Raw genomic sequence first — 121,896 nt, forward strand, 5'->3', positions numbered from 1 at the left:
CATATTCCTGTTCTTCACAGCTTAGACAGTGTACAATATTTTTCATTTTCACCAGATTGAACAGAACACTAAATGATGTATAAAACATGATAGCTTTTGGGTGAATATTGGAGCTGAAATGTGGAAAATGTCTTTACTAGTATCACTTCACATTTCTCAAAGTAGCATCGCGTTGATCCGTTAATGCAACTGTAAACGGTGAAATGTTATTTAGTGGGATTACAACGTTCTCAAAACGACTCAATACGAGTCTAAAATGACATAAATCCAGTCAATAATTACCCAAAAATTGTCTAGAATGACTAGAACATTTCCAGAATTGAACTGAACTAAGATGAAATGCCGGCACAGATTGTACAGAAAAAGCGAGCAGGATGCTGATTCAGACGTGAAGTCGACACGTTTAGATGTTATCAGATGAACAGAAACAAACCTCCAGAACCTCCTTTCTCTCCTGGTTGACAGCAGGACTGCAGGGCTCCACTCGGACAGAAAGCAGCTCCTCTCCAACGTAGGGGACCAACTAAAAACACAACAAACAAACTGTTATTATTCATCCAAGTGTCCAGAGGGCTGGAATGTGAAGGAGACCAGTGGGGGAGCTGGTTAGCTTGTTGAGCCTACAGTCATAGTTCTCAATGAAAGTGAGAGATCTCCATGGTAACTGATGCTACAGAGCTAGATCTCCATGGTAACTGATGCTGTAGAACTAGATCTCCATGGTAACTGATGCTGCAGAACTAGATCTCCATGGTAACTGATGCTGTGGAGCAAGATCTCCATGGTAACTGATGCTACAGAGCTAGATCTCCATGGTAACTGATGCTACAGAGCTAGATCTCCATGGTAACTGATGCTGCAGAACTAGATCTCCATGGTAACTGATGCTGCGGAGCAAGATCTCCATGGTAACTGATGCTGCGGAGCTAGATCTCCATGGTAACTGATGCTACGGAGCTAGATCTCCATGGTAACTGATGCTACGGAGCTAGATCTCCATGGTAACTGATGCTATGGAATTAGATCTCCATGGTAACTGATGCCGTGGAGCAAGATCTCCATGGTAACTGATGCTGATAATCCTGCAAATGCACAGCTATTCAAGGCAGAAAAAAATAACGGTTAAATTTTCAGCTAAAGGTCTCCAGAATATAACATCGTATAGGGATATAGAAATGAAAGCGTGTTGCTGACCTCCGTGGGACCCTCCTGCAGGTCGGACGTCATCTCCACGCAGCGCTCATACAGCAGCCGGAGCTTCCTGAAGAGCAGGGCGAGCTGCCGGAGGTGTTCCTGCAGCTTCCCGAAGCGGTCCTGGTACATGGCCTGGCTCTGGGTCACCCCGTTAGGAAGCTGAAGCAAACACACAGCGGCTCTAATTAGCCTACATGTTGTTACCATCACAGGAAATATACCTTCGCAGCACCCGGAGGGGAATCAGCCTCGAGCAGTGGAGCGAATTCTACAGCAGGAAGCAGAATAATCCATACATATGTACAACACAGATGAAAACATTTCCACTTAACACACGCATATTCATCAGGAGATATACTGCAGCAAGGATCCTTTTATGGTTTTACATCTTTTAGAAGATTCCAAATGATGTTTTAATTATGAAGACAGGTGTAGTCCAGATTTTCTGTAAGATAAAATGCTGATAATATCTAAAATCTTGTCTTTCTTCAGGTTGATCATCCAATACATGAGCTAAACCCAGATGGGTAAAATATTAAAACCTGGAGTAGATCCAGTGGCTCTGGGTGTTTTACTGGTGAGGTTTTAATGCATCTGTGCCCTCAGAGGGACAGTAAATCAATACAAAGTTGTTCTACATGCTTGGAGAATCGATGGCAGGTAACTGGGACTCCTTAAGTTGGTTTTTCCTTTCATTTGTGAGCAACAACAAGCTGGAAGGAATTAGTGACAAACTTTCTTTCCCAAACTGTGGGTATTTAAAATGGTGTTTGTATAATTTTAGCTTCACATATCAAATACCTTCCAGGAATTTCTTTTAGAGAAACGGCCTGTTGACCCACTTTCAGCAGGTTTTTCCACACCCTGAAATTTAAAACTGTGCTTGAACAACATGTAAGGAACTATTAAAGATAAACATCTGAGATTTTCACTGATATTCCTCATTGTACCGCTGGTTCAGATTCTGTTTTAATGCTACGCGCTGTTTTTCTTCTAAAAAAATCTGTCAAATCAGACATAGTCAAGCAGTAAATGCTCAAATTTTTTCATTAACTTTGGTATGTATTTTTAAAAACTTGACACTACATCCTGTAAATATTTTACTATTCAGATTTTCAGCTTAGATTTTGCAATGTGTTCCAAAGAAACAACACATTACAGATAAAGAGTTAGAGGAACTTTGGTAAACTGAAAGATTCTACAGTTTTTGGCTCTGACAGATCGTGTAATTTTGGTTATTTCTAAAATGAAAACACGCCTTTTAACCTTCCCAGTGGGTTTTGGGCTTCAGAGGGTTGATAACTTATTATAATGCCAAACATAAAAACAATTCTAGTTTCCTGAACATGAGCATGTGTCCATAATAATAACAATGACAACAAAAACAGATGGAAAATGACAAAAAAATTAAACAAAAAACAACAAAAGAGATTGAAAATGACAAAAATTTAGACAAAAAACAGAAAAAAGGTTAAAAATGAGAAAATTTTTACAAAAAGATTGAAAATGACAAAAAAAATTACGAAAAACAACAAAAAGATTAAAAATGACAAAAAAATTTACAAAAAGATTGAAAAGTAGACAAAAATGTAACAAAAAACAACAAAGATTGAAAATGACAAAAAATTAAACAAAAAAACAAAACAAAAACTGATTGGAAAAAAATGAGTGAAAAAAACAAAAGATTAAAATGACAAAAATTGAGACAAAAAACAAAAATACTGTAAATTACAAAAAATCTGACAAAAAAACTACGAAAAGAAATCTGTTCTTGCAACAAAATAAGCAACCAGAAAATGACAACATGGATTCTAGGAATTTGCAGCGAGCATCTGTCTATTTTTTAGACTATTTATCAGTTGATTATTCTTAAAATAATTATCGGTGTAGCTTTTGGCTTTGATTTTTAGTCAGGCTAAGTGAAATAACCTTTAGTGTTTTTTATAATATATTGTACATTTCCACTGGATCTGCAGATGAGGACTAAGAAATATTCAAAATACTGTGTAAACAAACAGAAATAGACACAAAAACATGAATAAAATCAGAACAATTAGGCTTTAAAATGTCATCACAGACCAAACTAATAAATTGACATCTCAATGGAAGTTTTAAAATTCATCATCAACACAGATACAGAACACAGACTCAAAATATAAGCACTGAGTAAAGGTCGCCTTCTCTTCACTCAGAACAATAAATAGCCTGACGTTCTGCCGTTACCTGCGTGGCTCGTGTGAACTGGAAGATCTCCATGGTTCTGGTGACGATGTCCTGCACCGTCTCCTGTCCGATCCTGCAGAGGAACACCGGGGAGATTTCTCTCAGGGCTCCCTGAGGAGGGACCGGCTGCTGCCCCGGGGCCGAGGGGGCACCTGGGGGCAGGTGAGGCTGCTGCTGGGGCGGCATCCCGGCCATCCCCGGCTTCTGAGGTAAGGAAGCTGCCATGAGGACGCAAACCTGCAGGAGAGGATGCAAATGTAGAGAGATGAGGGTTTGTATCGTACTTAGTGAAGCAGAATAAAATAGATTTCTGGTCACTGTGCTTATTTGTACAACAGAATTTATTGTGCATCACCTAAAAACAAAACATATGAAGTTAAACACATGAATCTGTCCATGTAAGTACTGAAAAACTACAAAAACCGCATGAAAAGACAGTAAAATCATGGGAATATGGACTATTTTAGATCTAAATATTACACGGAACGTCTCTGCAGTTGTTCAACGTTGTTGGCACATAATAAAAACAGCTTTTCTCAAGATAAAATGTTATGATAGTGGCAGTAATGAACAGTGTTTGTTAGATTCCAGTTCAGTTCTTTAGTATTTACTTGTACTTTACCAGAGGATTTCCATTTTATGCTACTTTATACTTCCATTTCAACACATCTCAGAGGGAAATATGGTGCTTTATGCCGTATTTAGCAGCTTTTCATACAAAGATTTAACACAGTGGATGACATACTTTGAAAATACAACACAAAACTACAGATTACACCACAGATTTTTGAGCTTTTTTGTAGTCTGGGTGATATTTCAGGTGTCTACAAGTCGTTAATAACTCGACCAGATAGTGACTTTTCAACAAATGTTCAAATGCACCAGTATCTCAGCAAAGCTAAAAAAGTGAAACCAGATGTCTTCTTTCCCTCCCATAGCCTTTTAGATTCCTTTATTTTGTCGCTTTGTGTCTCATTTTTGGAATATTTAGTCTTTTTCTGTCTTTTTCATTGTTTGTCTCACGTTTTTGTTGTTTTGTTTCTCATTTTTGTTGTTTTGTGTCTAATTTTTGGAATTTTTTGTCTTCTTTTCATTGTTTTGGTTCTCATTTTTGTTGTGTTGTTTCTAATTTTTGGAATATTTGTCTTGTTTTCGTTGTTTTGTTTCTCGTTTTTGTTGTTTTATGATTCCTTTTTGTCTCGCTTGTGGTTTTTTTTCTCATTTTTGTCATTTTGTGTTTTGCTTTATTCATTGCTTTGTGTATCGTTTTCTGGGGTTTTTTTGTCTCGCTTGAGTTGACTATTTTTTGCCGTTTTATCAATTTTTGTCTCATTTTTGCTGTTTGTCCATTTTTTTTGTCACTTTCTAACTGCTTTTGTCAAATTTTTTGTCTCTTTTTTGTCTTGTTTTGTGTCGTTTGTCTCATTTTGAAATATTTTGTCTTCTTTTTGTTCTTTCTTTTGTCTGTTTTTGTCGTTTTGATCATGAAGTAAAAATACTCCATATTTATAATTTGAACAAATAGTGATTTTTCTACAAATGTTCAAATGAACCAGTATCTCAGCAAAGCTAAAAAAGTGAAACCAGATGTCTTCTTTCCCTCCTAATAATCATCCCAGAGCCTCTTAGATTTGTTTGCTGTTTCCTGAATACAAAACTGAATATAAACAAACATAAACCTGCAGTTGACACACTGATGCTTCACTATTATTAATAACAGCAATAATGATGAATAAATAGTAAACAGTAAATAATTATAGCAGTCTGAGGGACTAAACCAGGATTTTTACTGGAATACTTCAACTACATTTTGCTGCTAATACAGCTGTATTTCAATTTAAGTGGGATTTTACATGCAGGACTTTTACTTGTGATATAGGATTTTGCTGTATTTCTACTTTTCCTTCAGTAAAGCGGCTAAATACTTCTTTTGCCACTGCTAATTACAATAGCTGAAGGAGTTTTTACATATTTCCTAGACATTTCTTCTACTAAGCATAAAGTGTTCTCCATAACAAAACGCACAAACCTTCTGTTCTTGTAAACACTAAATGAATAAATGCTGCGTTTTAAGCGCCAGAAGCTAATATTAGCGGCTAAACATGCTAGTCCAAACAACACAGAATCAATACTGAAGCAAGCTAGTTAGCATACAGCTAGCTAGTTGTCATCAAGTTAGGATGTATTGTTCTGAATAGCCGGTTAGCTAAAACTAGCTGTTAGCTTCTGTCGCTTCGACAGTCAAAACGCACCGTGTCAATGGTGTCCTGTGTTTGAGCTAGCTCGCTAGTTAGCATCTAGCTAGCCCGTGTCGTTAAGCATGGCAGAGTTAGCCGCTAACATTAGCTTCTGTGCTTCGGCGCTCAAATACGCAGCGTTTCAATAACATACTGTGTTTGAGCTAGCTCGCTAGTTAGCATCTAGCTAGCCCGTGTCATTAAGAATAACAGGGTTAGCCGCTAACATTAGCGTCCGTGCTTCGGCGCCCCAAACCCAGTAGCATCCCAGGCTTGGCGCTAACTAGCACCTAGCTAGCTAGTTAGCATCAGGCTAACATGCTACCTGGTGGCATGTGCAGCTCTTCTTACCTAAATTCACACGTTCCCTCGGCTGGATGCGGTCCAGATGTCTCCGGTTCGTTCTGGCTGATGCTAAAAATTAAGATTTGGTTCTTTATTATTTTAACTGAAACATGATAGTGAGTCGTTTTCAGTGATTTCTGGCAGGAAGCTCAGCTCGTTTTTGTTTTCATGGCATCAGTTGTTGGCAGAGAGGAGCTGATTTCTAACCGGCAGATGGAGACAAACTGAAGGAATCCTGCAGCTCAGAGAGGTTTCTGGAGCTCTGACGTTAGATATTAATCTGATTATTACATAACTTCGAAGGTATTTCAGAGTATCAGTGTAGATTCTCAGTCATCCAGGTCAAAGTTATCCTAAAAGACTCACTGTGGGTCAGAGGGAAAGGTTTATTCTAGCCAAAATATTACTTTCTGTCCATGTAGATATAACTTTAAAGTTTTATTCCACTTACAATTCTACTTTCTAACATACAAGTTATGGTTTCAAAAGAAGTTTATTCCACCCAAAAATACTTCATTCTTTCCAAGTATTTGTAGTTTTCAAGTTTTTTTCCCCACACAAAATACTACTTTCTGTCCAAGTACTTACAGTTTAAAGATTTATTCTACACAAAATATTAATTTCAGATGAACAAATTATGGGTTTACAGGTATATTCTCCCCAAAATACCACTTTCCAACAAATTAATATTTTCAATGGGCTTTTTTTAACCCAAAATACTACTTCCTGTCCCCATAATCAAAGCTGTAAAACTTTATTGCCCCCAAAATACTACCTTCTAACACACAAGTTATGCATTAAAAAGCTTATTCCACTCAAAAATACTTCTATCCTTCCACGTATCTGTAGCTTTTAAGGTTTATTCCACCAAAAATACTACTTTCTGTCCAAGTACTTACAGTTTTAAAGGTTTTCTCCAGTCAAAATACTTCTTTCTTTCCAAGGACTTATACTTTTAAAGGTTTATTCCTCTCAAAATTCTACATTCCAACAAATTAGTTATATTTCCTAAGGTTTATTCAAATCAAAATATTACTTTCGGACAAACAAATTGTGATTTTCAAAGTTTATTCCACCAAAAAATATTTCTTTCTGTCCCGGTAGAGATAGTTTAAAGGTTTTCACCACCCAAAGTGCTACTTTCTGCCCAAGTACTTATAGTTTCAAAGGTTTATTCCACCAAAAATACTAATTTCTGATGAACAAGGTATGGGTTTATTGGTTTATTCCTCCTAAAATATTACTTTCTGTCCCAGTGCTTATCAGTTTAAAGGGTTTTTTTTCCAGCCAAAACACTAATTTAGTACTTTTAGTCATAAAGGTTTATTCTACCCCAAATACAAACAGTGTTTCATTATCATGTGTGGTATTACTTATTAACTCAGTAAGACTGCAAGTCTCCTGTTCTATTCTAGCTTTATTTTAGCTTACAGTAATGTATTGTACTTGTATCCGATCTTATATTATCTTAAAATACAATTCTGCTCTGCAAATATTTCTGTTAAATGGACTATTTTCTTCAGTAACACTCAGGTAAACATGGTTTTAAATGTTATATGAGTTAAATTAAGCTCTAATTATTGGTTCTAAATGCTTTTTTGTGGCATTTTTCATGATTCGTTATATCTTAATACGGAAATAAAACCCCATTTTCTCAGATTAATGTTTCTAAAACAGACAAATTGCGTCTCCAGGCAGCAGCAGCAGACTTTCTGGAGTCAAATGAAGGTCGCGGAGAGAAGCTAGTTTGCCTGGCGGCTCGACTGGACCAATGAGATTCGTCAATGGAAAACTTCTCATGTTCCCTGCTTTCTTTTTTTATTTGTTAAATCCTTGCTGCTGAGCTAATCCTCGCTTTACGTACGATCTGAGGCTGCACATGCCGAGGCAGGTGCTGGTTTAGACTTTTAAACTTCCTCTGTCGACCCGAATAAACAGAAAACAGCATGAATGTTTCCTCTGCAATTAACAAATGATAACTTCTGTGTTTTTGTTCCTGAAAAATCCTAAATACTTTGGCTTTACATGAAGTTTGCGCCTCTAAACCAGAATGAAAACTAAATGTTTGTGGATTATTTGTGGTTTTACTGTGTTGTAGGACTTCATGCTTCACCTAAACTAAAATTAAAATCCTCAATAACTGAATAAACAGCTATTTCTACAGCGTTCTTGTTCCAGTGGATTTGACATAAAACAACTAAATATTTTTTCTTCTATTTTCTAACAGTACCTTAATTTAAAGATAAAAGCTGACCAATGGGTTGTTTTTATGTGAGGGTGAGGCGTCATAACTCCAAAAGATTGACGCAAACAGTCATTTTTATGTTCTTTTTATTGCCATGTGGACCAGTTTTCCAACATCAGGTTAGGTTTCATTTTGTTTACAGCAACAAACTAGAGCAATAATACTTCTGACCGTAACTTCATGGAAGTTTAGCTGCTTGACAGAGAGTTTAGGACGTCATACAGCTGTGAAAAGTCCTATTTCTGTCCACCACAGGGGAAACTGATGACCAGCATTAAGTCATAAACCAAACATAGACCAGGTTAATTGGTCTCTGCATAAACATGATTCGATGTGAAATACAAATTAGACAAGTCAGATGCAAAACTGTGACTCACCGTCCACAACCCTGAAGTTTGTCCCTGAAATCCAGTTCAGCAACTATTTCAGGCATTTCTCTTGTTCTCAGTGTGCAGAGATGCTCCTGATTTTGACAACATTTGGCAGATAAAAGAAGGCCGTCCTGTTTTATGTGTTAAAGGACTTACAGTTGTGAACTTAAGTTTCTATCCACCTGTAAAGTCCATGTTTACATCAAGAACAGTCACAAAAAAATCAACCAGAATCCAGCGAATTTCGTCTGATTTTGGTTGATTTTTTGATGAACGTTCTTAGAAAATATATCAGAAGTTTTACTGATATATAAGGAATCACTTTAGATATTTTTAGGATTTTTTGGAAGAGTTTTACTCATTTTTTGAAAATATTTACAAGAATTTTCTTGCCAAATTTGGGTGATTTTTTTTTAAATGAAATTTTTAATGGAAACTTTTAAGGAATTATTGGAATTTTCTTCCTGAAGGTTTTGCAAATTTTCAGAAATTTGAGGAGTTTTTTTTGCTGAATTTTTGGATTTTTTTCAGACAAGGAAACAATATTTTTGGTGCCCATAAATGAAGACAACAGGAGGGTTAAAGGCATCATCCTCCTTGGGTTTATAATCTACTGATCCTCCTGCTTCCATTAGCCGCCGTTAAATCCCGTAATCGTGTTTTTTAGTTTCTGAGCAGCAGATATAAAAAGTTTACTGAGCTGCTTCTCCTATTTAACGGCATTCTGTCTCCTTTATGGTCGAGAGTTTAGAGGCAATAAAACTTGACTTGATGCAATCAGTAGCTTCTGTCTTATCTGATGGAACATCTTAAAGGAAGCAGACGGAGAATTAGCGAGACAGGGAGGATTGATTAGCGTTAATTATTGACTGAATCTGAGCTCAGTCTGCAAACAGAAGTGAAAAATAAGAACATGAAAGAGACATTTTATATGAAACGGTGAATCATGCAGCGGTTGTCCGGCAGCAGTGATGACCTGAAGCATTTGGTTATCGGAGGTGACATTAAAATGACCCGGAAATAAGATAAAACTCAACTACAAAGGGCTGCTTGTGACCTCAGAGGAACAATAGGAACAAAACTGTTTCCCTCTTCATCTTTTTGTTTTAATTATGTGGTGGTGATTAGAGAAATATAAGGTTACATGTTCAGCTTTTTTAGTTTTAGATTTCAGTCGTTTTAACGGCTAAAACGACGGCCGACACTGTTCCTTTAGTGCACCTGTCAAACAGTCACACCAGGGTTTGTGCAGAACTTTCTGTCACATTTTCTTATCTTCAGGCAAATAAAATAAAGTGAGAGGCCTCGTCTGTTTGCTCTTCCGTTAAAAATAGTCACATTGAAGTTTAACGAGACGATAATGAAGGTCAAAAGGTGAAATCTGCGTCTTCTGGAAGGGAAGCAGTTGAAAAACCCACTGATAAAACTGAGCTGCATGAACGTATTAAATAGAAATGCTGTTGTATCGTCATGTATCAGCCCTAGAAATGGTGTCAGTTTAACCTTACAGAACTATGTGTTATTAAAACCTGAATATCTGAGGTCCACATTCCTCAGCTGTTCCAGCAGCTTCAGTCAACAGAAAGACCAAAACAAAACGTGTCTTATTCACCGTGTTTTTATCAGAAACCAGCTTCACGAGGCTGGAAAATGTGAAAGAGAGGAATCCTTGTGTTATCAGAGGAACGCTGCAGGTGTTGTTGGGTTTCGGTGGTTAAATTCCGCTTTCAGGTGAATTTATCCGACTCTGGCTGAAAGTGAAAAATTAAACATGAAGAGAAAACAGATTCATCAAAACAGCGACTTCTGTGAACTTAAAGTCACGAGTTTCAGCTTAAAGTTAAAATGAATGAATTAAAGATGGTTTGACTGAAAGTGGAGCTGATTGGAGACAATTAAAAGAATCTGTGAGAATTTTGTTGTCAATTTTTTACAATTTCTAATGTGGTAAACATGTTTATCTTAGTGCTGAAATGGAGTTAACCCTGTAAAGCAGGTTTCTTTTATTTATCAAATGTTTCACCTGAAATTTGTACTTTTTTTATTTCTCATTTTCATCCAATCTATGGAAGTAAATATGGAAAAAAATAAACTTTTTTATTTCAGACACTGAATAATTTTTCTGACATTCATGTATATATATATATATATATATATATATATATATATATATATATATATATATATATATATATATATATATATATATATATATATATATATATATATATATATATATATATATATATATATATATATATTTTGATTTTTGGGGGATTTTTTTTCTATGTTTGCTATTTTTTTCCTATATTTGAACTGAAAAAGTTTTGAGGTAAACATCTGTACTATATTACAAACTTCTAAATATGTAACTTCATTCAAATTCACCATAAAAACATAATTTCTCTTGTTAAAACAAACTTAGCAGACAGAGGCCTGTTGTTTGTCTCACATAAACTTCGCATTTATGTTCAAAATCTTTTTAAAAAAGTTTATTTAGCAAACTATGCATCAAGAAGTCACAGAAAACAGATATTTGATGCTGTTTAAAGTTATATTTGAGAGCATTTTCTGTGATTCATCTACTTTCAGCTCTGGATACCTACATTCTCACTTCAATATATGAATGAGATCATTCAAATTAAAGCTACCTTTAGAGCAAATTTCACCTTAATGTTTAGAATTAAGCTCAATAATTTACCTTTATTATTATTATATTTGAGATTTCTCCACTTTTTGGACCAGGAGACTGTTTGTAAGCTTCACAAAAAGCTATTTTTTTTTACATACTTCGGGAAGCAACTGCACACTGAGGTCTGTCAACACAAATTAAAAGAAGATAAACTGCAGAAATGTGATATATGGTGTCATATGGCAGCACCCTGGGATAATCCCTGGACTCCAGAACTTCTTCACCCAAAACAAAATGTAACCTGAGTCCAGAGACGACATATAATATGATCCTCTGTGGACTGAAGTACAGCAGAAGGTGTTCACACAAGCATTTCCTGCTGCCACAATTCAAATTTACATGCAGAACTTATCAGCTGCATTGAAGTCTTCAGGGTTTTTATCTGTTCTGTTATCAGCATCAGTGTTGTGCAGGTATAAAAGCAGAGGAGGGGAGGTGGATGCAGCCATAAAGGACAAAGGAAACTCAGCAGGAAGATGAAGATGACTGAGATGTTCGGGGTCCTTCTGACCTTTCTGATGCTCCTGAGCTGCACCCGGGTAAGAAACTCTGAATCCAAACTAAAAACCAAACTCTCCTCCTCCTCCGCCGTTTAGTCTGCAGTTTGAATACAAGGGAACTGCCATTTGTTTTCTTAGCTTAAGTGTGGAGACATTCAAATTCTCCAGACGTAAACAGCACATTTAAATGGATGCCAGTCTACGCAAATGGAAGCAAACAGCAAGAAAACACAAAGAGATTCTTTAAAACGTTGATTCAAAGTCAGCAGATGGGATCTGGAGTTTGTAAAAGTTCAAATTTTCATGTTTCTGAGCACTGAAGTGCAATAAAGTGTTTAAAAAATGGAAATTCAAACATTTACAAGAGTTTCTTTTACTTATTGAGTTAAAAGCTGAGACAGATTTCAGCCCTGACCTTTTTTAAAGTTCCTATGAGTCAAAAACATAAATTACTTCACAAAATGTTGCTTAACATGCTAACAATCATGAGTAAGATATGCAAAATTTTCATCACTACAAGAAGCCAGTCTACAATCTCCTTGGAAATATTAATAATGTAAAATAAATAATTGTTTTTAATATTAAATAATAAAATAAATAATACAATTAATTAGATTACAAAATAAAATAAAATAAAATAAAATAAAATAAAATTACATGAAATAAAATAAATAAAAAATAAAATTTCAATGATGTAAAATATGATGTAAAATGAATATAATATTATTATTATATTAATAAATATGGGGGGGTATATATTTCTAATAATTCTACTTTAAAATTAATTTAAACCTAATACTGGAGGGTCTCAGCCTTAATATGTATTACAGCGGGAAAAGCAGTATTTTAAATAATTTATTTTAGGGATTTCATCAATGATGTGTAAATTATTCAGGTAAAGTTGGATTTTATATGATTTTTCCATGTTTAAATCTGGAAAATGTAAATTATTCATGTAAATCTACATCATAAATAACATTGTAGGGTCTTAACCCCAAAATTTTTATTTCTTCGGTTGGTGTCTAAAGCCAATTATATTCTTTTTATTTACTGGTCAGTGCTTTGGGCCAACACTTCTGGTTTTTAATTGTAGGTATGAATGTAAAACAGTGACTTTGCTTTAAAACTGAGTGGTTGGAGTTATTAAAATATTATTTCCACGTGTGATAACAACGAGCTCCTTTCCTGCTTTTAATCTGTGAAACTGAATCCATCACCAAACCTTTCTTTAGCTGGAGGTCAGCCGCAGGGGCCGATTCATTTCCATAAAAACTGCACATAACCTGTGAGGATAAAAGATAAAGAGCAGATGTAACACAACAGACGCAGCCAGAGGACGATTATATAACACAATCCGCCGATCTCTGCTGCCCTCTGACCGACCGACCGACCGACCGACCGAGCGCAGCGATATGCAAAGTGCCCTTAATGTGTTCATGCTTGGTGCAGCAGGTGCTTGACGTTTGCATGGTTGTACTTACAAAAGCTTTTAAACAGACCAGCGCTGCGCTGAGGGTTTTATCTGCAGCAGGAAAGACACTAGACATCTGAGTTTAAAGAGCACAGAGTGGAATTTACTGCAGTTATGAACGCAACAAACCCTTTCTTAATGTTATACTTTGTCCTAATATCATCTGTTTATCATCTGACATTTAGATTATCACATTTTTGGTTCTTAAAGTACATTTTTTATCTTTTATTTCCTGCAGTATCTACCACTAAAGTAAACCCCTCTACTTGATTAAGTGCATTATTGCAAAATAAATCTAATTTGCTGAGATAAACCTTTCAACAAGCTTTCAACATTATTTGATTGGTTGGCTTCACATACTAACATTGCATCAACTTAATTTTGTTTGTAATTTGGACCCAAATTCTGCATTAGTTAATTTAAAACTAGTTATATTGTAGCTTCATATTTGGACTGGTTCACCTGCAGGAAATTCTTGGAATCCAGTTTTTAATTTCAACAAGAACACAAGAGACATCGGTGGTACCAGAATTTAATGGGACATAAAACAGGGTGTCATCTGCATAGAAATAAATAAAAACCAACACGACTTCTACGTATGATATTGGTGATGGTTGACATAGTAACGTTGAATAGAAATAGAAACGTATGCATTAGTTGATTTAAAACTGAATGGAAGTAGAGGTTAAGTTATTTATTTCTATGCAGATGACACCAGGTTATAAATCTGGTTAAATTCTGGTGCCACTGATGTCTCTTCTTATGTCTTTGTTGAAATTAAAAACTGGATTCCAAGAATTTCCTGCAGCTCATTGAACTCCAAATCTGAAGTGATCATAACTAACTAGTACACAACTAGTTTTGAATCAACACGGAAATGTGAGTTGAAGCTACACACATGCAGACGACACTCTGTTTTAATGTTTGCAACTCAAAAGGTTTGTCTGAATCTGTAAATTTATTCAGCTAGTTTGCAGCCATGCGTTTAATTAAATGCTTGAATTATATTTTTTAGAGAGCATGTTCTTTAAGGGTTTAATTAAATGTAATTCTTTGCACTGTGGGTCTTCTACAGGGGCAAACAAACGAAACAAATGCAACAGGGACCGGTACCGGCACTAATTCGACAGGTTCGACTCCAGCGACCACGCAGCTGTCCAGCCAAACCTCCGTCACCTCCGTCACCTCCATCACCTCCAGCAGCCCACCAACCTCACATCCACCGCCGACCTCCTCCACCCTCCCAGCTGCCACCACCTCATCCCAGGGACCGGCAGCCTCCTCTGGGACTACTGAAAGCCCTGGAGAACCGGCCTCCACCGCTCAGTCGTCCACAGGTGGAACTGGAGGCAGCAGCGCTTCGACGATCTCAGCTACGACATTACATGGAGGATCTGAAGCTCTGTTTGGAGGCTGCAGTCAGCTGATGGTGGCCTCCATCTCCGTCCTGATCTACTGGACGCAGGGCTGAAAGAGTGGAATCACAGACTCTGTTTCTCTTTTACATTAAGCCCATAAATCTTGTATATAAAAGGAAAGAAGATGGAGCCTCATATTAATACTCTAATGGCTATGAAGTGCTTTGTTTGCACTGAGCTCTTTTCCACCTTTAACCTTCGTGTCGTCCTGCGGGTCAAAATTGACCCGTTTTAAAGTTTGAAAATGTGGAAAAATATATATGTTCACAGTGAAACTTCTGATGTTCACATTTTCAACATTTTTGTGAAATCTTTGAACATTTTTGATGGAAAAAAAGAAATGTTAACAATGTTCCTGAAGAACATTCACTACTGTGTGAATGTTCTTAAGAAAATATTAGAAGTTTTACTGATATATATGGAATCACTTTAGATATTTTTAGGATTTTTTGGAAGATTTTTACTCATTTTTTGAAAATATTTACTATAATTTTCTTGCTAAATTTGGGGGATTTTTTTTTTAAAAAACATAAATCTTTCAAGGGAAACTTTTAAGGAATTACTGGAATTTTCTTCCTGAAGGTTTCGCAAATTTTTAGAAATTTGGGGAATTTTTTTGCTGAATTTTGGGATTTTTTTTCAGACAAGGAAACAATAGTTTTTGCTGCCCGTAAATGAGGACAACAGGAGGGTTAAACCTGTTGCACAAATCTACAGAAGTTAGGTAAACTCCATATTTTACACGTTAAAGCTTTATTTCTGTCATGAATGGTAAAATGAAGCAAATAAAACTTTGGTGTTTTGACAAATAAAAAGAGAACTGAACTAGGACTCGGCTCTAAATGTGCTCATAAATGTTAAATTCATGTTGGGGTTGTTCCATCTCAAATCATCAAGCGCAATCTGATCAAGCACATCAGATTTTTATCAACTGTGTATTTAACATGGTATCTGTGAGATTTAAGGTTGATTTATTGAGTATTTTATGAGACTATACGTTCTAAAAAGTTGCCAGTTGGTCGACTTTCAGCAGGTTATTTCAAACATTGAAATTTGAGGATTTTTTTAAGAACAATATCTCAGGAATTATTAAAGATAAATACCACAAATGTTCTATCTTTTCATTTTCAAACTCCAGAAATTTATTCTATTTAGTTTTATTTTTACAACTTATCAAACTGCTAAATCTGTTATGAAAGTTAAACAAAAACAGTTTTTTATTTTATATATATATATATATATATATATATATATATATATATATATATATATATATATATATATATATATATATATATATATATATATATATATATATATATATATATATAGTATAGTTAGTTATAGTTATAGTTAGTTATAGTTATAGTTCCTCAGATATTCTTTAAACAGCCTGTTTGATCTATCAAGATAAAATTTCACCAATATCCTTCCACATGTCCACATTTGATCCTATAAAAATGTCAAATTTGAGGCAAAGAAGAGGTGGTTGAGCAGAAATTGTTCTAAAAATGTGATGATTGAGATGGAAGAAATTCTGAAAAATGGTTAAATTCTAATTACTGGATCCTTTAACAACCTCAGGTCGACTAAAAGTGATGGAAACTGGCAGCCACAGCCTCATTTGCATGTCGGCCTTGACAATAAAAAGATAGTTCCTTCTATTCAAATTCAGGAGGCTTGTTTTGCACCATCTTTTGTTTCTCTCTTTGCTCTATTTAAAGGTTTTACAACATGAAATCACTGTATTTATCTGTTTAAAATAAAATAAAACATGGACTGAGGAGTGTAATGTCATAGAATAGCAGCAGTCCAACTGTCTAAAAATCTAAAACTAATTCACACATTTTAAACAACAGAAACACAATTGGCTGACAGTAATTAAATTTATATCTTAATATAAACTTAAAATAACTTCATTTTTGCTCAGAGTAATACATTTTTTCAATTGAATACTGCAGCTGCTTTAAATGTTACACATTAGTTTCATAAAATTACACAAAGATCAGTAACTCTTCTGTGTTAAAAACAATCGTGTAAAGATATTAGACATCAACATTTTAACTGAACCTTTAAATGCCAGATTGTTTACATGATGTGATTATTGTTCTTTTGAAAATTATTCACTCATAATAAGTGCAAAGTGCATCTTTAAAACAAATTTTGATTGACTCTGATGATGATTCAGAATGAAACAAAACATAAACGGACAAAAAACAAAAACCTCACACTTAAAAACATATAGTCATGGAAAAAAATTATTAGACCACCCTTGTTTTCTTCTATTTCTTGTTCATTTTAATGCCTGGTACCACTAAAGGTACATTTTTTGGGATTTTTTTTTCAACCCTGTCACACTATGCCATTTACCCCCTATAAAAATAATGGATCATTCCAAGTGACATCAACATTCAAGAAGTGACATCACACAAGTCTTTTGGAGAAGATGCTGCAAAGAAAGGCAAGTGTCTATGTCAAAGATACCAGCAGTCCCATCAACAATGAAAATACATCAAGTGGTAACTCTAGCTCCAGGAGACACTTTCTCAGGATGTAAGTGTTCAACCAGGAAGCGTTAGCCTGAGTGTTGGAATACGCAGCATTTTAGCTTCATCCAGAAGGTGCCAGCTGCTGTGTCACAGAGGCAGGCAGACACAAATCCATTGGGAAGACCCAGAGGTGTTATAGGGCAACGGTGTGTGCTAACATACGACAAACATCTGTATCCAGAATTATTCTTGCCGTGGATGAAACATGTGCAAGTTAAATGCATGCACAGGTTCAGACCAAACAGGTTGTTCTGGCCGAGGTGGGAGGATGTGCTATGGTAACTTTTTGATGATGTGCTTGAGCTCATTCCACCTCCAAAGCCTGTGACATCCCATCACATGGAAATTCAGAGAGAAGTGTGGGCCAGGCTCTGAATAAAAGATGTATAAATCAAGGATGCTCTCATGCCTTTAACTGATCTCTGACAGGAAACTTCATATCTTTGGGTTTGGGACAAAATATGACACTTGATGAACTTGCCCTGAATATTAGCAAAAACCGATCAGCACTTTTTCTCAATTTTCTGTCATTTTATGAACCTTTTTTGACACTATAAACAGATCCATTTCTTTTATGTCTCTGATGACTTTATGCTTAATCTTTTGATTAATCGTTTGATTAATGATAAATGTTCAATGTTCAAATGTTTTGTTTGTGTCATGTTGTCAAATGATCCATTTATGATTGATGAAACCTAAAGATGTGTGAACTACTATTTTACAGTCATGCTTTTAGAGTTCAGTTTATATCAGTTTTTAGAGTGTACTGAATACTACTTTTATTCAACATGAGATTTCAGAAAGGCAGTTTGTCAGACAGATCCATTTCATTCATGTCTGATGAATTTATGCTTGATGTTTTGGATTCAGTGTCAAATGTTGAATTTAAATATTTAATAAAATGTTTGTTTCATGGTTTTTCATTACAGTTGAAAAATCTGACTATTGTCCTCTATCATTTTAATAAAATTCAATGTGAATTTTATTTAGTATTATTAATTTCACAGGTAAATTAATCCATTTGATATTGCAATATTGATCGTCTGTTCAACCCTGTTATTGTTTTCAACCCCGTCACACAGAGTTCAACCCTGTCACATGATGAGTTTTTATCAATATTTTGATGATAACAGGAAATATGAGGTTAATGTTTGTTGAACTGTGTATACAATTTACTGGAAAATAAGAAATAATATAAAAATCTGATCAACATTAAACATTATTGCATATTTTTGATAAAATATGAAGGCCGATGTTAGATAAAGCTCTCATGATTTGTTTTAACAGTCAAATTTTAGTATTTAACAATAATAATTATATTTAGAATAAGTGATCTTAAACAAGGGACATCTCATCATTAAGGTTCTACAAGAATTTACAAGAATATTTTTTAAAATCCTGTTCACACAGGCTCCAATTTGTCTGTGACGGGGTTGAACTCAAAAAGAAATGTATAATAATGATGACCCTTTCTTGCCTGAGGTGGGAAAATACATTTTCTCAAAGGTTTAACCAGTCTACTATCAGATGTAGTGATCAGAAATACAATTATCTGAGATATTTTTTTCAAAAATGTCGAGAGCCAAAAGGCCCCCATCTCAGAGAATCGCCCTCTTCCTGTCCTGTGGGACTTCAGACCAGCTTCAACAAGTCGCTTTCCAAATTTCCTTGTCCAACAAGTCCCATTTCTCCACAGTGTCCACTCATTTTTAAGGTCCCTGGAGGTCTGAGGATGATTCCTGACAGGAACAGATGAGTGACAGTCATCTGGTGGGTAGAAAGACGTTTCCTGACCAGCTAGCAGTTTGGTAGAACCATGATGGGCTTGGTTTTTCTTGGTGGAATGAACGTCTGTCTTGGAGATCTTCGGTTTTTTCGCTACCTGTCTGTCACTCATGATGGCTGCCTTTGTGGCTTCACATAATTCTTCAGTTTTAGGCGTTATGTGAGAGCTGACAGCGTCTGAGTTGTGCTACGGCTTGAATGTCATCAGGAAACCAGTCTAGATCTTTGGATGTGCTGCTGATGACATGAAATGTCCTTTTAGAGACCCTGGAATACAATGAAGCTGAAGCAGGTCAAATAGGACATAAAGTATTCTGGAATCAGCTGCATTTGTTGTTGTGTTCATTGTATTCTTCAGGTAATATACCTTTAGTGGTACCAGGCATTGAAATGAACAAGAAATTGAAGAAAACAAGGGTGGTCTAATCATTTTTTCTATCTATCTATCTATCTATCTATCTATCTATCTATCTATCTATCTATCTATCTATCTATCTATCTATCTATCTATCTATCTATCTATCTATCTATCTATCTATCTATCTATCTATCTATCTATCTATCTATCTATCTATCTATAGTCTGTCTATCTATCTATCTATCTATCTATCTATCTATCATAATATCATCATTTTTCCTTTGCAGATCTAAATACAGTATAAATAATGTAATTTTAACATTGTTTTAACATTTAATATTGTAAAGAGAACACATTGCTATTCATAAAAACACATTTTTGAGGTAGATATTACAGTTTTGGTCTCTTCTTTGTTTTTGTTTTACATTCAACATCATTTATTGTTTATCCTTTTACAAAACAGCGACAATGTGTGTGAACTGTGAGAAACATTCTTGTCATTTCTTGGAAGTGTAGCTGGAGAAAGGAAAGAGCTGAGTCAAGGTGTGTCTGACGCTCGTATCTGGATGGAGTTCAAATGTTCCAGGGGGAGATTTTGCATTTGTGGTCCAACTCCAGGGTGGAGACTGAGGCGATGCTTCCCGGATGGAAACAGGCATCATGTGTTCAACATGAAGACTTTATAAAGGACGGCTACAGAGACACCTGCTACTGAACCAGGAGGCCGACAGGCTGAGATTCAAACAGGAAAGACAGGAATAAAAACTGTGATTCCACGTCTTCAGAGGAAACCGTCTTTCATCCAACATGAAGTACTTTGTTTTGGAGCTGCTTACCGTCACCCTGCTGGGATTTATCTGGGCACAGGTAAAACGCTTTACTCACTAACTATATACAGCTATAGTTAGTGAGTTTATACATATATATTTGATATTATTTAACAGTAAATTATGTCCACTAGTAATTTCTGTCTTATGTGTTCTTCCAACTTCATACAAATGAAATGTAAAGGGCAAAAATGCAGTAAAACACAACAATAATGATATTAAAAAACAATATCCCCATCCCTTTACCTCTACAAACATCATGGTGTAACTGAAGGATTCAATAAAACAGCGACTAAGGAACTGAAAAATCATAAATAAATAATTAGTTACAGTTTAGATCAAGAAAATAAGACAATAATAAATAAATAAAATAAAATAAAATAAAATAAAATAAAATAAAATAAAATAAAATAAAATAAAATAAAATAAAATAGAATGAATGAATGAATGAATGAATGAATGAATGAATGAATAAATAAATTTTTAAAAATGGTAATAATTCAATAAAATCACCCAAAAGTCAGACTAAAGGTAGGTTTTGAGTTTTCTTCTTTAAATATCAACACTTTTTAAAACTAATCCCAATAAATGTGTTTTATTTACGAACATTCTTATATGTATTATGTGTTCTAATGCTGCTGTTTTGAACTGTCTCAATGACACTGATAGAGTTTTGTGTGCTTTGGTGTAGATTTTGCATCTTTTCATGGATGTTTTGTCTGTTTCATGTGAAAAATTTGTGTCTTTTATGTTAAAATTTTGTGTTTTTGTTGAAGATTTGTGTTTTTGAGGAGCTTTTGTGTCTTTTGTGGAAATTTTGTGTACTTTAGTGAAAGTTTTGTGTCTTTTTGTTGAGGTGTGTTTGTTGATGATTTGTGTGTGTTTGTGGAGATTTTAGGTCTTGTGTGTGGGTTTTGTATGTTTTTGCAAAACGTTTGTGTCTTTTATGTTAAAATTTTGTGTCTTTTGTTGTGGTTTTGTCTCTTTTTGTTGAGGTTTTTCATCTTTCTGTGAAAATTTTGTCTCTTTTGTGATGGTTTCATGTCTTTTTGTGGTTATTTTGTGTATTTTAGTGCAAGTTTTGTATTTTTTCATGGAGGTTTTATGTCTTTTTGCTGAAATTTTGTGTTTTTGTGCAGATGTTGCATCTTTTCATGGAAGTTTTGTGTCTTTTGTTAAAGTTTTGCGTCTTTGTTGAAGATTTGAACGTTTTGTGGAGATACTGGGTCTCGTGTGAGGGTTTTGTATCTGTTTGTAAAACGTTTGTGTCATACACTCACCTTCTCCCGTCTGGAATATTGTAACTCCCTCCTTTCTGGCATCTCTGTGAAGCTCCTGTCGCCTCCAACTTGTCCAGCAGCTCGACTTCTTACCGGTTTTATCAGACGACATCACATCACACCTGTCCTGGCTTCCTTCCACTGGCTTCCTGTTGGTTTTAGAACTGATTTTAATATCTTACTGATCACTTTTAAAGCTCGACAGAGTCTCACCCCCAGCTACATTTATGATCTGCCAAAATGGCTCAATAGCGCCACCTGGAACTACGGTCAGCTCGTGTCACCTACCACTATGAAATTTGGTAGGCATATGTAAATCGTCGAGATGCACAAAACTGTAATTGACACCCATACCCAATACACAACAGGAAGTCGGCCATTTTGAATTATGTGTCATATTTTGTATAATTTTGGGTAATTTTAGCATTTTTCAAAAGCTAGAAACTCAAACAGGGTAACACCGACAGAGCTGAAATTTGGCCAGGATGTACACCAGTCATGGGTGATTAAAAGTTAGCAAAATGCTCCACAAAAATCCGAGGACGTGGAAATGGTGGCTGGCAGAATTTTGACAATTCACCATGAAACAGGAAGTGCTGTGTAATTACCTTGTACATGCTCCAATCTGCCTCAAACTTTACTTATGTGAGCAGAGTCTGGCCATCATCACATCCAAAGGCCAAAATACACTCTCAGTCACAGCGCCACCTGGTGGACATGCTTGGATTCGCTGATCAGCAAGAATGCGAGGACCCGACCAATGCTGCTTGCAGCTTTAATTAGTTTCAGTGTTCTATTTTGTATTGTGTCCTGTTTATTTTAGATGTCCTGTCTTGTTTTATTTTACTTTTAGCTGCCTGGTTCTTTGGTGTGATGTCGTCTCTCTAATTCTTTAATTCTCTAATAGTTTTTAGAGACTATTTTAACTTTAACCCTCAATCGTATTCTTTAATTTTCAAACTGCCTAGTTTCCTTGTTTGTTATGAGTGCTAGTCTAGCTAATTATTCACTGAATTTATTGTCATTTTTACTATTTATTTTAATTGAATGCTCTGATTTGTCTCCTATAGCTTTCTTGATTGTCTGTCTTTGAACTATCAAAGCACTTTGTAAGCACTGTTCTTTAGGGTGCTAAAGTTATTATTATTATTACTATTATGCTTTAAGTTAAAACATTAAGCTTTATATTTTTGTGTTTTTAATTATTGTATCACAATAATTACCTTTTTAGAAAAGGTCTCTGACTGTTATATAACTTTTTTTTTCCTGTATTTGAGATCCATACAGTGTTTTAATAGTTTTTAATGTGCTATTTTTAATAGATTTTTTTCAAATAGTTTTTTAAAGCAGACAGTGGGAAATGGACAAATACACACCTTGAATTTGTAGTTTTAGCTTCTTAGGGGTTAAAAAAAAAGCCACAAAAATGATTACATTTCTTCCATAAATTGTAAACATTTTTGAATAAATTTAGACAAATGAGTCACAAAATTATTTCTCACAGAAAAATATCAGTATTTTTACAGTGTTGGTTTTGAATTTGCCATTTATTTGACAGTAAATACGCAACACTAAGCTCTGTAGAATCAAACATGACAGAGTTTTATGTCATAAATCACTGTTTCTGTTTCTTTTTAGAACACCACGGTGAGTCCAGGTGAAGCAGTGACTACCAGTAACTCCACCAGTATGACCTCGACAACTGGCAGCGGCATGACCGGAGGCTACAGTAGCAGCACCGACTCCGATGGTGGTAACAACAACAGCACCAACTCCAATGGAACCCAGACCACAAAGGCACCCTCGATGTTGACCCCCATGACCATGAAGAATGGACAGAACCACGTCTTCACCTCCGTCCGTCTGCTGCTGGGATGTTTTGTTCTCGGAGCTCTTTGGCTGTGAACGCGACAACGCCGTTTACCATCCTGCAAATCCAAGCCGAGGACATATTCTGTATTTGAGAGTAGAAAAGTAGGATATAAATCTGTAACAATGTTTTATTTCCATAGCACCTTTCAGAAACAAGGGCTTTGGAGTTAAAAATGAGTCATATGATGATAAAAGTGAGTCATAAGAAGAGATTCGAGTGAGGCTATTAATGAGATCTCCATTTAGAAAGTAGCAGAAAAATCCTAACATCAACTGTAAAACTCAGGCAACCAGTGAAGCACAATGGGAATCAGGGTGTGTGTTGAAAACCTGCCAGCAGAATTTTTAAGTAAGTGCACTGTTAAAAAAAAAAACAAAAAACTGAAAAACAAAGAAAAGAAACCTCTGTGAAAAAACTGTGAGAACATGGCAGCAAGAGTTCTAGGAAGAAAAATATATTTTACAAAATACAGAAAAAACTGTGAAATTGCATCAGACATATTTACACTACCGTTCAAAAGTTTGGGGTCACTTAGAAATGTCTTTATTGTTCAAGGAAAAGTAATTTTCTTTTTTATCTTATATATTTTCTTATATATCTTAGTAATTTTGGACAAGCTGAGTGATCAGGGCCCATTTTCGGTCATTTTGGACTAAATTTGGGTTATTTTGGACAGATGTCAAGTCGAAATGATCTATAAACTGGAACCTTGTCTGGTCAAACTTTCCTCTCATCAGATTCTACTGATGTTAGAGCCTCAAAAGTTGGTGAAATATGGACCAAAGACTGGATTTTAGTAGAAACATGGATCCATCCATATATATACAGTTATAGGAACTTTATGGAGACACAATACCACCAAAATTTGAAAATTTGGCACTTTTTCCACTTTTAAGGAGCCAATAAGTTTTCATTATTGACATTTTGGACAACTTTTAGTAATTTTGGACAAGTTTCAAGACATTTTTAACTCCTTTTAAGTAATTCTGGACAGGTCAGAGGTCATTTTCAGTAGCTCCGAGGTCATTTTTGGCCAACTTTTAGTCACTCTGGACAAATTTTAAGTAATTTTGGACAAATTTTGAGTCATTTTTGGTCAAGTTTCAAGTCAAAATAGCTAAAGTTTTCTGATCAAACTTTCCACACATCAGATTCTACTGATGTCAGAGCCTCAACAGTTGGTGAAATGTCGACCAAAGACTATATTTTAGTAGAAATATGGATCCATCTATATACACTACTCTTCAGAGGTTCGGGGTTGCTTATAAATGTCCTAATTTTTACATTGGAATTACCATTTGTAAAAATACAAATTATTGATGTGGGCATTATTTACAGTTTTAGCCTCTTTATTAAATGTGTGAAATACAAGATTTTTTTCTGCTATACGAAGTTTTATCCGAAATTTAGGGACAATCTAGCAAAGTTGTTGAAAAAAAATTCCAATACCATTTTTTGCAGTGTGCAGTCTTTCGTTGATAGAATAAAATGCACTAAAATAGTCAACTCTAGAGGAGATGAAAGCCTGAGAAATCAAAGGAGAGATTGTTAATGGTTCAAAATTCTTGAACATTCAGGTTTTCATTCCAGCAGGGTGTAATGAAAAACGTTGGCTGTACTAAACATAAACAGAACATATAAGTAGGTGTCATCTGCATGGCGTAGAACACAGAAGGGAACCCAATACAGATCTCTGGGGGACACGGTAGCTAAAATACATCATCAGCTGCTTATAATGCCAATACGCCCTATAAATTAAACTAACACACAACAAGTTGGCTAAAATGTGAATCATATCCAGTCCATTTATTTATTTATTTAGAGTATATTTATTTGCATTTGAAGATGCTATATTTAGACTTCAAAACATATTTTAGATGTATGTATTTTTCTTGCATATAATTATTTATTTTGTTCCAGTTATACCTTGCAAATATATGAACATAGCATAAGTAAGTGGATTGTAATTTTATTTGTAGACATGTTTATGCATTAGTGAAGAAAATGTCCTTCCTGTGTGCATTAGTATAATTATTTGTCTACAGTTGTACAAATGGTATTAGTAGTTTTACTGGTATTTCAAAAATGAAATAAACAAGGTGATGAATATTTATAACAGTAGTCTTTGTACCAACATGTAATATTCACATTTATGATATGTATCCATCAAAATAAAAGGAGCATTATTTAATCAAATATCAAGTTGTTTTTTTTCATTCTTTTTTTTGGAAATCAAAGAGCGGTGTATTTTGTTGGCACCACTTAAGTAGTCCGACCAGGTATCATATGTGAAAACACTAATGAAATGGACAGAACGGGGAAGAGAGATTGAATTTATTTCAAAAGGAGACCTGATACAAGTTTTTGTTGTGTTACAGTATGAGCAAGATTTGACAGTAATACTGAACCAACTCCTAAATAATGGACCGCAACTGATCTTTAACAAGAAAATTCTCATATATTTTATATTCTTCAGCTTGTAAGAGCTTAAATACTGTTTCATCAACTATAATATCAGCTCACACGAACATTAATGAATAAACTGAGAATATGGTTTGACAGAAATAAACTAAAACACTCCTTTATGAGCAAGTCAATCATTTTCTTTTGTTGTTGTTTTCTTTTTATGTTAAAATGTTCAAAGTAAACTTTCAAAAATCAAAAACATTAAAATACAATAAATGTGTGTTATAAAGTAGAGTGTCTTATTAAAAGTCATTGTAGTGACTTGTTTTTGAGGATGATTCATTCTCATGCAAATTAACCTGTTCCCTTCATCAGATATTCCTAAACTTTGAAAAGTCCTAAAGTCATTGATCAGCAATCTTTTGGCTGTTTTTGTACTGAAAGAGTTCAGAGTTCACCCATATATAACCATTAACCAACCAACCAGACAACCAAACATTCAACCAGCCAGACAACCAGCCAACCAACCAACCAACCAATCAATCAACCAACCTACCAACCAACCAACCAACCAACCAACCAACCAATCAATCAATCAACCAACCTACCAGACAACCAACAAACCAACCAACCAACAAACCAACCAATCAACCATCCAACCAACCAGCCAGCCAACCAACCAATCAACCATCCAACCAATCAATCAACCAACCTACCAGACAACCAACCAACCACATGTTCATTATATAAACACAGAGTCATCCTCCAGTTTGACCTACTATCTCCTTTGCTGTTGCTCAGGTTTCTTGGCGGTAACACGAAACTCTTGAAATTCTCTAAGTTCAGCCAATTTTTTGTGACATAACTTAGTTTCTTGAGCCGAATAACAAACACAGACTGACCCATATGTATGTTGCCTTATGAGTATGAAGTTAAGCTGAAATCTAACATAAAGACAGGACATTTGTTATAAAAGACTGCAAGGAGACCAGTGAGCCTAACTGTCATTGTTTAAAAAAAAAAAAAAATCCTTTCAGATAAATAACAATATGTAGTGTGAGGATAAAAGGCCATAAAACTCTGATTGCAAAGTTTATATACTGTCACTAGTTGGACCCTATGACAAAATAACACAGTGATCTATTTTCAGGCTATTATCCACCAGAGTGAATGATTTTCTGTTGAGGATTTTTTATAACTGCTTCAATTCATCGAACACAATCCTGCACAGGCTGCTGTGTTTACATGAGGTTAGCGTGGTACAAGAAGGTTAAAAATCAAACCAATCATCAGCTTCACAGAACGTTTTCCATCACGCTGGCTTCATAAAACAATGAAATATTCGTGCAAAAGGGAAACAGTATTTCAGAATTTGAGCCCTTACTGAGTGTTGCCCTTAATTAAGAGGATCGTCCTCAAGAACCTCCGTCCCCAGGTGAGCCAGTATCTGGATCCACTGCAGTTCGCCTACCAACCGAACATTGGAGTGGATGATGCAGTGGTCTACCTGCTGCACAGATCACTGACTCACCTGGAGAAACCCAGCAGCACTGTGAGGGTCATGTTCTTCGACTTCTCCAGTGCTTTCAACACCATCCAGCCTTCTCTGCTTAGGGTGAAGCTTGAAGGAGCGGGAGTAGACTGTCACCTGGCTGCTTGGACCATCGACTACCTCACCAATAGACCACAGTACGTGAGGCTTCAGGACTGTGTGTCTGATGTGGTAGTCAGCAGCATGGAGGTCCACAGAGGACAGTCTGTCCTCCTTTCTCTTCACCCTGTACACATCGGACTTCCACTACAACTCTGGGAGCTGTCACCTCCAGAAGTTCTCCGATGATACAGCCATTGTTGGGTGCGTATCTGAAGGGGACGAGCGGGAGTACAGGATGGTCATCTCTGACTTTGTGGACTGGTGTGAGCGAAACCATCTGCAGCTCAACGCCAGTAAGACGAAGGAGATGATCGTGGACTTCCGCAGGAGGAGGACACCCCGGACTGCACCGGTGAACATCCAGGGTTTGGACATTGACATGGTGGACACATACAAATACCTGGGTGTTCACCTCAACAACAAACTGGACTGGACACACAATACAGAGGTCCTGTACAAGAAGGGCCAAAGTCGTCTCCACCTGCTGAGGAGACTGAGGTCCTTTGGAGTGTGCAGGACTCTGCTCAGGACATTTTATGACTCTGTGGTAGCGTCTGCTATTTTCTATGCAGTGGTCTGCTGGGGAGCAGGGAGCACTGAAAGGGACAGAAAGAGACTAAACAGACTGGTCAGGAGGGCTGGTTCTGTCCTGGACTGTTCCCTGGACTCCATAGAGGAGGTGGGTGAGAGGAGGATGTTGTCAAAGCTCACATCCATCATGGACAATCCCTCTCACCCACTGCATGACACTGTGGGGTCTTTAAGCAGCTCCTTCAGCAGCAGACTGAGACATCCACCCTGCAAGAAAGAGCGCTATCGCAGGTCCTTCATCCCATCTGCTATAAGACTTTACAACATCAGCATCACTGGCTGATGTTAACATAAACTGGACTATATCATTACCACCCCAAACCATAAAATTTGCACAGACATTCTTGCACTGCACATCTTTGCACTTTTAAACTTTATTTTTATTTTTATTTTTTCTGTTAAAAATTTTGCCACCCTTGTATATATTGTAAATAAAACTGCTGTAACAATGTAAATTTCCCCTGGAGTGGGGAGAAATAAAGAACTTTATCTTATCTTATCTTATCTTATAATGTAATATGAAGTTTGAAGCTAGTTAGGAAATCCATTCAGCTTCAGCCTGTATATTCTGATACAAAAAGAGTCAAATCAAGTCTAAAGAGACTGGTTTCCTCAGTAAGTAGGGTGATAAATAGCCGCTCAACAGCCTCGAAGGTTCCCTGAGGCAGCTTACCATTCAAACATATAGGAATGTGTGAACAACATGAGTGGGTGGTTGTAATACCAGCGCTGGCCTATAGAGTCGCTGCTGAGCGAGTACTGATTAATTTATTTTAACCAACATCAATCCTGATCACAGTTACCAAATATTCATTAATTATTCTGAATTTCCTTCTTTTAATTCTTTGAGAGGGTCATTTAAGTGTAAAATTGTAATGGGCAATTTCTACTTTACAGTCACACTTTAAAACTTTACAGTATTTCTGGAGACTTTACATTTCCATACAGGCATAGAATGGATCAAATGTGAAAATGAATGTAAATTTAAAATAATTTCTGGATCTTGACAATTTGTTTTGAGTTGTTTGTCTATTTTTTGTCGTTTTGTTTCTCGCTTTTGTCAATTTTTGTTTTATTTGTCCATTTTTTGTCGCTTTGTAACTTTTTGTCAAATTTTTTCTCTTTTTTGTTTTGTTTCATGTCGCTTGTCTAATTTTCTGTCATTTTGTTTCTAATTTTGTCCTTTAGTGTCTCATTTTTGTAATATTTTGTCTCGTTCTTGTTGTTTATTTGCCTTTTTTATGATTTGTTTCATGTTTTGGTCATTTTGTGTCTCATTTTTGAAATAGTTTGTCTTGTTTTTGTTATTTTTTGCCTTTTTTGTTTTTGTCTCATGTTTATTTTGTCTTGTTTTTGTCATTTTTTGTCTGATTTTGTGGTTTTGATCCTCCAGTAAATCCTCTCTGGTTCAGTTCCAGGTGACTAAATGTTGTGTTCCTTTGTCGACACTGTGATCTGTAAGTTGTAATGTTGAAATGATAAACTGAGGCTGAATGTTGGTGAAACTGAATTTATTTTTCTTCATAAATTTCAAGTTGTTCATGATGTTTAGTAAAAAGATAATTCCTTAAATGTGAACATTTCTGCAGTAAAACAAAGGAACCATTAGGAGTTGTGGTTATTTCTAGGTTATTCTGCTGTGGTTTTACTGGTTTCACTGGTCCGGTCCACTGGAGATCAGACTGGACTGGATGTGGAACCTGGACTAAGATGAGTTGGACTCTCCTGGTTTACAGTTTAGGATTTTTTTTAATGTTTAATATGAAAGTGAACACTAACTATTCCAAAACAACAGGACAGAAACATTAAATCATGGATGGTGTATTTTGTTGGTGCCACACATACAGACAGTAATCAGTCCAGGTGTCGTATTGTGTAAAAGAGACATTAAACTTATAATAGACCTGATAGAAGCTTTTGTTGTGCTCCAAACACCCAAACGACGGACCAAAACTAACCTCTTACAAAACAGCAAAGACGCCAACATGTTTTGACATTCTTCAGGTTGCAAGAGCTCAAATGTTGGCTGTAATATCAGAAGATTAACTTAGAATCAATGTGCATTATGAAGGAGAACAGCCGTTTAGTGAGTCAGCTAGGATTTATCAGTGCCATCACTGTATTGTCTCGCTCAGGTCCCATGGTGTTGTTTGTCACTGACTCAACGCTGTTTTGTTGTGTTATAGGTGGACTCTTGAGAATGAGATCCAGTGTCTCAAAGAGATTACCTACATGAATAAAGGTTAAATAAAGAATAAATAATCAACCAAAGCACACTGAAAAGTCATAAAACTCTAATGAGCTACAACTCGTGAGTAAATATACTCGTGAGTCCCGTTAGAGGAAATGACATTGTCACGTATTTGTTTTTCATGGTGTCAATTATCCACCAGAATGGGGTGAATAATTCTCCATTTCTGACTAAAATATAACTCTTTCAATCCATGGAGCTCAATTGTTTGGGTCGATGCATTTATACAAAGTCAGAAGGAAGTTTGTGCTTCAAAGATTGAAAATTACACCATTTATCGACTTCTCATTCAAACAGAACATTCTCCATCACGTTGACCTCAGAAAACAACGAGATATTTGTGCAGTGTTGCAGAAAGGGAAGTGGTTATGAAAATTCGTACTTCCCTGAAAGCGGCAATGACTGACCAGCGCCATAAAAACTGTGTTTGATTGCTTCAATTCAGCGTTGGGCTTCCTGGATCTGGGTGCCGATCTCACGCCTACCTCCTGAAATGTGATGCTCTGGCATAAAAGCACAAAGAAATAAAGTTTCCCGTTAGTTTGCCAGAAGTAGAAGTTGGCTGAACGCAACGAGAGAAGTCTCGCAGAAAACTCGTCTACGGTTTCATCTCTACATCCATCATGAAGACCTCGGCTTTAGGAGTTTTTACCGTAGCTCTGCTGGCATTCACACAGGTACCTCATCATTATCTCTTAAAATGACCATACTAGAGATGCTTTGTGTGTATTTAATCAATTAATTACTTAACCTGGAACTGTCCTGAAAGTTTCACAGGTTTATATGGTGGTTTTATAGATCTTACCCTCGTGTCGTCCTGTGGATCAAAATTGACCCATTTTAAAGTTTGAAAATGTGGAAAAATATATATTTTCACAGTGAAACTTCTGACGTCCACATTTTCTACATTTTTGGGAAATCTTTGAACATTTTTTGGTGGAAAAAAAGAAATGTTAAAAATGTTTCTTTAAGAACATTCACATAAAAATCAACCAAAATCCAGCGAATTTCACTGGATTTTGGTAGAATTTTTTGTGAATGTTCTGAAAGAAAATATTAGAAGTTTTATTGATATATATATATATATATATATATATATATATATATATATATATATATATATATATATATATATATATATATATATATATATATATATATATATATATATATATATATATATATATATATATATATATTCTAAGTAGATTTGGATGAGTTTTGGACTAATTTTGACTCATTTTACATGTTTTTAGACAGATTTAGATGAATTTTGAGTCATTTTGGATGCATTTTGAGTAATTCAGGACAAATTTCAAGTCATTTGGAACAAGTATCAGCTCATAATGGAAACATTTCAAGGGATTTAAGACAATTGGACGTGTTTGGGATAAATTCTAAGTGCATTTGGATGAGGTTTTGAGTCGTTCTGGATTAATTTGAAAATATTTTTAAAATAACAAATAAGTCTGGAGTTCCCCCTAAAATGCAGTCTTTCTCTTGTCCCACCCCCCTGATGACCAAATTGAATCTCTTTTTTGGTAATATTCTTTTCATTGAAGTCTGTGGTAATTGCAGGAACATTTTTTTTTATCAACGTAATATTTTAAATAATAATTATTAACATGGAACGTGTCCCACAACATGTTAGCAGAACCTGTTGATGACGTTTTGTCATTTTGTGTCTTTGTCGTTTTGTGTCTCGTTTATCTCATTTTGTGTCTTGTTTTTGTCGTTTTGTGTCTCGTTTATTTCATTTTGTGTCTTGCTTTTGTTGTTTAGTGTCTTGATTTTGTCGTTTTGAATCTTGTTTTTGTTGTTTTGTGGTTTTATGTCTTGATTTTGTCATTTTGTGTCTTGTTTTTGTTGTTTTGTGTCTTGTTTTTGTTGTTTTGTGTCTTGATTTTGTTGTTTTGTGTCTTGATTTTGTCGTTTTGCGTCTTGTTTTTTTCATTTGTGTCATGTTTTTGTTGTTTCCATCATCCAACAGTGTTCCTACAGAATGTGTAGAGCAAAGCTATGTCCTCTCTTCTATTTTCCATCTTTTCATCCCATTGTCAGCCTTGATTGAATGTCTCCCTCCAGCTCATATTATCAGGATCAGACTAATTCTTTGGACTGTTTTCCATCAGTCAGTTTGTCCTCTTGGTCAGCAGTAACAGCAGCTAAATATCTAGCTTCTACTGCTGAGAAAAAGATCACATTAGCATGGATTAGAGTAGAGTTAGCAAACAGCACAGAAAGCATAGAATAAAAATGCTACCATTGATGTGGAAGCTGAGCCAATCAAGCCTTTGATCGTTTATTATTCAAACATTTTGAAGCCCAAATGTCCTCCAATTCTGGATGACTCACCAACAGTTATCCTGGTAGTGACTGGAACAAATCATGAGAAACAACTATCGAGACAGAAAAGCAGAAATGTTGTTGGAACAGATGCTACTGCTTCTTAATACTTACTGAAATTATAGCTTTTTTTGTTCTTTTTCTGGTCCACTGTGTCTGGAACCATCGCGACTCTGACAGATTGCAATCACAGATTCGACCACCACAGCCGTCAACCCAACAACCAAGACGACACCTGAAGTTCCGGCCGTCAACTCAACAACCAAGACGACACCTGAAGCTCCGGCCGTCAACCCAACAACCAAGACGACACCTGAAGTTCCGGCCGTCAACTCAACAACAAAGACGACACCTGAAGCTCCGGCCGTCAACCCAACAACCAAGACGACACCTGAAGTTTCGGCCGTCAACTCAACAACCAAGACGACACCTGAAGCTCCGGCCGTCAACCCAACAACCAAGACGACACCTGAAGCTCCGGCCGTCAACCCAACAACCAAGACGACACCCGAAGTTCCGGCCGTCAACTCAACAACCAAGATGACACCTGAAGCTCCGGCCGTCAACCCAACAACCAAGACTACACCTGAAGCTCCGGCCATCAACCCAACAACCAAGACGACACCTGAAGCTCCAGCCGTCAACCCAACAACCAAGACGACACCTGAAGCTCCGGCCATCAACCCAACAACCAAGACGACACCTGAAGCTCCGGCCGTCAACCCAACAACCAAGACGACACCTGAAGCTACGACTGTCAAACTGATGACCAAGACTACAGCCAAAGCTACAACCATTAACCCAGCTACTGAAAATCCAGCCGAAGCTACGACTGTCAAAGCAACAACTGATCCTACAACCGACGCCACAACCGACGCCACAACCGTCAACCCAACCAGCAATGTAACTGTCAACGCAACCACTGTCAACCCAACCAGCAACATAACTGTCAACGCAACCACTGTAGCTATGACTTTGACTACAGAAAGCGGCGTCTCGGTGGTGAGAGCCTCGGCGTTCTTTCCTGTGGTGCTGTTGTTGTTCCACCTGCTCTGCCAGTGAGAACCAAAAAGTCACCTCAAGGACTAATAAAAAACTCTTGTTCTTTGACGCTTCTCTTTTAGCATCCGTGAAGCTTCAGTCAACCGAATGAAGATGAATATCAATGAAGGGAAAATTGTAACTCTGTATCCGAAATTCTAACTGTAGCATTGAACTTGTTGAATATCCTCGTCAAGAAACAGATTTGAACTAAAAAAAAAAAAAAAGCAACTACAACTTGAGCTGATTAAAGTCTGAAGGCTGTCTCAGCTGATGAAGACTAAAATCTGAGACTGTTCTACGGTTTGGATCCTTTTTGAGTTGTTGATTCATCACATCTGAGGATGTTATGTACATTCATGAACAAACGTTTACTTTCTTATATGTTTTATCCAGCTAAAAGCCTGAGGTCAAATTCACCCCAAAGAAAACTGATACGTTCAACATGTGTACAGGTCATTGAAAACATGTCATCATGTTCATTTTATCTTTACCCAGTTGCCTCCATTAAATTATGAAAAGTCATTAATTATGAATTGAAAAGAATGATCATTTATTTAGAGACGTTAAATATTGAGTGGGATCAAATTGAGCCCAAAGATAATAGGAGGGTTAAAAACACAAGACTTTATAGTGAAGGTAATATTGTGATGAGATTATCTAACAAATTGTGCCAGTGTTCCCTCCCTGGTTTACTTGTAAAACATATACTACATTTATTTGCAGTATAAATTATTAATCGCCTTTTCATGAACTGCACTCAACACAACTTATTTTGTTAGATTTTATGTATTTGTATAAGTAAATAAATGTAAAAGATGCCATTCGTGTTGATCTAATAAAATGTGAAAGCAGGAAGTTATCATAAAGTTTGTTTTTGCATAAAGGCAGACTGTTTGATTCTGGTTTAATCTTCGGACCGACAGACGGCCAGCAGCGCCTGTAGATGATCTCCTTTGAACTGTTTCTGTAGAAAAAGAAAGATTTGAGGTCAGTGTTGGATACTGAGAGATGATTGTAGTATTTATTGCAGTATTACTGACCTGCAGAGCCGAGTACAGAGAAGTTCCTGTTAGTTTAACGAAGGCTGCCCGGATGCAGAGCAGATCCTCCTCGCTGTGAGAAACCATGATGCCGTGAACAAAGGACGGCTGCAAAAGTTCAAATTATTAGGATGTGAAAAGTCCCAAATTTCACCTCTGATATACGAAGTTAACATCCAGTTTGTTTCATGTAGCTTTAAAGTCAATGCAACTACAGTCTGGCAAATCTGTGTGTTCTAGAAGTGCTGTTGTGAATAATAAAAAACTAATAAATAAGGCAGAATGTGATCTTGGCTTCGCTTCTTGAATAGATAGTCGTACAAAGGTTAAACAATCTTTAAAACATACTTTTTGACATAGAAAACCATTGTTTTTTGTGTTAGAATGTAAAAACATGGTGATTTTAGTTTATTTTGTTGCATCTGGACCACTTTAGATCAAGTCCACATCAAAAACCACTGAGCTTAGGTGGGTCAGATTTTGAAGACATTGTCGCACAAAAGCTAAAGACTCATTAAAACATCATTTTTGATGCAGAAAAAGATTCTTTTTTGTGTTAGAATGTAAAAACATGGAGATTTTAGTGCGTTATTTTGCATCTGGATCACTTTAGACCAGATCCAGATTAAAAACCAGTGTGTTTAGGGGGTTCAATCTGGAAAAGATCGTCGTACAAAGGCTAAACACTCTTTAAAACATCATTGTTGACATGGAAAACCATTATTTTCTCTGTAAAAATGTAAAGATAATTGATTTTAGTTTGTTTTTTTTGCATCTGGACCACTTTAAACCAGGTCCAGATTAAAAACCTTAGGTGGGTTCAGTCTGGAATAGATCTTTGTACAAAGGCTAAAGACTATAAAACAGAATTTTTGATATGGAAAACGATAAATTTTAGTGTTAGAATGTAAAAACATGGAGATTTTAGTGCGTTTTTTTTGCATCTGAACCACTTTAGACCAGGTCCAGATCAAAAACCAGTGAGCTTAGGTGGGTCAAATCTTGAATAGATTATCATACGAAGGCAGAAGACTCTATAAAACATACTTTTTGATTAAAATCACAGTTACAGTGGGCTGAAACACACACTTGTAAAACCACAAAAACAAACACACAATGAGAAACTGGGAGAAAAGCATTAATAACAAATAACAGTTTAATATGTTCTTCATATGTTTTTGTCGCACCTATTATTTTATTTTCTTCTAATTATTGTTGTAAGTTCTGCACATTGTGGGTGGGAGCAGTGATTCAAAAGATGTGTGAATTCCATTGCACAGCATACAGCACACTGTTGTGCCCCATCAATAAAATGCATTTAAAGCTAATTTCTGTACATTTCTGGTACTTTCTAAGGCTATACAAGTACTATCTCCAGCTAAACAAATAATGTTTATACCTTTAGCAGCAATAATAGTGATAAAAAAAACTCTATTTTAGTAAAGAAAACTGTTATAATGGCTGTGATGTAAAAACGAGTGCTGTCCACTGATTAAATCCCGTCTTTCTGGCCTCTGAAGAGCAAAAACCCAGAAATTCACAAATAGTGTGATGGAGGACAGGTTGGTTCTTCATGTAAAATAGATTTTGGGTTAAAAAAAACTCAGAGCTCAAAAGGCCAATACCTGATTTAATCGATGTTCTCATGAATGCAAAATTCAAGTCTAAGGACACAGGAATCATTTGTTCGGCTCAGTTAACGACGTTTTGCATAAAGCGATTCATCTCCCAGGAAGTTTCAGTCGCTTTAAATGATCGACTGCATGGAAAATAACAAGAAACTCCATCATAAACTCTGATTGATTTACAAACTGGGATGTTACAAAAAAGAGGAAGTTTGTTCCGTAAATTGCAGGCAATGTTTTATTTATAAAGCTCGATTCATTGCAGGTAAATTCAAGTTAGACGTTCTCTTCTTATCAGGGTCCAAACACCGACGGTGCAGAAGCCTCTTGAAACCTATTATGTTTCATTGTTTTTCTGTTGCATTTAAAATTGCAATTTTGAAGGCTTTAAAATGCTCGAGAACCTGTGAAAATTTGCACACACATCTGGACAGTCAAAAAATTTGTTATTTTAAAGGAATTGTACATGTGTGTGCCAAAATGGCTCAATAGTGCCACCTGGAAAACCTCAATCACAAACTACTGCCACTACGTGTCACTTACAGCTATGAAATTTGGTAGGCATATGTAATTTATGAAGATGCACTAAAATGTAATTGACACCCATACCAAAAACACAACAGGAAGTTGGCAATTTTCAATTATGTGACATATTTTGGACCAATTAGTTCACTTTTTCAAAAGCTATAAACTCAAACAGGGTAACCCCAACAGAGCTCAGATTTGGCTAGGATGTGCTACAGGCATGGAGGCATGGATGATTAAAAGATATTCAAAAAAATCTTTGCTCCGTAAAAATCTGAGGGCTTGGAAATGGCGGCTGGCGGAGTTTTGACAATTCACCATGAAACAGGAAGTGCTGTCCAACTAGTCTGTACATGCTGCAATCTGCCTCAAACTTACATGTGGGATCAGACTCTGGCCCTGATTACAAACCTAGGCCAAAATACACTCTCAGTCTCAGCGCCACCTGGTGGACATGCTTAGATTCAGTGACCAGCAAGGATGCGAGGACCCGACCAACGCTGCTTGCAGCTTTAATTAGGGTCCAAGCACCGAATGGTTCGAAGACCCTATTAAAACCCTATGGTGTGAGGATCTGACCAATGCTGCTTGCAGTTTTAGTACATGTTAACTTCTGACATTTGAGGAACATCCATCGCCCTCAGTCCCTGCTTTTGTTAGGGCAAAAACCTCATTAAAATATGTTTAACTTCAGTGAGTTAGAAAGATAACTAGCATACCTTCATGGAGGCCAGTCTTTTGGCGAGGTAAACATCGGAGCTTTGAATGCACTGAACTGCAAACACAGATAATAATAAACTTTAGAGGTTATTCAGCATGTGCATTTAACATTAAAACATTTAAACTTTCTTTACCTAATACACTCAAACCCAGTCGGAAGTCTCCAGAGAAGTGTTTCTCCACAGTTTGATTGATCGTCTGTCCGTTCTTCAGCTCCAGTCCCGTCAGAACTGCCGGGGATTTATTAATAAAAGTTAAAGGAATCAACTTATTTATGTTTAAAACTGTGAAAATCTAAATCAGAGAACCACCTTTGTTGAGATGATCCAAGTCTCTGGAGGTCAGAATGTTGATCCACGGTCCGGCATCGGCTTTTTTCCCACTTAGAGACGCAGACAGAGACTGAAAACAACAACAAAAAAACAACCAGATGAAGGTGAAATCACACAAATTTTAGATTATACAACATTTTGCTCTATATAAGCCTTTGAGTGTCACAGGGTTCATGTTTATCACAGTTATTCTGAATATTTTCTATCTGAGAGAGTAAATAATTGGGAAAAAGTGCTTTTTTGAGCTGTTTCTGCAATTACGATTGTTAGAATTGTTCCAAAATCACACCTTCTTTTCTTATTAACAGATTAATGGAGTAAATCTATGGATTACTATAGTGCCCTGTCAGAATTTAGTAGATTCACGCTTTTTTATATTAGAATATAATGCTCAGAGATGCTTCTTGTAACAATTAGAGTACCACATTGGTGTGTAAGAGCATAATGGGAGATAATACCTCAGTATCTCTTTGAACCACACAAATGAAAAATTTTTCATATTTTTTAAGGCTAAAAAATGTAATTTTTGATTTTAAAAAGTGGGAATTTTAACAGTACAGGTAAATTTGTCTACTCTTGCAGTTTCATCATTGACATTCTTGGACATTTTAAAAATCTTGGAAAAAGGTTGGTGTTTTTTTGTTTTTTGTTGTTTGTTTCTTTTTTACAGTGTACAAGCTACCTGTCATTTAAGAAATAAACCTGTGTAAAATTATAGAATCAATGCTTTTTTCTGTTAATTGTTGTCACTAATTGTGTCTAATTTTATAAATATATTCGGTTTTATGCATGAATTGAACCAATTCATGCATTAAAAGGAAAATAATAGTGAATTTACAGTAAATTAGACTTTTATGTATAAAAATATATTTTCTACTAAACAAGGGAACTTTTAAGGGGATTTTTAATGTTAATAGGCATTAAACATGTAAATATGTATATTTTTGTAATTTTATTGATATTTTTAAATATTTTAAAAATCTTGTTAAAAAAATGCCTAAAATTACACATTTTTTACAGTCTACTGTATTAATCTGTATAAATCAATTTTATAAATATATTCACAGTTTTATGGTTGAATTTAACAAATTCCTCTCTTGACAAGAAAATAATTGTCAATTTTCAAAAAAATGGCTTTCTATGTATAAAAACATTTTATTTTTAAAAATATTTACAGTTGTTGGGGATTTTTAATACTATTTTGCACTAAGACATGTAAATAGGTATGTTTTTGTAATTTTATTGATATTTTTGAATATTTAAAAAATCAGTGAAAAATACATAAACTACAGACTTGCTTTGATAACTTGTCAGAAAATCAAAACTTTTATTGTTAATCGTCACTATTCGGATTTATGCTTTATTATATTAGAATATAATGATCAGAGATTCTCCTTTCATACAATTAGAGCACGTTTTTAAATTTATGAAAGTAAAGTGAATAAATACCTCAATATCTCTTTGAACACCACCAGCAGTGTCGCTTTTCTGTTGAGAGGAAGAAACAAAAAAAAATTCTATTTCAGTGCCACATATAGATTAAATAATAATCCACACAGCATACAGTTGGAGTTTTAACATAATGTGAAGGTTAGTTGTGACAAATTTAAAGATAAAAATAATTAAATTACATTTAGTAAAGCCAGAATGAGTTTAGCAAAGTCTCCACTGGTTTCTCCTTTCAGCTCCTTCTCCAGATCTTTCTTATACACTGAAAACCAAAAGAAATAGAAGAAATATCAGAGTTTTAACGTCCACAATAATCAGTTTCTGTCTTTGAAGAAGATTAGAAAAGTTACATTGTTTATATGTGGCTCTGATTTCCTGAAGCCGAGGTCCAGATCTGGTGCACAGAATCTCCATCAGAGTTTCCTCGTCTGTACCTAAACCCTGCACACATAAATATAAAGATATATAAATATAAACACTAATATAAATAACAGGTAATTAAATAAAAGCTCACGGCCATGGCCTGCTGCAGCCGATAAGCTTCGTACTGAACAGGAGGCATCAGAAGCTCCAGCAAAAGAACCTCCACATCTCCAGATAAACATTTCTTCAGAGCCGCCGCAAGGTCCTGATAAACCAGAGTGACATATTTTAGATGGTGTCATTGAAAAAACACTAGATATTCCATAAATAAAATATATGTTTCATCATCATCCAGGTCCTGATAAACCACAGCAACCCATTTTAGATGGTGTCAGAGAAAAACACTAAATATTCCATAAATAAACACGTTTCATCATCATCAACATCCTGATAAACCACAGTGACCCATTTTAGACGGTGTCAGTGAAAAAATACTAGATATTCCATAAATAAAATACACGTTTCATCATCATCCAGGTCCTGATAAACCACAGTGATTCATTTTAGACGGTGTCGTTGAAAAAACACAAGATATGCCTGTTTTATGTATAATGAGGTATTTTTAAAAACATTTCTACATGTAAAAAAACAATGAAATTACAAATATACATAAAAACTGATAGATACACTGAAAAAAATGGTATTAGACTGTTTACATTTAAGTTGTGAAAACTGTTATAAATATATAAGATATCCTCAATTTACCAAATAAATTAATGGAAAATTATAGTTTTATGCTTTAAATTAACAAGTTCATTATTGCCTGTTCACAGTTACAAGTTTATCATGCTATTTTACATTATTAGACATGAACATATGTCAATCTAATGCTAATGTATCCTATAATAATGACTTTTATTATAGGATACATTAATATCTAGTATAATATAAAAAATGTTGGAAAAAAGATATTACAGGATTTGTGCACAAAATATCTATAATTTAACAAACAAATCTGTGTAAAATTAAAGAATCAACTAATTGCGAGGGGGAAATATTTGAAATCCATTTTTATGTATTAAAAACATGCTATATGTTGTTGTTGTTGTATATTATTATTGTTGTTATTATTATTATTATTATTATTATTAATATACATTTTGTATTAAACCATGTCATATAATATTATTATTAATAAAATACATTTTTAAATATTAAAAACATGTTATATTATTATTATTATTATTATTATTATTATTATTATTATTATTATTATTATTATTATTATTATTATTATTATGCATTTTATATTTTAAAAAACATGTTTTCTTTTAAACAAAAAAATTCTTAGTTTTTTACAGTCGGAGCTTTTAGATGTTATTTTACATTAGACATGTAAATGTGTCTAATTTTGTAATTTTCTTGAAAATTTGGAAATTATTAATAATTAGAGATAAATATCCATAAAATGATTGACTTCAACAGTTTAAAAGATATCTCTGTGTTAATTGTGACTTCTTGTATTCTATTCTAGATGTACATTTACAATTTCACATATTAGACAAAATGATATTTCTAAAATTGGAGTTAATTTTTTTATTTTTTAGAAGTAATGTTTGAACAAAAAAAATCTAAACTATCTTTTTAAAAATTTGATGTTATTGAAAGATACAGGTGTTTTACAATCATTTAAATTAAAAATATGACTTCTGTTTTCCCATTTTAGATGTTGTTTCTTCTAAAGATGCAAAACGAACCTGGAATGGGAAAAATGTGTAAATAACACGTGTATTTTATTTTACAGTGTATGTTTTATGTCCTGTTTCTGCTCTGTTGACTTTCCCTTTAAGATAAACAGACACGCTGCTGTTGAGAATAAAGATTCTTTGCTGTCCGACCACAGCTGAACCTTCTCCAAACAAAGGTGTGTTCAAACATTTCTACATTTCATCAGCAGATGAAGGGATGACAGTGTTGTGCAACCGATGATGGATGAACGGAGGATGTTTTTCCTCCAGGGCCAGAAAATTCTGTCCAGTTCTTTCTAAACATGTGGTGTTTCTCTACCTTATGGGTTTGTTCTTCAAAGGTCTTCACGATCTCCTGCCGCTGGGCGTTGGTCCGGTTGGTCAGGATTCTCAGCAGAGTCACTACGTCTGAATGACATGTGTGTTATTATCATGGGTTTAATAACAGGGAAATAAAAGCGGGAATGTAGCAGAAGACCTACTTTTGCTCTCCAGAGCTTCTCGGATCTCCATCGCATCTCGGTCGGCATGGAAACCGGGAAAAGGTCGAACGGTTCCCAACGTTCCCCAACACATATTCTGTTAGATGAAGGAAAATAAAACCAATAAAACTTGCAGACTGGACTGATAAAGATCCTGTTTGTGTCGATGGAAATGTGATGAAACAGCTGGAATGTGGCTGAAAGAACAACCAGGAGATGAGCAGTGATAGCAGCCAGCTGGAATCCAAAGACTCTCAAATATGTTTTACCTGCTGGTGGAGGGTTGGTACATTAGCACTCTAAAAAACACTTATATAGAGCTTAATAACTCTAAAAAGGCACTTGTAAAGATCTTAATAACTCCAAAAAGCATTTCCATAGAGTTGCATTATAAATTAGTTGATTTAAAATTTCATTTTAAATTGAGTTAAATAATCTTTACTTCAATTTGCCAACCTAATAACTCATATTTAGGAGAATTTATGGGTTTTTTTTTTGTTTTTTTTTTAAATTTTAGTAAGACCAAAGACTATTCTTTTCCCACTGTTTTTGGTAAATTTAATTTAATTAATTTCTTTTCTATTTTATTGTGCATGTGTATTTTTCATATCTGTTGTTTTTCTGGTCTTTTTGGCTGTTTTAATCCGTTTTAATTATTCTATCAATCTTTGTGCACTTTATCCAACTTGTCTTTACTGTTTTTGATTAATCTGTTACTTAAATTTTCTTTAAAAATCTGCCCGACGAAACTCTATGCACCCTGGAGTTCCCCCTTGGAAGAATTGATTTTCAAATCAACTTGAAAACTTATACTTATGTGACCAATCATTAAATAATTAATTTAATTAAACTGCGATTTCTGCAATTTTTAGTCTCTACTATAACACTACAGCAATTAAACTTTTGCCAACTGAAAAATGCACAATTATGGCAATTAACTACACAACAATTAGAAAATCCTTTTAAAGATCTAGAAAATACTAGTTTGAAAAACTTTATTTTTACAAACAATCAGGTTAAAGACTTGTGTTTATGCTACCAATCATTAAATAATTAAAAATACCTTTGATTTTAGATGATAAACTGATTCCTTTAACTCAATATAGTTTGTTGGTTGAACATAATTTCATTAAAAGTTGTCTGAACTCAGAAAGATTGATGCAATAAAGTATTTTATTGAGCATTATTTTTTAGAGTGTACCACCATGAATGTTCTAATTTACTAATTCAGATCAGCCTTTTAAGTTGGAAACAATATTTTCATCTGTTGACATAATAACATTGCATCAACTTAATATATAACATATATAATAGGGTGTCATCTGCATAGAAATGAATAAAAATCAACACAACTTGTACGTATTAGTTAGTTATGATCACTTAAGATTTGGAGTCATTCAGCTGCAGGAAATTCTTGGAATCCATTTTTTAATTTCAACAAGGAAATAATAAGAGACATCGGTGGTACCAGAATTTAACGGGACATATAGCGGAGTGTCATCTGTATATAAATAAATAAAAACCAACACAACTTCTACCTATAGTAGTTACAACTACTATTTGGATTGTTGACATAATAATGTTGCATCAAATTAATATTGTGTGAAATATAAACTCAGATTTCTGCGTTGATTTAATTATCAGTTATTTATTTATAGTTGGTTTAAAACTTAATTTCAAGTTGAAATAACTTTTAAAAAGTGGCTTGACAACTGTGTTTTTCTTAACTTCAATTTGCCACCCTAATAACTTCTCATTTCATATATGTTATGTCATTTAATAGTAAGATGAAGACTATTGTTTTCTTTTTTCCTCTTCATTAAATGCTATGCAGATGCTCAGACAACAGATAATTTTATTTACAATTAATATTAAAATACCAAAAATATTGCTTGTTAGGATAATTATTTACATATTATTTAAAAATCCCTTCAAAATAACTTGGATATAATTCTTGGAAGAACTTAATTTTTATGAATAATTAACCCAAAAATGTATATTTATGCTCCCAAGTATTAACTAATTTAAATTTCAAACATAAAGCTAATTCTTCCAACACAGTTTAGCTTGTTTAGAGTGATTCAAACTTTTATTTTTATTGTTGTTGAGCCCAAATACTATTTTTAAAGTGCAGTGGGAGTTTTTTTTTTTGATGTTTTAAATCCTCTTAGAAACACAAGTTATTAATTATATGCAGCTAATTTTGTAGCATTAACATTGAATGTCCAACAGAGAACTTTATCAATGAAATGAGACACAACAGAGCTTACTTACATAGGAGGTGAAGTATTCGGGGTCCATGGTTTGGTTTTATCTGATAATGTGAACAAATACATACAAAAAAAATGAAATTGAAAATGATTTCAACCACACAGACAGTAATAAAAACACAAATATCATACTAAGACACAGAAAATGCACAAAATATCTGTAAAAATGTGAACTTTAAGTTTTTGATCATTAAGATGCCAAAAACTCAGCTGCTGTCAAGTATTTATGCAGAAATTCTCATTTTTCTCACCTGTAACAGACTCGGAGGCAGCCGGAGGAGGGTGTGGAGGGTATTTCGCAGTACTTTTACAACCCCTCTGTAATCTAGCTGTACTTCAGCCCCACCTCTGCACCACCACACCTGACCGTCCCTCCCGGCCAATCAGAGCTCGGGATGCTCAGGGCTTTGAACACACCGATGCTCTCTGGGAAGCAGGAATCCGGACGGTCGGGTTTGTTTACGCTTCTACAATCTGCCCTTTGTGAATCCAACACAAACTGAAGTGAGGAAATGCTTCACTGAAGGATGAGCTGCCGAGTTTTTCACCAAGTCAGAGGAAATCTGATAAAGGAAGCCGTCAGGCCGCATGCCAGGAAGGTTCAAACTCTGGTTTCAGGGCGTGTTGTTAAAGCAGAACATCTTTTGGCTCTAAAACCAGGACAAACCCACAGAAGGAACACAACAGGAGCTTCTGGTGATAAAAATCACATCTAAATAAAAGTCAGTCAGATGAGAAAACACCTGAAACACGACAAAAAGTCCAGAGCTGCATTCATCCTTAACTCTGGTGTCATCCTGCAGGTCAAAATTGACCCGTTTTAAAGTTTGAAAACGTGGAAAAAAATATATATTTCCACAGTGAAACTTCTGATGTCCACATTTTCAACATTTTTAGGAAATCTTTGAACATTTTTTGGTGGGAAAAAATATGTTAAAAATGTTTCTTAAGAACATTCACAAAAAAATAAACCAAACTCCGGCGAATTTCACTGGATTTTGGTTGATTTTTTTTGTGAATGTTCTTAAAGAAAATATTAGAAGTTTTACTGCTATATATGGAATCACTTTAGATATTTTTAGGATTTTTTTGGAAGATTTTTACTAATTTTTTGAAAATATTTAGAAGAATTTTCTTTCCATTTAAAAAAAAACTTTTAAGGAATTATTGGAATTTTCTTCCTGAAGGTTTTGCAAATTTTCTGAAACTTTTGGAATTTTTTGCTGATTTTTTAAAAAAAAATTTTTTCAGACAAGGAAACAATATTTTTTGGTGCCTGTAAATGAAGACAACAGGAGGGTTAAATAATTCCAACAGAAGCAGCTCAGTAAGGCCATGAATTCATGGTATAAATGTGTTTTTCTGTCACTTTTAATCCGGTTTCTACCTGCAGAGCTCTCAGTAACATGAGACCAGTGTGGTTACCACAAACAAAGCTACTCTACACTCTAAAAAAACATTACAGGAACCTGTTCCATCATTTCATTAAATGCACGGCTGCAGGATATAAATTCCAGTTTAATCTTTTAAATAAACCTTTTGAAGACATTATTTTGATGTTTAACAGAATAATGTTGCATCAACTTAATATTTTCTGTGATTTAAACTCAAATTAGTTGATTTAAAGCTAAATTTAAGTTGAAGTAACTTCATGGAATTGGAGTCATAACTTGATATTTCTTTACTTTAAATTTTAAAAATAATAACTAAATAATTAAAATAACAATAATAATAACAATAATATAAATATAATATTAATACAAATATAATAAAGCATAATAATCAGATATTATCCAAATTTATATTCACTCCTTATCTCAAATAACTAGAAGAAATCTAAAATGCAGACAAACCAAAGCTTGGGTCTTAACAGGTTAAATAATGTGGAAATACTACTTGGAACGACTTACTTTTCTGAATAATTAATTAAGTAGTATTCGACAATCATGGACTAATTACTGTTAATTTTTTATTTTTTTGCTGTGAATTTTATAGTTATAGAATTTAACTAAGTGGGGAAAATATGAGGGGAAAAAACAGTAAATTGTTCTAAAATATTACAGCGAAAAGCTGTTTAAAACAAACAAAAGAATGTTAAAAAAAAAGTTATTTTTTTAGAACAATTTACAGTTTTTTCCACATATTTTCGCCCATTTATTTAAATTACAGAAAATAACTACCAAAATCATGGCAAAAATAAAATAAAAATGTATTTACATACTGATATTTAAATAACCAACAGGCCAAACCTGTAAATATTTTCCACATCATAAATCAGTATTTTTTAAAATGTCAAATTGCTTTTTCACAACTTCTGGCCATTTGTGGTTTTGAACACAGTTTGTGCTGATTTTACATCTTTCAGTGGAAATATTGTGTGTTTATGGGGTAATTTTGCATCTTTTTGTGCTGATTTTGTTTCTTTGGGGTAGTTTTGGTCCTTTTTTGGCAATTTTGTCTCATTTTCTTTGTAATTTTCCAGGTTTTTTTTAGTTACTTTAGTTTCAGTTTTTCCCAGAACTCAGATGTGTTTCTCCTCTTAAATGTTATGGTTCTATCTGCTGGACTGATGAAGTTCTGAGGCTCAGAAATGATGGAAAAAGTCCATTAAAAAGTGATAAATCTGGACCCACCTCTATGGACTTCAAGGACCTGGAACTGTGGAAATATTCCCAGTCTGAAGGTAGAACTCTGATCATTGAGAAAGGTACTGGAGATGAAGAACCAGATGTTCTGAGGAGGTTTGGGGGAAAATGACCAACAGAATATTTGAAGTATTAATTAATATTTGAAATAAATCAAGGCAAACAGCTAAACTTGCAGAAAATCCTGATGTTTCATCAAACATGTGCACATCCATGAGTTTTTTCCTTTTTTTTATCTTTATTTTTTATTCAATATTTTAAAACCTCTCCCTCTTACATAACAGTAAACCTTTACTGTGAAATATGAACATACAGCTGGTGCTGGTAACATACGTGTTTCATGTAACATTTAGATCAAAATATGTCCAGAAATAGAAGCATCCTGACAGAAACTGGACCAAACAACCCGTGACGAACGTTTCCCACATTTATATATTAAAATATTAAAATCAGAACTTCTCTGGGATTCTACACATTCTTTTGGCTTCATTCATCCAGCGTCGACACAAAGCAGGAGTCCCATTTTTCTGCTTCACCAGCAGAACATTTGCATGAACTCAGGAGTCTCACAAACAAAGACTGTGGTTTGAATATTTAGGTGGCCAGGTGAAGGTCAGAGCCGTGGAGGAGGTCCAACCAGAACCTCAGAGCTGTGGAGGAGGTCCAACCAGAACCTCAGAGCTGTGGAGGAGGTCCAACCAGAACCTCAGAGCTGTGGAGGAGGTCCAACCAGAACCTCAGGTGAAGGTCAGAGCCATGGAGGAGGTCCAACCAGAACCTCAGAGCTGTGGAGGAGGTCCAACCAGAACCTCAGAGCTGTGGAGGAGGTCCAACCAGAACCTCAGAGTCGTGGAGGAGGTCCAACCACAACCTCAGAGTCGTGGAGGAGGTCCAACCAGAACCTCAGAGTCGTGGAGGAGGTCCAACCAGAACCTCAGGTGAAGGTCAGAGTCGTGGAGGAGGTCCAACCAGAACCTCAGGTGAAGGTCAGAGTCGTGGAGGAGGTCCAACCAGAACCTCAGGTGAAGGTCAGAGCCGTGGAGGAGGTCCAACCAGAACCTCAGGTGAAGGTCAGAGTCGTGGAGGAGGTCCAACCAGAACCTCAGGTGAAGGTCAGAGTCGTGGAGGAGGTCCAACCAGAACCTCAGGTGAAGGTCAGAGTCGTGGAGGAGGTCCAACCAGAACCTCAGGTGAAGGTCAGAGTCGTGGAGGAGGTCCAACCAGAACCTCAGGTGAAGGTCAGAGCCGTGGAGGAGGTCCAACCAGAACCTCAGAGTCGTGGAGGAGATCCAACCAGAACCTCAGAGTCGTGGAGGAGGTCCAACCAGAACCTCAGGTGAAGGTCAGAGTCGTGGAGGAGGTCCAACCAGAACCTGGGATGCAGCTCGACGTTCTGCTGCTCCTCAGGATCCACAATAGAAACTCAGACTGAGGCACTTTTTACAGAAACGAGAAAAGACAAACTAACTATTTTTTATCCAGAGTTCGTATCGCTTCGTTGTGTTCTTGTTAGCTACAGTCCAGAAATCCATCCCATAATGAGGCAGAGCTGCTGGTGTTTCCGTCTACAGCAGCTCGATCTCCCACTGCTGACTCGGTCTCTCCTCATCCTCGGGTAAAACCACCACATGGTCCTTATCGTAGCTCTTACCACCTGGAGAAACGCATGTTAAATAAATTTAAAAATATAAAAATAAAAATGTAACATGATAACACTCAGATTTAAGAAGGAAATGTTTGTTTTAATTATTGGTATATTGCAGTAAAATATCTGAAAACTCTTCTTCTGCCACCACATTTATTTATACATGTAGAGAAACCAGCAGGAAACTAAAATTAGAATAGAAAAAGTAGAATAAAACAGAAATACTTTGATCCAAAAGGAGAAATTCTGTTTTTACAGTAACAGCAGAAAGAGTCAAGTGACCAAATGCAAATAAATAAGCAGAAATATCCAATAAAAGAAGGTTAAAAAAATAAAAATATACATATATATATATATATGTGTGTGTGTGTGTGTGTGCGTGCGTGCGTGTGTACATATAACAACAACAATAATAATAGCAATACTATAAATACTATATTTATTATAGTAATAGTATCTGGCCATAGAACTACAATGATTTTTAAAAACAAATAATCGTTTATTTTGGAGCTAAAAATATCATTATCTTAGATATTTGTTGTTAATTTTTTATTTATTTAATTATTTCTATTTATTTATTGAGTGCAGGTTTTTTCTTAAAAACAGCAAAAAAAAAAGTATTGTAAATTCATGTTCTTTTTCTTTTCTTTTTTTAAAAACAGCTTTGGTTTGTTTTTGTTATTGTTTTTGTAGTTATTAACTGTGATTTATGTAGTAAAATGGGAAAAAATCTATAACTTTAGAAAAATAAAAATTGTTTACCATTTTTAAATCCTAAATAAACTGGATTCAGGAAACAAATAAAGTCATTTGTTCTTTTACAACATTAGACCATAAAGTTAGGCAGTTTTTGCTGCAAAAACATTTTATTTATCAGATACTTGCTGTTTTTAGAAAGACAACCTGTTTATTTTTACTAAATAAAACACAGTTAATAACTACAAAACAAACAAAAATTGACCAAAAATGTTTAAAAAAGAAAAGGAAAATACAATAAATTTACAACTTTTTTCCTGTTTTAAAGGCATCAAAAAACAGCACTAAATAAATAAACAAATAGAAATAACTAAACAAATAAAATTAACAGCAAGTATTTAAAATAATGATGTTTTAGCTGCAAAAAAGTTTTTAGCAGTGATTTTTTGAATAATTTACTGCTATTTTCACATATTTTCCCCTTTAGTTAATTTACAGACAATAACTATAAAAATCACATTAAAAAAACTATGAATTTACAAAATATTGACTTTAAATAACAAAAAAGTCAAGTAGCAGCGTTTAACATCAACCTAGAGACGATACGATGAAGGAGAAGCAGCTTTCTGCCTCGACTTTGCATCTCTTTTCAGCGGTTTTAAATAAATAACACAGTAAAACCAACCTTTCACGTCCAGGACGACTCCGGGGAAGGTCAGGCTGCTGATGAGTCCTCTGGTCTGAGCCGTCCACATCTGGACCGGCTGCCGGGTTTCCGTCCACAGAACCACCTTCGCTCCCGGTTCCACGTTCCCGACCACCTGGAGGCTCATGGTTGGAGAGAGCTGCAGCCGGAAGACACAAAACAGCTCAGAGTTCAGGAGAATCGGCTCAGAGATCAGGAAAAACGGCCCAGAGTTCAGGAGAAACGGCCCAGAGTTAAGGAGAAACGGCCCAGAGATCAGGAGAAACGGCTCAGAGTTAAGGAGAAACGGCCCAGAGATCAGGAGAAACGGCCCAGAGATCAGGAGAAACGGCCCAGAGATCAGGAGAAACGGCCCAGAGTTCAGGAGAAACGGCCCAGAGATCAGGAGAAACGGCCCAGAGTTCAGGAGAAACGGCCCAGAGTTCAGGAGAAACGGCCCAGAGATCAGGAGAAACGGCCCAGAGTTCAGGAGAAACGGCCCAGAGTTCAGGAGAAACGGCCCAGAGTTCAGGAGAAACGGCTCAGAGTTCAGGAGAAACGGCCCAGAGTTCAGGAGAAACGGCTCAGAGTTCAGGAGAAACGGCCCAGAGATCAGGAGAAACGGCTCAGAGTTCAGGAGAAACGGCCCAGAGTTAAGGAGAAACGGCCCAGAGATCAGGAGAAACGGCCCAGAGTTCAGGAGAAACGGCTTAGAGTTCAGGAGAAACGGCTCAGAGTTCAGGAGAAACGGCAGGTAAAGGTGGAGTTTATGCGGGTTTTTGGTTTGTTTGTTTCAGTGTGTGACCTGGTTTTAATCCTGCACTTTTCAAAATCTTTTTTACGAATAATTTGACATTTTCCAACCTTCCCAGGAGTTTTCTACTTTTTTTAAAACAATAAATATTCAAATAAATTCAACTTTTGATATTTTTGAGTTATATTGCAATGAAAAATGAGCCAAAAGTGAGAAAAAAAAATACAAATAAAGCAAAAAACATTGAGAAAACTGCCTGAAGTTTTATTTTACATAAGTAAATAAACTGAAAAGCTGATCTTACAGCACAGTTTTTGCATTTTTAAAAAATCTTTTGTATAAATTATTTGACATTTCCCAAACTCTTCAGGTGTTTTCTTCTTTTGTTTAGAATAAATATTCAAATAATTCAAATTTTGATATTCTTAGTAAAATTGCAGTGAAAAATGAGCCAAGAGTGAGAAAAAAATTACAAATGAAGCAAAAAACATAAAAAATACTGTTTGAATTCCACAGATTTAACATGTTTATTTTAAATGCGTGAGTTCTGTTTTTGTAGCTGGAGTATTTATGTGGATGTAAATGAACTGTTTAACAGTCAAAAGATGATTTTAAAGTCTGAAAACACAGAATTGTCACACTAAACTAGACAAATAGTGACTTTATAAGCACTCATATTGCTAAATTGTAAGAATGATTTGTGTTGCTAAATGAGATAAAAACAAGATAAATCTAAAAATAACTCCACCTTGCTCTTAATGAGTCCGTCCTGATAGAACCAGACGTCGCTCATCGGTTCCACCTCCGGCGTCACGACGACTCGACCAGACTTCATCTCCTCCACGCCGCCCTGGACGGACAGGAAGTGACCTCGCTCTTTGTTCTTCACACGGAAAAGGCGATGTTTCTGCAGGAGGAGAAGCACCAAAATATGTTGTTGTTGACAGAGAATCACAATCAGAGAGAAACAACATGAATAAAACACTTTAATACAGAGCAAGGCTGGAATAAATGTGTCCGTTTTACTTGATTTCAACAAATTTAAAGAAAAAATGTAGATTTTTTTTGACAGATCTAATGGAAAACAAGCATTACGTCTCAATTTTGGCACTAAAAGTGGCAATTAAGTGATATAAAAATGCTAAATCTATGCTTCTGGAACAAATCCTTCATCTTCAACATCCAATTCTTCTTGTTTCGGGTCTGAATTCAGTTGATCTAGTTTAGTTTATAACCTTTAAAAGAAGCACTGCAGGTAATAAATCATGAAGTTTATTTATTCTGTTCTATAATCAAGCTATGACTTTTGATTATGCAGCTGTTTAAAAAGAAGAATTTAGCTTTTAAAGGGTGAAATATGACACGAGACAAGGCATTTGTTCATCTTGTGTCGAGGAAAAATAAACTAAAAATCACTGAAGGACAGATATTTAGGTCCGATAGGGGTAAAACGAGATATTCAGTAGCGCAAACATGTTATATTTAGGAATAATAAGGAAACTAATGTACAACAAACATGCAAATCGTGCTGGTAGAAGAAATAAGATGCTGGTATTTACAGTAGAAACAGTATAAAAAAATCTACAGTAGTACAGTAGAAAAATCTAAATAATATTAAACATATAGGAGGTGCTTGTTTCCAGGTAAATTTATAATGTTATAAGGGCTGTTTAGCCTTTTTAAAGTGTATTTAGTGGTTGTGTTGTTGAAAAAAAGAAGCTTTAAAGATGTCTATATTCACCTGTTTGATGTTATAGAGCTTTAAAGGTTCCTAAACCCACCTGTCTGATGTTAAATTAGAGTTTTAAAAGTTCCTAAACCCACCTGTCTGATGTTATAGAGCTTTAAAGGTTCCTAAACCCACCTGTCTGATGTTAAATTAGAGCTTTAAAGGTTCATAAACCCATCTGTCTGATGTTATAGAGCTTTAAAGGTTCCTAAACCCACCTGTCTGATGTTATAGAGCTTTAAAGGTTCTTAAACCCATCTGTCTGATGTTAAATTAGAGTTTTAAAAGTTCCTAAACCCACCTGTCTGATGTTATAGAGCTTTAAAGGTTCCTAAACCCACCTGTCTGATGTTATAGAGCTTTAAAGGTTCCTAAACCCACCTGTCTGATGTTAAATTAGAGCTTTAAAGGTTCATAAACCCATCTGTCTGATGTTATAGAGCTTTAAAGGTTCCTAAACCCACCTGTCTGATGTTAAATTAGAGCTTTAAAGGTTCCTAAACCCACCTGTCTGATGTTATAGAGCTTTAAAGGTTCCTAAACCCACCTGTCTGATGTTAAATTAGAGCTTTAAAGGTTCATAAACCCATCTGTCTGATGTTATAGAGCTTTAAAGGTTCCTAAACCCACCTGTCTGATGTTATAGAGCTTTAAAGGTTCTTAAACCCATCTGTCTGATGTTAAATTAGAGTTTTAAAAGTTCCTAAACCCACCTGTTTGATGTTATAGAGCTTTAAAGGTTCCTAAACCCACCTGTCTGATGTTAAATTAGAGCTTTAAAGGTTCCTAAACCCACCTGTCTGATGTTAAATTAGAGCTTTAAAGGTTCCTAAACCCACCTGTCTGATGGGGTACATGGAGCCGATGGTCTGCATGGAGCTAAACTTGGGCCAGTTGGTGATTTCGATGGGTTCCAGGAGGAACTGGCGCCCCCTGTAGTTACTGTGTTCACATATCACCCAACTGCAACAGAAACGCACAATTAAAGGTTGTTGGATGATTAGAACGCTACAAAACGACCAAAAATAACCATTTAGCTTGAAGATCATCTTCAACAAATACAGCTTGTTCCTACAATGTCATAAAAAGACACAAAGCTACTCTTCATGAGGAAAAACAGACATTATGAAGTGCAAATAACACAAACTGTAGCAGATTTCAATGGGAGCCTCACCAGCCGCTGTTGACTTTGACAGACAGGATGTGGTTGTTGAAACCTTCCTCCACCAGGCTGACGATCTCGGTCTCGGTGGTGATTTCTCTTCCTTCCAGACACTCGAGACCGAACAGGGAGATGGAGGGAAGACAGAACATCTGGACAGAGACATGGAGGGTTAAAGCTACAATAAAGAGACATCAAAGTGTTTTTATTCTAGTCCAGACGAGGGTTTTCTCACCATGGGGATCACTTTGATGGATCGGATGGTGCAGCCCATGGGGCAGCCCATGCTGCTCAGGCTGGGATAATCTCCTTCAGATAAGACGTACATGTTCCCAGAGAACTGCTTGTTATCATAGAGAACCCAGCTGGAACACAAAGAGACAGACGTTGATGGGTTGGTGTTGGTTTGTAGATATCAGCCTCCCATCATCGATCAGAATCTGATTCACAGCCTCCAAACGGCAACCTGCCACACTGAAAATAGAAAGTTCTGCAGAGGATTTGGATCGTCCAATGAGGCAGATCTGGTGGTTTCTTGGTGAACTATCAGTTCCATCAAAACTATTCCAGCTGCCACTAGTTTGAAGGAACAAAGCTGCATTCTTCACTTAGATGTTTGTGATTGGTTTTGATTTTATATAGGCAAATAAACTATAAATAAACTATAAATGTGCTGATCTTATAGCACATTTTTTGCACTTTTTTATCTGTTCACTCCCAAAATAATTTGACATTTCTTGGCATTTCTGGGCGGTTTCTATTTTTTTTTAATAATAAATATTCAAAGAAATTCAACTTTTCTTGTTTCTTTCTGTATGATTTATGTCTTTATAACTGCCACATTGCACAGAAGACATTTTTTAGTTATATTACAATTGGAAAATGAGTCAACAATGAGAAAAAAATATCAAATGAAGCAAAAAAAACCCCAGAAAACTGCTTGAAGTTCAAACAGAAGAGTGTAAAATACACAAAATAACATTGGATGATGAAAAAACATTATTTTTTCGTGTGTGTTATAGCTCGACTACAACTCAAAAAGATGTTGAGGCTGATAGCTATGACGATTAAAAAAACAAGATATATATCGGATAGATCTGATCTAATCCCAGTCATGTCATACTCACTATTTACAGATACCGTTTTCTTAGAAAATCCACACTTTAAGTATCATAGATCATCTGTAGTACCTTGTTCTTCCACCATGTGGAGCTTCTTACTGTGTAGTACTGTAGTTGGTGAGCAGAGAGCATTGTGGGAGTTTAGCTAGCAACGGGCACCATGGCAAAGACACTAGTGGTGGTTAATGAGCTCCAACTAGAGCTCATCTATGCCAGTTAAGAGTAGCTTTTGGGCTGATTTTAGACTGATTGTGGATCAGTTTTAGACTCAGTTTCAGTCTTATTTTAGACTAGTTTGGCATGTTTAATATGGTAGAGACCAGAGGAGGCATCACTGAGACTACAGTTCATATTGGTGAGCAGAGAGCATTGTGGGAGTTTAGCTAGCAACGGGCACCATGACAAAGACGTCTGTGGTGGTTAAAAACCTCTGGCCTTTGTCTGTTTATTAAGAAAGTTATTTGAATTTGTGACGTCTATATGATTGTGGATGTAAACGAAGGACTGACTTTAGGTTTCTTGGTACTGATGAGTTAAAAAATGCCTCGAACAGTTTAAAGAAAGTGTTTTTCCCCTTTAGCAGAATAATAATGAAGTTCAGGAAACGTTTTCTTTTGCTTCCTCACCTTCCTCCCAACACTCGGCACGACTTGGTCAGGACTTTTTCTGAAACTGCCTCCTGGTTCCGGTCCATGACGTGACACTGACCCTCGAAGTCCGGCTCTGAGTAAAGGATTATCTGGAGAGAAAAAAAGAGGGAATAAAGATTTATAGCCTTTTGAATTTTAGACATTTCTGTTTAAATATGAACCAAAACATCATCTGATTTTCATACAAATCCTGAAAGTAGAAAAAGAGAATGCAGGTAAACAAATTCCATAAAATACTTGGAAAATTATCCAATATGAACCTGTGTGTTAAAAATATATGAACTTTTGCTTTTATCATCTTCTGTGACCCAGTTTGTACGCAGACTTGTGTAAAAATATTTGAATAAAAGTACAATATAAAGTAAAAGTAATAATTACAAGAAAATGAGTTTAATACCTCATTCCTGGTCTTTGAGCTGTCATTTGGAGCCTAAAAACAAACACAACGAGAACGTTAGCGGAACCACATCATCGGTTTTAGTATTATTTCCTGATTTTGAAGCATCTCGGTGGTTCTGACCAGTAAAATGGGCTGAACCGAGCAGATCCGGGAGTCCACAGATCCCCAGTCAGCACAGTTATTGTAGACGCCCTTCTCCAGGATGTACTGGTTCCCAGAGAAGTCCACGTGGGAGTAGGCGATCCACCTGCAGAGGACGAGGAAGTTCTGAAACATCTCAACATGACAATACTGACATGACATGAAAATGACATGAAAAGAAGCAAAATGACACAAAAAGGCATAGAAATTACCGAGAAAGATGCTAAAATGACATGGAAAGACACTAAAATTATATAAAAAGAAGAAAAAACGGACACAGAAAGACACAAAAGACACACAAAAGATGTTAAAATGAAAAATAAAGACAGAAATGACACAAAAGAGATACAGAAATCGCACAAAATGACCCAAGATGACCCAGAAAGATGATAAAATGACAGAAAAAGGCACAAAAGAGACACGAAAGATGGAAAAATGATACAAAAAGACACAAACAAGAAGCAAAAATCACACAAAAAAAACCCAAAATTTATTGGAAATATGCTAAAATGACACAAAATGACACAAAAAGAAGCAAAAATTATACAAGAGAGACACAAAAGACACTAAAACGACACAAAAGATATTAAAATGACACAAAAACACACAGAAAATGCACAAAATGACACAAAAATGACCTGGAAAGGTACTAAAATGACACAAAAATGTGCTTAAATAACACAATAAGCCACACAAAAGAGACACAAAAGGTGGTAAAATGATACGAAAAGGCACAAAATGAAGCAAAAATGACAGAAAAAGACATGAAACATGAAAATACTGCAGTACTGGGAGTACTGGGAGTACTGGGAGTACTTACGCCCCACTGAGGACGTGGATGGACCTGGTGGAGGTCTTGTAGCCGAACAGCTCCACATCTGGGATGGCCTCGGTCACCTCGAAGGTGTTCTCGTCCTGAACTCCATCCTGCTGCTCCTCTGGCTGCTCGAACATCACCAGCAGGGGGTCAGACAAGTCCTGCAGCAAGAGAGAAAACACAACGGTTCTAACTCGTCCATGTGGTGTTTTTTAGATGCTGGAAGACATCTGGACACAGCCGAGCATTTCCACCTTAAAACTGAAGAGTGGCAATGGCAAAAAGTCAGATTCAGACTTGGAAGGACACAAAAATGTGATAAAATGACACAAAAGTGTGATAAAATAGCACAATAAGAAACAAAAGTGGCATAGAAAGATGCTAAAATGACACAAAATGTGCTAAAATAACACAAAAGAAGCTAAAATGACACAAAAAGACAGAAATTGCACAAAGAGACACAAAAATGACAGAAATATACTAAAATAACATGAAAATTACACAAAAGACACAAAAAGAAGCAAAAATGGCACAAATAGACACAAAAGATGGTAAAATTACACAAAGATGTGCTAAATATGCCACAATAAGACACAAAAGATGCTAAAATGACACAAAAACACACAGAAATCACACAGGGACACCAAAATGACACAGATATATGATAAAATGACATGAAAAATACACAAGAAGAAGCAAAAATGACCTAAATAGACACAAAAGATGCTAAAATCACTCAAAAATGTGCTAAAAATGCCACAATAGGACACAAAAAATGCTAAAATGACACAAGAAGACACAGAAATCACACAAAGAGAACCAAAATGAGCCGGAAAGATGCTAAAATGACACAAAAAGAAGCAAAAATGACACAAAACAACAAAAGATGCTAAATTGGCACAAAAAGACAAATCAGAAAAAGATTCATTGAGTTCATTTTTTTGGTCTGATTTTGTATTTTTTTTTAAATGTTATTAATGTACTAATTGTGAAGCGGTGCGTCCTTCTCACCGCTCGGATCAGCCGGACGGACCTCAGCTCGGCATCGATTCCTCCCCAGACCCTCCAGTCGTGGTACTCGCCCTCCTCCAGCAGGTACTGGTTGCCACGGAAACCCTCCTTCTCGTAGCCCACCCAGCTGGAAACAGGACATCGGTCACTTCCTGTCTCTAAAGACTAATCTACCTGATCTGATTTAACGTTTCTACTCACATCCCTCCCAGGACCTTCAGGGAACCGACATCGGTCACTTCCTGTCTCTAAAGACTAATCTACCTGATCTGATTTAACGTTTCTACTCACATCCCTCCCAGGACCTTTAGGGAACCAACGCTGTACATGAAGGCCGTCTGCTGCCGGTCTGTTCTGGTCATGAAGTCCCTCATGTTGGTGCTGATGGTTCTGGATTTACCGCTGAAGTACGGCTTGTCATAGATCACAATCTGGAAGTATCCATGACAACCAGGAGGTTTAGCAGCTGCACATGTTGCAGGACTTTAATGTCCACATTTACTGTTTGTCAGAATTTAACACTTTATGGTGCATTTTAACTTCAGTACATTTTATTATGTAGTATGTAACATATATTTAATATATACTAAATCTAGTTCATGTTACATATATTTAATATATACTGTATATAGTTTATGTTACACGTTTTTCTTATTCACTTTACTGTTTGTGCTGCGACTGGAAAAACAGAATTTCCCCTTTTGGCTCTGTGCTGTTTTATTATGTGCGGTGCTATTCTATGCTATTCTATGCTATGATGTGGAATGGTATGCAATGCTATTCCATGCTATGCTATTCTATTGTGCTATACTATGCAATGCAATGCTATGCTATTCAGTGTTGCGCAATGCTCTGAAATGCTATGCTATTCTATTCTATGCTCTGCTATACTATGCTATTCTATGTTATGCTATGATATTCTATTGTATGTTATGTTATTCTATGTTATGTTATGCTATCCTATTCTATGTTATGCTATTCTATGCTATGTTATGCTATTCTATGCTCTGCTATACTATGCTATTCTATGTTATGCTGTGCTATTCTATTGTATGTTATGCTATCCTATTCTGTTATGCTATTCTATTGTATGTTATGCTATTCTATGCTATTCTATGCTATACTATGCTATCCTATGCTATGTTATGTTATGTTATGCTATTCTATTGTATGTTATGCTATTCTATGCTCTTTTATGCTATTCTATGGTATGCTATGCTGTTCAATTCTATGCAATGCTGTGCTATTTTATTCTATGCTGTTCTGTGCTATTATATACAATGCTATTCAGTGATATGTTATGCAATTCTGTTCTATGTGATTCTATGCTCTTCTATGCTCTTCTATGCTCTGCTATTCTATTCTAATCAATGTTATTCTATTCTATGCTATTCTAGTGTATTCACTAAAAAACTTCCAACTTTCAGTAACTCTAGGAGTCGCTGCAGTTGGATGAGATGTTACAGAGAAGATCAGAGCATCAAAAACTACAATTTAATAGCAGCAAAGACACATATTTTTAGATTCTTACCTTTGATTCGCTCAGATTTTCCACTCTTGGTTCACCCTGTGGTAAAATAAAAACACAAATCAGCAGCTGAATAATCAGGAGATTCACTTTTATACTGAATTTTACATAAATAAACACAACAGAGCCTCTAAAATCAGATAAAATAAACTGAATTGATTCCTCACTGGGGGATATTTACATCAATGAGGCATGAAAGTACAGAACAATAAGGTTAACATGTGGATTTGTACATATATGACACAGTGAAGCACCACTTACTACTTTGAGTGGGTGCAGAGACGCCACATAGGGCTGTTCCACCCCCCAGGCTGCTGGGTTGGTGTAGCCGCCCACCTCCAGGATCCGAGGGACGCCCTGGAAGAAAGGCTGAGCGTAGACCAGCCACCTGGAGAGCAGAAAAAACATCTTAAATTAAAGCAACGGAGCTTCAGTCTGAGTTTAACGATGATTTCCTCTTTAATCTGAGCTCACAGTCCGGCGTTGATGATGATGGAGTTGGCCTTGATGGGGAAACCGAAGATCCTGGCGTCCTCAGAAGTGTCCCTGAAGATCACCTTCTTCCCCTCAGCGTTCTCCTCTGGGAAAAGACTGATTTCTGGGACGCTGTAGTCCTGCAGGGGATAATTCAGTAATGTCAACAAACATAGGAAATAGCAGATTTGAATGCTGCAAAAAGGTGATAAAATGACATTAAAAGACATGAAAGAGACACAAAGAGAAGCAAAAATGACACAAAAAGACACAGAAATCGCACAGAGGCACAAAAATGACATGGAAAGATGCTAAAATGACATGGAATGACACAAAAGAGACACAAAAGATGCTAAAATGACACAAAAAGACAGAAACCGCACAAAGACACAAAAATGACACAGAAAAATGAACTACAAATATGCTAAAATAACAAAATAAGACACAAAAGGATAACAAAAGATGCTAAAATGACACAAAAAGACAGAAACCGCATAAAGACACAAAAATGACACAGAAAAATGAACTACAAATATGCTAAAATAACAAAATAAGACACAAAAGGATAACAAAAGATGCTAAATGACACAAAGAGACACAAAAATGACACAAAAATGTGCTAAAATAACACAAGAATACACAGAAGAGACAAAAGATTATAAAATGACAAAAAAAAAACAGAAATGACATAAAAATGACCTGTAAAGATGCTAAAATGACTTTAAATGACACAAAAAGACAGAAAAAGAAACAAGTTCAATAACACATACAGGAGTTGCATCTTTAGGACCCTAAACCTAATAAATATAAAACTAAGTTTGGTTCAGACAATTTTGAATAATTTTGGACGAGTTTCCAGTCATTTTAAACAACCTTTGCATACTTTTGGAATAGATTTGAGACATTTTAGAAGTTCCTCTATCATTCTGGACAATCCTGCAGTCAGTCTGGTCAAGTTTTGAGTCATTCTGGCAATTTTTTGAGTAGTTTGGAACAGTGTAATGTAATGTTGGACAGTTTCATTCTTTGGTTCTCCATGTTTATGCCACTAGATGGAGCTGTTGGATGGAGGATCAGACAGGAACTTCAACACTCTAACGTTCCACTTTGCTTCATCGGTTCTCATATTTAAACTCAGGATGTTTTTAGAATATTTCAGACAGAATAAAGATCCACAGAGTCCATTGATTGTCTCACCCTGACAGCTCGTCGTATCGATCCGATGATGAACCTCCTGGCCGGCTTCGCCTCCGTCTGCTCGTCCTTTGCTTCTCCATTAGGTTCTCCGTTGGGTTGTCCACTGGGTTGTCCACTGGGTTGTCCACCTTCCTTCTGTCCGTTCTGCAGCTCCTCCTCAGGAAGGTTGTAGGGATACGTCAGCTCGATGTCGCCTTCGTCCAGAGCGATTTTCTCCCCTTTAAAGTTTGGTTTCTCGTACAGAACCCAGCTGAGGAGAACACGGAGGTGAAAGAACACGAGGTTATAAACTTTGCTCTAGAGGAACGTGTTTGTGAAATATTCTGCATCATATTACTGGAACGTTATTCTGAAATCTGTCAAAATGTGACAAATCACCCAATTCACCCAATACCTGACTGATGCTGCTGCTGCTGTGGTACTAAATAAAGACTTTCAGATTAGAGGACTTCAAAAAACACTCTACAGAGAAGATTTACTCATTAAAGAGGAGAAAAAATGGAGAATATGAGTAATTCACTACTGTACAGTTTTACTGAATATAAAGGATGCTAGAATGACACACAATAGAACAGAAATAGCAGAGAGACACAAAAATGACCCAAAAAGATGCTAATATGACAAGAAAATAGCACAAAAAACTAATATTACACAAGAAGACACAAAAATTTACCAATATGACACAAAACTGAGAGAAATGATGCTAAAGTGACATGAAAAAAGACTAAATAAAACACACAAAATGACACAAAAGAGACACAAAAGATGCCAAAATGACAAAAAAATAAATAAATTTAAAAAGTTGGAAATAACAGAGATGCAAAAATGATCTGGAAAGATGCTGAACTGACACAAAAAGATACGAAAATAAGCAAAAGTGATACTAAAAGACACAAAACAGACACAAAACATGCTAAATGACAAAAAAAAGACAAACATAGCAGAAAGAGACAAAATTGACCCAGAAAGATGCTAAAACGACATGAAAATGATGCAAAAAGAAGCAACAATAACACAAAGAGATCCAAAAGAGACACAAAAGATGCAAAAATTACATGAAAATTACAGAAAAAGCAGCAAAAATGACACAAAAACACACAAAAGAGAAGCAAAAGATGCTAAAATGACCAAAAAAAGACAGAAGTTGCACAAAGAGACACAAAAATGACATAAAAGATGCTAAAATGACATGAAAATGGCACAAAAAGATACAAAAAGAAGCAAAAATAACGCAAAAAAATCACAAAAGAGACAGAAATTGCAGAAAGAGACAGAAAAATGACCCGGAAAGGCACTAAAACGACGTGAAAATGACACAAAAAGGAGCAAAAATAACACAAAAAGACACAAAAGAGACACAAAAGATGTTAAATTGACAAAAAAAAAAACAGAAATTGTACAGAGACATAAAATGACATGGAAAGATGCTCAAATGACATGAAAATGACACAAAAAGGAGCAAAAATGACACAAAAGAACAAACAGTGACACAATAGATGCTAAAATGACACAAAAAGCTACAAAGTTCATAAATACTGTAGAGTACCAGTAGAAAGTTGCCTGAAATGGAAACACTAGAGTAAAACTACCTTTAAATTCCACTAAATTGAGCACATTGGGAGTAAATGTATTTAAATTCCTCCACTGCTGCTGTTTGGCTCTGGTCATATTTTAATAAAACAGCAGATCTCAGTTCAGTTCAGCCTAAAAGTCCCTGAATTTTAATTCTGCAACTGTTGATTGCAGCTGAGTCACTGATGGCTTCACAATCCCAGTAAGGAACACAGAATTTTTTGTTTTTTTTACAGAATTTAGTTAGAGAAAACCACGTTTAGAATGATTTTTCTAATGACACATGTAGAATAAAGTGATTTTGTAACAATTATCAGCTTGGACTTGCTAAATCCTCAGGAAGTTTAAAAAAAATCTTTATTTACAGTTTCATGCAGATAAATGATGTCATTTTGGTGTTTTTCTTAAAAGACACGATGCTTTCCAAAGACGTTTTTCACATGTTTTATGTGTAAAATGATAATAATCTCTAAATCAACCAGCAAATAGAAATGTGAAGTAAAGTATTAGAATGAAAAGGACAATATTCTGCTCAGAAATGCAGTAGAAAGTTGCTTTAACCCTCACTTTTGTCCTCATTTACGGGCACCAAAAAATATTGTCCCCTTGTCTGAAAAAAATCCAAAAATTCAGCAAAAAATTCCCCAAGTTTATAAAAATTTGCAAAATCTCCAGGAAGAAAAAAATTCCAAAAAGTCCTTAAAAGTTTCCCTTTAAAAAATTATTTTAAAAAAATCCCCAAATTTGCCAAGAAATAAAAATTCAAAAAATAAAAAATTATAAAAATATATTAAAAATATAAATTGTACGTATTTTCAACAAATTAATAAAAATCTTCCAAAAAGAATCCTAAAAATATCTAAAGTGATTACATATATATCAGTAAAGTTCTAACATTTTCTTTAAGAACATTTGGAAAAAAATCTACCAAAATCCAGCGATTTTCACTGGATTTTGGTAGATTTTTTTCTGAATGTTCTTAAAGAAATATTTTTTTTAAAACATTTCTTCTTTTCCACCAAAAATGTTCAAAAATTTCCCCAAAATGTGGAAGTTTTCACTGTGAAATTTTAATTTTTTTCCCCACATTTTCAAACCTTAAAACGGGTCAATTTGACCCGCAGGACGACAGGATTAGTGGAGAAACCAGAGGAAAACGAGCTTTAAATTCTACTGAACTGAACTCAATGGGACTAAATGCGTTTAAATTCCTCCACTGTGGTCATATTTTAATAAAACACCAGATCTCTGTCTGAGTCGGAGGCTGATGGAATAAAACGCTCTTTAATTTTTAGTTTATTTCTGTGGTTTAAGCAGCGCAGGAGGAAGGATGACAGTTTAATTATGGGATGTTGAGAAGCCAGGCGAGCGTCGGCCGGCTGTTAAATCTGCGTTTTCTAAAACATTCCCGTGTGTGTTTAAGCTTGTGTTTGGGGCATGTTAACTATCGGAGGAATCTTCAGGCCTGTTTGGAAAGAGGCGCTTCATCGTTTCAGGAGAAAGAAGGTGTGGACGGACCTCCGGATTCCATCTGATCTGATGCAAACCCAAGCTTCAGATGTTTGTCACACGCTGCTGACAGCTGACAAAAAGCAAAACAAAAAGCTGAGAAAACAAGAAAACCAGCTGCAGCTGCGTTTCTCTTTCATGTATTCATTCATGTGGATTATTGGATGTTCAACAAAGTAACTTTTATTATTGTTCAGTGAGAGTTTGTGAGCTGCCAGCTTCACATTTACTTCAACTAAACACCAACGTTCAGCAGGAGCGATGCTTCATTATCAACCGTTTTCACAAAACAATCAAACTAAATACGGAAGAGTCGTGTCAAAAAGTGTGTTATCTTTAAATAATCACTGAAATCACACAGCGTAAAGTAGTCAGAAACCGTGAAAACTGTCGTTTTAAGCAGCTTCCTGGGTCTTTTTTGTGTTTCTTAGTGGGATTTGTGTAATTGTTGCTTCTTTTTCTGCAATTTTTACCATTTTTGTGTCATTTTTAATGTCATTTTCACATCTTTCCAGGTCATTTTTGCATCTTTTTGTGTCACCTTTGTGTCTTTTTGTGTAATTTTCATGTAATTTTTGCATCTTTCCGGGTCATTTTTGTGTCTCTTTGTGTGATTTCTGTGTCTTATTGTGATATTTTAGAATCTTTTGTGTCTCTTTTGTGTTTTTTTTATACATTTTTGTTTAATGCATAATCATTTTGAATCATTCCACTCATTCTGACTGAAAACATCTCTGAGGTCCTTCTCCTTCTTCATTCTGTTTCCATAGAGCTGCAGGACTTTAGATTGTAGTGAAAAATGAACCACAGTGATGAAAAAATGAGAAAAGACACCCAGAAACTGCTGCCTGCAGTTCTCAGGGTTCTCCTTAGATATAATGGAAATAGATCTGCATCATGAATAATTTCTGTATTTTTATCTCTGTGTCATTTTTTGCTTCTTTTTGTGTCATTTTGGTGTTTTTTGTGTTATTTTAGCATGATTTTGTGTCATTTTTGCATCTTTCCCTGCCATTTCTGTGCCTCTGCGCTATTTTCTGTGTCTTTAATGTATCCTTTTAGCATCATTTGTGTTATTTTTGTGTCATTCTAACGGTCACAGAAGACATTTCTGAGTTCTCTCTCTTTCTTCATGTTGTTCTGTTTCTGCAGAGCTGCAGGATTTTGTATTGACAGGAACTATTTGCTGTTTTCGTGAAGTTTACCGAGACGTAAAAGCCTAAAGTTTGCATAATTTTGCAAACTTTTTACCCACTGATTGATGCATACAAAGCAGTAAAGTATGCATCTTAATTTCTAATGTTAAAACAGCACGTATGTAGCACATAACGCCTCCGAATGCAGTAAAGGCTTAATCAACATGGAGTGTCAGTAACTCTGTATTTATTACTGATAAGTGATTTTATTCCTGAATAATTTGCGCTATTCTGCAGCTCAACATAGAAGTTAAACGCTCGCTTCCTGTCTTTAATCTGTTGCCCACTTTTTAGAGTCAGATTTCTTGGATGTGTGCAGGAATCTTGTTTGTTCTGGGAGCTTCTTGGCTACTAAACAGACGTAAACATGGTGAAAAACGTTGAACATTCAGCCGCTCACCCTCCTCTGACCACCCTGATGGAGATGGTTTCCTGCAGTTCCCACGGCGTCGCATCGACCACGTCACCTCCGACCTCGATCCTCTGACCGCACATCCCCGGCCGGTCGAATATGTACATCTGAAGCGAACAGATATGGATAATAATCAACATTTAGCACATTTTAATGTGTCTGTCGAGCAGTTTGGCGCCTGTTTTTAGTACTCTGGGTGTCACGTTTTAGCGTTTTATTCCATTTTCTACTCTATTTTTGCTACTTTTGTTGGCACCAGGAGACCCTTCATTCTGAATGCACGACGGAACAAACTGTTCTGCTACAAAACTATGATCTACTACGCATTCAACCTATCTAAGCATGGAGATGTTTGATCTGGACCTGGTTTAATTTGGTCTGGATGCAAAAAAAATGCACAAAAAATATTTTTACATTCTAAAACAAAAAATAATGGTTTTCTATATCAAAAAGTATGTTTTATAAAGTTTTTAACCTCTGCATGATGATCTATTCTAGATTTGACTGACCTAAGCTCACTGGTTTTTGATATGGATTTGGTCTGGAACAGTCCATATGCTGAAAATCACACTAAAATCTCCATGTTTTTACTTTTTAACACAAAAAAATGCTGGTTTTCAATATCAAAAATGATGTGTGAAACCTTTAGACCTGGTCTAAAGTGGTCTAGATGGGGAAAACAATAAGCGACATCTCCAAAGTATTCTTTTCTTTTGCATTTTTACAAATAGAATAACAGTTTTAGGAATCAGAAAGTGTTGGTTAAATCATCTTCATCTTCATCTTCTGTGTCTCCGTGACAGAATCTAGTTCATTCAGTTTACTTGGATGTTAGCAGATGGTGTAATTTCACTTCTGCTCGCTGGATAAAGTGACAGAATGACAAAGAACTCCTTCAGGCGAGATCTGTGCTGCTGAAGAAGCCTTTACATGCTAAGATCATGTGAAAAACCCCTGGAGACACGTAACGCTAGAACCGTACGGAGGACAAAGCTGACGGCGCAGCAGTGAAGTTTCCTAATTAGCATCTGCAAGATTAAAGAGAACTTCTGCATGAGTCAAAAGGGAAAAAACCACGTGTGCACACACATGCACATATTTGGGGATTTTGAAGCTGATCTCGACGGCTTCGTGAGGAAACTGGTGCCGGCATGTTGGAGCTCCAAGGCCCTGAAGCATGGGAGAGGACCTGAGCCTAAATGTCAGCTCCTCCTCTCGGATTAAACATCCTTCACAGACAACGTCAGGCAGAAAATTTTCGCCTTTCAGGAGCAAGCAGAAGCAGGCCTGACATTTAGACGTTAATGACACAGTCGCCCACACCGGAAGTCTTCAGCGATGGAGGAGGAGTCGGTCTGGTTATCTGGTGAACACTTGGTCCAACCAGATTCTGTTCTAGCTTCTACTGAAACACCGGTTATGTAAGAGGCCACATCATCAACCGAAACACAAACACCGTGCAGTCGAACGTCTTATCCCGCCTCAGGGGGAGCAGTAATGAATGTAGAACAGTGGTTAGTCTGAGACCCATGAGAAACTCTGGAAGACTGAACTGTAGAGTGAGATAAGGGGGAATGTCTTGATCGGCTCTCAAAGACGTGGATCGAAGCCAGTCAAAGCATTTTTTAAACCGATTGCTATCAGAAGGAAACTTTATATTTGCTGTCACACAGATTTCATAACGGCACATCCAGGACACCAGGGAGGCAAACTTCTATTGATTTCTTAATCAGTAACTCACGTCGTTGAGCAAATCAGTGATTGATTAAATTATAAATATTGCTGTTTAGGTCAACGGAAATGTTTGCCAGCTCTGCTAAACATAATACTGGAGTTAGGAAATATGGTCCTAATGAATCCTGGTTTGTCCGAAACACCTGAGCTCTGGCCAGAGGTCATTAAGCACCACATTAGTCTTTATCATGGTGCTCGTTGCTAGCTAAGCTTTAGTAAACAGATGCAGGATTTTCTGTTACATGTGCCACTGGAATGAAGGAACACTATCCTTATCAGCTCCAGTTTCGATCAGTGAGTTCTGGTTGGAGGTCATTAAATGTTAACTTAGTCTTTGTCATGGTGCCCATTGTTAGCTACAGACTGAGGAATGTAGACATTTATCCCGCACTGATGTTACTGATTTAGGCAGTGAACACCTGATTTGGGTCACTATGACATATATTTCTGGGATGTAAGAACAATGTTGAGGTCCAGTTTGCCTGGAACACCTGAGCTCTGGTTGGAGGTCATTAAGCACCACAGAAGTCTTTGTCATGGTACCCATTGCTGGCTAAGTTTTAGTAAACAGACACAAGAGTTTCTGTTACATGTGCCACTGGAATGAAGGAACACCGTCCTTATCAGCTCCAGTTTCAATCAATGAGCTCTGGTTGGAGGTCATTAAACACCACAGAAGTTGTTGTCATGGTGCCCATTACTAGCTAAAGTGACTTGGATTAGATCAGGAGCCAAAAAAAAAACGAAGTGTTAGCATGTTTGTAAATAAAAACCAGTGCTGCAGAACAAATTGAAATGGACCAAAGTTATTGAGATTCATCCTCAGGAGACTTTAGGTATCTGAACAGATTTGATGGATTAATGCAAATTGAAGTTGTCACGGCACGTAAATCATCATCAGTAACCCATAAGTACTTGAAAAAGCCTCAACTTTAAGTTTAACGTTTGATATTCTCTGTCTTTTGTTTCTTCTGTTCTTGTGTCTGTGCTATTTGGCAGCACAGAGCAAAAGAAGGGATTATTTATTTAGCTGGTGTTAAGACAAATTCCAGAAGTTCACTGTCACAGGTTCAAGGCTAGTATCAGTCAGCTTGGAGGGTTTTCAGGTTCAGACTCACCTTTCCAGGTCGAGGGTTGAGCTTCCCGTGTTCCTTCTCTTTGGTGAGCTACAGACAAAAGAAGAAAAACAACATTTCAGCTAAACTTTCTGTAGAATTTCCAGAGAAGCAGTTAAGGTCAAGATCAAAGTCAAAGTGAGGCTGATTAAAGATCTAATTACACCAGGTCTCCTCGCATGCTTCACAATCCATACATTGTTTACAAGTTACCCCGCCGGACCGGTTCTGTCAGAGCAGAGATAAGAGTTCATCCTGCGTTTGACAGGCAGGAAAACATTCCTCTGCTGCACCTCTTCTACCTGATGCTTCTCAAACACCCCCTAAAGACAACAAGAAGCAGCTCCAGGTCACCGGAGAAGCTTTCAGACCACGAGACTGTGTTTGGTTGTGGATTCTGAAGGATCTGGCTGGGATTTGGGTTTGTTTGTTGGTACTTTTTGCAGGTTACATGTAGATTTACAATGCGGCTCGCTGTGTTGGTCTCAGGTGTCACTTCCTGTCTTTACTCTGGGAGCTCAGTGTGAAGCAGGTTACCATCCGGATCTGGTTACCGACCGACAGGAGCTCCTGTTTCAACAGTAGCTGCCCTCGTTTAGTGTGGAAGAGCAAGTTCAGAACTAAACCCAACCATGTCTGAATAAAGAAGAGCTTTCTGAGTCAATGAAAACCTCCTTAACCCTCGTGTCTTCCTACAGGTCAAATTGACCCGTTTTAAAGTTTGAAAATGTGGAAAAAAAAAATATTTTCACAGTGAAACTTCTGATGTTCACATTTTCAACATTTTTGGGAAATCTTTGAACATTTTTTGGTGGAAAAAAGAAATGTTAAAAATGTTTCTTTAAGAACATTCATTGATTTTTTTGTGAATGTTCTTAAAGAAAATATTAGAAGTTTTACTGATATATATGGAATCATTTTAGTTATATTTAGGATTTTTTAGGAAGATTTTGACTCATTTTTTGAAAATATTTACAAGAATTTTCTTGCCAAAATTGGGGGATTTTTTAAAAAAATAAAACTTTCAAGGGAAACTTTTCAGGAATTATTGGAATTTTCTTCCTGAAGGTTTTGCAAATTTTCAGAAATTTGGGGAATTTTTTTTCAGAATTTTTGGATTTTTTTTCAGACAGGAAACAATATTTTTTGGTGCCTGTAAATGAAGACAGCAGGAGGATTAAACTGTCAAAACTGCTGCTTCTTCAGAACCGGCCTGTTCAGTAAGAGAGTGACTCATTCTGCAGAAAACAGCTTTTCAACACACAGTCGGATAATTTCCTGCAATTATTCTGGCTTCCTCCACATGCAAAAATCTAAGCTCCACTTAAAGTAAAACATACAATAAATCAAAGGGTGTCAGGATGAATATTAGAAGCGTGTTCTACAAGAAAAAAAATCACAGAAATGATGTAATTCCTCCCAACTATTAGAGAGTATTTAACCTTTTCTTAACCCTCTCAAGCAATGCCATCTTCAAAAAGCCAAAAATCATAAAAACAGAGAGAATTACTGGATATTAAACCTTCTATTTGTTCATGAACTCCTCATGTGTGACTAGTCGCTCCATCGCACAACTTAAAAATCCCTTTATGGTACATGTCTCATTTAAAAGTTTTCCAAAAATACTGTGTGTACTCCAATTAAGTTGTTCAAAAAACAAAAAATTCTCTGCTCTCCTGCGCAACGTTTAAGCCATGAACGACTCACCTGTGACCAACAGTCATGTGATAAAAATTCTGGGATTTTTCGGCTGAACTGCAGGCCGTGTTAACACTCAGCAGGAAGTAAAGGAATTTAAAATTTTCAGTTGTGTGTAGATCCACCGTTTCTCCAGTATTTGTAACACCTGCTGCCCATGTTTTATGCCATATTTCTAAAAATTTAACTTTTTGTATGATTTCTGTCTTTCTATTTGTGCCAAACTGCACAGACATCAAAAAAAGTGTGAGCAACAATAGAACTTTACTGTTATCGTGTTATTTAAATGCATTCCATGTGTTTTTTCAATGGCAGCATTTATATTAATGTATTTGTTGTGCGATGTGTACATATCTATAAATTACATTTAACCCTTTAAGACCTACCATTGTGCAAATCCACCAGGACATATTCTTACATTTTTACATGCTGTAGTGGAATTTTTAGAACTATTTTTATTTGCTTTACATCAATATAATCCTTTATATCCCAAGTTTTAATAATAAGTCTTGATTTATGTCTTAACTACTACAATAAATTACTTAAAAGTGCACTAAACCTAAAAAAAAAGAAAATCTTTTTTTTTTTCATATATTTCAAAATGCAGAAATCGCAAAGCTGTATCCGTCAGATTAGTAAAATGTTGCACAACATCCCGTGGTCTGGTTAATGAAGATTTTAGTTATGTGTGCTTTATCGTGTATTTTTATAAACCCATCACTTCAACCAAAAAGTACTCTGAGACTTGGAGAACGTGTGAAACGTTCGTCCGACTCACCAGATTTTACATGCAAAAAGAACGATGGATCCATCTTATCTGGTATCTAATCTACCACCAGTCAAAAATGAACATGCAGTCGTAGCTCTGGGCTCTATAGCATTAAATGTTCCATCTTGGTCACAGTTCAATGTTACATTAAATATTATATAATAGTTCTGCTGCACCTTTCTTTTATTTTTCTTTGCCTCTTCCTACTGTATGCAGCTGCTTCTACACACAGAACCTGCTGCCGTCCTGTCAAACCAAACAATGATGACTCAAAGTCAACATTTCACTGTCATGTCATCGTGTCATCTTCACCATGTGGATGTTGTTGGGTAGAAAAACCCGACTGAGCCGCTGAGTGACGAGCGCTGAGACGATATTAGAGACATGAAACCGTCACCGTCTCACAGGTTTTTACTTTCAGCTGCTTTACACAACAGCATCCTTTCTAAGAAAACGTAAAAACAACAAAGCTTCAATTATCTTAAACTACCACTGTTACTGTGCAAAGTCAAAGAAACACGTATTGGTTGTTTACAAAACGACAAATTCAGAGAATGTTTTGTGGAAACTGCAGATTTTTGTGTTTTTGTTAACAGAATCAGATAAAATTAGACAACTTTAACATCTCTGCATCATATTTTAAACCATGTAGAACCGTCCTCTACGCTCTACTCCGTATAATTAGCAAAATAACATCATTCAGGACTCATGTACATTAAACTGTGCATAATAACAGATTACTGCATTCATTTTACCCTTTGTCACCCCAGAAGTGAGTATGATTGTGTCTGATATATGCTTGTGTTTTTTAGTTTAGTCTTTTTTTTTCTAACTTGCCTCATATTTATTCTTGTTTTGTTTTTTTTACAGTATTAACACTTATTTCTGCACTGTGAAATGGAAGAGAGAAACGTCATTCTGTTTAACATTATAAAGCTGATGTTGAGTTGAGCTGATCATGAGAGTTAAAGCTAATGTTAGCACGAACGCTAGCTGGTAAAATCAACGTTTTCTGACTTAAAACTCGCTGGAATTTGCTTGGAAAGTTGCAGCTGTTGCGTTTGAGAACTGGACAAGTTCAAATCCTGATTTCAGCCTAAAAACAATCATTTATCCATCAACTAAAGCACAATAACTTTCCTCAGAAAATCCTGTTGCTTTTGCAGCTTAATGTATAGCTGCATGCATGTTTTCTGCAAATCCAAACTTTATTCTTTGACTTCACTCGAGGTGAAATAAAACAACTGCAATAAATTTAGTAAACAAACACACATTTTAGGCTTCAAAAGCAGCTCTGCTACATATGACGCTTGTCTGAAATACATGTACTGTGGTCGGAGGTCATTAAGCATCACAGAAGTCTCTGTCATGGTGCCTGTTGCTAGCTAAACCCCCAGATGTAGCGCAGTAGACGTTTGTTTTGGGCTTTTTTTTTTTTTGCTGTTTTAGTCAACGACCTTATCACTTGGACCTCAAATACTACTGGTATATAAGAACTCTGTCCTACTTGATCCCAGTTTGTTCTAAATATTAAAGCTCTAGACGTCATTAAACCTCACAGAAGTCTCTGTCATGGTGCCCGTTGCTAGCTAAACCCCCAGACGTAGCACAGTGGACGTTTGTTTTGGGCTACTACGGATTGTTGTGAACTGAACATCCCTCTAAATCACAAACTAACTCCGACTCCTTTCACTCTCTGCTCCTTTCACTCCCATTAAATTATCTCCTGCTAAAGGAATGTGCAGCTTCAGTGAGTCAAAAAGAAAAAAAAAATGAATGAACATGTGAATGAACAGAGCTAGTTAAGATTCACGGAGGACAACAGGTAATGTCTTCTGTTCTCACACAGTCGCCTCCTCGCTGTCAACTCTGCTTCAGACGTGGAGTGAAATGTGGGGATGAATACAAAAGGTGAGGTGTGGCAGGAGCAGAATAGCTGGGATGGGTGTGGAAGCCTGATAAAATAACTCCAGAAAAAAACTAGCTCAAAGTTTCCTCAAATGATTTCAGAGGCGCCGTCTGCAGAGAAACCGTCACTGAGGGTTTAACTTTATGGCTCTGATAAGGTGATTTATGCAGCACGAGGCTGTAAGGAGGTTGCCTTTTTTGCACTTGATCAAATCTATTTATTGTCTTCTTCCTCTTTTGTTGCAGCAAAAGCAGGATGAAGCTGTAAAACACATCCTTGTTGACATATTTTATGGTCGGCTTATTGCACTTTAAACAGATAAAATACACACAATATGCTAGATCGCATAATTCTGCAACAAAAATAAGATCTGCAGGTTGCATAATTTCTGCAATGTTTCTTGCATTGTTACAAATCTGTATTTTTATACTTTTGACAAACATTTCTGAGTGTATTTTCAACAGATTTTTCTATTTTCTGTTGAGATTTTTACATGCAAGTCATTTTGCACGCTGCATATTTTCTATACTTTCAGTTATTTACATTACATATTATTTTTATTACCTCAATCTAAGTCTGCAGTGTGTTTTATTACTTTTTTTGTGCCAGAAGTGTTTTATGTTCAGTGTTGAAGTAATTTCCTGCAAAGGATCATTAAAATATCTGTTTATCTGCATCAACGACACGCTGTTAAAGACGTTTAGTTTGTGGTGAACATGATGCACCAGATTGCATAAGCTAATCATTATAAAAGCGAGGATAAATCAGGCCAGACAAGCTGCTGTCGAGGTGAGTCCCTGTAATTAAGCTGCTGCTTCAGTGTCAACACACGTCTGACAACTTTATATGAATCTTCTCCGTGTCTTATTCAGAGGCGGCTGTAAATTCTGGAGGAAGAGGATGGTTTGAAACTGCACCTGTCAAAAAAGAAATCAAAATATTTCCCCTGCAGATCTGAAGACGCCTAAACCCTCACCTGAAGCTGTGGCGGCGTCTGTGAACTTTGGCTTAAAGATAATTACCTGTTTGAGTCACGCTAATGAACGCTGTGCAAATATTTGTAGTAATACTACTGGAGTTGAACCTCTAGAATCCAGGTGACACTTTTGTTTTGTATTTGCTGGACAAGTTTGACAACATTTCTTGTGTGGATCATATTCAGAAGCTTTGCTGTAAATTCTTAATTAAAAAAAAAGACAGCTTAAAGCTTAAAAAACTTTGGCAAACTTTGGTATGAAGAAAGTACCAGCATGTGCAAATATTTGTATTAATACTACTAAATTTACACGTCTAGAATCCAGCTGACGCTCATTAGGGCAGAAAAAAATCTGAGAAACTTTGCTGAATAAATATATTCTCCTACAAATCTTCAGACACCAAACCCATCATCTAAAGTTAGCATCAACAGCTAATGTTAGCTGTGGTCACGACTGTAAACTTCGGCTTAAAGTGCCTGATTGAATCACACTAAGAAGCTTTGCTGTAAATCCTTAATAAAATGGACAAAAAAAAAATAGAGAGGTGATAGCATCAGGAGCTAATGTTAGCTAATGTTAGCTGTGGTCATACTAAACTTTGGCTGAAAGAAAAGTTCCTGCTTGAGTCATAGTACTGAACACTGTGCTAATATTTGTACTAATACTAGTGATGCTAAACCTCTAGAATTAGGGTTGCCACCTTTCAGAGATTAAAATAAAGGACGCCCACCACTGCTCCTCTGGGCCACGGTTCAGTAAAGTTGGAAAGATATTCACAGATTCAGACTTCCAGCATCAATAACTCATTATAAACGATGCCTCTTTCCCATCGTTGTAAGGTAGACAATGTGCTACAAGCCCAGTTTTATCAACAGTAGCTGTTTTTCAAGCTGCAGGAATAACATTGATGTCAGCAGGAGCCAGTTGAAGGCTGCAGTGATTTTAGTGACACTACAATGTATAAGAGTGAAGTTATTGGATATTTGTCTCTCATTACTGTTGCAGTGGTTTTGCAAATTGCAGACGGACCCTGTTCACTCCATAGACACCAATGTTATTCCTGTAGCTTGAAAGACAGCTACTTTTGATAAAACTGGGCTTGTAGCACATTGTCTGCCTTGCAACGATGGGAAAGAGGCACCGTTTATGTTTTGACAACCTATATCTAATGAGTTATTGATGCTGGAAGTGTGAATATCAGTTTCAGTGTTTCAGAGTTTCAGGTGTAGACATTTTTAAACGTGCGGGTGCAGCAGCGTCTGTAACCAGGCAACCAGAGACAGGACCATAGGACTATAGGACGGGACACAGAGAAGGTCTATCTCCTGGACCTGGCATCAGGTCCTCGCTACACAGGTCTAAGAAAGATGAAACTGGCTGCCCTTAATATTTCCTGTGTGTTATTTTGTTCATTATACAGTTCTGATGAGTGTGTGACAGACGTGTACAGGACATTTATGAAAATACAGAACAATTTGCATCCCGTATTGATTCAATACGAGACGCAGCAATTAATTGTCAAATAAAAGACGATTCCATATTTTAAGGGACGGATGGTGACCCTATCTAGAATCCAGATGACACTTGTTTTGAAAAAAAAAAAACTTTGGCAAAGAGATTTCTCCTTTGGTTTTTGAATCTTCATCTGAAGTTAGCATCAGCAACTAATGTTAGCTGTGGTCATGTTTCTTTTGTGCATTTTCTCTGCATCTTATTCAGAGTTTAGCTGTAAATTCCTGATTAAAAGGACAGTTTAAAACTCCATCAATAAAAAAACAAACAAAAAAACTGGAAAATCACAGAAAAGAAGCACCTCTGTGCTAATATTAGCATTAATAATGCTAAAGTTAGGGTTGCATTTGCAACAAAAGTTTGATGACGTTTCTTTTGTGCATTTTCTCTGCATCTTATCCAGAGTTTGTCTGTAAATTCTTCATTAAAATAAAAATTTAAACACCATTTCTCAATAAAAGAATCAGGAAAATGGCAGAAAAGCAGCACTCGTTTGTACAAATATTAGCATTAATGGTGCTACAGTTACTTTTTGCATTTGCAGCACGAGTTTGACGTTTCTTGTGTGCATTTTCTCTGAGTTTAGCTGTAAAATCTTGATTAAGAATTCCAAAACAAATCTGTAAAACTTCTTTTAGATCTTATCTGAAGCATGTTTGTACTTTTGATTTTTAAAAAAAGGTTCCTGGTGGAGTCGCATTACTGCAAATATTTGCGTTAGTTTGACTGAAGTTACACCTCTAGATTATGGCTGACACAATTTTTGTGTTTGCATGAACTGAAATAACACCAGTAGCATGATTTCAAAGCATCTATTGCAGAGGACCTTCCCTTCTGTTGGCTCTCTACACCAGTTACTTATGATGATTGATAGTCGAGCAAGAAAAGCATTTCTGTGCTTTTGTAGCCGACTTGTGAAACAGGAGGCGATGCAGAGTTAATGAGCTTTTGCAGACAACAAGCGGCAGACAGGAAAGAGAGAAGAGTTTGTTGTTGTTCAGGCATGTGTAGACAGATGTTCATCTTCACTGCCAATAAAAATCACTTAAAGACTCGTCCTAATCGGTTAAATCCTTCACACATGTAGGAACATGTCCGAAGCGAAGGCTAGAAACTCACCCGTTAATGTGATTCTGTGATGCTCGGTGGGAACCGAAAGTGGGAACGATCAGCTGTTTTACAGTTTTAATGGCTGCCAATATTAAATTACAAAGCTTTACAGGTGCAGTAGGTGTGGAAAAATACCAGGAAAACCACAGGAATAGGGACATTTCCTGTCTTCACAATGGAGATGCTAATTTTAACCAATTTTCTCAATAGTTAATATGAATTATTACGACTCACAGAACAATGTGTGTAGTATGAACATGTTTAATATCCAGATTTTACCCTGTGCAAAATCACTGTAGTTCAGTGTTGTGCTGACACTGTTGCACTGCCACTGCAAATTTCCTCACTGTTGGCTAAAAAATTATTTATTTTGCCTCTTCTTAACCAACAGTCGGCAGCATTTTCAATCAATAACTAATAATTGTGAAACAAATATAGCACGGTGGACATTATTCTATATATTTCTAGAGTTATTATTGACCTTGAACATGCCAAATATCTCAAATTAGCAATAGTAGATGTCAGCTTGATGAGACTATGTGAGTTCCGGTCATTAAGCATCACAGGAGACTTTGTCATGGTGCCCCTAAATGTAGCTGTTTTTGTGAACATTATTTACTGTTTTGGCCTCTTTTTTAAACAGAAAACATGTCAATTAATACTATTTTTCAATGATATTACTAGTTATCTGGAATTTAACATAGCAGGGAGAATTTTTTTTTTCAAATATCGACTTATTTGTGTAAAATAATGATATTTTTGCAGATTTAAATACATTTTTAAAACACTAACTTTAAGGTCAAACCTAAAAATTAAACAAACTGTTATTTGTAAAAAATAAAGACTTTTGATGTGGATATTACTTGCAGTTTTGGACTCTTCTTTTAAAACAGTTAACATGTAAATTAATACTATTTTCTCAGATTTTCTTTGTCTTTATCTGTAATTTAACAAAGCAGGGAGAAATTTTCTTTCAAATGTCGACAAATGTGTTTAAAATAATGATATTTTGCTCATTTAAACACAGTAAAAAAATACTGTAACTGGACCCCACAATGCTCTCTCCCACTGGGAACTCTGTCCTCATTGATCCTAGTTTGTCCTAAATTTAAGAGCTCCAGAGGTCATTAAACACCACAAAAGTCTTTGTCATAGTGCCCCTTTGCTAGCTAAACCCCAAATGTAGCACAGTAGACAATTGTCTTTGCTTTTCTTGCCGTTTCAGTCAATGGACTCATGATTTGGACATCAAATGCCACTAGCATATAAGACTTCTGTCCTACTTGATCCCATTGTCTTAAATTTGAGAGCTCCAGAGGTCATTAACCATCACAGAAGTCTTTGTCATGGTGTTTATTGGTAGCTAAACCCTCAAATGTAGCAAAGTGGACATTTGTTTTGGGCTTTAAGTACTGTTTTAGTCAATGGACTCATGATTTGGACTTGAAATGCCAATGAGCTGTAAGAACTGCATCCTAGTCGATCCCATTTTATGTTAAATTTGAGAGCTCCAGAGGTCATTAACCATCACAGAAGTCTTTGTCATGGTGTTTATTGCTAGCTAAACCCCCATAATGCTCACGGCTTCCAACATGAACTGCAGTCTGAGTGACGCCTCCTCTGGTCTCTACAGTATTAAACAGTAAGAGGTACTACGGCTGATCTACAATACATTTACTGACATCGTTTGTCTTTCATGCCTCATTGGTTAATTTGTTTTTAATTAACTCAAACTACAAACAGAAAATAACTGATTAACCGTTAATATTCCAAGATCACAACAAACCACATATGAAGTCATCCCTCTCACCTGTTGATTGTCTATTTTGAACCGCAGTGAGGTGGACTGATCAGAGTGAAGATAACACTTGTCTGCTCTATATGCAAATACAGATACCAGGGCTTTGGAAATATAGGTCAAGGATGTCTTTCTTATTGTGTCACTATAGATGTATTTCATACCTCACACAACCCTCCGGACAATCAAATCTGATACTTAGGAAGCTCAAATAAAAATATCTTGTTTTCTCAAACTGACAATCTCTGTTTCTACACTGTGAGAAGAAATGTTTTTCTGTTTTCCACCACTGCATTCTGCCTGTCTGGTGCCTTGAGGTGGAAATAAAATGCATTATTCATCGGCTGTGTGCACGTCTCTACCCTGAAGTGAAACCTGCTACTTAATAAGTGCTTGTACAAAGTGTACACCCATAGCTGGAAGTTTAAGAATCTACATAAATGACACGTTTGTCTCCTCAACATTACAGTTGTGCAACTCATGCAGTACAATGTGTTCAAGTCACTTCTTGCCTCATCTGTTATTTATGCAAATGTCACCAAAGCAAACATCAGCGAGGATGTCGTGATCTGTTCTCAAAGATTAGGATCGAGGCATTTTTTTAACTGATCAGTATCGATGTGAACTTAACAGAGGCCATTAAACACCACTTGAGTCTTTGTCCTGGTTGCTAGTTAAACCCCCAAATGTAGCACAGTGGACATTTGTTTCGACTTTTATTACCGTTTGAAGTCAATAAAGTCATGTTTTGACCTCAAATGCTATTGGTATATAAGAACTCTGTCCTAGTTAATCCTAGTTTATCTTACTCAAAAGAGCTCCAGAAGTCATTAAACACCAGAGAAGTCTTTGTCATGGTGCCGGTTGCTACCTATATCAGATCGGGACTTGGTATCAACAGTAAAGAATGAGCTGTAGAGTCCCAGTCTGACTGATTCATTCTATTCTTAAAGTATTATGATGGTAAAGAAATGCAGAGATCTGGGGATACTCACATAGGCGTCGGGGAACGCTCTGTATTTTGACACTAAGTTCCTGTCCGGTTCCGGTTCTTGGCTCTGCAACTGAGACCCTCCGTGAACGTTGCTGAACAGCGAGGTCTGGACCCCCGGTGGGCCGTCGCTGCTGAAGCTCCTCTGCGGGATGGGAGTGGTCAGGGACAGCGGCGAGTCCTGGACGCCGAAGGCCCTGTGGAGGTCAATGGAGCTGGTGGGGCTGAGGAGGCGGGTCGGACTGTTGCTGTGGGGCGGAGAGCCGATGCCCAGCGATGGAGGTCTGCTCATCCGACCTCCATCTTCAGCTCCGGTCAGGGAGCCCGACTGGGGGGACAAGGAGTTCACCAGGAAGGCCAACCTCTCAAAGCGAGTCCCTGCTGGGTCGCCGAGGTCCTTGGAGCCGACGCTAATGCGGTCGTTGGAGAGGCTGGTTTCTGGCAGGGAGCTGGTGCGGAAGATCGGACGATGGGCTTTTCCATTCTCCAGTGTCTGATCGATGGAGGAAGATCTGTAGCTGCCAAAGAGGACGCTGTTGTCGAGGCGAGACGACGGAAGAGCTCCGTTCCCATTCAACATGGCCGACTGTAAATCCTCATGAGACGAGTCAGAAGGTTTCCTCAGTACCAGAGTGTTGGTGGTCGATCCTCTCAGAGGAAGGTTCAGACCTCTGGATCCAGGCAGCTGCTGGTCCTGAAGGGAGGAATGTGCATAACACTGAAACAGGAAGTCACCAAAATTACAAGAAGAGAGCCACAAAGATCCACTTCAACGTCTAGTCGTGCTTTGAGATTTCTGATTTCACCACAACACTCCTTAGATTAATGGAATTTAATTAATGATGCTGACAGATTTGGAAAAAAGGCATTAAAAATTGCATTAGTTTCTGCATTTCTTATCATTATTGGAATTTCATTTTTGATGCTGACAGGTTTGAAAAAACTGCATTTAAAAGTCTGTTTTATCAGAATCAGCAAAGAATTTTATTGCACAACTAAACAAGCACCTGTAAAGTGCAAATGAAACTTTTTCTATTTGTGTTTTAGTTGATTTCCCTGCTTTTCTAAAGCAAACCCTGCAGGAGTGTGGATGAATACCTGGCTCTGCTTCATGAGCTCCAGAGGAGACCTGGAGTCTCTGGGGGCTCGGAGTCCCAGGTCAGCCGGCAGGGTGTACAGTCCGTTTGGGATCTTCTTCCCGTCAGGAGCGTCGCCGCTGACGGGACTCGTAGCGTCTTCCACGATGGGGGGCAGCGAGGACATGAGCTGAGGGGGGGCCAGCCGGATGAGGTTGGTGGTCCTCGGCCTCATGGAGGGTCCCATGCTCCTCAGGGTGTCCACCAGGCTGTCCATGTCGCTCTGGATGGGGGACTCTCCCTCTTCTTGTTGTTGTTGTCCTTCGGGGGAGGCCGAGGGAGTGGAGGGGGGAGCAGCAGGATCAGAGACCAGCTCCACCAGCATGGCCTTGAACACTCCGCTGAATTCAGGCTCCTCTGGAAGCTGCTGCGTCTCCAGTCGGTCGCTGATCCTCTGAGCTGCTGCTTCTATGGGAGCTCCTGTTTCACCTGCTGGCTCCTCCCGGCCTTCAGAGCTCCTCCTCTCCTGGCTCTGGGTCACATGTTGCTCTGCAGAGGAGGAGGAGTAGGAGGAGGAGCTCAGGTGTTGCAGTGCCTCAGGTGGACCAGAGAAATCCTCGTCTCTGTTGACTCTGAACTGAGTCACCCCCTGGAATCTGTTCTTCCACCTGAACTCCGGCTCAGACTCGGTTTTATTGAAGTCCACCGTGTCCTGAGTGTCGTCGCCGTCGCCAACCAGAGAAACTTTCCGGAAGCGCTGCTTGGATTCGTCTTCTCTGGGAAGAGACGAGCTTTTGAAGGATAGTTTGGTGCTCAGGCTGCTGTAGCCCAAACTCATGATGTCCTCCGATTCCTGCTCGACTACTGGAGGAAAGACTGGTGGAGTCTGAAGGGACCTGAAAAAAAATAGAAATAAAGAGGAAAACATGATGAGAAAATGGTGTTAATGATTAAAAATCTGATGAAATGATGAAAAATATGATGATATAACGATATTAACAATAAAAAGCATGATGATAAAATGACATCAATGATAAAAAATACGACGAAATTATATTTATGATAAAAAACATGATGATAAAATGATATTAATGATAAAAAACATGATGATAAAATGATATTGACAAAAATATGATAGAATGGTGTTAATGACGAAAAATGATAAAATATGATAAAATGATGTTAATGATGAAAAACATGATGAAATGTGAATGACTAATCAGCGAAATATAACTTCGATGAAATTATGTTTGATAAAAAAACGATAAAATGATAATGATAAAAAGTATGATTCAAAAATGATGTTGATGATAAACTTGAAAAAATGCTAATGATTAAAAAAACATGATAAAATGAAGTTAATGATTAAAAACACGAAAAACATTCATCATGTTTACGATAATAAAATGGTGTTTATGATAAAACATGACAAAAACTCTCATTAACATCATTTTATCCTGTTTTTTTATCATTATCATTTTATCATGTTTTTTATCATTAATGTCATTTTATCTTCATCTTTTTCATCATTAACATAGTTTTCTCATGTGTTTTTATCATTTTAGAATTTTTCATCATTAACATTTTATCATCATGTTTTTTAAATCATTTTATCATCATGTTTTTGATAAAAACCATAAATGTCATGATGACAGAATGACGTTACTGATAAAAACTACTAAACTTCAACAGTCTAGACTGCAGTAAAAGCTGCTGCTGTGAATGAAGGTGTGGCGACCCAGAAAACAATTCAAATGACACAGAGCAGATTTCCATATCTGGACTGGCATGAAATGTCAGATTAAGTTTACAGACTCCTGACAACTGAAACGACTGTTTGACTCACGTTAGCTGCTGTTTCTGACAGTTAATGACAGAAAGAAGCTGCAGATTTACTACAGAAACGACGCAAGAAAAAACAAGTCAGCTGATAATTTAAAGCCACGCAAAGTAAACACGACTGAATCAGATAAGAAGCTGAGAGTTTCTACAAAAACCTGACTTTAAGGCTGCTCTCCTGGACTTTAAATCTGTTTTAAATGCTCTGAAAATTAAAAGTAAAGACATTTAAACATGAACTCCAGCCTGTTACAGCAGCTCTATTGTTAAAAGTCAAGCTTCTGATCCTCCGTCTGTGAATCATTCGACCTTTCCGTGTTTTTCCGCTCTACAGCAGCAGAGCTTAAAGGATCGGTCGCATCATTATCACTCCGTTTAATTGAGCGTCACACATTTTTGCTCCGTGTGGGCGACCGACAGTAAATGGTGAACAACATACCGACTCGGTGCAGTCATCAACTGTCACAGAGCTCATAACAAAACTATTCAAAGGTCAGAGCAGGAGAATTTCCTGAGAGGATGACAGACACTAGAAGAAGATTAAAGGCGACTGTGGAAGTTTTAGGAGTTAATGCTTCCAAAGAGGCTGCAAAAATCATCAGAGGAGATGGAAATCTGCACACTTTTAGTGTTTCAGGCACCAAAATCAGCAGATAATCTGTTTAAATCAGCAACAGAAAAGAGAAAATATGCTTTAAAATCAGTAACTTCATTCGCTACCAACGTTCCCGACACGTTTGTTCTGTCCTCCGCTGCTGTTAAACTGCAAATTTACCCACTTAGTGATAAATAATCTGATAAATCTTATCTTATCTTCTTATCTTAAAGTCCTTGACAAGAGTGTAGAATTATAGGAATCACTTTGTGGCCGTTTTGCATCTCTTTCTGTCTGAAAAAAATGAGCAAAAACAGACAAACAACAACCACAAAGAGACAAAACAATTATAAAGAGACACAAAACAACCACAGAGAGACACAAAACAACCACAAAGAGACAAGAAACAACCACGGAAAGACATAAAACAACCACAAAGAGACACAAAACGACCACAAAGAGACACAAAACGACCACAAAGAGACACAAAACGACCACAAAGAGACACAAAACGACCACAGAGACACAAAACAACTACAAAGAGATGAAAATTAAGGGTTGTTTTGCATCTCTCTGTGGTTATTTTTGCACAGTTTTGTCATTTAGTGTCCATTTTGCGTCTCTGCGGTTGTTTTGCATCTTGTTGTGTCTTTGTGGTAGTTTGTCATCTGTTTTTGCTAATTTTTAAAAATTAGTTCTGTCTCTTTGTGGTTGTTTTGCTTTTCTTTGTGGTCATTTTGTATCTCTTTGTGGTTGTTTTGTGTCTCAAACATGGTTTTCACAAGGAAAAAACCGCATGTAAACAAGTACAGAAAGGCAAAAAAACCAAGAAAAAGACACAAAATGACACAAAACAAGGACAAAAAGAAGAGAAATGAACAGACACACAAAATAACAACAAAAATATTTAAAAAGAGCTACTATTTTAAGATGCTAACTCCATAATTTAGCTGTTGCCTGACTAAAACGTGCAGCACTTGTGCTTTTAACCATGATATATAAACAGATTTGCAATAATTAATTAAGGGCTAAGAGCCTGCAGTTTTAATAAAGGTGTGAATTTACCTGAGTAGTTGGCATATGAAGGATTAAAAAAGCAACAAAATTCTATAAAATAACATTGATTATGTAGAATAAAATAGTATAATGATAATTTAAGCAGATGCTGTTAAAGCATTGATCTTCATATATATATAGCAGATTTTGATAGAAAATGTGTGTGAATCTTATCTATAAAAGAGCAAAATGTTGAATTAATGCGTCTTTTTTAGGAAAATATCACTATTTGAACAGCTCAGACCTTCTTTTATCTGGACTGTGGTTGTTTTCAGGCCGATCTGTGTCAGAAATATTCAAAGTAGGAGGTTAAAAAAGTGAGGTTTCTAAACGTCAGAGTGGGTTGTCTTTCACACCTCCTGTATAAATCACCTTTTTTTCTTTTAAGAGAACACGATGAGCACATTTCTGCACCGACACACCTTCACCTGAGGCTTCCTGCAGACTGGCAGTCGGCCTGAAACACTCGGTGAACTGCAGCGATGTGAATCCTGGAACATCTATCCTCGAACATGGAGTGGAACACTGAGAACCCTCGCTGTGGAAAATGTAAAACTCCTCGTGTAATTATACGACGAAGGCGGCAGCAAAATCTGCCTCAGTAAACGTTTAAACTCCTCTGAGCAGCCAAAAGTCTTTAAACTGCACCAAGAAAACAGCTATTAAAGCATTTTGTGCATTATTGAGGATGACAAATGCACAAAACTGAGCAAACAGACTAATAGAATCCACATAGGGATCAACAACATGATTCATCCATAATTACAGAACTTATCCAACTGTTTTAATTGTTTTTATGGGAATCTGAGTGGGAAAAGAGTGTATTTATATCCCGTGTTTTTGTTTCTTTTCTCTACAAGTCATTATGGGATTAATGAATAAATCTTTGTGTTTCTGCAGAAGCTTCCAACTGCATTTAGCAACTTTATTGAGAGTTTAAGAGCAGTTAACACATCATAAATCAAAAATAAATCAACATAAAGTCACACAGGTCTAATCCTAGTGCAGATTATATTGCTATTTTAAGGTGCTAACTGCATTAGCTGCTATAAGCTAATTAGCATGGTTTTTACCAAGAAAAAGACGCATGTAAAGAAGTACAAAAAGACAAAAAACTATTAAAAGATGCAAAATGAACAGAAAGAGACACAGCACTAAAAAATAATCACAAAAAATATTAAAGCAGAGCTGCTCAGGTGCTAATCCTATTAGCTGCAACAAGCTAACAAACATGGTTTTTACCAGGAAGAAGACACATGTAAACAAGCAGAAAAAGACAAAAAAACTGAGACACAAAATGTCACATAACAGCCACAAAAAGAAGGAAAATGAACCGACACACATAAAATAACCACAAAAAAAAACATTAAAACAGAGCTACTATTTTAAGGTGCAAACTAAAATTAGCTGCTACATGCTAACACACACAGTTATTACCAGGAAGGAGCTGCGCGTAAACAAGTACAAAAAGACAAAAAACTAAGAAAAGAACACCCAACATGGCCACAAAACAAGCACAAAAACAAGAAAAATGAACAGAGACACACAAAATAACCAGAATAACATTAAAGCAGAGCTGCTATTTTAAGGTGCTAACTCTGTTAGCCGCTACAAGCTAACAAACATGGATTAGGAAGGACAAACATGTAAACTATAAAAAAAAATTGTCTTTTGAATATATAAATCCTGCAAATGTCCAAAATAATTCACAATATTTACCAGAAATAAAGTCCTGTGTTAGAAAATGCTGTTGTTTGAGAAAATAAATACAGAAAATGGCAATTTTTTTGCCATTTAGCACCTCATTAAGTTTAGATTTAGATTATTAAGTTTGCTAATAGTTAAGTGTCATGATTTAAACAGCTTATTTTCCTACAAATAAACAAAACAAACCTGAAAATAGATTAAGTTTGGGGCATAAAGCAGCAGTTTAGGGGAAATTTTGAGTGTCAAAAATTTGAATTCCTGCATTTTGATAATTTTTTTATGCACCAATTTGTTCCTTTTCTGCATCGGTTTATCATAATAATGTCTTTATTTCTGTAAAACACAAACAACAGGTGAAAATTTAGAAACTAATGCAGTTAAAAGGTAATTCAGAGGACGTGTACGGCTGCAAAAAACAATAAAAATCCATCTAATTCAATGATTCATATAAACTTCATAAGTTTTAATGAGCTGAGTTTACAGAATAATGTTGCATCAACTTAATATTTTGAGTATTTTAAACTAAAATTTCTGCATTAGTTGATTTTAAACTGAATTCAGGTTGAGGAAACTTAATGAAATTAGCTTGATAGCAAAATGTTTCCGACTTAATATGAGAATTTCAAGACTCTTCTGACCAACTTCACAACGGAGCGACCTAATTTTTATGAGTAATCTACTCAACGGTGGACAATAAAACCAATATATTTCATTAAGCAAGCAAAAAAATTTATAAAAAAATTAAATTTATTGACTTATATAAACCTTTTAAGCTGTAAACATTATTTTAATGAGTTGTATTGACATAATAATGTTGCATTAACTTAATATTTTGTGTAATTTAAACTAAAATTTATACGTTAATTGATTTAAAGCAAATTAAAGTTGAAGTTAGTTCATTTATTTGACTGAATACAGAATTTAAAGTCCTTAAAAACTGTGTTTATGCTGCCAGTTACGCTAATTTAAAATACGACTTTAATTTCTTTAACTCAATGTAGTTTGTTGGTTGAACATAATTTAATTAGTTAAGTTTCCATAACTCAAAAAGATGAATTTAAACTGTCGTTCTCACATAAATTGTTAAAAATGAAACTTCTGCTCTCCAACATTTCTCTTTAATTATTATCTGTGTTGAGTTAACAGGCGTAATTTTCCTCTTTTACGTCTTCTTTTGTTCGATAATACAGTGTAAACCTCTTTTAATGTTCTTGTGGCACCTGTTAACATCCGTAATAAACCTTCTGTACATTCAGAACATTTCACACATAGTTTACAGACTGAGGAAACCAGAATCGCCCTGATGGAGCCTTTGGTTTGTCTACGAGTAAAAGTTATAGAGGTTTGAACAATTAAAGTCTTGTTTTTATTGGCTACATCCTCTGCATCCGGCCTGAAATCTAAGAAATTACAAATATAATAGATCATTTTCCATAAGAGAAAAGTTCAGAGGTAAACTGTAAAACAAACTGACTCACAGGAGACACTAAAAAATGAAAGATGGAATATTTCTGCTGGTTTAACAAGTGTTTGATAGTTTAAATTACCAGATTAGAAGCAGAAAATCAGCACAAAAAGACACAAAATCACCACAAAAAGAGGTAAATATACCACAAAGAGACTCAAAATCTTGACAAAATGATGAAAAGTTATTGCAAAAAAGCCAAATGTACCACAAACAGACGCAACATCAACACAAAAAAAAAGCAAAATTACCACAAACAGGGTCCAAACTACTGCAAAATGACCCCAAAATGACCAGAAAAATTAGGTGAATTTACCACAGAAAGGTATAAAATCGCTACAAAAATGGCCAAATTTACCACAAAAAGGACCAGAATTACTATAACACGTGAAATTGCAACAAAAACTCAAATTCGGCAAAAACAAACATGTAAAGTGACCACAATAACGGCCAAAATTACCCTGAAACATTCAAATATGCCAGAAAGACATGGAAAATCTCCACAGAAAGGACCAAAATGACCAGAAACAGATGAAATTGTGACAAAAACTCAAATTCAGCACAAAAAAAATCAACTAAATAGGACTAAAGTTCCTTCCTGACCTCCTCAGAACATCTGGTTCTTTATCTCCAGTAACTTTATTAATGATCAGAGTTCTACCTTCATACTGGGAATATTTCCAGAGTTCCAGGTCCTTGAAGTCCATAGAGGTGGATCCAGATTTATTCTTTTTAATGGACTTTTTCCATCATTTCTGAGCCTCAGAGCTGATTTCTGTACATTAATTATGTCATTTTTAACAATTTATACTAATTTCATGCATGTTTCTCTGATTATTATCCCTTATTCAGTCACTTTGAAAGATTTTTTGTGTAATTTTGATAATGTTTTGTGCAATTCAGGACAATCTGTAAGTAATTTTCAGCAATTATTGAGTAATTTGGGTTATTTTATGCGATATTGGGCAACCTTTGTCTGTTGTTGAACAATCTGAGTGATTTTTCACATCTTTTGAGTCATTTCCAAGAACTATTGACTAACTTTTGTGTATTTTCCATCATTTCCATCAAAGAGACACAAAATGGCCACAAAAAAACACAAGATGAACAGAAGAGGACAGAAAAACAACACAAAACAGCCACAAAAGGTGAAAAACAAACACAAATAGACACAAAATTAGGACAAAAAGACATCAAATGAACAGAAAGAGACACAAAATGAGGGCAAAAGAACACAAAATGAGCAGAAAGGAACAGAAAACCAACACAAAACAACCACAGAATATGAAAAACAAAGAGAAAGACACACAAAATGAGCACAAAAATGCTAAATTACCAGAAAAAGACACAAAAAGGCCACAAAACATGCAAAATGAACCAAAATGGACCCAAACACCACAAGACGATGTAAAAAACCCCCACAAAAGATGAAAAACTAAGAGAAAGAGACACAAAATTACCACAAAATGACACAAAACTAACAGAAAGAGACACAAAATCAACACAAAGCAACCACAAAAGATGAAAAACTAACAGAAAGACACACAAAATTAGGACAAAAAGATAAAATGAACAGAAAGACACAGAAAATGAACACAAAACCACCACAAAAAGAGACTAAATGAACAGAAGGAGACGTCATTGGTTTCCTTCAGTATCACAATCTTGAGTTTTCCATTTTCTAAGTGTTAAATTATGACTATAACATCCTGGAACTCTGGAAATATTGACAGCATGAAGGTAAAACTTGGTGAAATAAGGTTACTGCAGGTGAAGAAGCAGCTGATTGACTGGCGTCAGGTCAAGGTGTGGCTTAAAGTCCTGCTTTACAACTAAAGGAAATTCTCCACAGGTTTGACATTCTGCTCGTGTCTGAAGGAACCCGTCAGTCAGACTTGGTGAAAGAATGAGGTCAGAGGACTGATTTCAGATCTGATTAACACCTGAAACCAGTCAGTGATCCTCACAGCCAGAGAAATCGGAATCCAGCTCATATTTACAGGGAAAAAAGTAGATTTTAACGTAAAACCTGCATTTATTCATCAGTCTGAGTGTTTCTCTTCCACCTGAAGCCACATCAGAAAACAGACAGACACAAAATAAATGCAGAAAGAGACAGAAAATCAACAAAAAATAAGAAAAACATAAAGAAATAGATCCAAAATGAGCACAAAAAGTCACTAAATGAACAGAAAGTGACAGAAAATGACAACAAACAAGAACAAAAGATGAAAAACAAAGAGAAATAGGAGGAATTTAAGGTGGAATTCAACACCAACTGTTGTTTTAAGTCTCAGAGAAAACGACGAGCTGGAAAACCTCCAGCTCTTCAACAAAACCTCCTTAAATAAACAACGAAAAAACGCTGCCAACATGCAATCATGTATTAGTGTTCCAATATGCAAATCAGCAGGAAATACAGGCGTGAAATGAGGTCAAATCTGTGACCTGAACTCAGTAAAAGTAGAACAGATCCTGAAATAAAGACAGTCTGGATCCATTTATACCTAAAATAAACCACAGGAGGAACACTTGGGGCAAAAAAACAGAAAAAACTAAGAGACATATGACGGGAAAATGTAAATTATGTTCTAAAAAGACAGAAAATGAACTCAAAAAGATGAAAAACAAAGAGAAAAAGACAAATTAATACCCAAAGACCACAAAATGAAGCAAAACAACCACAAAAAGACAGAAAAACTAAAAACAAAGACAGAAAACTGGCCGCTAAACTGGCAAAAAGACAAATAACAAAGACAGAGAACCAGAAAAACGACCAAAAAGATACAACATGAACACAAAAAGATGGAAACAAAGAAAAGGCACAAAAATAACAGCAAAATAAGACATAAAATTTACATAAAATGACAAAAAACAACCACAACAAGATGAAAAACAGAGAAAAAGACACAAATTAACCACAAAAGTCCACAAAATGAAGCAAAACAACCACAAAAAGACAAAAGCCCAGAGAAAGAATGACAAAATAACAAAGACACAAAATAACAGCCAAAACACACAAAAAGCACACAATGCGATGAAAAACAACCACAAAAAGGAGAAAAAGAATGAAGAGACAAAATGACCACAAAAAGGCAAAAAACAGAGAAAACAATGACAGAAAAGAAACAAAACAACAACCAAAAATACACAAAATGACAAAAAAATCTAAGAACAAGAGACACAAAATGACAGCAAAAAGACAGAAAAAGAACATAAAATGACAAGAAAACAACCACAAAACAACAAATGAAATAAGAAAGAGACACAAAATTATCAAAAACACACAAAATAACAGAAAGAAAGATACAAAATGACGCAAAACAAGCACAAAAAGAGAAGAAAAAGACAAAAAAGACTAAAAAATACAAAGAAATAGAAACAAAATGATCAAAGAAATGAAAAAATTAATGTGAAATGAGCAGAATTCATGTTTCTGAATAAATCTCAGCTTCTCTGAGCTGCTGCTCTAAAACCACCTTCATCTTCCAGCCAACGGCTAAAAACTCAGATAAAATCTAAACTTTGCTGCCATCTGCTGGTTTAAAAACACAAACATTAGACTTCTGCACTAAAATCAGACTCAAGTTGAAATAAAAAAGAGCAAAAATGACCTGAAACACCCAGATTTAAATGATTTAGAGTTAAATCCACGAAAACAGACTCTAATAACCTGAATAAAGCTGATTTAAATGATTTACAGTTTAAAAAAATCCAGTATAAAAAAAGAATAATAAACTGAATAAAGCTGATTTAAATGATTTAGAGTTAAAATCCAGTAAAAAAAAAAAAAAAGACTAATAAACTGAATAAAGCTGATTTAAATGATTTACAGTTAAAATCCAGTAAAAAAGACTCTAATAAACTGAATAAAGCTGATTTAAATGATTTACAGTTAAAATCCAGTAAAAAAACACTAATAACCCGAATAAAGCTGATTTAATCGTCGTTAAAATCTGGTTTTCCTTCATATTGGGCTCAGCATTAACATATTTTATCATCTCAAGGTTGAAAAAAAGCAGAATTTTTGCTTCTTTTAAACCAGCAGCTGGTAGAAATCCAGAGATTCCTGCAACTGGTCCAGGTGTGGTTCTTCTCTCCTCCAGTTCCTCTGAATTAAAATGTTTGAATTGATGCCAGCTCCTGATAAACGCCCAAAAAATGCAGCCGCTCGTCAACAAGCGACTGTTTCTGTTCCAATATGCAAATCAGCAGGAAATACAAAAAGACAAGGTCAAATCTGTGACCTGAACTCAGTAAAAGTAGAAGAGATCCTGAAATAAAGACAGTCTGGATCCATTTCATCCATCTAAAATGAACCACAGGAGGAACACTAGAGATGAAAAAACTGGAAAAACTACAAGAAATATGGCAGGAAAATAGAAACTAGTGCAAATACGTGGGAAAAATATTGGTTAGATTTGACACTTTTTATGGAAAATGTGAGTTTAGATTCTAAAAAGACACAAAACGAACTCAAAAAGATGAAAATAAAGAGAAAAAGACACAAATTAATGACCAAAGACCATAAAAATTCAAAAATTAATTCGGAAAAAGAGGCAAAATGACCACAAAGACACAAAGAAACCAAGACTGAGAAACTGAAAAATGACCAAAAAGACACAAAATGAACACAAAAAGATGAAAAACAAAGAGAAGGCACAAAAATAACAGCAAAATAAGAATTAAATGACAAAAAACAACTGATTACTGACAACTTTTAGCTGATATGTGAAAATATTTAAGGTTTAAGGTTTAATTGTTTACTGATATTTATGTGAAAATTCACCTCAGACACTGATTAGTTCAACAAACTACTTCCTGAAGAGGAAATACGTCAAATAAAACGTCCTTTTTGCTGTTTCTTAATAAGGACTAGTGTGAAGTATTTAGTATTTTTGAACTACAGCTGCGACACACTGGACATAAAGAAGAAAAAAATAAACAAAAATACACATTTTCCTTTAGTTTAGTGGATAAATATGAAGCACATTAAATCTGGATTCTATCAGACTGTAAACTGATTATTGAACCTGTACAAGGAAATATTTAATAGAATAAAGCAAAATAAATCAATTTACTGCTAATCTTCTTTATAGAAAGATGAATTAAAAAATAGAAAATAACACTTATCATAAAAAATTATGTTAAAAAACGTACATAAATATTGTGCATTTTGTTGTTTGTAATGTAAAAAAGCAAAATGTATAGTTTGCAAAATATTTTTAAAAATCGACTATGTAAAACACATTTTAAATATTTGTAATGTAAAATATGTCTACAGAGTGTGGATGATGCTAATAAACTGTCAGGAGAAAAATGCAGCGTGCTAAATATTTATAAAAAAAATCTATTACGTAAAAACATTGTAATGTAAAATGAAATTAAATAATATATAATGTACAAAATATTTTTTTAATCTGGTATGTTAAAAAATTTTAATTTTTTTCAGCAATGTAAAAGAATGTGATAGTAATAATAAAAAACCTGTAAAAAAATTTAAAAAGAAAACTATAGTGTGCAAAATGCAAAACTAAAACTATCATGGAAAAAATAAAATGTAATGTTTAAAACCTAATGAAAACATGACAAAAATATGTAATAAAATATGTATACAGTGTGCAAAATGTAAAAAAAAACAAAAACAGATTGAATGTAATAAAATTATAAAATGTGCAGTTTTTAAAAAGTCTCTCAGAAAAAAATATACAGTGCAAAAAAATTACAAATCTAATAAAAAATAAAAATTTACAGTAAAAAACAATTATTAAAAAATACAGTGCACAAAATGCAAAAAAAAAACCTGATTGAATGCAATGAAAGTATAAAATGTACAAAAATACAGTGTGCAACATGCAACCAAAAACAAGTAAAGTAATGAATGTTACATTAAAGGTTCAAATGCAATGTAAAAAAATATAATTTTTAAAAACAGTATGCAAAACGCAACAACAAATTAGAATGCAAAAATATATAAAAGCTGCAAACTGTCAAAAAATTAAACTAACATAAAAAAACCTATATAGCATGGAAAATGTAAAAATATAAATCCAGCAATAATAGTAAAAAATATAAAATATATATACAGAGCAAAAAATTTTATGAAAAATGTAATTTATAAAAACGTACAGTGTGCAAAAAAAGTTTAAAAAACAGATTAAATGTAATAAAACTATAAAATATGCATTTAAACAATCTGTTATGAAAAAAATTAGACAGTTCAAGTCTGCAAAATTTAGAGTAAAAAACTATTATTTAAAAATACAGTGTGCAACTTGCAACCAAAGTTATGTAATAAAATATATAGAAATATAGTTTGCAAAATGCAAACATGTAAATCTGTAGTGTCAAAAGAAAAATGGAATAAAAACTTACAGTGTGCAACATGTATTAAAATATGTCATGTAAAAAAATATATACACAATGTGCAAAATATTTTTAAAAATCTGTTGTGGAAAAAATTAACAAAAAACATGGAATGTAAAAAATATAAAAACATACATTGTGTAAAATGCAACAAAAAATTTGAATATAAAAATATACAAAAGGTGCAAAATGTCAAAAAATAGCAATAACAGTAAAAAAAATATAAAAAAATATACAGAGCAAAAAATGTAATAAAAATGTATGATGTCATTTTTTTAAGTGATGATAAAACCAGTGTGCAACATGCAAGGAAAATATGTGATGTAATAAAATATATGTTGATACAGGCTGCAAAATATAAAAAAAAAAAAAAAAAAAAAAAAAAAAAAAAATATATATATATATATATATATATATATATATATATATATATATATATATATATATATATATATATATATATATATATATATATATATATATATATATATAAAAGGTGTGCTAATGTGAAATTTTTACATAATATAAAAATTATGTTAAAATTTACTGGATTGTCTCATAAATAGATACATCACATGTAAAATAATTTAATTTACTAATTCTACACTACATTTATTCTAGTTTAAATTCTAAAACACGTTCAGACATCAATAAATCAGATCATCAGTTTTATTATCAGAGGAAAAGTTTTGCTCATTCAGGTTTTATTTAGATGAATGTATTTCTATTTAAAGTCTGGTACTGAGTCTGTTTAGCTTTAAACTCTGAGCCTGAGGCCACGAGTTCAACTGGAATTTACTAAACAACACTTTCAGAGACTTTCTCCTGCAGCTGAACCTGACATTAAGCCCCAGAAAGCAGCTCAGAGGTTTTAGAGCTGCAGGCTGGACATTAAACTTTAATCATTATTATCTGATTTCATTTACTAACCTGTGATGTTAAACTTTATTATTCCATCCACTAACCTGTGATGTTGAACTTTAATTCTTATTCCATCTACTAACCTGTGATGTTGAACTTTAATTCTTATTCCATCCACTAACCTGTAACGTCCAGCTGCTGGTTGGACATTAAACTTTAATTATTATTATCATTTTATTTACTAACCTGTAACATCTAGCTGCTGGTTGGACATTAAACTTTAATTATTATTATTATTCCATCCACTAACCTGTGATGTTGAACTTTAATTCTTATTCCATCCACTAACCTGTAACGTCCAGCTGCTGGTTGGACATTAAACTTTAATTATTATTATTATTCCATCCACTAACCTGTGATGTTGAACTTTAATTCTTATTCCATCCACTAACCTGTAACGTCCAGCTGCTGGTTGGACATTAAACTTTAATCATTATTATCTGATTTCATTTACTAACCTGTGATGTTAAACTTTATTATTCCATCCACTAACCTGTGATGTTGAACTTTAATTCTTATTCCATCTACTAACCTGTGATGTTGAACTTTAATTCTTATTCCATCCACTAACCTGTAACGTCCAGCTGCTGGTTGGACATTAAACTTTAATTATTATTATTATTCCATCCACTAACCTGTAACGTCCAGCTGCTGGTTGAACCTCTTCAGGATGTCGTGGGTTCGCTGCCGGCTGCTCCTCCGGCTTCGTCCTGCTGCTCTGTGGATTCCTGCCGTGTTCCTCCTGAGCTGTTGGACAGTTTTCTGAGCTTCCTGCTGATCTTCCTTCAGTTTTCCTCTCTGATCTCAGCCCTTCTTCTCCTCCTGCCGTGACTTCAGGTCCTCTGGAGGTTTCCTGAGACCCTCCAGAGCTGCTGTCGGTCTCAAATCGTCCCTCCTGCTTCCCTCCATTAGCGTGGGCTTCGGTTTCCACCTGAGGACCCTCCCCCGGCCTGGGGGGCGGAGCCTCGGTGCATACCTGCTCAGTGCTCACCTGTTGAACCGGTGGAGCCGGTAACTCCTCCTGCCTCCTGCCTCCTGCCGCTGCTACAAACTCACACAATCCGGATTTCTGCTCTGGATTCTCTGATTTATGAAGGTTTATCTGTTGTTTTATCTCCGTTTCTGGAAGCAGCTTCATCTCCTTCCTGATTTCTACTACAAAACCTTCCTGTGGTTGTGCAAAAAACTCAGATTCACCTGCTTTCTGCACTAAATTCTCTGATTTCTGTTGCTTTATCTCCATTTCTGGATGCAGTTTTGTCTCTTTCTTGTTACTTACTGCAAGAGTTTTCTGTCTTCCTGCAACAAACTCAGATTTTCCTGACATCTGCAGCTGTGTTTCTGATTTATGACCCATAATGTGCTGCTTTATCTCCGTTTCTGGAAGCAGATTTGTCTCCTTCATGCTTTCAACCACAAAAGTTTCCTCTCTTCCTGCTAGAAACTCAGATTTTCCCAAATTCGGATCTGAATTCTCTGATTTCTGACCTTCTACTTGTTGCTTTATCTCCGTTTCTGGAAGCAGTTTTGTCTCTTTCTCATTTTCAACCGCAAAAGTTTCCTGTATTTCTGCAACAAACTCAGATTTTCTTGCTTTCTGCACTAAATTCTCTGATTTCTGTTGCTTTATCTCCATTTCTGGAAGCAGCTTTTTCTCTTTCTTGCTACCTACGGCAACAGTTTCCTCTCTTCCTGCAAGAAATTCAGATTTTCCCAGAATCTGCAGCTGTACTTCTGATTTCTGACCCCTAATCTGTTGCTTTATCTCCATTTCTGGAAGCTCATCCATCTCCTTCTTGCTTTCTATCGCAAAAGTTTCCTCTCTTACGGAAAGAAACTCAGATTTTCCTGATTTGTGCAGCTGTATTTGTGATTTCTGACCCCTAATCTGTTGCTGTGTTTCATTTTTATCTTCCTTGTGCACCTTTTGAACAAACTCAATCGTCTTTATCTCTGTTTCTGGAAGCAGTTTTGTCTCTTTCATGCTTTCTACCACACTAGTTTCCTCTCTTCCTGCAAGAAACTCAAGTTTTCTCAAATCCTGCACTGAATTCTCTGATTTCTGACCTTTAATCTGTTGCTTAATCTTCGTTTCTGGAAGCTCATCCATCTCCTTCTTGCTACCTATGGCAACAGTTTCCTCTCTTCCTGCAAGAGATTTTCCCAGATTCTGCAGCTGTATTTCACTTTTATCTTCCTCTTTTTCCATTTTAACAACACTCTTGACCAAAGCTTCTGGAAGCAGTTCTGTCTTCTTCCTGCTTTTTACCACAGAAGTTTCTTCGCTTTCTGTCTTTTTTGCATCAATTCCTGCAAGAAACTCAGATTTTCCCAGATCCTGCAGTGAAACTTCAGACGTCTGACCTCTGATCTGTTGCTCCATTTCATTTTTGTCTCCCTCTTGTTGCATTTTTACAATCCCAACCGTGTTTATCCGCGTTTCTGGAAGTACATCCATCTCCTCCCTGCTTTCTAAAACTAATTTTTGTTCATTTTCTTTCTCCTTTGCATCCCTGGCCTCTAGAATCTCAGATTTCTCTGGTTTCTGACCTCTAATCTGTTGCTCTTCTTCACTTTTCTCTTCCTCGCTTCTCATTTTAACAAACACGACCTTCTTCATGTCGGTTTCTGGAAGTGGCTTCGTCTCTTTCTCCACCGAGAACTTTGTCTTTGCATCTTCGTTTTCCTTCTTCCACTCAGATTTCTTCACCTCCTGCACCTGTAAGTCCACCTTCTGACTTCTCAGCTGAGTTTCGATTTTGTCTTCCTCATTTTTCATTTTAACGAACACAACTCTCTTCTTCTCAGGTTCTGGAAGCTCTCTTTTGTCCATCGTTTTTGCATCTTCGCTTTCCAGTTTCTTTACATCACTGCATCTTAAAAATGTTCCCAGATCCTGCTCTGGAACTTCTTCCTTCTGACCAGTTTTGCTTTTGTCCTCCTCGCTTTTCATTTTAACAAACATGACCTTCTTTGTTCCTGAATCTGGAAGCAGCTCCGCAGCCTTCGCTTCGTCTTTGTCCTCCAAACTGGACGTCTTTGCATCTCTGCATCTTAGAATCTCAGATGTCCCCCAGTCCTGCAACGGATCTCCTCTTTCTTCTTCCTCACTTTTCATTTTAACAAACATGACTCTCCTCTTCTTCTCAGTTTCTGTCTCCACATCCACGGTGAACATCTCCTCGTCCTCGCTGACGTGGTCCTCCTCGGCGCTGTAGTAGATTTCTGCGGCGCTGCCTTCGTCCGAGCAGACGCTGAGGTACGCCGGGCTCAGAGGTCCGTCCAGCACGTCCATCTGTTCTCCGGTTTTAATCCTCAGCTCCAGACTTTTGGTCGTTTTAGCCGAGGAGCCGGGAGCAGCGGCAGCTTCCTCGTCCGCCAGCGACTCTTTGACTAGAATGACTCTGCGTTTGGAGTCTGAAACCCGAGAGTCCGTCTCCGGGGACGTTACAGAGTCGGGAACAGGAGAGTTTGGCCTGAGGACGCTGGAGTTCAGCTCTGAATAAGGAACATTATCACTGCTGGGAGCTTTAGAGCCTGAATCCAGGGCGGAGCGGAGGGATCTGTGGTGGATTTCTGGGCTCTTCTGAAGCCAACATGCAGGATTAGTTTGGTAGGAAGTAAATCTGGAGCCATCAATGGAAGCAAAACTACCTGGAGTGGACATGGGAGAGGAGAAAGTGTTGGTTCGGACCAGCTCAGCTTCGAGGAGTCGGATCTCGGTGTGGACTTGAGGTGGAGTTCTGGAGAACGAAGACATGATGTGGGGTTGAGGTTTGAGGAGCGAATTTATGACCTCGGAGGTGAAATTCTTAGGAAACAGAGAGTCGTACAGAGCTCCGTAAACCGCGTCCGGAACTTTATTTTCAGACGAGGTTTTCATGGTTTCAGAAGCAGAACGGTCAGTTTGGGAAGCTGAGACTTCATGATGGACGGAGGTCGAGTCTGGAGCAAAGACGTCGTTTTTGGAGTCAGGACTTGTCGCTGAAGGTTTAAAAATCAAAGCTGGAGAATCTGGAGCAGAGATATTATTTTTAGAATCAGAATTCATCAGTGACGATGTAAAATTCAGAGATGGAGAGTCTGTAGATGTTGATTCTGCAGCAAAGGCGTCAGTTTTGGACTCAGAAGTCGTCGCTGAAAGTTTAAAAGTCGAAGCTGGAGAATCTGCAGAGGTGGATCCTGCATCAAAGACATTGGTTTTAGACTCAGAAGTCACCGCTGAGGGTTTGAAACTCGTAGCTGGAGAATCTGCAGAGGTGGATCCTGCATCAAAGGTGTCGATTTCGGAATCAGAATTCTCCACTGAGGGTCTCAAAGCCGTAGCTGGAGAGTCTGCAGATGCTGATTTTGTAGCAAAGGTGTCGGTTTTGGACTCAGAAGTCGTTGCTGAGGGTTTAAAACTCGTCTCTGCCAAGTTGATTTGAGCTTCAGGTTTCAGAAGTGATGAAGAAACACTGCTGGATTCCTGGTTTTTATCAGATTCCTGCAGGATTTCTTCAGCGCTGGAAGCAGCTTTCTGATCCGAGACGTCGACCTGGACTCGTTGAGGTGCATTCTGGGTGTTGAGATCGTTAGCGGAGGCGGCTGAAGAACCTGAATCGTCGAGCTGCAGCTCAGGGATGGAAGCGATCGGAGCTCTGAGGGTTTCATCCGACTCCTTAGGTTCTGGTTGGTCGTGGTCGGTTCTTACGGCTTGTCTCAGGTCAGATTGGGACTGGTTCTTGGCCACCGGAGGAGGAGACGGGATGTCGAAGGTGTTGCTGCTGTCGAGCTCCGGCTGAGACATGCTGAACCTCTTAGAGCTGGTTTGATCCAGCCTCATCTGACTGAGGTCCAGAGGTGTCTAGAGGGAGATTATTGACGATTTCACTCATAAAATAATACAAATATAACCACTGAGACCTTAAATAGAAGCAATAATTATCTAAAGATGTGTCTAAATAGAGATAATTATGATTACATTTGATTCAGTGTTTTAAAGCTGACAGATTACAGACCTTAAAAGCCATAAAAATATAAAAATCCCAGTTAATAATCACAATTTGAGCCTGATCGATATATCAGTTGCCTCGTATTGGTGTCGGCGTTTATGTTATTTGATATAAAAACTTTATTTTGCAGAAAATAATACAGAAAAAGACGCTTGAGGTGATTTAAAAACTGTTTCATGTCGTAGTTTGTGCAGCAGAGCAGCTTAAAGTCCATTTTTTACAGTGTTTTTGCTCTGTGCAGCGCATGTAGCAGAGCTGATGGTGGTGTGGAGTCCAGGTTTGTCTTCATAGTAAAGCTGCTATGAATTTTACACCGTGTTTGTGTTATAAATTGTTGGAAACTGATTCCAAAATTGTCCTTTTGGTGTAAAGAGAAATTTTGATGATATTTCTACTTTTAAAGACTTTTTCTAACTATCTAGATCAAAACATATTATTTCCACTGATCAAAAGAAAGTTTTTAAAATTAAAATAAAAGAAAAAAAATCATTTAATAATTTAAATTATTACATTAAAATTGTTAAATTAAATTAATTAAATCAATAATAATTTAAATTAATTATTTTATTTTATTTAAGATTTTAAATTATTAAATTCAACCAAATTTAATTTAATTAAAAATTCATTCAAAGCTGCACAATTAAAATTGTTATTAATATATTTAATTGATAAACCTCAATGTTTAGGAAAACTGACGAGGATTTTATTCTCTACTGCAACCGTATTATCAAATTTTAAAGGATAAAATTGTCAATAAATATGAAATATGACAGTTTTGATGATATTTCTACGAACTTTTAAAGACTTTTTCTAACCATCCGGATAAAATATTATTTCCACTGATGAAAAGAAAATTTTTCAAATTCAAATAAATATTTTTTAAAATAATTTAATTGTTTAAATCAATAATACTTTAAGTTAATTATTAATTAAATTTAATATTTTAAATAATTAATTTAAATTATGTTATTTAGTTTAATTTAAAAAATCCTTCAAAGCTGCACAATTATAACTATTATTAATATATTTAATAGATAAACCTCAATGTTTAGGAACACTGATGATGATTTTATACTCTGCTGCAACCATATTATCGACTTTTAAAGGATAAAATTGCATGAAAATATAAACACAGGGACAACTGTGATAAATAAAGATCAGAAAATATGCCAGATAATAAAAGAAATGCATTTATCTTTATCTTCATATCATTCTGTTAGTTTTCAGACATTGTTTTAGGTTCTGGTTTTTGTTTGTTTTGTTGTTCATTTTGTGCAATTTATTTTCCTTTTTTTGTCTTTTGATATTGAAAATTGTTGGAAATAAATCAAATAAAAGAAAATAAAAAGCAGCTGCCTTCTTTTTTGAAGAGAAATTTACAAAATACAATATATTATTTGATCCAGTTGGGCTCATTATTTAGAGATTTCTGGAAATATCTTCAGGTTTCACTCGATGTATCTCACAGAAAAGTAAATTCTGAGCCCGACAGTGAAATAAAAATTGTTTTCTACCTCGTCTTTCTCTTCGATTCCGGCTCCATGGAGGCCAAAAGTGCTGCTGGAGAGATTCTCCTCATCTTTCTTCTTCTTCTTTCTGAAGCCGAAGGAAAACGTGGCGAACTTTTTGGGCTTCCGGAGATCCAACTCAGAGTAGCTGAACTCTTTACCCTGAAAGGAGAAAAGGATGCATAAATAAAAATAAAAACCTACTACAACATCTGCAAATCTTTATATTCCAATTAAAGCCTCATTGATGCTGGATTTTTGGAGCTGAAACTGATTTTAGGGGTAAGAAATTTCGGTATTAACATTATCTGCTGACATTATTTACATATCTGTAAGATTTAAACTGGAAATACACAATTATGGAATCACTTTCCAGCAATTTATTTTAAAAATACAGTGTAAAATTATTGGCAGCTTTACTATGAAGACAAACCTGGACTCCTCACTGCCGTCGGCTCTGCTACATGCACTGCACAGAGCTAAAAACACTGTAAAAAAATGGACTTTAAGCTGCTCTGCTGCACAAACTATGACATGAGACATTTTTTAAATCACCTCCTACATGTTTTTCTGCATTATTTCCTGCAAAATAAAGTTTTTATATCAAACAACATTAATGCCGACACCAATATGAGGAAACCAATATATCATTTTGACTGAAATTATGATTATTAACTGGAAATTTTTAATAGATTTTATGGCTTTTAAGGTCTGTAATCTGTCAAAGAAACAAATGAGTAAAAATAATACATAAAGCTATAAATTTTTTATTGTTTTTATATATTTTTATTTTTATTATTATTATTATTATTATTATTATTATTATTAATAATAATAATAATAATAATAATAATAATAATAATAATAATAATAATAATAATAATAATAATAATAATAATAATAATAATAATAAATATCACATATTTTTAAATATCTTTATTCTTTTTTAGATATACATTATTATTAATGTATTATTTATATATATATATATATATATATATATACATACACACAATCTAATTATTGAATATCATGTATTTAATATCATTATTTTTATTATTATACAAATTTTTTCTCATTTTTTCTTAGATACATTTATATAATTTAATAATAATATTACATATATTGTATTTTATATATAGTTTTATTTTAATTTAACTTTAATTCTAATGATTAAATATATATTTTTGAATATGCTAAAAATTCTGATATTTAATCATCAATTAAAAAATAAAACTATATCTCTATCTATATATACACATACATACATACTAAAAAATAATAATAATAAATAACACTGATGCATTCTTGCAGCTGTGGGTTTTACAGCACTGCATTCTGACCTTTTATTAACTAAAACATAAACTGAGACGTGTGTGTTTAATCTCTCTACTGTTGAGTGAAAACCCTCTGGACAAAGCTCCTGTCAGGTTTAAGAATGACACCATTGAACCACACAGATAATCCAGGCGTCACACTTATAAACAAGAGAACAAAGAATCTGACACGCTAGTTTCATTCCAAGGAGCTGAAGCTGCTCCACCCTGGAATAAAATGAAGGACTAGTCCAACACGATCGACTAAACCAGCAGCTGCTCATGTACATACTGCGGTCTGGAGGAGTTTATCATTAAAACTCCCCCTTTAATTACTCCAGTAGCTTTAAATCATCAGTGTTCCAGTAAATAACACCTGGAGGAGGTAAAGAAAGCAGAAAGATGAAGGTTTACATAAAAGTGATGCTTTAAAAAGTTTCTTTACCAACAAATCTACTGTAAAAAGATGCTGAAGTGTGTTTTTTTTGTTGTGATGCTGCTCTGATGTCTACGCTGTTGATGACAAATGGAACGCCGGCCGGTCCGACAGATTCTCTAACCGGGTGTGTCGGCCAGAATTCCTGCGATGGATACTTTGAAAAGTATGAAAAGCAAAAACAACAACAGAAGAGGAGGCTTAGCCGAGTGGAGAACACTCAGGTGAAGAAACTCCACTGATTCAGACGCATTTAAAGACCTTAAAGCACCTGAAAGCAGGCGTGTGAGCAGCTAAGTCCTGCAGTGAAGGTGTGGAAGCACAAAAGCAGGCATATAAACGGAATCTAACAACATACAGGCAACGTTGCTTCTTTTTCTGGTCATTTATGGGAATTTAAAACGTGTTACCGCTAAAATGTTTGACTTTTTAACTTGGTCTGAGACAGAAATGAGAGAAAGATGCTAAAATGACATGAAAATGACACAAAAGACACAAAAATCACACAGACACAAAAATGAGCCAGAAAGATGCTAAAATGACATGAAATAACACAAAAAGAGACACAAGTGACAAAATTTACGCTAAAATGACACAAAGACTCAGAAATGGCACAAAGAGATACAAAAATGACAGGAACGATGCTAAAATGACACAAAAATGTGCTAAAACAACAGAAAGACACAAAAATGACACAGGAGATAGTAAAATGACACAAAAAGACACAGAAATCACACAAAGAGACACAAAAATGATCCAGAAAGATGCTAAAATGACATGAAAATTACACAAAAAGACAACAAAAGAAGTAAAAATAACACAGAGACACAAGAGACACAAAAGATGCAAAAAATTAAACTAAAAGACCCAGAAATTGCACAAAGAAACACAAACATGACATAAAAGATGCTAAAATGACATAAAAATACACAAAAGAAGCAAATATGACATGAAAATTGATTGAAATCACACAAAGAGACACAAAACTGATCCAGAAAGATGGTAAAATGACATGAAATGACACAAAAATGACACAAAAAGACACAAAGAGAGACAAAAGATGCAACAAATGACACTAAAAGACCCATAAATCGCACAGAGACACAAAAACAATCCGGAAATTACATGACCAGACATAAAACGAAAGAAAAAAAACATCACTTTATAATTTTTGAAGGAAGAAATCACAACTTTTTCCTTTAATTTTGAAGCTACATTAAACAAAAAATCACATCCTTCATTATATCAAAACACCAAGACAATAATGTTCCCATTTTGACTTGAAATCTGTCCAAAATATACAAAAAAATGTCCAAAAATTTAGCATCTTTCTGGGTCATCTTTGTGTCTCTTTGTGTCATTTCTGAGTGTCTGTGTCATTTTAGTGTCTTTTTGTGTAATTTAGCGTCTTTTTCATGTCATTTTGACATCTTTACGTGCCATTTTTAAATGACATAGAAAGACACGAAAAGAAGCAAAAATTACACAAAAAGACCCAAAAAAGACCCAGAAAGATGCTAAAATGACACAAAAAGACAGAGAAATTACACAGACACACAAAAATGAAATGGAAAGATGCTAAAATTACATGAAAAGACACAAAAAGACGCAAAAATTACACAAAACCCCCACAAAACTGAAGGAAATTATACTAAAATGACAAAGACACAAAAATCACACAAAAATGACCCAGAACGATGCTAAAATGACATGAAAACTACACAAAAAAATGCAAAAGAGATACAAAGCCTTTTTAAAAAACATAATCTGTTCTGTGCAAACATCATATTTTGGGGATTTTTTTGTAAAAATCAGGTTAGAATAATTTTTCAGGGGGGAAATTTCTAAATGAGACGTGTTTTTACACATAAGTACATGGATGTAAACATGTTCTAACTAAATAATCTTAAACTATTCATGTCCCACATGACAGAATATTGATTATTTTTAGAACATTTGACGTTCTGGTTTGCTGGTAAAGCTGCTGTGATGCTGTTATTATTTAAAGGCTGTTATTTTATACTTTAAGCATCTTCTGATTGCAAACATGAATGTTCTCTTCATTAAACTTTTGTAAAGGCACAAACACAGCAGACTGACAGTGACAGAAATAAAACATTTTAGTTTAGTTCTAAAGCTTTTTCTTTACATCTTCACCACGTCGCTGCTTCTTAAAGCTCTGGCGCCCTCTAATGGAGCAAACACAAAATCTGCAGGTTTATTTCATCTGCTTTTCTGCTTCAATCTGACACAAGACACAAAAATGACACGGAAAGATGCGAATAATTACACAAAATGACACAGAAATCACACAAAAATGACACAAAAGAGACATAAAACATGCTAAAATGACACAAAAAGACACAGAAATCACACAGAAAGACACAAAAATGACCTGGAAAGATGTTAAATGACATAGAAAGACACGAAAAGAAGCAAAAATGACACAAAAGACACAAAAAGAAGCAAAACTGACGCACAAAGACACAAAAATGACACAGAAAGAAGCACAACTGACACGAAGAGACACAAAAAGACACAAAAATGATCCAGAAAGATGCTAAAATAAAATGAAAATGACATGAAAACTCAAAGTCTGCAGGTTTATTTCTCCTGTTATTTTTTCTGAAATGTATATTAATATTTTTGGCTCCTGTTTTTCTGTATTTCGGTTTCCAGGGTGTTTTCCTGGCGGTGCAGAGGAGCCGGCATTAAACCAGTAAAGACCCTGCAGCAGCTAGAATGAAGCTGCCGTTAGAGAGGAACTCATAAAATGAGCCTCAGACTAGGATCCTGTTCCAACACGTTTGTCTGATAACATTTGGAGAAACGTATCTTCTGCAGCCTGACAGCAAACAGAGAAACACCAACAACAGCTTAAAGCTTTGGATGTTTCACTTTAGATGTGATAAATTTGGATTCAGCATCACTTTCACTGCACCAGAGTAGATTTTACAGAAGGAAAAGTAAGAAATAAACCATCATCCTTCTTATATAACCTGTTCTGAGGGTTTAAAGCTGCTAAATCACGCTGCTGACACACGTCACTGCAGGGATTCATTCCTCCTGACAACAAGAAAATCTCACCTTTCATTTGACCCAACAGATTCCCACCTGAACTCACAGCTGTTCATCTGATAACAGTCTCTCCAGATGTTTATCTGATAACAGTCTCTCCAGATGTTCATCTGATAACAGTCTCTGCAGATGTTCATCTGATAACAGTCTCTGCAGATGTTCATCTGATAACAGTCTCTGCAGATGTTCATCTGATAACAGTCTCTGCAGATGTTCATCTGATAACAGTCTCTCCAGATGTTTATCTGATAACAGTCTCTCCAGATGTTCATCTGATAACAGTCTCTGCAGATGTTCATCTGATAACAGTCTCTCCAGATGTTTATCTGATAACAGTCTCTCCAGATGTTTATCTGATAACAGTCTCTGCAGATGTTCATCTGATAACAGTCTCTGCAGATGTTTATCTGATAACAGTCTATCCAGATGTTTATCTGATAACAGTCTATCCAGATGTTTATCTGATAACAGTCTCTCCAGATGTTTATCTGATAACAGTCTCTCCAGATGTTCATCTGATAACAGTCTCTGCAGATGTTCATCTGATAACAGTCTCTGCAGATGTTTATCTGATAACAGTCTCTCCAGATGTTTATCTGATAACAGTCTCTCCAGATGTTTATCTGATAACAGTCTCTGCAGATGTTCATCTGATAACAGTCTCTGCAGATGTTCATCTGATAACAGTCTCTCCAGATGTTTATCTGATAACAGTCTCTCCAGATGTTTATCTGATAACAGTCTCTGCAGATGTTCATCTGATAACAGTCTCTGCAGATGTTCATCTGATAACAGTCTCTCCAGATGTTTATCTGATAACAGTCTCTCCAGATGTTCATCTGATAACAGTCTCTGCAGATGTTCATCTGATAACAGTCTCTCCAGATGTTTATCTGATAACAGTCTCTCCAGATGTTCATCTGATAACAGTCTCTCCAGATGTTCATCTGATAACAGTCTCTCCAGATGTTCATCTGATAACAGTCTCTCCAGATGTTCATCTGATAACAGTCTCTCCAGATGTTCATCTGATAACAGTCTCTCCAGATGTTCATCTGATAACAGTCTCTCCAGATGTTTATCTGATAACAGTCTCTCCAGATGTTCATCTGATAACAGTCTCTCCAGATGTTCATCTGATAACAGTCTCTGCAGATGTTCATCTGATAACAGTCTCTCCAGATGTTCATCTGATAACAGTCTCTCCAGATGTTTATCTGATAAGAGTCTATCCAGATGTTTATCTGATAAGTCTATCCAGATGAAAATAACACAAAAGACACAAAATGATGCTGAAATGGTGCAGTTCTATCAGAAAACTTCACAGAATTTAACCATAAAATCAAGATTTTTCATGGAAATCTCTCATTTCCACATGCCTCATTTAAAAATGTGTCCACAATAAACAGTAATGTTTTAACTGGATTCTGTAAAAGACAAAACATTTGCACAACTCAGTGCAACTGTGAAGCCATCAGTGACTCTGCTGGGACCAAAAGTCATGTCATAATAATTCTGGGAGTTTTTCCACAGAGCAGAGAAGAAACAAGTCAGAAATGTAAACAGTTAATATCTAGATGATGTGGAGCCGATATTTCTGACTTCTTTCTCTCCTGGTTTCCGCTGTCAGATCTACTGACAGCAGAAAACGATGCGGGATGACATTAGTTTCCAGTAACTACCGGTGAAAAGATGATTAAAAGTGTGTAAACGGACCTTTGCTCTGGAGGTGGTGGCGTACAGAGAAGATCGTTTGGTGTCCGGAGTGATGCTGTCCGTCCACAACTCTCCATCTTCTGCTGGTTTACTGGCTTCACCGCCACTGGAAAAGGGAAACAATGAAATAAATACATCTAACAAGCAGCAATTATGTCATTATTGCTTCTTTTGTGTCACAAAACAGGTGAAACTGTGACAAAAACTCAAATTCAGCACAAAAAAAACTTACAAAAGTCACCACAAAATGGCCAAAATTACCACAAAAAGATACAAAATCACCCCAAAAAGAGCCAAAACTATCTTGAAAGGTTCAAATATGCCAGCAAAAACATGAAAATCACCACAAAAAGGGCCAAAATTACCACAAAACAGGTGAAATTGTGAGAAAAACTGAAATTTGGCACAAAAAAACTCACAAAATCAAGACAAAAATGGCCAAAATTACCATAAATAGACCCAAATCACCCGAAATCACATCGAAAATCACCACAAAAAGGACCAAAATCACCACAAAAAGGACTAAAACTACAACAAAACAGGTGATATTGCGACAAAAACTCCAATTCAACATAAAAAACGCAAATATAACCACAAAAATGGCTAAATATCACAAAAAGACACATAATCACCCCAAAAAGAGCCAAAATTACCTTGAATGGTTCAAATATGGCAGTAAAAACATGAAAATCACCACAAAAAGGGCCAAAATTACCACAAAACAGGTGAAATTGTGAGAAAAACTGAAATTTGGCACAAAATTGTGCAAAATCACCATAACAACGGACAAAATTACCCCAAAAAGAGTCAAAATGACCTTGAAAGGTTCGAATCTGCCTGAAAGTTGGCGCTGAGAGGGTTAAAAAGAGGAAGAAGATCCCGGTTTATTAAAATAAAAGTGTGAATCAGTGCTGAGGGAATGCTGAATGAAACCGGCTGTGCAGAAAGTTAGTGTGTTTGTTAGAACCACATTCCAAGTTGAGGACGACTATTAGACACAACGAAGGTTTAATGACAGTAAACAGACGTGAACCTGCATCTGCTGCCAACTCAAACAATCCACCAACCTGCAGACATGAATCTAAAATCCAGCTTTATCAGGAGAAACAGCAGCTTCACAGTCAACATCTGTCATCTAATAACCCACACACACAAAGGGCCTTTATACAAACACACACTTCATTCACTGACAACAGCAGCAAACAGGAAGTGAAGTCGACAAGCAAACACTACAAACTGAGACGATGCAGGTTCAGCTCCAAACAGCAAACAAGAGCAGCGTTTTATCGAGTAGCTGACCTTCTTCTGTAAACACAACAGTGACAACAGTTCAGGGTTTTTACTGTTCGCAGCTTTAATGACTTGGAGATGACACCGATCTGTAACCTGACTAAAAGACACAAAAAACTCACTATAAAAAGGACAAAAGTACCACAAAAAGACACAAAATCAACCTAAAAGAGCCAAAACTGCCTTGAAACGTGTATATATATGACAAGAAAAACATGCAAAATCTCTACAAAAACAAGCAAAATTACCATGAAATGGACTAGAATTAACACAAAACAGGTGAAATTGCAACAAAAACTAAAATTTGGCACAAAAAATGTGCAAAACCGCCACAAAAAAGCCAAAATTATTACAAAAAGAGCCAAAACTACCCTGAAAATTTCAAATATGCCAACAAAAACCATGTAAAATCACCACAGAAAAGTAGCAAAATTATCACAAAATGGACTAAAATTACCACAAAACAGGGGAAATTGTGACAAAAACTCAAATGTGACACAAAAATCTTGCAAAATCACCACAAACACGACCAAAAGTACCACAAAAAGACACAAATTCACCCCAAAAAGATCCAAAACTACATTGAAAGGTTCAAATTTGCCAGAAAAACCTGCAAAAGCACCACAAAAAGCACCACAACTACTGCAAAACAGATGAATTGCAACAAAAACTCAAATTCTCGGTAAAACATTCAACTAAATAGGACTAAAGCTCCTTCCTGACCTCCTCAGAACATCTGGTTCTCCAGTAACTTTATTAATGATCAGAGTTCTACCTTCATCCTGGGAATATTTCCACAGTTCCATAGAGGTGGATCCAGATTTATCCAGATTTGGTACTTTTTATGGTGATTTTGTGTCTTTGTGGTAATTTTGGTAGTTTTCGTGGGTATTTTGCGTGTTTTTTGTGCCAAATTAGAATTTTTGTCGTAATTTCACCTATTTCATGGCAGCTTTGGTCTTTTTTGTAGTAAATTTGGCTGTTTTTGTGGTGATTTTCCAGGTTTTTACTGGTATATTGAAATGTTTTAGGGTAATTTTGGTTCTTTTTGGGATGATTTTGTGTCTTTCTGGTGATTTTGCGAATTTTTTGTGCTGAATTCGAATTTGTGTCACAATTTCACCTGTTTTGTGATTATTTGGTTCTTTCTGTGGTAATTTTCCAGCTTTTTTAGTTATTTTAGTCTCAGTTTTTACCAGAACTCAGATATGTTTCTCCTCCTAAATGTCATGGTTCTATCTGCTGTACTGATGAAGTTCTGAGGCTCAGAAATGATGGAAAAAGTCCATTAAAAAGTGATAAATCTGGACCCACCTCTATGGACTTCAAGGACCTGGAACTCTGAAATATTCCCAGGATGAAGGTAGAACTCTGATCAGTAAATATAAAGTTATAGAAAAGGGAGACACTAAATCTGAAGCTCACACTTCTTGTCATCATACAGCCTCCAGAGGTTTTGTTTTCGTGCTCTGCAGCCAACAGATCCATCAGGCAGGTATTTAGTTCATGTGATAAAATCCGTTTGATATGAGGATGAGTGAGTCTCTGTCACCGACTGATGAGAGTTCAGACGTCAACATGAGGAAACCCAGAAACAAGGAAAGCCTTTCAGTGTCTGAACTGTCTGGAAGATGTTCAACAGATGAAATCAGCTTCTCAACTTTGTCTGGCTGTAAAATGTGACACTTGTTTGGATAAGAGAAGTTCAGGGAGGCTGCTAGACTTCTACATTTACATCTGTTTACAGACACCCAGTGCAGTAAAACCACAGCTTATGTATGCAAACAGTGTCAGAGTGAACACAGCTCGTCTGCTCAGTGCTTTTCTAAGTTACACTCATGAATGTTTGCATCGTAAATACGAAGCTGGAGGCAAGAGCTCAACATAAACACCACAGACAGCAGAAAACAGCTGCACAATCACTAAAAACACTGTGTATGTTTTTTGGACATACTTTTGTACTTTGTTTATTGTATATTTTCCTCCTTATCTTGATCTAATATTTTTCTATTTATGTTTATATTTTTAGGATATATTTTTCTACTTCTTTATTGTATATTTTTCTACTTATAAGAATACATTTTTACCTTATATTTTTCCACTTTTTGTTCATTCTTTTTAGACATTTTTGTACTTACATCTTTATTTTTGGGACACATTTTTCTACTGATATTTGTCATTTTTTCCACTTATGTTATTATTTTTAGAATATATTTTTTATCTCATATTTTTCTACTTATTTTTATAATTTTAGGACAAATTTTCTACTTATATTTATCATATATATATTTTTATATATGTTATTATTTTTAGAATTTTTTTTTACCTTGTAATTTTTTTTTTACTTATGTTAAGATTTTTAGATTTTTTTTTACCTTACATTTTTCTACTTATGTTTATATTTTTAGGACAGCGTTTCCTTCTTATGCTGTTATTTTTCAGACACATTTTTCTATCTTTATATTTATGATATATTTTTGTACAAATATTAATTTTTTAGAATATATTTTTTCTTCTTATATTTTCCTAATTATGTTTATATTTTCAGGACATATTTTTCTACTTATATTCATCATATAGTTTTGTACTTATGTTTATATTTTTAGGACATATTTTTCTACTTATATTCATCATATAGTTTTGTACTTATGTTTATATTTTTAGGACATATTTTTCTACTTATATTCATCATATAGTTTTGTACTTATGTTTATATTTTTAGGACATATTTTTCTACTTATATTCATCATATAGTTTTGTACTTATGTTTATATTTTTAGGACATATTTTTCTACTTATATTCATCATATATTTTTGTACTTATGTTTATATTTTTAGGACATATTTTTCTACTTATATTCATCATATAGTTTTGTACTTATGTTTATATTTTTAGGACATATTTTTCTACTTATATTCATCATATATTTTTCTACTTATGTTTATATTTTCAGGACATATTTTTCTACTTATATTCATCATATAGTTTTGTACTTATATTTATATTTTTAGGACATATTTTTCTACTTATATTCATCATATAGTTTTCTACTTATATTTATATTTTTAGGACATATTTTTCTACTTATATTCATCATATCGTTTTGTACTTATGTTTATATTTTTAGGACATATTTTTCTACTTATATTCATCATATCGTTTTCTTCTTATGTTTATATTTTCCTGAGCTCACGCTGAGTTTATGTTAACGTCGTCTTGTTTGCTCTCCTCCAGGTCGACAGTTACACAACACCAACTGTGTGACTCATCCTGAAGTGAATAGACGAGGAATGATGACAGAAATCCAAACACAAAGGAGGTGAAACATCTGACAGAAAGGAAACAATGTCCGATTGATGGGTAGTTTCAGGATGAAGCAGCAGGCATGCAGAGCGGCAGGTTGGTCCACAGCGTCGGCATTAATCCACAGCTCACCCCGAGTCTGGGAGTGTTTGGTCTGAAATTAAAAACCTTCACAGAGTCAGGGAGCTTCTAACAGATCCACCTTAACTTCACCATGAACCCGAGGAATCAAAACACACACAAGATTTATTTCTGAGACGATGAAATCCTCCAGATTAAAGCTAAATCCTCAACGAACAACAAACAGGATTTAATTCTGTCTGAGGCGCTCATTTATTTATAATGTCAACAATTAACCTGGTATACGACCACTGTCACCCCCTGTAGGCCACACTGACGTCCTGTCAGAGCACACAATGATGCCATACAACCACAAAATGACAAAAAACAACCACAAAATGACGAAAAACAACCACAAAATGACGAAAAACAACCACAAAATTATGCCAAACAACCACAAAATGACAAAAAACAACCACAAAATGGATGCAAAATTCTGCAAAACGGCACAAAACAACCACAAAAACATGAAAAACTAAGTAAGAGAGGCACAAAATGACACCATAAGATACAAAACAACCACAAAATGATGCCAAACAACCACAAAATGGATGTAAAATGCTGCAAAATGGCACAAAAACATAAAAAACTAAGTAAAAGAGACACAAAATGACACCATAAGATACAAAACAAACACAAAATGATGCCAAACAACAACAACACGACAAAAAACAACCACAAAATGATGCCAAACAACCACAAAATGATGCCAAACAACCACAAAATGATGCCAGACAACCACAAAATGACAAAAAACAACCACAAAATGACAAAAAACAACCACAAAATGATGCCATACAACCACAAAATGATGCCAAACAACCACAAAATGATGCCAGACAACCACAAAATGACAAAAAACAATAACAAAATGACAAAAAACAACCACAAAATGATGCCAAACAACCACAAAATGATGCCAGACAACCACAAAATGACAAAAAACAACCACAAAATGACAAAAAACAACCACAAAATGACAAAAAACAACCACAAAATGACAAAAAACAACCACAAAATGACAAAAAACAATAACAAAATGACAAAAAACAACCACAAAATGATGCCATACAACCACAAAATGATGCCAAACAACCACAAAATGACAAAAAACAACCACAAAATGGATGCAAAATGCTGCAAAACGGCACAAAACAACCACAAAAACATGAAAAACTAAGTAAGAGAGGCACAAAATGACACCATAAGACACAAAACAACCGCAAAATGGCCGCAAAATGGTGAAAGACAGCCACAAAATGATGAAAAATTAAGGAAAAGAGACACAAAATGACCATATAAGACACAAAACAAGCACAAAATGATGAATGATGATGTTCCTCATCATCCACTTCACATAAACATTTGGACATTTTGCACTTTGGATTCTTTTTGATTTGTTTTTACTACTAACCTGTGTAATTGTGTATATTCCACTAACCTTTGTTTATTGTTTATTGATTATTGTTTATTGTACTCTGGCAAAACAATTTCCTCCAGGATGAATAAAGTAGATCTTATCTTATTCACTGAACAGCAAAATGTAATAACAGATTAAATGTGACTGACAGTACGATGTATGTTTTTAGATTTTAAGGACACTGTTTTGTAGGGCACATTTTTCTACTTTTATTTAGCTTTTATTTTGGTAAACTACCTTCATATTTTTAGCACATTTTCCTACTTTTATTTAGCTTTTATTTTGGTAAACTACCTTCATATTTTTAGCACATTTTCCTACTTTTATTTAGCTTTTATTTTGGTAAACTACCTTCATATTTTTAGCACATTTTTCTACTTTTATTTAGCTTTTATTTTGGTAAACTACCTTCATATTTTTAGCACATTTTTCTACTTTTATTTAGCTTTTATTTTGGTAAACTACCTTCATATTTTTAGCACATTTTCCTACTTTTATTTAGCTTTTATTTTGGTAAACTACCTTCATATTTTTAGCACATTTTTCTACTTTCATTTAGCTTTTATTTTGGTAAACTACCTTCATATTTTTAGCACATTTTTCTACTTTTATTTAGCTTTTATTTTGGTAACCTACCTTCATATTTTTAGCACATTTTTCTACTTTTATTTAGCTTTTATTTTGGTAAACCACCTTCATATTTTTAGCACATTTTTCTACTTTTATTTAGCTTTTATTTTGGTAAACTACCTTCATATTTTTAGCACATTTTTCTACTTTTATTTCGCTTTTATTTTGGTAAAATACCTTCATATTTGTAGGACATTTTTCTACTTTTATTTAGCTTTTATTTTGGTAAACTACCTTCATATTTTTAGGACATTTTTCTACTTTCGTTCAATACTTCTAAAACATACTTTTCTACTTTTTTATTGCATATTTTCCTACTTATGTTAATATTTTTAAAACATATTTTTCTAATTTTATTTATATTTTAGGACACATTTTTGTCCTTCTGTTTAGCTTTTTTTTTCTTTTTTGCTTATGTTCATATTTTTAAGATACATTTTTCTACTTTTATTTTATAATTTTCTACATTTGTTCATATTCTTACACTGCAAAAACTCTAAATCTCACCAAGTCTGTTTGTTTTATTTTTAGTCTAAATGTCTCATCCCACTTGATTTAAGATAAATTCACTGAACCAGAGACATTTCAGCAGATGGAGGGACTTGTTTTAAGACAATGCATCTTAAATATCTTGTTAAGTCAAACAATCTGGAAATTATCTTGTTTTGAGTTGAATTTTACAAGAAAAATAAGTTTAACCCTCGTGTCGTCCTGCTGATCAAATTGACTCGTTTTAAAGTTTGAAAATGTGGGAAGAAAAAAAAAATCCAGAATTTTGCTGGATTTTGGTTGATTTTTTGTGAATGTTCTTTAGAAACATTTTTAACTTTTCTTTTTTCCACCAAAAATGTTCAAAGATTTCCCAAAAATGTTGGAAATGTGGACATCAGAAGTTTCACTGTGAAAATATATTTTTTTTCCACATTTTCAAATGGGTTAATTTGACCCTCAGGACGACACGAGGGTTAAGACATTTCACACAAACACTCTTAGAAATTTACATTTTGTACTTTGTATTTTGTTTTTTGCATTTTGTACTTTATATTATTTGCTATTTCTATTTTACTACTGACTTGTGAATATTCCACAACATTTGTTTATTTTTATTATACTCTGGCAAAATAATTTCCTCTGGGATGAATAAAGTAGAGCTTATCTTATTTTCAGGATATATTTTTTCACTTTGTTTATCTTCCTTTTTAAACTTGTCTTCATAAATTCGAGACATATTTCTCTAAGTTTGGTTCTTATTTTCAGGACATATTCCTCTCCTTGTGTTCTTATTTTCAGGACATATTTCTCTACTTTTGGTTCTTATTTTCAGGACATATTCCTCTCCTTGTGTTCTTATTTTCAGGACATATTCCTCTCCTTGTGTTCATATTTTCAGGACAAATTCCTCTCCTTGTGTTCATATTTTCAGGACAAATTCCTCTTCTTGTGTTCTTATTTTCAGGACATATTCCCCTCCTCATGTTCTTATTTTCAGGACATATTCCCCTCCTCATGTTCTTATTTTCAGGACATATTCCTCTCCTTGTGTTCATATTTTCAGGACATATTCCTCTCCTTGTGTTCTTATTTTCAGGACATATTCCTCTCCTTGTGTTCATATTTTCAGGACAAATTCCTCTTCTTGTGTTCTTATTTTCAGGACATATTCCTCTCCTTGTGTTCTTATTTTCAGGACATATTCCCCTCCTCATGTTCTTATTTTCAGGACATATTCCCCTCCTCATGTTCTTATTTTCAGGACATATTCCCCTCCTCATGTTCTTATTTTCAGGACATATTCCCCTCCTCATGTTCTTATTTTCAGGACATATTCCCCTCCTCATGTTCTTATTTTCAGGACATATTCCTCTCCTTGTGTTCATATTTTCAGGACATATTCCTCTCCTTGTGTTCTTATTTTCAGGACATATTCCCCTCCTCATGTTCTTATTTTCAGGACATATTCCTCTCCTTGTGTTCATATTTTCAGGACATATTCCTCTCCTTGTGTTCATATTTTCAGGACATATTCCTCTCCTTGTGTTCATATTTTCAGGACATATTCCTCTCCTTGTGTTCTTATTTTCAGGACATATTCCTCTCCTTGTGTTCATATTTTCAGGACATATTCCTCTCCTTGTGTTCTTATTTTCAGGACATATTCCTCTCCTTGTGTTCATATTTTCAGGACATATTCCTCTCCTTGTGTTCTTATTTTCAGGACATATTCCTCTCCTTGTGTTCTTATTTTCAGGACATATTCCCCTCCTCATGTTCTTATTTTCAGGACATATTCCCCTCCTCATGTTCTTATTTTCAGGACATATTCCCCTCCTCATGTTCTTATTTTCAGGACATATTCCCCTCCTCATGTTCTTATTTTCAGGACATATTCCCCTCCTCATGTTCTTATTTTCAGGACATATTCCTCTCCTTGTGTTCTTATTTTCAGGACATATTCCTCTCCTTGTGTTCATATTTTCAGGACATATTCCTCTCCTTGTGTTCTTATTTTCAGGACATATTCCTCTCCTTGTGTTCTTATTTTCAGGACATATTCCCCTCCTCATGTTCTTATTTTCAGGACATATTCCCCTCCACGTCTAGAACCCTCTGGGCGACTCTGTGTACTGAGGCGGTCCCACGCTGTCAGCTCATCGTTTATTTTCCTCGCAGTGCAAACACCATCTGTCAGTCAGTCTGAGTCGAACCGTGAACAGAATGATGACATCATCCTGGCATGTGACCGGCTCCGCCCCCACCCCACCTGTGTGCACAGCTCACCTGTCCTCTGTAAACATGTCTGAGCCAACAGCTAAATCTGCACAAAACTGAAAACTGCTGTGCACATAAAACAGGACGACGTTCCTCAGCTCCAGCTACGTTTCTACAGGACATCAGGGTTTGATCTCTAACTTTAACCCACCTGTTGTCCTCATTTATGGGCAACAAAAAAATCCAGCAAAAAAAATTCCCCAAATTTCTGAAAATTTTTCAAGAAGAAAACTCCGAAAAAAATTCCTTAAAAGTTTCCCTGAAAAGTTTTATTTAAAAAAAAATAAAAATAAAAATCCCCCAAATTTGGCAAGAAAATTCTTGTAAATATTTTTTAAAAAAGAGTAAAAATCTTCCAAAAAAAATCCTAAAAATATCTAAAGTGATTCCATATATATCAGTAAAACTTCTAATATTTTCTTTAAGAACATTCACATAAAAATAAACCAAAATCCAGTGAAATTCGCTGGATTTTGGTTTATTTTTATGTGAATGTTCTTAAGAAACATTTTTAATATTTCTTTTTTTTCCCACCAAAAAACGTTCAAAAATTTCCCCAAAAATGTTGAAAATGTGGAAGATTTCACTGTGAAAATATATTTTTTTTTCCACATTTTCAAACTTTAAAGCGGGTCAATTTGACCTGCTGGACGCCACGAGGGTTAAATGAATGAAAGTAAAACTAACTGTAAACTCTGAGGTTTATAACGACATAAGATGCCATCTGCTGCACAACAAGAGACTAAAATAAAGATCTCAGGCCTCTTCAGGTTTGGAGATGTTTTAGCAAAGCTTAAACCTGCAACCTATTTACAATAAGACGATGGAGAAGAGTTTGTTCACCGCCATGCTAGAAATAAACTCGTTATTATTAATCTGCTGGAGAACATCGCTGCAATCAGCCACTTTTATTCTCCTTATTGGACATAACCTTAAATGTGCCAATAAATCCGTAGTTTTTGCACCGTACTTCTTCAACTCACATCATCTGCACGTTAATTGCACGTTCCTTTTGGCCATAAGCGTCCTTATTTTTCATCAATATAAAATGTATGAGCCATTGGAGACCTTGAATTTCCCCAAGAAGTTAAATAAAGTATCGATCTACACCACGGTTGAAAAGTTGGGGGCCATTTTGGACAATTCTTCACAGATTTTTAGCAAATTTCAAATCAGATTGGACACATTTTGAGTCATTCTGAATAAATTGTGAGAAATTTGGACAAGTTTGATATGATTTTAGACAATTATTTGAGTAATTTTGGACATTTTCTTGATTTTTGGACAAATTTCAAGTCTAAATATCTAAAAACTGGAACCTTGTCTGGGCAAACTTTCCTCTCTTCAGATTCTAGTGATGTTAGAGCCTCAAAAGTTGGAGAAATGTGGACCAAAGACTGGATTTTAGTAGAAATATGTATCTATCGATATATATATATATATATATATATATATATATATATATATATATATATATATATATATATACACACTAATGTTCAATAGTTTGGGGTCACATAGAAATGTCCTTATTTTGGAAAGAAAAGCATTTTTTTCCAATGAAGACAGCATCAAATGAATGATAAATCCAGTATAGACATTGTTAATGTGGTAAATGACTATTGTAGCTGGAAACAGCTGATTTTTAATGGAATATCTCCATAGGGGTACAGAGGAACATTTCCAGCAACCATCACTCCTGTGTTCTAATGCTACATTGTGTTAGCTAATGGTGTTGAAAGGCTCATTGATGATTAGAAAGCCTTTGTGCAGTTATGTTAGCACATGGATAAAAGTGGGAGTTTTACTGGAAAACATGGAATGTCTGGATGAACCCAAACTTTTGAACAGTTGTGTAGATATTTAAGAAAAACTCCCCACAAGTGGTTCATAGCTACATGCATTTATCATATCAGTTGCACATCTGTTTAATTCTAACATGACCAATTAATTCTAAAGACCAGCAGAAAGTCTTAAAAGATGAACATAAACAGCAGGTCTATCAGTGCTTTGGATTCCTGCTTTTATTTACGGCACGACTGATTCTTTTATGTGGAGCTGATCTTAATTATCAGACAGTTTTATCTAACTGATAATAAAAAAAGCAAACAAGCAAGGAGATTCAGATGCAAAACATAAGTAAAGATTCCTCATAAATTTACTGCTTTAACAGCAAAAGAAGAACCATCTGGTAAACTAGGATATTAACGTTAATGTAGCAGCTACTGATTATTATTATTACCATTATTTATTAAATATACTGAAGCCATTGCTGAACTATTTACAGCAAAAAGTAAGTCTGTCCATGGAAACTGTTGGCTTTTTTTGGACAAACATTTGATTCTTTTTAAAGGGGTGCTTATTAATAACGGTTATAAACTCAAATGACGTATTTCAGTTTTTTTAAAAAAGTCACAAGGAGAAAGTGGATTCACATTTATCACACCTTCAAAGCCATAAAGTTAGAATCTGGTTGAAGGATTCAGCAAGAAAACATCATCAGTGAGTTTTCTTATTTAAACCTCCGACATCGAAGGGCTGCTTTTCTTTTCAAGTGTGTGAACTTATCAAGCTAAATGTACAAAAAAACAAAACTGCCCAAGAACTTCAGGTTATCTTACTCGTTAAATACCAACAAAAACTAGAGTTTTAGACATTTTATGAGGTTTCAGCTTCATCAGTTCATCAGTAATGCGCTCATATCTGTATTAAGAGAGGACATCAAATGCATTTATTTGCTAACCCAACAAGTGGTCAACGTAAAGGAAGCCTGAATAGATGTCTGGGGTGATGCAAATATTTGAAATAAATCCTCAAACTGTGAGGAAAGCTGTCTACTCGTGGTTTAAAATGACTCCCAGTTTGTCCAGAAGTGGCAGATTCTGACAGATTGAAGCCATTAGCAGCAGATTTGATGCAACATGAAGCCTTAAAGAAGCCCAGAATTTCATCACATTGTCTGAAAGTCACTGTTGGCGTCCGAACAAGCTGCATCTACAATCAGAATCAGACGGAGGACTTTGCTGTCCAACAACAAGCGTTACAGCTAAAGCAGCTTTCTAATGAACGAATAATCAAAGAGCAGAGGTTTCTGGATTAACATACACTGAACAGATGATGTCACCATGAATTCTGCATCATATTAAACAGTTTTTTGGAGACAATGAGGTCTTCTGAAGACGATCTTACAGCATATTTGTAATTTCAGGCACATTTTGCAAAGAAAAACGCTCGAAAAGAACAATTTAAAGCTCATAGAACAGACTGGTTGAATCCTACTGATGGCACATGCAAGAAAATCCTCTTGTAGCTCCAATCATTTTGCATGGAAGATGTCAGAAATGTCAGCAACTGGTGGATAATCGTGCAAAACAACAACAAAAAGGGGCAAAACTAGCTTCGGAGGACTTTTTCCACTGAACATTATCTCATTTGTTGATATTTTCATTAGTTAAATGACTGAAAAAGCTCATTATCTGTCTAAATGTTTGCTTGTTCAAATAGAAGTAAAAAAGATCAAAAGAGCTGCTTATTTTGCCAAAAGCTGATTTAAGATCATTGAAAAATCTTTACATTACTAAAATGATGTAATGATTATTATATAATAAAAAGAGCTGCAGACTATTTTTCTGTGAATCCACTAATTGAACAAACGACAAACAGATTCAGCTCTAAATACTATAAATAAATACAAAACCCTACCGCTTTATAAAATACATGATTGCAATGAAGAAATTCTGAGTTACTGATTTAGAAAAACCTTTAAATTTGCAAACATGGTGTGATCATGTTGATTCAGCTGGTCATTATGGTCATATAAAGCACATAATGGTGATTCTGTAAAAAAAACAACTCAGAAATAGGACTTGGAACAACTTCATTTACACAAACATTTAGTTGTACTTATGGCAGTTAAGTACATAATGGTAATTCCTTTAAAAAACAAACAAACTTGGAAATAAGACTTGGAACAACTTCATTTACCTCAACAGTTGATTATTAAATTAAATTTATTTCCTAAAATCCATTACATGAAAAGAACAGCGACACAAAACGGCAAAAATTACTGAAGATAATCTGATTACAGCAACTTAATTTACATGAAAAGTTGGTCATAGTTGTGGAAATTAAGTATATGATGATAATTCTTTTTTTTAAACTTGGAAAAAAGGCTTTCAACGGTTTAATTTACGTAAAAAGTTGGTCATACTTATGGCAATTAAGTTTAGAATGGTAATTCCTTTAAGAACTTGGAAACAGACTAAATTTATCTCAACAGTTGGTCATAGTTGTGTTTATTAAGTACATAATGGTTAAAAAAAAAAAGTAAAATAGGAACTGGACCTCACCTGAGCATCTGCTGCTTCTCTCCAGGTGACTTCTGCTGCTCGGAGCCGCTCCTCGGCTTCATCCTGAACCTCGGGAACCTGAACTTCTTCTCTGGTTTGTCCTCATCCTTCTCCTTGTCCTTCTCCTTGTCCTTCTCTTCTCTGTCGCTCCTGGAGAACAGACTCTTCAGGGACTTCTTCCCGGAGCTCTTCGTCGCCATCTTCGCGGCTGCTAAGCGGTGCTGGAAGGCTGTAGAGACGCGCCCGGATGGATCCTGAAGACGGCCGCTGAGCTCCGCGTGCCCGGCAGCTGGAGCCCAGGTGTGTGGCCACGCCCCCTCAGGTGTGACACGCTGCTCCGATCAGGTAACATACTTCACACAGGCGTAAAATAATTGCGTTTGTGTGGTTTAATTGACTTCAACGCCCTCCCTGTGTCACCTGCTTTAATTAGTTCACCTGGAGTCAAAGTCTGACCTGTTTATCAGCTGATCACAGGTATGGCGAGTAGAACATGTCTGTTCTCTTTTAAAACACATCTACTGTCTGTATCACAGGACAGGTGTGCTTAAATAACTAAATCATCCCAGACTGCAGCTTTGTTCTTATAAAACTAAATGTGAAATATATAAAAGACTTTAAAACAGGGTGTAATTTAACCTCACAAGTCATTTTAATCCATAAATACGAGCTATTTGTGGATAAAATGAACTTTTTTCTTACATTTTAATGTTGCTATCATGATAACACATACTGAAATTATTTTTGTTTAAAAAAACCCCAAAAAAACA

General features: G+C 35.6%; 5 protein-coding genes across 7 annotated transcripts in view; 2 read left to right on the forward strand and 3 right to left on the reverse strand.

The window, feature by feature from the left end:
* Nucleotides 1-6,203, reverse strand: part of zgc:114119 (Mediator of RNA polymerase II transcription subunit 30-like) — a 9,459-nt gene extending 3,256 nt beyond the window's left edge. Inside the window, exons 1-4 of one of the 2 annotated variants that reach the window (XM_023288163.3) lie at nucleotides 6,006-6,201; nucleotides 3,418-3,654; nucleotides 1,195-1,353; nucleotides 434-523 (exon numbers count right to left, since the gene is read on the reverse strand). In XM_023288163.3, the coding sequence (XP_023143931.1) occupies nucleotides 434-523; nucleotides 1,195-1,353; nucleotides 3,418-3,642 (474 nt within the window). In that variant the 5' untranslated portion in view covers nucleotides 3,643-3,654; nucleotides 6,006-6,201. Of the gene's footprint in view, nucleotides 1-433; nucleotides 524-1,194; nucleotides 1,354-3,417; nucleotides 3,655-6,005 lie in introns of both variants that reach the window. The other variant, XM_035956296.2, reaches the window with a different exon arrangement.
* Nucleotides 6,204-11,688: 5,485 nt separating this feature from the next.
* On the forward strand, nucleotides 11,689-15,527 carry LOC111580431 (uncharacterized). Its single transcript, XM_023288166.3, has 2 exons — nucleotides 11,689-11,846; nucleotides 14,354-15,527. Exons 1-2 carry the CDS (start codon nucleotides 11,784-11,786, stop codon nucleotides 14,747-14,749), a joined length of 459 nt encoding a protein of 152 aa, XP_023143934.2. The 5' UTR covers nucleotides 11,689-11,783; the 3' UTR covers nucleotides 14,750-15,527.
* Nucleotides 15,528-30,749: 15,222 nt separating this feature from the next.
* Nucleotides 30,750-34,056, forward strand: LOC118471472 (mucin-2-like). The gene is made up of 2 exons (XM_055018143.1): nucleotides 30,750-30,947; nucleotides 32,797-34,056. Exons 1-2 carry the CDS (start codon nucleotides 30,894-30,896, stop codon nucleotides 33,676-33,678), a joined length of 936 nt encoding a protein of 311 aa, XP_054874118.1. The 5' UTR covers nucleotides 30,750-30,893; the 3' UTR covers nucleotides 33,679-34,056.
* A 130-nt stretch (nucleotides 34,057-34,186) lies between these two features.
* anxa14 (annexin A14) lies at nucleotides 34,187-44,585 on the reverse strand. The gene is made up of 13 exons (XM_055018142.1): nucleotides 44,466-44,585; nucleotides 44,219-44,258; nucleotides 41,945-42,041; nucleotides 41,782-41,870; nucleotides 39,866-39,979; nucleotides 39,702-39,792; nucleotides 39,534-39,613; nucleotides 39,352-39,390; nucleotides 37,882-37,972; nucleotides 37,705-37,800; nucleotides 37,570-37,625; nucleotides 34,701-34,808; nucleotides 34,187-34,624 (listed from the first exon to the last, which is right to left on the reverse strand). Exons 2-13 carry the CDS (start codon nucleotides 44,243-44,245, stop codon nucleotides 34,565-34,567), a joined length of 948 nt encoding a protein of 315 aa, XP_054874117.1. The 5' UTR covers nucleotides 44,246-44,258; nucleotides 44,466-44,585; the 3' UTR covers nucleotides 34,187-34,564.
* A 3,362-nt stretch (nucleotides 44,586-47,947) lies between these two features.
* crybg2 (crystallin beta-gamma domain containing 2) lies at nucleotides 47,948-121,376 on the reverse strand. Of its 2 annotated transcripts, XM_055018103.1 has the most exons (25): nucleotides 121,127-121,374; nucleotides 107,245-107,350; nucleotides 100,705-100,860; nucleotides 96,747-99,042; nucleotides 94,832-96,263; nucleotides 80,270-81,143; nucleotides 79,176-79,865; nucleotides 68,411-68,458; nucleotides 65,547-65,665; nucleotides 60,870-61,119; nucleotides 59,673-59,812; nucleotides 59,460-59,586; nucleotides 59,202-59,237; nucleotides 57,962-58,101; nucleotides 57,671-57,797; nucleotides 56,663-56,820; nucleotides 55,822-55,948; nucleotides 55,699-55,731; nucleotides 55,278-55,390; nucleotides 53,766-53,895; nucleotides 53,543-53,682; nucleotides 53,208-53,331; nucleotides 51,388-51,546; nucleotides 49,886-50,045; nucleotides 47,949-48,513 (listed from the first exon to the last, which is right to left on the reverse strand). In XM_055018103.1, the coding sequence occupies exons 1-25, from the start codon at nucleotides 121,324-121,326 to the stop codon at nucleotides 48,425-48,427; spliced, it is 7,974 nt and encodes a 2,657-aa protein (XP_054874078.1). In that variant the 5' UTR covers nucleotides 121,327-121,374; the 3' UTR covers nucleotides 47,949-48,424. The 2 variants fall into 2 exon arrangements, with proteins under 2 accessions (XP_054874077.1, XP_054874078.1); XM_055018102.1 differs by having other exon boundaries at nucleotides 47,948-48,513; nucleotides 94,832-99,042; nucleotides 121,127-121,376.
* Between the last annotated feature and the right edge of the window lie 520 nt (nucleotides 121,377-121,896).

Source organism: Amphiprion ocellaris, chromosome 15 (genome assembly GCF_022539595.1).
Source record: "Amphiprion ocellaris isolate individual 3 ecotype Okinawa chromosome 15, ASM2253959v1, whole genome shotgun sequence".
NCBI lineage: Eukaryota > Metazoa > Chordata > Actinopteri > Pomacentridae > Amphiprion > Amphiprion ocellaris.

What these genes read in the sequence shown, in the direction of transcription:
- LOC111580431 (XM_023288166.3), top strand. Translation starts at nt 11,784, where the DNA reads ATGAAGATGACTGAGATGTTCGGGGTCCTTCTGACCTTTCTGATGCTC. An exon ending in TGCTCCTGAGCTGCACCCGG is followed by an intron (nt 11,847 to 14,353) that starts GTAAGAAACTCT and finishes GGTCTTCTACAG; the next exon opens with GGGCAAACAAACGAAACAAA.
- anxa14 (XM_055018142.1), bottom strand. Translation starts at nt 44,245, where the DNA reads ATGGACCCCGAATACTTCACCTCCTAT. An exon ending in CCGAATACTTCACCTCCTAT is followed by an intron (nt 42,042 to 44,218) that starts GTAAGTAAGCTC and finishes TTCATCTAACAG; the next exon opens with AATATGTGTTGGGGAACGTT. An exon ending in TTGAAGAACAAACCCATAAG is followed by an intron (nt 39,980 to 41,781) that starts GTAGAGAAACAC and finishes CTGGTTTATCAG; the next exon opens with GACCTTGCGGCGGCTCTGAA.
- LOC118471472 (XM_055018143.1), top strand. Translation starts at nt 30,894, where the DNA reads ATGAAGACCTCGGCTTTAGGAGTTTTTACCGTAGCTCTGCTGGCATTC. An exon ending in CTCTGCTGGCATTCACACAG is followed by an intron (nt 30,948 to 32,796) that starts GTACCTCATCAT and finishes CGACTCTGACAG; the next exon opens with ATTGCAATCACAGATTCGAC.
- crybg2 (XM_055018102.1), bottom strand. Translation starts at nt 121,326, where the DNA reads ATGGCGACGAAGAGCTCCGGGAAGAAGTCCCTGAAGAGTCTGTTCTCC. An exon ending in CGGTTCAGCCCATTTTACTG is followed by an intron (nt 55,732 to 55,821) that starts GTCAGAACCACC and finishes GTTTGTTTTTAG; the next exon opens with GCTCCAAATGACAGCTCAAA. An exon ending in ACGGACTCATTAAGAGCAAG is followed by an intron (nt 50,046 to 51,387) that starts GTGGAGTTATTT and finishes TTCCGGCTGCAG; the next exon opens with CTCTCTCCAACCATGAGCCT.